At 43.7% G+C, this 110,761-nt stretch overlaps 1 protein-coding gene across 2 annotated transcripts; it reads left to right on the top strand.

Annotated features, from left to right (window-relative positions):
• The first annotated feature begins 46,483 nt into the window (after positions 1-46,483).
• Positions 46,484-108,638, top strand: Rtkn2 (rhotekin 2). 2 transcript variants are annotated; one of them, XM_021635247.2, is made up of 12 exons: positions 46,484-46,710; positions 52,211-52,407; positions 61,168-61,226; positions 65,553-65,606; positions 67,126-67,243; positions 69,430-69,630; positions 82,614-82,708; positions 88,231-88,337; positions 89,243-89,374; positions 98,306-98,468; positions 102,342-102,449; positions 103,734-108,638. In XM_021635247.2, exons 1-12 carry the CDS (start codon positions 46,672-46,674, stop codon positions 104,264-104,266), a joined length of 1,806 nt encoding a protein of 601 aa, XP_021490922.1. In that variant the 5' UTR covers positions 46,484-46,671; the 3' UTR covers positions 104,267-108,638. The 2 variants fall into 2 exon arrangements, with proteins under 2 accessions (XP_021490922.1, XP_060225400.1); XM_060369417.1 differs by lacking the exon at positions 52,211-52,407 and having other exon boundaries at positions 103,734-108,635.
• Positions 108,639-110,761: the final 2,123 nt, after the last annotated feature.

Below are 110,761 nucleotides of genomic sequence, written 5' to 3'. Positions count from 1 at the left end.
CATGCTGCTCCTAGCCTTGGCCCAAGGAGCTTCCTTTTATAGTGGGAGGGGGTTAATCCAGAGATCGTGATCTTCAAAGTTCTGAGAATAAGTGACTCCTAAATGCTCAGCCCTCGATGGACCATCTCTGTCACCCCATCCAGGAATCCAGAAACATCACAGAAGGAGAGATGGAGAGACAACAAGAGCCAGATGATGGGAAGGGATGCTATAAAAAGCAGTCTTTTGAATATGAATGCATTCAGAAAACAAACAAACAAACAAACAAAAAACATAAAAGCTGGGATGAAACAAGTTGGGAAGAAGGGATCACAAAGACGAAAATCAGTCAACAGAGGAGAATCTGGGGTGACTGACCATTGTAACAGTGTATCATAAGCATGCAAAAAAATTAAACTAAAAGTATTGAAATCTTAAAAAATTTTAACTTTCCAGGAATTAAAACTGTGTGATCAGTGCCAGGCATACTGATAGACACCTTTAATCGCAGCACTTGGGAGGTAAAGGCAGGCAGACCTCTGAGTTTGGAGCCGGCCTGTCTACACAGTGAGTGCCAGGCCAACCAAGGCTACATAGTAAGACCCTGTCTAAAACAAACAAGCAAAAAATTTGCATCTGTTACTGCCAACATTGCAATGAAGCGATTCTTTTTGTAGAATTAAGCAAATATAAATTTTACTTTGATATTACAAACTGTGTGGTTTAAAATATAACTTTCAGGAGTGGGGTTGTACTTCAGTGGTAGAGTGCCTAGTATGTATGAGGACCTAGTTAGGGCAGAAATCCCCAGTATGGGCAGAAAAATAAGCGAATAAAACATAATTTTCTGTTTGTTTCTGGATGACATGGAAAAATACAAATTAAGGGCTGGAGAGAGGGTTTCCTAGTTAGTCTCAACAGTTAACTTGTCATGGCTGGAGTCCTCTGAGGGAAAGTCAGTTGAGTGACTGTCCAGATGAGATTGGCCTGTTGGCCTGTGAGCAGGATTGATGGCCTAGCCCACGTGATGCCATTCCTGGGCGGGTGGTGCTGCGCTGTATAAGAAAGCTAACTGAACATGAACCAGAGACCAGAGTCTGAGTCAGTAAGAAGTGACCTGCATGGTTCCTGCCTTCAGATTCCTGCTTGAGTTCCTGTCCTGGCTTCCTTTGATGATAGATAATAACCTCTAAGACATGGTAACACTTTCTCCTCCAAGTTCCTTTTCATTCAAATGCTTTATCCCAGCAACAGAAAGGAAACTAGAACAGATGTCTCAGAGATTATAAGCATGTGCTATTCTTGTAAAGCATTAAGGTTCAGTTCTCAGCAGCCAAGTGGCTGCTCAACTTCCTCTAACTCCAGCTCCATGGAATCCGATGCCCTCTTCTGAAATCTATGGCCACCTGCACTCATGTGCACATACCCACACACAGACAAACACATATGCACCTAATATTTTTAATAATGAAAATACATATTTAAAAAGAATTACCTTGCATTCAGTCACATTGTAGATTCAATTATTATCTCAAATAGTTTGTAGATTATTTTGTATTTTCTTACCATAATGATGGTGTCTATGAACAATGGCAACATGATTTCTTCCTTCCGGATGCAATATCCTTCAAAAATATATTGTGATGGCTAGCAGTTCTTGTCAAATGTTGAATGTATGTGTGATAGCCAGTATCCATGTCGAATCCGGCCCATGTAGAAAGATTTGCAAGATTCCACAATAGGATGTGATGTGCCACAGGCTTTTTGCAATGTTCACTGTTTTTAAATGTTGGGAAATGGGATTGTAGCTCAGTTGGCAAAGTGTTTGTCTAGCATGCACACATCCTTGGGTTCCATCCTAGCTCCAGCTGAACTGAGTGTGGTGACACATGCCTGTAATCCCAGCACAGAGATGTAGCAGTAGCAGGATCAGAAGTTCAAGGTCATCCTCAGCTACACAGCCAGTTTGGGCCAGCCTGAGATACATAAGAGAAAAATAACAGTTGAAGTTTTTGTTTTGTTTTGCTTTGCTTTGCTTTGTTTTGCTTTGCTTTGCTTTGCTTTGCTTTGCTTTGCTTTGCTTTGCTTTGCTTTGCTTTGCTTTGCTTTGCTTTGCTTTGCTTTTCAAGACAGGGTTCTCTGTGTAGCCCTCACTGTCCTGGACTTGATTTGTAAACCAGACTGGCCTTACACAGATCCACCCGCCTCTGCCTCCTGAACGTTGGGAATACAGGCTATAGACGTCTGTCTATAATGCTATCTTTTATTCCCAGTTTGCCAAGTACTAAGGAAAAAAGGAGTACAGAGAAGGACAAATTTTGTTTTTCTGCCTACACAGATTTTCATACACACCCTGTCTCTCTGTCATGGTAGTAGGGTTGTGATAGTTTTTAAATGTTAACTCAATCCAGCATTCCTAGAATGGCCTCAGCTTATCTAGCACAAGATTCACTGGTCTACTATGTCATTAAATATTTTTATGCCTATGTTTATGAGAGATTATATACAACTTTCTTTTTATTAAAGTTGCATTTGTCTCATAAAAGCTATAGAAGAAAAACAATTTTCTCTGTGTTTTTTCTAAAAAAGATCTTGTGTAAGTCTTGAACTACTTCTTATTGTTTTTTTAACGGGATTTACCAGTAATCCCATGTGATCCTAGACAATTCTTCAGAGATTTCCAGGTAACAGGCAAGTACTTTTTATACATTCAGAAGTATTTTCTTTCTAGTCTCATGGTTTGTTAGCTTGCATTTTTCTACGGATTTTTCCACTTCACCCCAACAGACAAATTAATTCACACAAATGCTCATGTCTTCTTATCATTATTAGGTTTCTTGGGTTTTTTTTTTTCTTAATTGTTGTTTCTCTGCATGTGTGCACACATGTGCATGCACACGAGTGTGTGGGAGCTCACACATGTGTGTACATGTGTGTGTGTGTGTGTGTGTGTATGATATATGTGGGAATGCACATCACAGCAATGAAATAGTAACTACTACACTGAGGATTCGGGGACAAATTAGTGGGGAAACTGAAAAGAGAAGCTTTTGGTGAAAGTGAGTCCCATTTGAGATCGTTAACGGAACCTGGGGGGTGGCTGCTGATGACATAGAGTAAAAAATAAAGTAAAATAAAATAAAATAAAGGGAGAGGTGGGAAGCTTAACATATTGTTGCCTGGGAGCACGGGAAGTGTAAAACACATCTAAGCCAGGGAGTTAAATGTGTTCCCTGGCTTCTACTTGCTGCTCATGGTGAAGCAAACAAGCACACAGAGAAGCCACAAGAACTGAAAATACTTCATATCCAGTATGTGCTAGCTCCGAAATCAAAAGCAGTGCCTAGTCCAAGACTTTACAGATGGCAAACAATGTTGAGGTTAAGAAATAACTCTCGGGCATCTATCAATCTAGGGCACTCATGAAAAACACGGCCGAAAGATGAAGCAGATGGTAGGACTGTGAATCTCTTTGTGAAGCATTTAGGAAAATCTAAAGCGATGCCCCAGGGGGATCGTTTGGTGAAGGAAAAAGTTTTGGAAGACTATGAAAGCTCTACCTCAGCAGCCTCAGAAGGAGCCTGTGGTTGAGAAGCTCTTCCAAAGACGACGCTGATGAGTACAGCTTTCATCCATGAACTCCAGCGAGACTCAGACAAAACTTTTACACTAACTGAGCTTGTACATGGGCAGAAAGGGATCACAACAGCAGCAGCAACAACAACAAAATGACAAGAAGTCTTTGAATTCAGCGAGTGATCCAAGACAGCATGGAATGAAGGATCCAGAGAATGGACCCAAGATGGAAGACCCGTAGTACAGCAAAGAGAATGGGACAAGAAATCCAGAGAATGGTTCAAGATGCCACAGAACCTTAAATATATGTAGACTGGACCAAAAATGGTGTGGCACCAAGAGTTCAGGGAGTGGATCAAAGCCATGGAGAATCGTTTGCAGGGAGTAACAGAACTGAGTCTTCAGAATTGATCTAGCAATATCCCCACCAGCCTATGATTTCTGCCTTGGTCTCATCTTCCTCTTTTCCATGGGGAGGACTTACAACAGTTACACTGTACCTGCCTTGCTACTGCAGGTTGGTTGTTCAGGGGGTTCAAAACTACCCCCATGGTCCCCCAGGTAGTCTGATCAAGAGAAACAGCTCTCAAAAGCTGCATGAGAGGAATCATAACTTCACATCCGTGAACCCCACCCACTCATGTCCCCTATGATGTTTAAACAGTCTGGAACTGGCTGGGTTTAAAATGAAATGTTCAATTACAGAAGTATTGTAGTATTACACAACGTCTCCTTAGTCATAGAGGACAATGAGCAGGCTGCTATTCTGGACATGACAAAAATGTGAGAAATCACTCGTCTTAGGGAGTCCATTACCGTTATAAAACACCACAGCCAAAAACAATGTGGGGAGAAAAAGAGTTAATACGATAAAATGGCATAACCAAGGCAACTTATGGAAGAAAGAGTTTAGTGTAGTTTATGGCTCCAGGAGGAGAGTCCACAATGGCAGAGGAGCCAGGGCAGCCGACAGCTGGAGCAACAAACAGAAAGATCACAGTTTCAACCACAGGGAGGAAGCAGTGAGAACAAATTGAAAGGAGAGCAAGGTTATAAACTCTCAAAGCACCCCTCCCCCCAGTGATATGTTTCTTCCTTCAAGGCCATAGCTCTTAAAGGTTACATAACCTTCCCTAAACACCAAGTGAGGACCAAGTGTTCAAATGCCTGAGCCTATTGGGGACATTTTTATTCAAACCACCATTAAAAAAAAGAAAAGACATCCAGAGGAATACCCCATGGTATTCAGCATTCATGGAAAACTTAGTAGCTATAATAAGAAGGATGAGAAAAATGTGGTAATCAAGAGAAACAGCAGAAATAGATATAGAATTACAAAAGATAGTGGGATTGGCAGTTTAAAGACTTCAAAGCCTTAAAACTAAATGCTCAAGGTCTTAGTGCAATTATAATGAAAATACAGAAGTTATAAAATAAAGCAAATATAACTCTTATGCCTGGAATGAAATACAGACTCGCTGGATAAAGTTATTCTAACAATTAGACTCTATGATACAAAGATGTCAGTGAGCGGAAAGACCTAGTGACATAAAATATACAGACATAAATCAGGAGCAAGAATTAAGCAAGAATGAACTCTCAGTGACCTCAAAGCCCTGTGATATAGATAGCACCAGTCATTATGTTGCTAGAGAGAGGAAACAAAGCAAGAAGAAATATGAAGTAATGATTAAAATTTTCAAATTTGGCAAAACCTATAAACACACCTATCTAGGTCACTTCTAGAGTGAACTCTGAGCCAGATCAAGTAAAGACAAACCCATGTAAGAGAGACAGGGCCCTGTACCATGAATGAATATTATTTCGCAGCCAAATTCACCCTTCAGCGTCTGCTCATGAGGCTTGAAGGAACTCCTTGTTAGCATTTTCCCTATGCAATAAAAACAGTACGAAGCTTTATCAGGAGGGGTGCTGGAGGAAAATTGCAGAAGAAAGAGGTGGCTTGTCGTCTGGGTCCAGGGTGTCTGCTATTTTGTTTCTTTGGGTTGCAGTAGCATGGTAAAAAAAAAAAAAAAAAATCTGTCTTTATTGTGTGTCTTCCCCCCAACCCCGTCAACCACCCTCCCCCCCTTCTCTGTTTGAAATTAGTCACTGTTTCTCGATGCTCTGAAAATGCTCTTCGTCTTTTGACGGATCGGGTATGGAACCTTTAAATGTATTCTGCTTCGGATTTGTTGAGCATCACACTTGTTGCTTAACATTTTCCATCAACTTTGAGACTTTTTTTTTTGCCTCTTATTTTCTTGACAGGTTTTTTTCCACCACACCTCACTCCTGTGAATCCCATTGTGTGTACTTGATGCTGACTCATGAGTTTTTGAGACTATTCACTTTCCTCTATTATTTTTTATCTTCGGGTCTGCCCAAACAGATGGATGTTATTGGTTTCACAGCTCGCCAATTCTTTCTTTTATTAAGATTAATTTAATTTTTAATTGTGTGTGTGTGTTGGGTACATGTTTACATGTGTGTGGGTGCCCACAGAGGCCAGAAGATGACATGAGATTCTCTGGAGCTGGCGTTATAGATGGTTATGGTTCACCCTATTTAGATGCTAAGAACTGAACTTGGGGGTCCTGAGCCATTTCTCCAGCCCCTAATTAATGCCTTACAAACTGCTATGATTACAGTGTATTTGCTCTTCGCTCTGCTGTACATCAAAAACATTGTCTTGACAAAATATGGCTTGTGAAACATTCTTTTTTTGAAAAACTAATTTATTTTCTTTACATCCTGATCACAGTCTCCCCTCCCTTCCCTCCTCCCAGTCCTCTCTCACGGTCCCACCCCCACCCCCAAGCTCCTGTCCTCCTCCTCTCCTCAGAAAAGGCTCAGAAAAAGGGAGACATCAAACCCCACCAGAGCTTCAAGTTGCATTGGACGAGCATCATTTCCCAGCTTGGGAATTCTTAACTAGTTTTCCCCCCCTACCGTTCTCAACATGGAAGTTATGCTATTGGTTCTTCTGTTTCCCAGCATCTTTGACCATATCAAATGCCATCTGTTTGCCCTACACAATTGTTACCCAGAACAAGGGCTGCATTTTCAAAGTCTCCTCATCTGGATGTGGATTTTTGGTTCCCATATGAATGTCAGTGGAACCTATATGGACAACTTCCTGGTTTTCTCTATCTGAAGGGAAGGGGTCTGCTCTCTCCTCCCTCCCTGTCATCTCACCGGTCAGAATACACATGCAGACGTGAACTGTCCTCAACCAGGTGCCGCCAGGACGGAAACAGGTAACTGTTTCAGAGAGGAGGAAGACAGGCTGATAAACCAAAATGGGAACTGCTACATTTAAATAGAGGTTGGCACGTTAGAAGCCTTTACCTACTGTTTTTGAAACTTGTTGCTATGGGAACAGAATCAAAACTGTTGGCTTACACGTTGTCTGTCTCTTCTTTCAGACGGCTGTGGCAGAAGTTAGCCCTTGCAGGTGAGATCTCGGGGCTCCCTATGAGCTCTCCCGGGGTTACCAGAACAAATTGCCACAGAGTGGGTGACCAAAGTCACAGAAATGGACGTTTTATTCTTACAATACCGGAAGTCTAGGAGTTTGGAGCTAAGGTTTCCTCAGGGCTCCAGGGTTTCCTATACCTTCTTTTGGCTTCCATAGAGAGCCACACACATGTACACACACACACATTTACATACTCGCAAGTACACACACATGTACACACACATATACATACGTGTACACACGCACCTTGAAAACACCTTTCTTTGCAGAGGAAGGCAAAGGTTCATGCTCATTGACTTGTCAAGATGAAAGGACTCCAGAGCACTGTTCTTCACAGTCGTGCTGTGGAACGCTAGTTGCTATCACAGTGCCAGTCAACCGCCATTTGTTTCTTGTTTGTCCTCCTCCTTCAGAAATGCTAATCAGTATGCAAATTATCCCTTCCTGGTGAATAAGCGCCTCACAGAGCTTATTCCCGCACTTCCTGGGTGTTGGAGACCCAGTTTATCCGTGGAGGAGATTGGACACAGAGGAAATGACTAACACAGTTAAGCTTGATAACGTGAGCAAGGCAGGCAAAAAGCCTTGCCCTCCATTTCAGCATTTCTCAACCTGTGGGTCGTGACCCCTGAGTGTTAGACAACCTTTCCACAGGGTCGCCTATCAGATATTTACCTTACACTTCATCAGGATAGCAAAACTACAGTTCTGAAGTGACAACAAAAACAATTTTGCGGTTGGCGGTCAGCACGATATGAGGAACTGTATTAAAGGACCATAGCACTGGGAAGGTTGAGAAGCACGGCTCTATTTGAAAAACAAGCTCAGACATTAAGTAATTCGTTTTTAGTAGTTTTGTTACAGTAATTAATTTATTTTGCATACATATGGGTGTGGGCGCACACGCCAGGCATGCGTGTGGAGGTTTGAAAGACAGCTCAACTCGATGGAATTGGTTCTCTTTTTTGTTTGTTTTGTTTGTTTGTTTGCTTGTTTTCCAGACAGGGTCTCTGTGTAGCTCTGGCTGTCCTGGAACTCACTCTGAAGACCAAGCTGGCCTCTAACCCAGAGATCCTTCTGCCTCTGCCTCTGGAGTGCTAGGATTAAAAGAATAAGCCACCACTGCTTGCCCAATCCATGTAGGCCCCAGGAATTGACTCTATGCTATTACCCAGTGAGCCATCCCGTTGACCTGATTGTCTCACTTTCTATTTATATACTTCTCCTTTCTTTCCTGTTTATTCGAGTTGATGGTTTTTTACAAGATCTGTCTTAAGACAACAAAATACATACAAAAATCATCATGAGAAGGGAATTCAGTATAAATGGGGTGGGAATGGGAGACCTCTAGACCAACAGAAAAGTGTCTCTCTCTTTTTTCTTTTTTTTTTTTTTTTCTTTTTTCACTGCTAGGTATTAAAATTGAGGATCTCACCTATGCCAGGCAAGTACTCTCTCCTGGAGCTACAACCCCCAACTGCATATCTAAACTCTGGTCCTGAGTGAAGGCTCAATAGTGAGGACTGATAGATCCTTGATTCTAGGCTGGAATCTTGGACTAAATGAAAACAGAGGAGAAAAGAAAGCAAGCAAGCTCAGCACCAGCAGCCAATCACTCCCTGTGTTCCAACTGCGCATGCTTAGCAACCTGCCACAGTGTCCTGCTGCCGTGACTTCCGTCCAATCCATGATAGGCTGCATCCCCTAGGAGCCAAAGTTAAGTCCTTCCCTCCAGAAGTTCCTGTTGTCAGGAATCGTGAGAGAGCAATGAGAAAAAGTAACTAATACAAATAGCAAACAAACAAACAAACAAACAGCAAACAAAACAAGGAACAAAACCTCCTCTCTCTGCCCTTTCCTCCAAGTCTACAAGTGAACATGAGCTCAAACCTGTTACAACAGAAACTCCAAGGAGCTAGAATTTGGGTAGTATTTGAAATTCAACCAGAGCTGGTAGGCATGCACACTTTGTTCCCCAAACACTTTTTATAATATGGAAATGATTTGTCCATGGGATTTTTTTTTTAACCCCTTAGACCAGTTTTAAAAAACTGCTGAATAAGCCGGGCACAGGCGGCACACGCTTGTGATCCCAGCACTGAGGAGGCAGAGGCAGAAGCATCTTTCTGAGTTCCAGGACAGCTTGGTCTACAAAGTGAGTCCAGGACAGCCAAAGCTACCCAGAGAAACCCCGTCTCGAAAAAACAAACAAACAAATAAATAAATAAACAAGCAAATAAAATTTAAAAAAACAGCTGAATAATTTTTAGTAAACTACGGTAAATATCACAGTAAAGTATCAACCACTTAACCATATATTACATGATAGCTTTCCCAAATCAATTCCATTTCCTTAATTACAAAATTAATCACTTGATATTATTAAGCAAATATGAGGGAGGATTAAAATGATGATGTTCATTTCCTTATACATTAATTTAAAAATATTTATTGAAAACAGTGTAATACTGTTCTTGGGGAAATGCAAGATTGCAGCTGAGAGCTGATTCAATTATGTGGTGGTACAGAGGCAGCAAACTTTTCAAATGCTTTCTTTGTCTTTGTTGTTGTTGTTGTTGTTGCTTTGAGCCTAGCCTTTAACAGCTGAGCCATTTCTCCAGCCCTCAAACACTTAAAAAAAAATCATTACTGTCCCCTGAAGTCAATATTGATGTTTTTGTGAACAAAGCAATCATGTTCTACTCAACCTGGCGATGAGTCATGATTTTTCCAACGTTCCAAGGATAAAGGACTCTTTCAAGTACTCTTTTACTAGAGAGAATTCTTGCTTTCTTAGGAGAAAGGCATTCTGTTCTGTTTCACTGTCTAATTTAACACCACTGAAAAATGGAATTGTTTATTATTTCCACTGCCCAGGAAGCCTCAAAGGATTACCTTTAGAATCCATGTTGCCTGGGTCAGCAAATTGAGGTAAACCAACTAATCATCCAACCACTTGAAGAGCTGGTTACCATGTGAGATGGTGTTTCTTCCTAACTTCCTGTTCACAGAATCTTATTGTGCATAGCAGTCTCCAAAGATTTCCTCCCACGCCCTCTCCTGGTGGATGCCGGACTAACTGGGAGGTGGAAGAGAGCAGAGATTTTGTAAGAGTAGATTCCCCGGGTGGGCAGTCCAGAGCGATTTCAGCAGGGGAGGAAGTAGAAAGTCGATGTGAAGCTAAAGCTGCTGAAAGGGTCCAGAGATTCAAAGGGCGGTGCCACCATTGAGTGGGGCCCTCCCCCTCACCACACACAGGTGGGACCCGAAGACCCGCTGAGGAGGTGGTTGCCATTTCAGTTCTTGGAGGACCGTTAAGAAAGACCCGTGTTTGAACATGGCGTTGTTCACAAAGTTTTCTGTGAGGCCTGTGAAAGGGAGGTCTCTGACACCTCAGACAAGTGAAGGGGGCAGTGGAGGAGGGAGAGACTGACCTCCCTCCAGGACACTGCTCTTTTCTGTCTGTGTGTTGAGGTCCTTCTGTTTTGTTTGCAAATAGATTCCTACTGCTCAAGGATGTCAACTCAGTCATCTGAAAGTGGGACCATAATGGAGCCTATGTCCATGTTTGAGATGCTTATCACAGAACCTTAGGAACCAGACCTCAGTTCTATTAGAGAGATGGAAAAACACTTAGGAGATGAGTGTTTATTCTTCTTTCAGTGGAGAGGTATTTGTTCTCCAGTCATGGATTTTTCAGATGTTTCATGAACTCTAAAGACAAACTGAGCTCAACTACCTGCACCCCAGAGATACCTTGGGACAGATAAGAATCTTTGCTCTCATGTGTCCTACTGGTGCTGAGCTTGTTACCGCTTAACCCAACAGGGCATGGCAGAAGGGACGCCACCTGACATCCCAGACCTGGCCACTGACGGTCACACATCCTCCTCCTTGCTTCCTGGACCATTTCCTTCTTGGAGCCTTGACCTACCATGTGAGACCCTGAGTTTGAGATCCTTTGAGTTTGTTTTGCTGTAAAGACCTGGGAAGGCTTTGGTATTACCAGTCACTGAAGAGGCAAGGCTCTCAGTCAGCCATCCCAGCCAAGGGCACAGATACGTGACTGAAGCTGACCTCAGTCTTCATGACTAGCTCATGTCCAGCTAAATACCAATGAGCAAACAGAGAAAAAGAAAATAAAGCCGGAGAAACCTTGCTGAATTGTTAACCCTCATGCTCAGGAGGGACTGTTACAAACAGCCCGTTAGATAGCCATTCTTCCACACAGTGTTAGGAGGCAAGAGAATTGTAGCAGACAGAAAGGAGACTGAAGCAAAAGTCCCAACCGTTTGTTCTTTTTGCCATAACATCTTTTCCTTTTGGTTGTGGAAATTTCAAACTAGGGTCTGGAAAGAAAGGAAGGAAGGGAGGGAGGGAGGAAGGAAGGAAGGAAGGAAAAGAGAAAGAGTCTCAGGCTAGAGCTATAGATCAGCAGGGAAAGGCATTTACCACAGAACAGCATGACCTGAGTTCAGGCTCTCTGATTTCGAGGCCAGGCCAGCCAGAGATACAGAGTAAGGCCCTGCCACAACCAGAGAAAAAGAAAGTAGCATAGGAGAGCAGCCCATCAACATGACCGAGTCACCCCCTCCTCATTAGACAGCAGGGTCATGCACAAAAGTTGCCAAGACACGTTTAACGAAGGGTGTTGGCCTCTGTTTTTTTCTTCAGAGCACCAGCAACATTCCAAAGTGCCATACTTTCCAGGTACCACATTTGATGCCCCGATCGAATATAACATTCCATTGGGAGATCAAACTAGACCCAAGTGGGACTGAGAAATAAGTTCCAAACAGAAATGGGCTGTCTGAGGAGATCCACGAAGGCAAGAAATGACAACCAAAGCACCTGAATTCAGCCACCAAAATCCAGTCCTCCAGGCACCTAGCTGCAGAGCCTGCAAAGTCAAATGGCTGCTGATCAACAGCTGGCATAGTGGAATGTTCATCCTCAAAGGTGCAAAGGGGATATTTTAAACTTTCTATTTTCACGTTCACTTAAATAGACAAGGGGCCTGCCTGCCTGCTTCCAGTTTCGAGAATCCAAGCTGTAAGAACAATCTTTTCAACTCATTCTTTTCTTTTAAATGGCTCCAATTTTGGCAAATTCATCTGCAATTCATCCACAAACGTTACAGTTTATGGCTCCTCATTTAAGCTAAAAATGGGGTTTTTCTTCATTCAGTGGCAAAAGCTCATTTCTCTGGCATTGTTAGCATGAAATGATGTCCTATAGCAAACTGAAATTCTCATGAGGATTCATCTTTATTTTATATGAGTGATTACTTTTCACATCTAGCAAATGTAAACAAAAATATCTCATACAAGCATCTACTGATGAGTTTAATCATGGTGGCTCCAGCGGCACAGGCAGTGGTATCACCATGCTTGTTCTTATGGTCTACATAATAGAAATAAATTATGGTGAATATTGGATTGGGCTTCTGTTCTGCACTGGAAAAACTGTAACAAAAATAAAGCCTTTATAATCAGTTTTCTTTGTGAGTGTTTTATTTCTGTTTTTTTTTTTTTTTTTTCCCTATAGGGCCTCCTTTGAAAGGTTAGTATGTGGCTCATGAAATGGCCCAGCCAATAAAGACATCTGCTGCCAAACTTTATGACCTGGATTTAATCATCACTGGGACTCAAAACGTAGAAGATATGACCTCTGTATATGCACTGTGGCACACACACACACACACACACACACGTGCTTGCATGCACCCACAGTTTTTTAAAATTAATATGTAACTTAACATACACTTACTTATCTTGTCAAAAGAAAGATGACATTTTTTGTGACTCTGGTTAGAAGTGTTATGTCTGTGTGTGTGTTATAAATGTCACTTTTATTTCCTCAGATGAAGGGATGAAATGAAAGTCATATTATATATGGAATTCAGAGCGTAGGCTGAGCCCAGAGAGCATCCTTCTCTGTTCTAACTATCCCTAGGCCTTAGGCCTGGAAATGTCTAGCCTCCATACAATCAAATCTTCCAAGATGACTTATTCAATTGGCTTCTTCCAAGCTGATTGAGTTGCTCTGCCTGGCCTCATACTAACTGGCAATATGTTCTCCTCTTCTGGCTCCTTCTCATTCTCTGGCTCGTTCTGTTTTCACCTGTGGCTAGCTTGTTCTTTCTGCAACCTGCCTCTGTAAAACTGTCCCTGTAAAACTGCCAGACACAGAGCCCACACCCTTCCCCCTCTCCCACTCCTCCTCTCTGCTCTTCAGGAGCCTCCCCATCCCCTGTGCTGTTCTCTTGTGAGTTGGGCATGTCCTATCTCTGATTCATTCAGTCAAATCTTTCTCTGATTTGTCACTTTGTCTTCCCCTCAATTAGACATCACTTTCAAACAGGACTGCTTTCTTCTACAAACTAACCTTACTTTCATTGTTAGGGATTAAAAGTGTGTACTAAGGCTGCATCTGAATTCCAGGGCTTGTTTGAATTCCAGCTGCCTCATAAAGACCTACAAGGTCTTCGGATGAGATCTCTTGCCAGAGCAGCCATGTTGCTGGATTAAAATTCCTCTATAGTACAGGTACGTGTGTGTGTGTGTGTGTATGTGTGTGTGTGTGTGTGTGTGTGTGTGTCTATGCACTAGTTTTGTGAATATAGGTGTGGAGGCCAGAGGTCTCTCACTGAGCGTGGAGCTCCCAATCTTGGTTGTCTGGCGGGACAGAAAGCTCCTGCAGCTCCGAGATTCCGAGAGCACCTCCCACCTCATCCACCCCCTCCCACTTTTATGTAGATGCTGGGGGTCAAAACTGAGGACCTCGTGTTGTATACAGCAAGCACCTTGTCCACAGAGTCATCTTCCCAGCCTGCGCTACATTAAAACAGTATTCCTACAATCTCCCACACCCAGCCCAAGGACAGCGGGTGTCCATTGTGGTAACAGGGATAGAAGGCTGGTGATCCAGTATGCTTTGTTTTGATTTTCTGATGGGGAAGGTCAGCTAGAAACTGAAGCTGAGGACATTTGTCAGTTTCACAGTCACAGTATTGTGGGGGAAACTGGGCTCAACTCTGAGCCCTCCTTCCTCTCCTTTTTTTTGCTTATTGTTATGCTGGCAGAATAAATGGGTACTGTAAGGGTGCCAGCTCCATTAGTTCATTCATTCATTAATTCATTCCCTCACACTTACTTTATATCACAATAGTTATCATAGCTGGTAAGTTCATACCTTGCTTATTTGTCCTTTGTCTCTCCAACCGACTGCAAGGCCACAGAACAGGGGGCAGATCAGCTGACTACCATTGGGTCCCACTGAGAACTCATCCCAGCATCTCCCACAAAGTGGAAATTCAATGCATATTTGTTGAGAATGGTAAACACTGCAGAAATTCTTTCCTATTCTTAAGCTCCAGTTGTATCAAGAAGCCTGTTTACTTCTGGAGGGAGAGGCACTGGGCAAATGGCACAGCCACTGCTGAAGCCAGGGACATAGGATCATCTCTCAAGACCTGACCCCTCCTCAGGACCATGCAGCTGACATTTATCCTCAAATATTAGCTGTTTGTCTCATTCAGAAGCTGCTCCCAATAGAATCTGACATATCCCGCAGTTGACTTTCTACAGAGTAAAAATAACGTTTAGAACCCTTTGTTTGCTAGATGCTTTGTTGGTTTTAAACATATTTTAATCCTTTTGTGGGGTGAGGGTATGTTGGGAGTTCTCACTATGTAGCCCTGGCTGGCCTGGAACTTGCTCTATAAACCAGGCTGGTCTAAATTCACAGAGATCTGCCGCCTCTGCCTCCCAACTGCTGGAATTAAAGTCCTTACCATGCCCAATCCACATATTTTTTTTTATATTATAAAACCTCTCTCTCTTCCTCTCTCCACATCTCCCTCTCTTTCTCCCTCTTTCCCTCATGTGTGTATGTTGTGTATCTGTGTGTATGTGTGTGTATGCATGCATGGGTGTGAATGTGTATGTGACTGCGTGCATGTGCTCTCAAACACTTTAAGAGCAGATTATTTTTAAGTGTTGCTTTCAGAATTAAGTTCAGAGCATGAGCACATAATCTTAGCAGTTCACAAACATCACCTCCACAATTTTCTCTATTTCTTGAGTAACAGAACTCCAGTTCCTCTCAGAAACAAAAGGAAAACTTGTAGTGTTTTAAGATTAAAAAAAAAAACCCTCTGGATTATTACTCAACCTTTATTAGGTTCTTTCCATCTCTTTAAAATCAGTGCTCTGAGAATTTCTTACAGTGTAAGATCTTATTCACTTCCCTCTCCCAGATCTACTCCCTCTCCCCACCCACCCAAGTCCGTGTCCCCATTAAAACACAAAACCAAAAAGACAAAACAACTCACCACATCTAGTCTGTGCTGCCCATATCCTGTTGAAGGTGTGGCCTTCTGCTGGGACATGGTCAACCTGAACATGACTTCTGCCTCTCCCAGCAGCTCTCAATTGCCAAACAAAACAACACAAACAAACTTCAAAACCAAACCAAACCTCTCGTGCCCATCTTCCCTCTGCAGGGTGCAATTTTGTCTTCGCTGCACATGTCCAGGTCTTGTGCATGTTGCCGGAGTAGCTGTGAGTTCACAAGGCGACTGCTCTGTTGGATTCTGGAAGGTGACTACACTAGCCATTATATACTGATGCACCATTGGTCTAGCAACTCAGTTTCCTTGCAGTCATCTGACACATCTGGCTCTTACAATCTTTTGCCTCCTTTTTTCTCAACAATCCCTGAGTCTTGGGAGAAAGGGAGTAACCAACGGCTTTCTGATTAGATTGAAGGCCGTAAGGTGAAATCCATTACTGGGACCAAGTGCCTGTGGCAAGACAGGCTACAGGCCCTAGGGGAGAAGCTGGGATTCCTCCCCTGTTAAATGGACACCGTATTAAAGCAACCTCTAACGACTTACTGGTACGCCATAGACTAAGGCACTTCTCAGAATATAGCGACCGACACAGAGACCGAGGTGTCGAGGATAAAAGATTACATATTTCTAAATGGTACATCAACACCAACACCACCCCCTTTAAATCTCCTGCACAAAGCATTCTACAAAACATCTACCAGAAAGAAAAATCATTTAATGCACTGGAAAGAACAGTGAAAGTGTTTGAGGAACTGACCTCAAACTGGGATTGTTGCTTTTGTTCTCTAGGGAAAGAGAATTTCTCTGTCCATGTTCCTGGTGAAAAATCAAGATGAAGAATTTTATTTCTGTAGATCTCAGAGATACCACAGAAATAAAGTCAGATGATACAGTACTTGCTGTCAGAGTATTTAACATCTGGTGAATACATTTTCAAAAGTAGCATTTGAGCCATCGGGTCTTAGGGCTCACGTAGAGTTCACGCTGGTGTGAGTTAAGGGAAGAACATCCCATTAGACCAGCGGTCTTCAACCTTCCTATGCTGCAACCCTTTAGTACAGTTCCTCATGTGCTGGCTCCCACCCACAAAATTGTTTTCGTTGCTACCTTATCATTTTAATTTTGCTACTGTTACAAATCGTAATGTAAATATTTCACATACACAATACCTGACATGTGCCCCTATGAAAGGGTAATTTGACCCCAAAGTGGTCACTCCCCACAGATTGAGAACCTCTGCCTTACACTGTGTGCAACCTGCCAATTCCAAAGCACTTCTCCCTATAATTTCTAGCAATGAATCTATTCTAACCATTTTTTTTTTAACGAAGGAAAGGCTTAGCATTAATGTTTATACTCGTAAACATAGGCTGCTCTCACCCTTGGTCAGAGAAGCTGCCTTTGCAGTGGGCAGCAGTTAGGGCAGAGACTCAGAACCAGTCAAAGCGCTGAGAATAAGTGGCTGTGATTCCTCAGCCTTCAAATAAAGCTCCCGCCAGCCCCCACCAAGCCTCAGGAAATAAAAGGGAAGAGGAAGCACAAAGAACGGAAGAGCCAGCGGATGGGAAGGAGTGTTGCAACACGCTTTCTGTCAATGTGGACACGATATGGCTATTGTACTCATGAGCTTGTCACAGCAGCTGTGGCTACTTGCTTAAGAACAGCATAAGATCGAGTAAGTCAAGATCCCAGCATAGACAGGGATGGGGAGGAGGAGCTTACAAAGCCCCGCCCTTAACTGAGGAACTATTGGCAGTTGTTCAGCTGATAGCTGCTGAATGGAGGAAACTTGGGTTCTGTGGTGGTTGTGGCCACCGGGAAGTTTTCCATGCTTCGGCGGATGGCTCCACACGCATGCGCACGTGAGTAGCACTAACTGGACGTAGTAGGTTACTTTGAAAAAGGAAAGAAGAGAGGAGGAGGAGGACATAAAGTTTTGAGAACGGCACGTTGAAGGGGAGATCTGGTCAGAGTTGGAGGGGAGAAGCAGAGAGTGGATATGATCAACTCTCGTTGTATGCATGTATTAAAGTCTAAACAAATACAATTTTGAAAATAGTTTAGATGAGGAAGAAGGACCAAAATGTGCAGTAAAACCTTTAAGAAGTATAATATGATAAGTTATCACCTAAACCAAGATATTTTTTCAAGGGAGAATAAAGACACACTCAGTAATTATTCAGGGGCAGCAAGTATAAGCCAAGACTGTCTCAAATAAACCTTGGCATAACAGCCAAGCCTGAAATGTTCCCTAAATTCAGGTAGGGTACATCAAGACTTTTCCCACTGTTAAAAATGGCCTTGCGCTTTGGAATGTCAAACTAGACAGATGCTCCATACATGTTCTTTAAAGAGGACTCGTGTGCCTATGCAAGAGACTGAACCCAGAGTCTTGCAAAGGCTCAGCAGTGAGTCTGCAACTGAGCCACATCCCCAACCATTTAAAATTCAGTCTTTGATAAAGCATTTTTTAATCCCAAAAAATTACTAATATCGAACCGTTGGGAGTATGGTTGATTGAAAAAACATACACATAGCATATACAAAGTTCTGAGTTCAATCTCCAGCACTGCTCTCCCCAAATCAAATTTTTATAAAGCTAAACAGACTCATTTTAAAGATTTGTACCTTGTATTCTGAGACTGTCTTTCTCATTCTCTTTTCTACCCACCATTCTATAGCATGTGCTCTCTGATGTTAAAACCTCCTTTCCCGGAGGCAAGTTCATTAAGACATGGAATGCCTAAGTGGAGGTGAAATAACAGGGTGCTTTAAGGGGAAGTGAAGCGTTTCATTCTGCAGGAAGCTCCTAAAGTTTAGAAAGTAAATAACACAAAACATCATCAGGAAGTCCCTGAAACTAAGGAGAGTCACTAGGCCTCCCTCCCCACCCCCAGTCCATACAATACGTAAAAACTGCTTAGAGATTCTCTCACACAAGCCAAACTGCCATACTTCCCACTATGTTGATAATGGACTAAACCTCTGTAACTATAAGCCTGACCCAATTGAATTATTTCCTTTATAAGAGTTGCCATGGTCATGGTGTCTCCTCACAGTAATATAACCCTAACTAACGCAGTCTCCCTAAAGTTTTGAATATGTTTACGCAGAGTAGTTTCTGAAAGCTTTGCTGAGAGCAGCCCTTGGAGATTTTTCTCTCATATGTAACACTTGATCAAGCTTTTCCTGTAGGATTTAATGGCCATCTTTCCTCCATTGCTTTTCCATGCCATTTTCTACACAAGCTCAGTCTCTGTGCATACGCAGACCTATGCCCGTGCTTTGGTCTGTTTCAGCAATCTCATTTGTACAGTTCTTATGACAAAATCATATCATTTCAGAATCACAGGCTTACTGTAGTATGTCTTGATAAGAGGAGAGGAAGTCAGGATACATATAATCTCTGCAGTGCCAGTGCTTGCTCATACTGTCCCTCTGTGGGAACATCCTTGGGCCAGCATCAAAGTGACCCTCTTGCTAGAGCCTTTTCCTTTTGGACAAAGTCGTCCTAAATGGAAGCACATAGCACGCAGCCTTTGGGAATGCGTTTCTTTCACTTGGCACCATGCCTCTGATATTCATCCAAGTGGTTGTGTGAATCAGACCATTTGCTCCTTTTATTATGAGCACGACACTCTTTCGGATGGTGATACTCCATTTACATGCTCACCATTTGGGTTATTTCCAGAGGGTTTTGTTTGTTTGGTGTTGTCGTTTTTTGCTATTACAGAGAATAGCTATGAACATATCTTCTCCATTTTTATTTGAATGCATGGGCCAGATAGTAAGTAAATAAACACTTACTTACTAAACAGCTTGGAAGGATTCTGGTACAGTTCTGCAGAGATGTTGTGCTATGCTGTTGACCACGTTGAATTTCATCAGCAAAGTTGGTTGGGGGCTGGGAGAGTAGAGACAACGTACTTGATTTTGGTCTGTTGAGCCTAATAATTTTGAAGTGCTATCTCGTGGTAGCTGGGTTAGCATTTCCATGGACCAATGATGGTGAAGCACGAGCATGTTTTCGAAAGTGTGTTCTCTTTGGTGAAGTGAACATTCAAGTCTTTTGCCTACTTTTTAGTTGGGGGACTTATTGTCGTATTGTTGAGAATTAAAAAATGTAGTGTGTGTGTGCATGTGTGTGTGCATTCGTCTGCTTGTGTATGTGTGTGCATATGCACACATGCAAGTGTCAGAACAATCAGTTTCCTCTCGTTCTGCCATGTGGGGCTCAGGGTTTGAGCCCTAGGCTGTTAGTTTTGATGATGAGTATCCACCCACTGAGTTATCGCACCAGTCTTTACTGTGGAGTTTTAAAAGTGTTTTCTGTGCATCAAATATGAATATTTTCTAAGACATGTGACTTGAAAATGTGTTGTCTTATTCCATAACTCCTCTTTTCATCTTGTTAAGTATTCTTCATAGAGCAATTTTTAAAAGTCTGATGAAGTATAAATTATGGGGTTTTTCTTTATGGATTAAACCTTTAGTGTGAAGTCTATACATCTTACCCAAACGGAGGTTATTAAAATATTCACCTAATTTTAGCCTAAAGCTTTTATAGTGCTGTTTTTATAGTTCAGAGAAACTTAAGCAATTTACTTTAACTGAACTGTTTTAAGTTAGATATTTCAGAAGCCATTTTTGTCTATATGTTTTCTACTGCTTTCACTGGCCTTGGCTTTGCCCTTGGATGACCTATTGCTTGGGTTGAGAAGGCAATCCTTCTCCACTGAATTTCTCTTGCACCTTTGTCAAAAGTGTAATCAACTTAAATGCTCACAAAAAAGAAACTACTAAACTAATTATGACAGTACTCATACAATTATGATTGGTGCGTGAAGCAGTAAGATGGGGGAGGTGCGGATGGGAGGTGGTAGAAAAGGAAATGTATGTGCAGATTTTCACGCATAAAATATTCATGAAAGAACAAACCGGTGTTTTTCTGGGAAGGGAATGGAATGGGATGAGTATGAAGGATCTTTTAACAGCACAACTTTTGATCCACACCGATGTATTGCCTATTGAGGAGTGTGGATGTGTTTGGCTTTTCTGACAGTTAGTGAAGCTCATTCATGGTGCCTCTCCCTTCAGCATCTTCCTTTCTTGACTCTCAGAGCAGAAAGATCATGGACCACATTCCCAAGACCAGTGGTATATGTTTGTTTGAGTGGCTGCGTTTTTGTTACAAAAATAGGTGGGCAGTTTCCTGGAACTGAAGAGCTACAAGGGGTGACAAGGGTCCCCTGAGAGCCTCAGAGATGGTAACGGTAGTGAGTCATCAGAGTTTGGTGTAATAAATGGTGGCTCCCAAGGGCCTTAACTTCCAAGTACAGTCTAAGGCCATCAATAGCAGATAGCAACACCAAGAGTATGACAATCAAATGAGAGGCTCTGTGGTGTGTGTGTGTGTGTGTGTGTGTGTGTGTACACGTGGGTGCGCGCATGTGTCCATATTACACAGGCACACATGCCCTCTGTGCACATGTATGTCAAACTCACGTGTTGTTCTATAAGAATGGTCCCGATCTCTCACTGGCTCAGAACTCACCAAGTAGACTAGGTTGGCTGTCCAGTGGATCTTAGGGATCCTCCATCTCTCAGCCCCCAGTGTGAGGATTACAAGCGTTTCTGAAGATTGAAGCCAGGGATCCATGCTTGCATGGCAAGCACCTTATCCAGTGAGCCATCACCTCAGTGCAGTGGTCAACCCTTAAGAGAACTCCCTCACGGTTGTAAACCCAGAACAGAGAGAAGGCTGCTTTTGCACAGAGTGGAAAACCAAGGGGTGCTCTCTGTTGCACTGTGCTGTAAGCCGCAGTGTTCCATCCCTTCCTCTTCTGGGTTTCCTGCTGTACTGACAACGCTGCCGAATATCCAGCCAGTTCAATGGCATGAAGAGCAGGCTGCTTGCCAAAATAATGGCTTGGCTTCGTCTACAAAAGGGTTGAAGTTTCCTAATAAAAGGAAACACAACAAACACACTTTAAATAAGCTGTGTGCCCTCTCAGAGTTTTCAACGTCAGATCCCATTATTCTCCAAATGAGTCCCCTGCTTACTCAAATAAATAGAGCGTTCCATTCCTCTCATTGTCCATCACGATAAATCTGTTCAAATTAGTGTGTCACAGCTAATATTTCTGGCATTCGTGTTTCTCATAAGCCCACTGTCAAGTTTTGAAACAAGCAGACCCTTCGTAGAAGACTAAATCTGTACCGTTTCAAATATTTTTTTTTTAAAGCTCATTTTATTTTTCCCCAATCTAATCCCTCAAAGAGTAACTGAAGCATGCTAAACGGCTCTCTACTCAACATAATTTCTTGACTCTAATGAGAACTACATGGCACTAAAAATGCTAAGCCTCCGAACTGAAATCGTCCAGTGTTTGCCCAACAAATATTAACTTTTCTCTCAAGTTCAGCTTTTGAGTTTCGCAGGCACAAGAATTTCCATAGCTGTCAATGATGGCATTTTAAAGTAATAGAAAAAGCGAGACAGGGAGATCAGAATCTTCTTCAAGTCTGTCTACTGCTGTGATAAAACATCATGACCAAGAGCAACTAGGAGGGAAAGGATTATTTCAGCTTACAGTTGATGGTCCACTGTGAGAGAAAGTCAGGGTAGGTACACGGAGGCAGTACATGAAGCAGAACCCACGGAAGAATGCTGCTTACTGCTTGTTCCGCATAGTTCAATCTGCTTTCTCACACAACCGAGGACCACCTTCCCATGACCCACGTGATCTGGGCCCTCCCACACCAATCATTAATTAAGGAAATGACCAACAGACTTACCTGTAGGCCATCCTAGTGGAGGCACTTTCTCGGTTGAGGGTTCTACTTCTTGGATGACCCTATCTTATATCAAGCTGACTACCCAGTGAGCTGACCTTAGCGGAAGATGTTTTCTATGATGAAATCTAAGATGTCATGTACCGGGACTGGGGGGTTGCCTCATGGATTACTACACCTGCCAAGGTGCTGTCTATCAAGTTAGATGTCTTCCAAGTCTATGTAAATGTTAGGACAGTGTTTTTAAATAATGTAAGGTTTGTTTGTTTGTTGGTTTTTAATGGAGAGGTTACTTGACAGAAGCACTTTGATAATATGGCTAAAAAGTTATGATAAAGAATACATCAATATTTATTAAGCAAAAGGCATTCAAAGAAAAAGTGTCGAGTCTTGAATAGGTGTCAAGGATGTTCTGAATGAACCCCTCACCATGGGAATCATCCCAGGAGTAACTTTCTCTGATCATATTTAATCCTCCTTGGTAGCTTCTCTTCCCTCACTTTCTCCCTATACAACTTTACTGTATAGATTTTACACATATGGTATATGGTGGGCACAGTGGGGCTCAGTAAGCCTGGTTCCACTTACAACACCTACCTATAAATATTCTAGCATCTGGGGGTACTGAATGTGGGTGAACCCCAGAAGCCTCATAAGAAGAAAAGAAAGCCAAGATAATTGGAGTTTCCGTTTTAATTATTTCAGTGTTGCCAAACTATATCTCATAGAAGCAAAGCAACCCAGAAATTACTGCTAGTTCAGCTTTAAACTTTAACAACAGGACTTCCTCGGGACTCACTGCCAGGAAAATAGTAGGACATCACCGTAGAGATGGGGTTCCCTTTAGGATGTGCTCCCGACATGACCATTTCCATGACCTGCTCCTCTAAGTGGTTGTGCTCAGGTGGTCTCTTCCAGGAACGAGAAAAACCCGGCCAGCTGTGGCTTAATTACATGATGAACAAAATGAAACATTGGGGTTTTTAGGGCTCTGTCATGTGAATTGGACAGACCTGTGCCGAGAGCTTATAAGGTAGTAATGAGACCCCTGAAAAGAGAGATGGCTCAGTGGTCAGTGCTGCTCTTGTAGGAACCCGAGTTTGCTTCCCAGCACCCACGTGGGGGTAAAGCCTGTAACCCCGATTCCAGAGAATCTTCCACCCTCTTTTGGACTCTGCGGTTGCATACATGTGCAGATATGCATGCACCCACAGACACATCCATAAAAGAAAGAAGAATGTTTACATTCGGACTATGAAAAGAGCTTAGGAACTCACTGGAAGGCCGTCTTTTCCCTACTTCCCAAATCACCTGCCATTTAGAAAACACATGTCTAGCCACTGGTTGAGTTGACACTAGTCTAGAATTAGCCAAGTGCTTCGCGTTCACTTATCCCTCTCATTTTGCCTGTCATGTGCTACCATCACAACTTCCAGTTGTCATCTTTCCTGTTCCTGAAAGGTTTTGTGCCAACTTTCTGTCACTCTAGACTGACTTCAATGGCCCTGTGATGGTAAGTGTTAGCTGTCAATTTGATAGGGAGGTGGAACTCTGGTCATCTTGATACATTATTTGATGTAAGGATCTTAATTGAGGGTAGGACCATTTCCCGGACCTGGAGTCCTGAACTGAATAAAAATAGAGAGAGAGAACTAAGTACTAGGGAAGAGCACATGTCCACTTCTCTGTATCCTGACTGTACATGCAATGTAGTATTGTGGGGTGGGGGTGTCCTTCCTGTGTTTTAACAATAAAGATGCAGAGACATCTGTATAGTGTAAGGCTGTTGGCCTTTTTTCTGGGGCAGTCTCTCAGCTGACCATCTAATTTAACCCGGCTTCACTGCCACGGTGTCCCCACCACATGGCTCTCTCTGCTTTACTTGCCTACCCTTCTCCAGTCTTGCTCCCTCCTCTCTGCCTCTCTCTGCTTCTCTGCCCTAGCTCCAGATCTTTATTCCTCAAATGCCACAATTTTTTTTCTCATAAAAAAAGCTATTAGCATAGTAGGAGATGTAGATTTTGATTTAAAAAAAAAAAAACAAAACTACTTTATGTGGGGTTCGTAAACGTCTCTACCCTCCTTCCAAACCCCCCTGACACTAGGTAGGAGAAAAAGGTTAGTAGGGAATGGGGATGTAGAACTCTTTAGACTTAGTCCTTTGGGTGATTCTACTCTTATATCCTCAGGATCCCAGCAGTCCAGCCAAACAGCAAAAATCAAACAGCAGCAGCAGAAGGAATCAGCAGCAGCCTCCTTGATGTTCTCTAGGAGCGTCTTAAAGTGTCCTCTTTCTCTATCTCCCCCTCCCTTCAACCTTCCTGCGCTCTTCCCCGGGCTCCTAGTTATATCCTCTCAGAGTCTGCACAAGGATGTTTTCCAGCTGGCAAAAGCCACACCTACCCTGCATGAGGCACTTTCCAGCTGTCAAAGATCATGCACACTATCATGAGGTTGTCGTCAGCTGTGGATAAACTCAAAGCATTCCCATACTGGGGATTACAGCAAAAAAACATATTTACATAACATTACTGACTTTTCAAAGAAACCAAAACTTCCACTACAGGGTGAGATTCCACAGCTACTCATTCTGAACCAACCAGCAGCCAGATTGCACTCTGTCATGTTGCCATTTGGTCTGCCTGAAGGTTAAGTGACCTCGCCCATCAGCTTGCCTTTTCTCTTTGGGCTGGTGAGGAAGGGACAGATACTTACATATCCTGCTAGCCTGGCACTGCAGGCACAGTAATTAACAATTGAGAATAGAGGGACACATCTTCATGACCAGTTGGTCAAATATGTCTAGGTTATCCCAACAATGTAGACTCTCTCAAGCTCCTGATGGCTTGACTTTCCCAACTATGATGGACTGTACCTTAAAGTGTGACCTTAAATAAACACTCTTTCCATTAAGTTGTTTTGTCTCTCCATTAAGTACTTTATCACAGTCGTTGGAAACTAAACTACGACTCTCCTCTTCTATCTTTCCTTTGCAAAACCATGATACTTGGTACACTGGACATTTACCCATTTGTCACCATTACCTTCCTTTGTCTCCTTCCTTCATCACTGTTGGGGACAAGCAGAAGAAACTTATTCTAAGTACTACATGGGGAGAAACTAAATTCAAGGTCCCAGTTCCTAGAAGAACTGAGGACTTTCCAATATCTGAACAGCCTCTGTTGTAAGCAAAACAGTTGTTTGAGTCCAGAAATCTCAGGAACAACTTATAAGGAGACAATTGTATGAGTCCAGACATTTCAAGGACAGCTTCTCCACTTTGCTGGCAGAGTCAAAATAAGTTCTTGCTCCAAGGCCCAGGGACCAACCCTCATCTTGATTGATGAAAACTCCTTTGCTCAATCCCTTACGTCAAAATATGGTTGGACAGTGCTTCAGCCCACCCTTCTTCTTCTCGCTTTGTGGCCTCATTCTTTAAATATGCTGTGCAAAGTCCCTTCAGGGTCGCAGTTCAGCTCCCACATCTGTTCTTTGTCCCTGACTGATCAGGAGTGGCTTGATTGCAGTATGTTTTTGTTGTCTGCTTTGACTCGATGTTTGAGTTATGTTGGTTTTAAGTGGACCCCACAACAGTTACACTAGAAGAGACTCGGCAAGCCTTCATTTCTGTGTCCTCGGCACCTACATGATAGAGTGCATTAGGAGCTCAATGACTGATTTCTTTTTAAAAAGTTGGTCAGTATAATTTTATAAAGCTTCTCTACTCCCATCATTCTGCTTTGTCACTACACATCCTATATGTGAGTTATTTCAACACTCATTTGTTTTTATTACTGCGCTGAACATCTGGGTTTCAGTTCCTTATTCTTTTTGTCTGCATAGCAGTTGCCTGCATTTTCCCACTGGCTAACCACCCAACTCTGTGTGCTCTGGGTAAGGCAGACACCATTGTTATCTCTGTCAGTGGTCAGGAAACCTCATCATTATGTGTTGTGCCCCTTTTGCCAGAGTATGCTATCAGGAAAGAGTGTAGAACTAAAGTCAATAGAGGGGTGGACTCTGGGATTCTTTAGTAGGATATTCTCTTTAACCTGAAACTGGAAGAGGATGTTAGTTTGAACCTGCATGGAGCCACTTCCCCTGGAGGCCAATAATGAAGACAACACCAAAAGTGCAAAGAAACATTTGGTAAGTCTCTTAATCTTTGAAGCTAGGCACACCTTTAGTAAGCAATACTGGAGTGTTTTATGACTACAAGTGATAAAACATATCATCAAAAGTGAGTATTGGGGCTAGAGAAACAACTCAATGGCTAAAGCATAAAGTGAAAAGAGCATGGGTATCAGTATGTTGGCCTATAATTCCAACCTTAGAAGACAGAGACAGGGAATCCTTAAAGCAAGCTGGCCAGCAAGACTAGCTATATCAGTGAACTCTAGGTTTGACTGAAAGATTCTGCCTTAAAGAGAATAAAAGACAAAGGAATTAAGAAAGATTCTTGAAGCACACACACTCACTCACATATCACACACACACACACACACACACTGGTGTGTGTGTGTGTGTGTGCAGGCGCGCGCTAGCGCACGAAAACATGCATGCACAAGAAAAAGAAAGGGCATTTCTTTTCCTCATATAGCAAGGAGCAGCCACATATTTTTCTAGCATTTATTTAGAAGAATAAATCTTTTCTTGGCCCACATTTCTTGTGGGCATCATATCCTCATGTAGTTATATCCGAAGTCAGAGAAATGAAACTCGGTCCCCCTGAAGGCCTCTCTCTTTTAGTCAAGTAGTAGAGTCTTTTCAAGGATGTTAAGCTGGTGTCTCTCATGTCTCATCAACTAGCATTGTTTCGTGTGCCTTTACTGTAGCTGCAAGGGAAGCAGGGTAGGGCAGATGTGTCATATTCCCATCTCTACAGTGAAAGCTAAGCTATTCAAGCAAGGGAAAGGGGTTATTAGAAGGAGGAAGACCATTAGCAGGGATCCGATGAGTGAATCAATGGATTCTTATTTAATCATTGTTTCATTTTCTTAGAGTTAAGTTTCTGGACCTTGCCAATCATATGTACTATACCACCTTATTTTTAAATTTATGTTTTTAATCTTAATTTAAAGTACACTTCAAAAGCAATCTCCTACAAATTAGGATACTGTCACCAGGAAATGCATAGTTGCAAAAGTTCATTTTTACAATAAGGGCTGATTTTCTTACATTCATAGAGGCAAGCCACAACATACAAATGTAGATTGAGCGTATTCGTTAATGTATGTAGTGAGAATAATAGAGTTCTTAATTTACAGTCAAAGCTTTGGTGTAATTTCAAAATAAAATCACTTCATGTTTCACAGGTTCTTCACCTTATCCTACTTTGAGTTCAAGAGCAACACACTCTTTCACTCACTACACATTTTCTAAGTGTATGGCATTATATTGCTAACTTTTTCTTTAAAAAAAACAAAACTAAGAGGCTCTGCCCTGCAGACTATCAAAGCAGATGCTGTGACTTTATGGTCAACTGTTGGGCAGAGTGCATGGAATCTTATGTAAGAAGTAGGAAATAGTAGGTTATGGAGAGGACAGGAACCCCACAAGGAGAGCAACAGAACTAGAAGATTTGAACACAGGGGTCTTCCCAGAGACCCATACTCCAACCACATACCAGGCATGGGGATAACCTAGAACCCCTGCGCAGATGTAATCCATGGCAGTTTAGTGTCTAAGTGGGTTACAAAGTAATGGGAAAAGGGACTGCCTCCGACACAATCTGATAGGCCTGCTCTTTGATCACCTCCCCCAGAGGGGACAGCAGTCTCACCAGGTCACAGAAGATGACAATGCAGCCACTCCGGATGTGATCTAATAGACTAAGATCAGATGGAAGGAGAGGAGGACCTCCCCTAACAGTGGACTTGGGGAGAGGGGTGCATGAAAAAGGGGGAGGGAGGGTGGGGTCAGGAGGGGAGGAGGGAGGGGCTTATGGGGGATACAAAGTGAATAAAGTGTAAAAAACAAAGAAAGAAAGAATAAAAACCTCATGATAATAAAAATAAAATTAAGGGCCAGGGAGATGGCTGGCTTAGTGGGTAAAGTGTTCATTGCCAAGCCTGGTGACCTAAATTTGATCCCCAGAGCCAACAAAATACAGAGAGAGGGAGAAAAAGAGAGAGAGAGAGAAAGAAAGAGAGAGAGAGATATTAAACAGACTCCCATGGGTTGTCCTCTGACTTCCATATGCATACCATGGCATGAGCACACACACACACATGCACACACACACACAACACACACTCACACATAAAATAAAAACTCTATGGTTTTACAAAGAAAGCATAGAACTGAAAGCTATTTTCTGAAGACTGGAGTGCTGGGACTTAATCATTCTCTTAAAAACAAAAAACAAAAAACTTGGCTGATCCTAGAAAAAATGTACTTCTTTAGTGTATTTTAAGTGACTAACTTTTAACAACTAGAGCCATTTGTAAATTAGATAACCTTTCCATTTTTTAAAAAAATAATGTTGTTTTATTTTTTTTCGAAAGACAGGACAGATGGCTGCTATTTTCAAACTTAATTATAGCTGCAAATATGAGTGGCACATATTCTGCCTTTCACACTAATTTTCTGGGGAAAAATGCCAATAACTTGATAAGCACTGTATTTTCTTAATTTTCATAATGGTTTATCCAGGGGAAGTTTACTGGGCTGGCTGAACTCATCTGGAGTGTGTAGTATATAAAAGGAGCCTTATAAACCCCAATGCATAGATCCCAATCATAACTTCATCACGAATATCAACTCTTCTGACTATCATTTTAGTGTAGTCAAAGCACAATTTGATGGGGGAACTAAGATGAATGCAAATCCTATTTGCACTTTGGGGTTTTCCTTAGTCATCCACATAGTTTTTCCACCTATGATATATTTCAACTCTTACGCTAAAATATAATTAAAAATTAGTGTCTGAACAGCTGGGTGAGGTGGTGCACAACTGTAATCCCAGCACTCTGAAAGGCAGAGGAAGGCGGATCTCTGTGAGTTCAAGGCCGGCCTAGTCTACAAATTGAGTCCAGGACAGCCAAGGCTACACAGAGAAACCCTGTCTCGAAAAACCAAAAAAAGAAAGTAGAAGCTGAAAAGCTGGCTCAGCCATTAAGAGTACATACTGATGTTGGCATGCAGGCGATTCTGCTGGCCTGCCTTCAGGGACCTAGTAGTTGCTTAAGTCATCACCTGCCATGTGATGTGCTGCCCAATAAAAGGACCGCCTGCCACCCCAGATCTCTGCTCCTATATTCTCTCTCTCTCTTCTCCTTCCTCTCCCTTTCCTTCCCTCCCCCTTCTGTCCTTCTCTGCTCCCACCACCCCTTCCTTCTCTGTACCTGCAAATGCTTGCACATACCTCTCCCTTACAAAAGACACACATACAATTAAAAGCAAAAAGGAAATGTTTTGTAAAATGATTAAAATTGATGTTAGTCAATTAGTACCTAAAAGATGAAGAATAGCAAAATATTTAGACAATCCAAAAAAAAAAAAAAAGAATTGGAAGGAGGGAGTGAACAAGAGCTAAGATTGCTGGACCTCAGATCCACTGACATTTTGGTAAGTAGGATTCCTAGTAAACTGGTTTCATGGCTCTTTGTGAAAGGGGCAAAGGCTGGCACCTTGAATTGGGAATTTTCTTAGGCCTTGTGGAATTTCCTGATTCTGTAAGGCTTAGGGAATTGTCTTGAGCAGTATGCGATGTTCAGTAGCTAAGGTGATCTCCTCTCTAGACCACCAAAAATGACTCTAGACACTGACAAATGTCCCAAGGAACAAAACTTACTCCAACTGAAGACAGCTGCTTGTAATTCAAATATCAGTCTTTAATTCAAATCCAGAGTAAAGATGGTTTGGAGACACAATCATAAAAGTCTAGGATCTGAGCCATTCTACAGATCAAATGACCTGGGTGCTTTCCCCTCCTAGAAAGACATAAGCCCATTGAAATACATGAGCTCTATTTTGACTCTGAGTCAAATGAAATATAAATTGATGTGACATGAGAACTATGAACTCACTCAACAGATACTGATGCTAATAAGGCATTATTAGAGTCATGGGATTGAGGTTACATTCTTTAAAAGACATTTGTCTATGAGAGAGCCCACTGAAGCATTTCAGAAGCAATGAGATGCTGTTTGGACTATAGAGCTAGGGCTGGAGTGGCAGTTACTCAGATAAAAAAGAACACTGGCTATGAGCAGATAGTGTTGAAATATCATGGCAGGTATATGAGAATTCATTATTCTCCTTAGACCGTCATAGTTGTCACAATAACAGATTACAAAATATTAAAGCATGTCTTTCTAACTGTTTTAGGCTCTACTCCTACATTAACAAGCTTAACTTTTTAAGAAAGTGTGATTTAAGTTATTAATTACTAAGTTAATTGTGCAGAGACACCACAATGCATTCATCGTCATCTCAACTGGATGGGTCTATTGATCAACTTATAGCACAACTAGTAAGCCACTGTCCCCCTCTACTGAGGAGAAAGAACAAAAGCTATTCCATCTACTCTGGAGTCTACAAGTATTTCACTTAAATATCACCTTTTAAATATTTTCCAAGTGTTTTTGAAATTGTCATTTAAAAACCTAACTTGGAGCCAGCCATGGTTGCCTACCAATGTACTCTCAGATCTCAGGAGGTAGAGACTAACAGAAGGATTGTAAATTCAAACAAACCAGCCCAGGTTGGAGAACTATCTGCCTATTACCATAGGTTTAGGTTAGCTTAAATGTCCCAAGAATAGGGAGTCAAGTTACCTCTGCAATCACTGTAGGATAAAATAAAATAAAATAAAATAAAATAAAATAAAATAAAATAAAATAAAATAAAGGACATTCTGGTATTGCAAGGTATTTAGTTGGAAAAAAAAGTAGATTCCTTTTCTAATTTGAATAAGTCTGAATTTTGTTAACAAATTCTTTTTTCTTTTTTCTTTTTTTTTCTCTTTCTTTTTCCTGGTTTTCAAAGACAGGGTTTCTCTGTGTAACAGTCCTGGATGTCCTGGGACTAGCTCTGTAGACCAGGCTGGCCTCAAACTCACAGTGATCTGCCTACTTCTGCCTCCCTGAGTGCTAGGATTATAGGCATGAGCCACCACACCTGGCTTTTGTTAACAATTTCTAATGTTTCAGAAATGTGTGTGTTTCAAATATTTCGTGATGGACTTTACAATCATAATATGCAAATATTTGTTATTCATTATTTTATATTGATACTGCAGAGTATCAATGTAAACCCTGTAGCCTGAATGTTGACTGCCACCTGTCCAGCTCATGTCTACTAGTCAGTGTGATGAGTGTATTAAGGTGAAGCCTTTGGGGAAGTGGTTGAGGGATGAGAGATCCACCACCCTCATAGACAGAATGAACATACTTATAAAAAAAATTGTAGTCTAGAAACAGAGAGGAAGCACAGCCCATAAGAAATAGATCCCCAATAAACACCAAATCTTATAACCGACCTTGGACTTCCAGGCCACTAGCTTCAAAAGATAACTTTGCTTTTGAAAGTTTCCTAAATTTCCTAAGATTCTGTTATGGCACACGTAGTGACTAATACTGAAAAATGGTATCAGTTGGGTGCTTCTCTGCAACCTTAAAAAATGTGAAAGCCACTTTGGAATTGGGTAGAGGCAGGGCGAATATGCCCATGTATGTTGGGAAAAGTGTCTGCACATACATGAGTGGACTCTGGTGGCTCAGCAGGAACAGAGAGTTACAGAGACATGCCCCTCTTCTTAGAAATTACCCCAGTGACTGTGTTCAGAATGTGCTGGAAATAGATGATAGATGGCATCCTGGTGAGTTCTCAGAATGAAAGAAAGGCTGTTTGTTACCAAGTGGCAATGACCTTGACTGGATCTGTGTGCTAGCATCCTGGAGAAGCCAGATCTTGCAGATGACAAGACAGACTAACTGACAAAAAGAGATCTGGACCACTCCACCACCACATTCTATTCCATTTGAAAATATGACATGGTCAGCTATAGAATTAGAAATCTGTTTGCAGCTATAGTCAGGATGTTTGAGCTGTAGCCATATGAACTGAGCAAGTTTCCTTCTGTGTCTTTACCTGCTTCGTGTTATGAGGATTACATAAGATAAAACACACAGAGCGCTAAGTGTCACACCTGCAAACAAAAACCCCAAGCCATCGTTAGGTGCATCTTCCATTATCTGCTCTGCAAGTCTCTGTGTCTTCCTTCGTATCATATGGCTATGGAAAAGGTTATTACCTAAGGAAAAAAAAAATTCTTTCCTTCAATTTTTACTTCTGTGCATGTGTGAAGTGAAAATTTCTGGTTTCCTTGAAGACTCAGTTTTGTCATGTGATGTTTATGGTTTGCTGCAAGCTGTGCATGTAATATTTTACTGGAGGTTAGCTGGTGAGAGGGCACATGATGTTTTGCTATGAGCTCTCCTTTGCGAGGGGCATGACTTTGGCCATCTGAAAACATCCATGTGTAGACTCTGAGGAGAGGAGGTATATAGAGGTCCATGTACAGTGACATTGCTTTTTGGATCAACATCATTGCACTGATATTTGTGCTTGACACTTGACTTCGCAGAGAGAGACATTTCAGAGAACTTCTTGGGGCAATTCAACTGAGCCTTGTGGTTTTTGCTGACCTGTCCAATCTTCTGAATCCTGTTGCACCTTGGTGTTGACCTTTGGACTGGACTGCTGATATCATGAAGACTGAGTTTGGTAATCCCCTAAAGACCCATCAAGCTTAATAAGAAGTAGATAAAAGAGGTCTACAGCCCTTATCCCTACTAATCTCCTACCTAAGGTTTGGAAGGGAGGTAAAGATGTTTAAGAACCCTAAATAGAGTAGGTTTGATGAAAAATATAAGCCTACACACATGGGTGTATCTGAGTAAAATAACTGTGTACCACATATGTGTTACATGAAAGCCAGAAGAGGATGTTGGGTCCACAGGAAGTGGAGTTATAAGTGGTTGTGAGCTGCTATGTGGATGCTGGGAACTGAACTTAGATCCTCTGAAAGAGCAGCCAGTGCCCTTAACCATTGAGCAATCTCTTCAGTCACCTCCCCCCCCCCCCCCCACACACACACAAGATTTCAATTCCATTACTTTTGTTCTGTCTTATTTGAGATGAGGTCTCATGAAGTCCAGTCTGGCTTCAGCTAATTACATAGCTAAGGACAGTCTTAATTACTGGACCCCCAGTTTCCACCTCCAGAGGGCTGGGATTACAAACATGCAGTCCCACACCAGCAACTGAATTCCAGTCTTCAGTAGAGATAATACTAAAAGGGTGAAGAAGACACTCAAAGAGATGGCATGCTTCCAGCTTCTTTGTACTATGGCCAGGAGAAATAGTTGAAGAGTGAATTAGTAAGCTACAGAGCTGAAACCTTTGGGAAAAATAGACTTTTCAGCAGCATAAGTGAAAGAAGAATTGATCCCCATTAAATTAAGTGATAATCGGTGCATTAAGGAAGTAACAACAGGTAGAAATTTTCAAAAACGAATTGTGTCTTCAGGATAATGATCTTCTTGGTCTTTGTTCTGCAGTTATTTTTGCTTTTTTTTCTCCTCCATTTTGGCATTCACTTATAACTTAGCAATTGCCAGATGAAGTGGTAAATTATACAAATGCAAAAAAAAAATATCTCTTTCCCTCTTAAAGCAACCACAGGAGACTTAGCCCTTTGTCACAGGCCCAGCATCCCTTCAATACGCTGGAGGCTCAAAGATCTAACTCTTGTCCAAATGCATCCCCTGCTGTCGCCTACTAGATAACAAGAATCTCTGGTAACTCTGATGAAGAACAAAAAATCAAAGAATTAGATTTTTAATCTCCCAGATTTCAGCTGAAGTTAATGAGAGCTTTGTTTTAAATGTTGAGTCAAACATCAACACACACAAAGAAAACAAAACAAACAAACAAACAAACAAAGAAAAACTCCAGGCCAAAATAATTAAGAAATTGAAAATAGTAATGACCTTCATTTTACACTTTTAGTTAAACATTTTGAAAATTAGTTTCCCCTAACCAACAGTGCAATAATGAGGGGGTATTTGTACTATAAATAAAGTCAAATGTGATTAATCTTAGAATAAATCCATTTTAAAAAACATGTTAAAACAATAAAACCACCCCCAGAACTATCGGGTTAGTGTGCAGTAATTAAAGAGAAAATGAGCACGTAAAATCTATGGAGTGAAAACATGATCTATTAACACTCATAAGGATTAACAACTTGCAAGAGAATAACTAATTTCTTTAAAGAGTTTCAGTTTATTAGAAAATGGAAGTGTGAAACAACTTGGATTCATTTCATATTGACCCATTTTAGGAAAAAAAAAAACAAATTGGTTATTAGGAAGTCAAATGAGATCCAGGAGAAATAATCTATCTTAATTGATCATTAATTAATGACTACTGGTTTTTCTTGATATATATTTATAATAAATTATTAACATGGAAATGACTTTAATAATATTGCCAACTATTTGGCACAAGTTATCTTAATGATACATGAAAACCATCTTGTTCCTATTCTGGAATAAATAACTTTATTCTCACAAGCATAAATATCATGACCATAACAACAGATTCAGACATGTTACCTCGTTTTTTAAATAAATTACTCTGGTATCAGACATCGTTCATAGTACAATGCGACCTTTTGATATAAATCTTTTTAGCTTGAAGTCTGTAGTGCAGCCATAAAAAGAAATAGCAGCCCTCAGAATCACTTAGCTCAACATGTAAGATTTCACAAAGTTTATAGGAGAATGAAATTGGGGGTAGGGGTCGAAGGGCTTTTTATTATACTTTACATCTGAAAAATTAAAGACTTGCAATTGAGCAGATGAAAGGCTGTCTAGTTATCCTTCTAACAATGCCCTTTTCTACTCAAATCTCAAGATGAATTCAGCAGTACAGATCCTCACCAGCTTTGAAGAAACAGATGTGACTATTGTTCAAGATCTATCTTAAAAGCGAATGCTCTGCTTGGGTTCCAAAAATTGTTGCCCCTGTCTTGAAGGGAAAAAAAAAAACCATATTGTGCCATTTGCGGAGTGAATCTATTTGTTCTGTGGTGGGTCATGCTGTACCACACCATAGCCACATACAGCACTTCCTGTGACCATCCTGGCCACTGGGCTCCAGCTGGCCAAAGGATGTCGTATAAACTGACAGATAGGGAAGGCAGAAAGATGAGCGATACCTCAGACCACACAGGGATCATCCTTTCTTTCCCCCTCTCTCCTTCTCATTTAACTGCCTGACTTTCAACAACAGCTAGAAAGAAACCACAGTAAGAGCTGTCCATACGTTACCCTTACAGTGAGAGGAGAGCACAAGGCTTTGGTCCTAGCGAGAGACCTGGGGGAAGACCACTGAGCAGTCATTGCCCGGTAGCTGATGCTGTCATGTCAGAACACGTCCTGAATTGTTCTCTTGTGAGATATGGTGACAGCACTTGAAGATGCCATCTTGGCACTTCTAACAGATAACAAAGCTATCGATTCATCGGGCTTGTAAAGATCTTTAGACAAAATCATGTGTCCCGGTAGCAGTCGAAGAGTACTTAGTAACTGTGCTTTGCTTCAACACTTTCAAACGCAAATCAGCTGGATGGTTACCATCTGGAATATTTCAAAATATGTGGAACTACACGTAAGAGGTATACATTAGTGGACAGAGCAATGGTTCTGTAGGTAAAGGTGTCTGTCTCCAAGCCTTAGGATGTATGGTGGATGCCGCGGGATGGAAAGAAAGACCCACGTGTTGTTTTCTGACCTCCACATGCACATTGTGGCCCACACAGGCACACACACACACACACACACACACACACACACACACACACTAAATAAGTGTGAGGGAAAAAAAAAAACAAACCTTGCAAAAATTGCCTTGAACTAAGAATCCTCTTAAACAAAGACCAGCCAAGCTCATGTCAGCAAAGACACTGGACTTCAGGGAAGACATTCTTTTAGCAAGGAAATCTCTTGATCTTTTTCTTATATTGTGTATTCACTATTTGTTTGAGGGTATGGCAACTTTGTAAAAGCATGTTTTGGCTGAGCACTTTCAAATATGAATCAAGGGTATGATTGTCATGGAATTTCCACATTAGAAAGAATCCCTTTAAAGCAGGCTGGGGACGGGGGAATCTCTGCCAATTCCAAAATTCCAGCGAATGGGTCTCCAGTGCTGAGATGTTGTTGGGACATGAAGCAATAAAAGGCAGTATCTGATGACCGTGTTCTCCAGATTGCAGAAACATCCTTTCCAAAGGTTGGAACCACGACCCTACGTGACTGAAAAGCTCGATGTTGACATTAGATGGCTGTTTCACTCTCAGATTATTTATCTCAACTGGAAATTTCCTTTTCATGTGTGTTTTAGAAAGAAATGGTCACCTTTCTGTACGTAACCAGGGGAGAGTTTGAGGAAATGAACCCATCCTGTTTACGGCTGGGGAAACTGGTAGGAAGGAATTAGGAAAGAGAGCAGCCAAATGGCGAGTTTTCATTTAGCATTAAAGCATCACCCGTTAAACAGCTAACTGAGGCATCGCTGCAGAGTGAAGTCTGTTTAGAGCTCAGGCTGTTTAGAACTCGCACAGGGAAAGCTAAACTTTCCCCACTTTCAGCTGTGTGTTGTTCCCCCACTCCCCCGGCCACTCCTCCCCTTCCCATGGTGGATGAGTGAATGGATCCAGATCTCTGGGTACTGAAGTAGCAGGAACCATTTGCAATTCAAAAGAGTGGGATTCCTTTGAGGCAGTGATTTTGAAAGTTGGGCTTTCTCTCCAATTCCATTGACAGTCAGGACAATAGGAATTAGATAGACGTGACTGGCCACTGAGCACATCTGTCACTTTGACCCACTTAGAAAGAGAGATTTGTTTTGGTGGGAGGGACTTTGTAATCTGAAATCTTCTCTTCTTATCTTTCTGTTTAAAACTGTATTAATTATTCTATTACTGTGTTGCTCAATGTATACATTTTACTGCTATCTAAAAAATAAATAAATAAATAAAGCAGAGCTTTTAAATTTTTAAAAATAAATAATAGACTATATTTTGAGAGAAAATTACTTACCAGCTATTTTGAACACAACTGGCCAGTGAAGTTTATATACAGTTCAAAACATAATTTGAATCTTTTAGACTTCCAAATGCAAAACTAGAAGGGACAGAGATGGGTAATACATTCCAGGTGTTTAATGAGAGCTGGTGCTCTGGGTATATAATTCTTCATCATCCATTGTTATCCTTACTGTGGTACCCATCAAAATGGCACTTCCTAGCATTACTGTGGGGCCCCGCCTGACCTGTTAGGACATTCACATCACAGTAACAACGTCACAAGGCCCAGTGTTCCCTCTCACTGACCTTGTCTTTATATTCTCTGTAACCGATGCAGAGCCTGCTAATCAGTCTCCTAGAGTTTTAAAATTTATTTTTATTTCTTTTTTAAATAATTTATTCACTTTATATTCCAATTGTAGCCCCTCCCTTGTCTCTTCCGGGTCCCAACCTCCCTCCCTTCCTCTTCCTCCCTATCTCTCTCCCCTAATCCTCAGAAAGGGAGAGATCTCCTCCCCTACCATCTGACCCCAGCCTATTAAGTCTCATCAGGACTGTGTAGATTCTCTTCCTCTGTGGCCTGGCAAGGATGCCCCACCAGGAGAAAGTGAACAAAGGATGGGCAACAGAGTCCATGTCAGAGACAGCCCCTGCAACCCTTACTAGGGTGACCCACATAATGGCTGAGCTGTCAGAAGGGCTAAGATCAAAAACTCAAGTGATAGTATATGCTGACAAATAAGTGGAGAAAGGGGGAATGCTCCTTTATTGCTGGTGGGAGTTCAAACTTGTACAAACACTTGGGAAATCAATCTGATACTTCCTCATAAAATTGGGAATAGATCTACCTCAAGACACATCTATACCACTCCTGTGCATATAATCAAAAGCCTCTTAAATTCTTATAAAAAGTCATAGCAGGAGCCTGGCGTTGTGACATACACCCTTAATCCCAGCACTCACAGAAGCAGAGGCAGATGGATTGCTGTGAGTTCAAGGCCAGCCTGGTCCAAGACAGCCAAGGTGCCCAAGATAGCCAAGGCTACACAAACAAACCCTGTCTTAAAAAAAAAAAAAAAAAAAAAAGAACAAGGGAAGGAAGGAAGGAAGAAAAGAAAAGAAATCATGGCATGCCTTTATATTTGCCAGAAAATTCCTGGAAAGGCATGATCCAAGACTCTGCCTTGCTCTTTCTAATGGAGTGGTCCAGGGGCCCAGAAAGATACATGGGATCTCAAAAGCAATGTGGTTTTAGAAAAATTGTAGAAATTGTGGTGGGTAAACCAGCTCAGTGTTCACTTTGCTGTCATAAAACATTAAAAGCAAAGTTTTTCAACATTAAAATAAACTCTTGTTTTCTAAAGTCATCTTTGGTTTCATTTTTTACTGGTCAAACTGTTAACTTACAATGGAATTTCAAAAGCTTTGAGGCATCTTTGAGGCTGTTCGGCTGTAAGAGAGGGCAGGTGTGATCATTTGGATGTTTTGGGCGGCAGTAGCTCCACGCCTTGCTGCATTTTCAATCCCTTCATTCCACGGTTATCTCGATTAGCTCGTGAGCTTTTGCAGCTTCCTGAGACTGGTACACCAACTCCACACTGCAAGAGACACTCTAGGCAAGTAGTTGTGCTTAACATCTCTCAAACACCTTCACCTGGACAGGACACCCCCAAACAAGCCTCTCAGTTCTACATTGTAGGTTAATAAACTGGGGTTCAGAGACGTGAAATGGCCCATCAAAGGAATATTACATTGCTGCACTGAAATCCTTCCTCTCCCTTTTGGTACTTCTTAATTGTTAGTTTCGGTTGTTAACTTGACAAGATGTAGCCACGTGGGAAGAGAGTCTGTGGACTGTTTAGATCAGGGTAACCTGTGGGCATGTCTGTGGGGGATTGTCCTGACTGCACCATCGATGTGGGAGGGCTCTGTCTAAAAGTGGCCAGCTCCATTTGGGGTCCTGAATTATTTAAGTACAGAAGAAGAAGCTAAGTAGTAGATACCATCATTCTTTAAAAAAAATTAAAATAACAATTTTATCTCTAGGTTCAATGTTTTGTGTGCTCCTTTCCTTCTAGAATATGTGAGCTACCTCATTTCTCGAAATGTATGTTAATGTAAACTGTTATGCACAGGGTTTTTTTAAGTTGTTCACCCTGATGTATTTCTTTGTAACATATTCGTGTAAATTAAAATCTTATACACTTTCCTGTCTTACTGAATGGATAAGTTCCTTCCCTTCTGATTATTTATGTTTCAACGAGTAAATATTACTTATGCTACAATGCAATAGCGCTCCACTTCTATTCCGCACCTGGGTTTCATTTTTAGAAGCACGAGCATTAAGTTCCTGGTTCATTGCTCATAGCAGCATCAACACCGGTGACCTTAATTGTCCTCTCTGTTCTAGAAGTCTTTTTTATAGCCTGGAGCAATGCAACAAGGTCTTCCTTTTGTTGAATGAAAAAAAAAAAAAAAGTGATTGGGAAAGTCCAAGATTAACTGAAGGCCCAGGAAGCAGAAAGTCACTTTCAGGACAGGGACTATAAACTGAGGAACTTGATTGGGAATCCCTCAGAAGTGCTTGGGTCCTCATATACATCCAGGGAGGGGCGCTGATCTGAGGCAAACTACTGATTCCTCTCACCAATTTGTGGGAGCTCCAGGAAGAGCACCCTGGCCGTAACGTTCCTTCAGAGTGTGTAATGCCCACAGGAGAGGGTGTAAAGGTGGCTTACATTAGCAGTCATAGCTTCAGTATGTCTGAACCTTGCCGCTACTCACGGACAACTCATCCTCTTCTGAACTCCTCTGGACAGCCACCTCCCCAGTCTTCCCAAGCTGTGGTCCACACATCCAGCTGTTCCGCAGCACGCATGACGGCATGGTGCCCAGTCTTTCAAAGTAAAAACAAAGTACTGCAAATAGATTAAATGTCAGATTTTGGTAGCCACAAAACTGCCTCATTATTTTGACAAGTAAACGGTTTTGCAAATTCCATTTGTTAGCGCCAAATCTCACATGGATGTCATGAGGCAGGACAGGAGAGTAGGGAAATTATGGGGATGCAAGAAGAGGGAAGAATGCTCATTCCAGGGTCTGTGAAGCCTCACACCAACAAAGAGGCAAAAATTCTGTACAATCAGCATCTGCCAGGATGGTTGATAATAGAAATGATAGATCGAATATGCAAATAATAGTCCTTTCACATACAGACATTTGATGTTAAAGTAACAATGGTCCAGGCTTAAGGCTTGAATGCGTATGACCTTGGATAGCAATTCATTCCTTTCCCCAAGTGGCCTTTTGATCTCAGACAAAACTCTTAACTTGGCTTACTGTTCTGACATCCTCCCCTCCTGCAACTAAGGTGAGATTTCCACCTTATCAACTGTGACTCTGCCACAGCAGCTCTCAACCTGTGGGTCACAACCCCTTTGGGGGTTGAAGGGTTCTTCACAGGGGTCGCCTAAGACCATTGAAAAGCACAGATACTTACATTATGATTCTGAAGAGTAGCAAAATTATAGTTATGAAGTAGCAACAAAAGTAATTTGTGGTTGGGGGGGTCACCACACCATGAGGAACTGTGTTGAAGAGTCACAGCATCAGGAAGATCGAGAAGCACTGTTCTACCAGGGGTCCCTTGGGAACCATTTGTAATCTCACTTAGGATCGTACCAGTTCCTTAAAAATGTGTGGTTGTGCACACCTTTAATCCCAGCACCCGGGAGGCCAAGGAAGGTGGAGCTCTGTGAGTCTGAGGCCAGCCTGGTCTACAAAGTGAGTCTAGGACCACCAGGGCTACATACAGAGAAACCCAGACTCAAAAAAAAAAACAAAAAACAAACAAAAACAAAAACAAAAACAAAAAACAGGTAAAGCTCTTCCCTTGCAAGTCAGAGGCCTGAATTTGGTCCCTGAAACCTACTTAAACCATCATCTGATTGGAATTAAGGCCCATCCTTGAGATGGAACTCAGGTGGCAGAGAACCTGAGAGTAGAGAGGCCAGGGACCTAGGAGAAAACCAAATACTACTGTTCTTCTATAGGAAGCAGCAATGAAATGACTCATCTATATCCATAGATCAGTGTCTCACTCAGCCTCCTTCAGAGAAGCTCCCTCCTGCAGTAGATGGGAAGAGACACAGAGACCCACAGCTGGCCAGCGTGCAGAGAGTGAGAGAACTTGTAACACTCAGTCCTACAGGGGATGTCTCCATCAAATCCCTCCCCTCAGGGCTCAGGAAACTTTGCAAAAGGAAAAATAAAAAGATTCTAAGAGCTAGAGGGAATAGAGGACACCAGAAAAACAAGGCCCTCCAGACAGAACAGTCTGACACAGGTAGGAACGCAGAGAGTGTCACGTAACCAGCTACCTGAGTTCCTGCCTTCGCTTTCTCAAAACAATGGATTATAACTAGGAAGTAGAAACTGAATAAACTCTTTTCTCCCCAAGGCTGCTTTTTTGTATAAGAGCTCAGGGCGCTGTTTGGGATGGCCCTGGAACCTTTAGGAAGTGCGGACTTAGTGGAGGAATATGTCATTGAGGGATGAGCTTGAGCTTTCACAGTCTCGTCCCACTTCCAGTTCACTCTTTGCTTCCCGTTAGGATAGAGAGCTCACGGTCCTGTCACCTTCTAAAAGCTCCGCCTCTGGACAAGGCGGCTGCGCAGACTCAGCCTTCACAATCTGATCCATTGAGGAACACTTCAGACACACACCATCACAAGCGTTCTCCTCTGTAAACTTTATTCACGTGGGTTTCAACGAACAATACGGCTTCAATTCTCTTGTGACTGAAGCTCAAAAAAAAAAAAAAAAAATCACAGCCAATGTCATCTTCTGAAATTAGCTTCCTTTATTCAGTGAGATACCAACTTACCCAGATAACACACATGGTTATGTAGGTTCCTTTTTAAAGATGTATGCATTCTGGGTAGAGAATGCTATAATTTATTCACACTCCTGAAATGAACACTTGGGTTATTTTGGTATTTTTTTTCTATTACAAGCGCAATGTTGCCAGTGCAGATTTTCAAGGTTTTTTTTTTTTTAAAGGAAAGGATAGATACCTCAGAGTGGAATTTATATATGGACACACATATGCGTGTACGCACATACATTTTTCAACCATATATTTCCACTTTCCTTCCGGAGTGATTGGGCACATTTGTATCTTCTCTGCCAATATTGATTAGATTCCCACCTTACAAACTTTAGCATTACTGGATTAATATTGATCAACTTACAAGCCATAAAATCTCAACCCTCTCATCTTTCACCTGCAATTTATAGACTAATAATAATCCTAACCAATATTTATATTTTATTTACTGTGTGGATTTAATGCCCAGCCCATACAGCTGGGCTGTTTTCCAGATGGATTTTTATGAGCTTATGCATTTTCAGCACTGGGGATCGAACCAATGTCTTGTGTTTGTTTGGTTCTTTGCCAGTGAGCTAATATTCCCAGCCCCTTTCTATTTTTTTCTGACTGGCTTGCTACATGGTCCTGGTGGCCTCAGACTTTTAACCCTTCCTCAGCCTTCACAACAGCTGAGACAACAGGTGTGTACCAGCCTCCCTTCCTGACCCCTACACATACAGATTCTCAGTATTGTCAGTGGTAGGTGATGTATCATGAATATTTCTGACTATATATGTTTCCCCAGTCTGCTCTTAAGAGTTCTCTGGGTCTAAGATAGTTGACTTTAGGAGCAGGTAAGTTCTTCCTTTAGTAGTAATGGCTTCTGTTTGTGGATTGAGAAGGTTTCGGGGCACTTTTTATCTTATCTGTCTCTGTCTCGACTTTAAAAAGACAAGATAGCTATTAGCAGTCTTGTTTTACAGGTAGGAAAATGAGCAGCCTTCCCAGCATTGTAGGGCTAAGTCCTCAGACTCAGCATCCTGTATCCTTTGTAAGATTATATGATGCTTTAGTTGTTTGTAGCTTATGGCTTATTCATTTAAAAAATAATGTCTCTGTTTAGCATTTTTACCTCTCTCTCTCTCTCTCTCTCTCTCTCTCTCTCTCTCCTTATCTCTCTCTCTCCCTTCCCCCTTGTCTCTTCTTTTTTCCTTCCCCCTTTCCCTCTTTCTTCCTCCCTCCTTTCTCCTTTCCTTCCCTTTTATATATAATACAAAATACAATTCCTCTACGGAATTCATTTTAATTTTATTACCTACAAAATGAACAGTTAAGTAAAGAAACCCCTCTAAATTAAACAAAAAAGAATATCTATCTATCTATCTATCTATCTATCTATCTATCTATCTATGTATCTATTCATCCTGTGGGGGATAGAATAGGGTGGGCATTTGTATACAACAACATGTGTGAGGTCAGAGGACAACTAATGGGAGTCAGTTCTGTTTTTCCTACCACATAGGTCTCAGGGATAGGATTCAGGTTGTCAACCTTGGCAGCCAGCTCCTTTACCTGTTAAGTTGTCTATCTCACTGACCTTCCAAGATAATTTTCAAATGGGAAATTTTTTTGAGAATCTTCAATGAAATAAAAATATCAAGAGCTGCCTATTCTGTCATAAACTATGTTTCAAAAAGCCAATGAGTCTGGGCACAGTGTGGCATGTCTTGAATCCCAGCACTCCAGAGGCATATGCAGGGGCATCTCTTGTGAGTTCCAGGCCAGTGAAAGTTAGGAGAATAATATAAGAAAACATACTTTTAACACTTATTGTCTTATTTGGTTACTTTGTTCTATTGCTTTCTATTTAATCATGAATTAATCTCTATTTTTCACATCGATAATATAAATAATGCCCGTATTATAATCAACACTGAAAAGATCCCCTTATTCAGCCTCCAGCTGGAGCAAACCTGAGCAGGTGGGTGGATAGCTCACACATTCTGGAAGAACCTGAGGGGAGTTAAAAGATGACTCAACTTAGCTCTGAAAGAGTCAAAAATAGTACTTCTTATTTTCTTCTAGTTGCTAGAGAAATAAATTCTCAAATGAATACAATTGCTTCTTGTGAGCTCTTTAACCCATCTTACTTTCTTTTTGGCAGTGTCTCTTGGAGTCCTCATCAGCCTCCACTCACTTTGTAGCCACGGATAACCTGGGTCTTTTGATTGTCTTGCCCCTACTTCTGGAGTACTAGGATTACTGGCAATTATCCCACGCTCAGATGATGCCCTGCTGGGGAATGAACTCAGGACCTTGTGCAGGCTAGGCAAGCATCCTGCCAATCAGGGCACATCCTCAGCTACCGCTCTTTAACCTTCTGGTGCTCTGATGGCTGGTTCTATTTTTATACGCATTACAGACATCAAAGAGAACTATGTTTGATGAAACTAGCAGTAACAAGAAAGGACCTGGGGATAAATAAGGAAACAGAAATCCTATTCTGAGGGACTTTAATCACCAGCTAGTCAGTAAGCACTTAAGCACTTCCGGGACACATCCCTTGATGATTAAGAAAGAGACAGGCCGACATTATTTCTTCTCCAAAAGTCTTTAACAGCAACTATCTATAGTGCACAGTTAAGGACTAAACACGGCTTCTCCCAGATTTCTTCCTGGGTTGATTAATTTGCAGTACTCATCCGTCAATATTTCCACATCAGCGTCCATTTTGAGGCTCATCTTTTTGGTTTTCTCCAGGTGCTGTCCTTGGCGCGTATTTTGATCTGAGTCTGAGAGCTGTGTGTGTTGGATGGTTAAACGCTGTGCATCTGAAGATGAGCTCTCTGTGTATTTTTTCTGTGAGTCAGGTATTGTGCCTGGCTCCTGCAGCACAGGTTAGCAGGGGATAATTATGCCACAAAGTAATAGCACAAGCGAGTTGTGCGCTAGGGCAAAGGGCACCTAATGACCATGCATTCAGACCTGTGTTTGGAGGGAACTGGGTGAGGTGGGTGTCGGCATTTTTGAGTTTCACACACTTTACAATCATGGGTCATTACAGGCGCTAGAAGGAAGTCTCTCCTAACTGGGCATCTTATCACCCAGTCCAGAGGCTTTCAACCAGGTAATTACCCGCTTGAGAGAAGAAATATATACATTCACATACACACAGATATACATATTCATACATCTATCTATAGATGTATAGATATATCTCTCTGTCTGTATGTGTGCGTGTGTTCAATGTGGGGGGGGAGGTATGCCCATGTCCTGACACACACGTGGATATGACTTTTGGGAGTGGATTCCCTCCTTCCACCGTATGGATCCTGGGGATTGGAACTCAGGTCAGGAGGTTGGCATTAGCTAGGTACCCTTGCTTGCCGAGTCATCTCCCTGGCCCACTCATTTTGTTTTTAGGAAGCACATCTTCCACTTAGTTGCTGTAAGGAGGAGGTTTGTGAGTAAGATGACCATGTAACTTGAAGTCTACCCTGGGACAAGCGTGAGGAAGGTGGAACACTGGGACAACAGACCCAAGAGAGGATGTCCAAGGTAAATAAATAAGCAGGGTCAGACAGTTGTTAGAGGGAAGAGTGAGGTGAGGCCTTTTGTGAGGTGAGGTAGAATTGCTGACTAGGTAGAGTCTTCCCTCGGGAGGAAAATGTCCTAAGCCCTAGACATTTCCTGTACAAGATAAACCGAGGGATAATTCGAAACACTTTACAAGGGTGTGTACATCCTTTAATTAAAGGTAGTGTTTGAGCTGGATAGCTCAGTGGTAGGCCAGTTGCCTGCCATGCTTGAGGCCTCTAGTCCAACCCTTGAGACCAGGCTTCTGGAGAGCGCTATTTGCTGCCACTTCAGAAGCGAATATACCCAGGGACAGAAGAACTCGCAAAACGTCTGATCAGGTGTCTGTCTTCCAGCCTTTGAAGAGCACGATCTTTGGGTGAAACCATGTTTGAGAGCCAGACAATGGGACCTTCTATCCTTGAGTAGCCTGTGGGGTTCAGCTCAGCGGCTCGGTCCACGGCTAAAGAACGTCAGGCGGGATGCAGGAAGAAGCTTAGCTCTCCAACCTGAGAACACCTAAGGCCCCACCCCGCCCACTGGCTCAAGCCCCGCCCACTAGCAGAGACACCTCCCTTTCCCCCAACTCCCCCGTCTGGCTTCCGTGCAGCCCACCCAGGCGCAGTATCTTAGTTCAGGCCCCGCCCACCAAGGCTCCACCCACCTGCCGGCCCCGCCCACCACACTCCCAGGCCCCGCCCTCCCCCCCGCCCGCGCTTAAGTCCCGTCGTTGCCGAGGGTCGGCTCAGAGCCCTCGGGTCTTCCCGACTGCGCTGGCGGCGGCAGCCGGAGCGCCCCCAGTGCGCGTGCGCGGCGCCGAGGGCTGGGTTCCCCCTGCAGCCCGCACTTGGTACGGCCGGGCAGTTGGTGCGGTCTGCAGCTGCGGCCCCGGGGCGCGCTTTTCAAATCGTCCGCGGCTTGCGACTTGCGCCGGGATGGAGGGGCAGCTGCTGAGGGTCCTCCCCGCGCAGCAGGTGAGCGAGGCAGGGGGCTGGCGAGCTGCAGCCCGGACGGAGACCCGGAGCCGCGCGTGCTCCGTGGTGTTGCACGCCCGTAGGCTGCACCCAGGGAGGAGACCGAAGCCCAGGGCTGGAGGAAGACGCCGACGCCGGGGCTCTTCCCACCTGCGGGTTTTCCCAGGCTTGCAAAGGAGGGGATGCCCCAGGAGCGGGTGCCCGCATACCTGTGCATCTAATGCAGGGCGCTGTTCACAGCGGGGTGTGGGCGAGCATTAAACTGTGGAGGGCAGAGGGGTTACAGAAAGGTGTAAGTTTAAGCATGGATTCTTGCACAAATACTAGGAAAAAGGAGGACGGTGAATCGCGAACAAATCCAGTGTTTGCTTTTCTGGCCATGTAAAACTCTTATGCTTAGTGTGGTTGAGAATATTTCTTGGCAACATCAGTCAAGTGTTAAAAGCATTCCTTCTGTTCACCGTTTTGGCATTTTAATGAAAAGAAAATCCTCGTGTCTTTTTACCTGCATCTTCACTTCCATTTTAATTTTCCCTTTCTTTTGCATTCCTGAGGTATAGTAATTTGAACCATATACAGCTGACACATTTGTGGGTCAAGACGAAGACTGCCGTTTCATAGAATTTCTTTAGTAGATATGGCTTTGTTAGGAAGTCCTCAGTAATTCTCTGAAAAGTTGAGCCTGGCTTCGAGTTATCGAGCAGACCGTACAGATAGCAACATGAGCTGTTTTCTAACAGTCACTGAACTTGCAAATCTTTTGTAGAGCATTTCCTCTTTTTTTATTATGACTTCTGCCTGTCCTGTTTACATTTTGCAAGGATAACCTTGAATCGTGCCTCCACCTTCCTTCTGTGGAGATTATAGGAGTGCCCCACCAAGCCTGACTTAGGTGGAACTGTATGATACTCAAATACCATATATAGCAACTATGTTAGGGCTGGTTTACGTAAATATGGTAAGATACTAAATTTCTAAGCATTATAATATCAGAATAATTAAAATGTAGAATCGGTTTTTGTTTGTGTCTTGAAGATAAACAACAAACTAGTAATAGGTTTCAACTTCACAGGAATATTGAGTGAGTGAGGGGAATTTTGTACTTGGCTAACACTGGGTTGCTTGGTGTGTGTGTGTGTGTGTGTGTGTGTGTGTGTGTGTGTCCCGTGAATGAGATCTGTGATCTGATAGGATGAGACCAGAGGTTTGGTCCTCTGAGCTCTACTGCAACCTGGGAGGTGCCTCCCATTCCTCACACACAGCGTACTGGTTTGGGACTGAGAATCGGGTCAGATCTCACTATGCTGTGCAACTCTGAATAGTCCATGTAGGGTTCTGGGTCCAGGGAACTGAGGCCATAGAATTCAGCTGCAGAACGGCTGAAATGCCTGTCTTAGAAAGGTGTAGGGCTCACTGGCCTCTCTATCTGAGGGAGCATAGGCAGTGGCAGGAGGACAAGTTTGCGAAATGACTGTTTTTATTATATCCCTTTGTCCTACCCCTCCGAGCAGCTAACCATTCTTCCTTGTACAGTTTAAGCTCCTACAGAAAGCACAAGTGGGAATAAAGTTTGAGAAGAAACATTTTTTGTCCTTATAAATTGTGAATTAGATTACTCTCTAGTTTCTCTTCTGTGCACATGTGTGTAGAGTTATGCTTGTCTGTGCACGCACATAAGGAGGGCAGAGGTCAACTTCAGTGTCTTTATTTCTCCATTGTTTTTTTTTTTTTTGAGTCAAGATCTTAGTATGTAGCCCCCAGCTGGACTGGGACTCAGTCTGTAGGGCAGGCTGAACTTGAAGTCACAGAGATATGTCTGCCTCTGCCACACCTGTCCTGACATGAAAGGTGTGCTCCTGGGTGTGTGTGTGAGGGGGAGACCGTATCTCTTTTTGAACCTGGAGCTTTTCCTTTTTGCTAGACTGACTGCCAGAAAGCCTTCGGGATCTGTCTGTCTTTCCTTCCCCATCACTGGGGTTACGCAGGCACACCCTGCTGCCTGACTTTTCTGTGGGTGAACTCAGGTCAGTGAGCACTCTGTCCACTGGGCCATCTCACTCTCTCCCCACTTCTACTTTTATTTATCTTAAAGATTTATTTGTGTGTGTGTTGTGCTCGTGTGTGTGGGGTACCTGGGAGGCCAGGGGAAGGTGTTGGGTCCCCTGGAGCTGCGCGTTGTGGGTTCTGGGAACCGAATGCATCCCCTGAAGAACAGTAAGCCCTGCTGTTGAGCTGTCTCTCCACCCCCTACCCCCCACCCCGTACTTTCAGAGGGTCTGCCTGTTCTGTTTTTAGCTTTGCTCTGTTTCTTCTTAGCTGCTGTTAACTTTAACTACTTCCTGTATCAGGACAGCGACGTGGGTTTGTTTGGCCCGATTATACGCAGGCCCTTATCGGGAGAATGGAACCCTAAAAGTGAGGGAGGCTCTTCTTGGGGACTCTCTGTCCACCACTCCAGCAGGACGCCTGCAGTCATCCTTAACTTTGCCTGGCTGTGCCCTGGGGGGCAGAAACAGGGATGATATCAGTTCTTCAGACCTCGTGGAGGCCGGTCAATGTCACTGCATGAACCGTGGGTGCCCCTGCTTTCGCGATCCCCAATCCCACTGGATGGCCCCAGAGAGCGATTTCTCCTGGGCAGTACCATGCATACCTAAGTGAAGACTGGTCCTTTTGCTCTGTAAACTGTTCCTTGCCTAGGGCTGCCCAGTGTTGTTGGTGAGAGGGTTCCTTCCTTCTCCATGTAGAGTGGGTGTGTGCTAACAAGTTGTGTGGGAAACACAAACTTGCAGCAGTGGTGTTCAAAGATGGTGCATGCGTACACCATTTTTAAATGTCTCAGCTCGGCCATTGTGAAAGTGGCCATAGTCAGTATAAGCCAGCGTGATTCAGTACCATGCTTTTTTATGAGGTCCTGTGACTCGGTACAACAACAAAAACCAGGCACCAACCAGGCCAGAGTTTGCTAACTTCTGCTGCAAAGGATGAAATTCTAGTAACTGGCACGTATCCCTCATTTCTTTTGTGAACATTAACTTAGTTTTAATTAATCAAGCTTTTGTTTGCTTTCCTCTGAAGACCTGAGGGTTCTTGTCTTTGCTATTTCCCAAGCTTCTGTGGCTTCCTGAGTCCTTTTCAACTGGTGATGGGAGGAGGCACTCCTCGCAGACAGGATGGAAGCCCCAAGCCCAGGCGAATGTGTAGCGTGGCTGTGGCCCCCTGCTGGTTCCGTCAGGTTGTTGCAACCTTAGGATCCTGGAATTTCACCGTCCCAGGGGCGCAGTCCGGCTGAGCCCCTGAAACAGGAGCGCAGCGGTTCCCCACAGGTTGAGAACCCCTGCACTGAGGCCCCTAAACGCCTGGCCCTGCCTCCACAGTCCCTGGATGAATGGGCCAGGTACTTTTGTGAGGCCCTTGCCCTGTGGCGCCGCTTATCCTCGGATCCACGCAGCCAGCTTTCAGACCTTCTGTGCCAGTCTGATCAACTGTCTCGTCTCTGCGTTTAAAAGGCAAAGCTGAGTTTTGAGGGGCCAGATGGCACTTATTTATATTTGCGCCGTGGGGTAAAGCGGCTCATCTCAGCTTCAAGTCGCTCCCAGCGTGCTGCGCTAACCAGCCTTCACCGTTCGTTACTGCAGACATGTGGGTCACATAGATGGCTCTTACAGTTAATTGCTGATGACGTGAAAAGGAAAAAAAAAAAAAGACTTTGGGGCCCACGAGTCCTACACGGATGAAACAAGAGTTGGTGGCATACAGCCATGCGCAAAGAAAGAGCGGAAAGGGACGGCGCCCTAGCCGTGTGACGACTCTGTGATGTGATTACAGAAGGTGGTTAGAGGGCTCTGTCCCCTTGCCTGAATAGCTCAGCCGACTAAGCCTGGAGAGTCAAGTCAAACCATCTAGCAGTTTGCTTTGGGGGGGCTAACGGTCAAAGACGGTCAGCTCCCCTAACCGGCTTCTTTTCTTCTTTTTGAAATGACTGCCCACACTTGTATGATTAGATCCTAGTCACATTTTTAAACTGATATTTTGGTACAACCGGAGAGTAATAGTTGTGACTGCTGAGGCCAGGCCAGGCTCCTCACTGAACTTTTAGATACGCGTGGGTTTTGCACTTGTGCATATAGATGGAGGGCCTTTGTGGCTTATCATGCTTACAGTTTCTGGGGATGAAGTGAGGACTGTGCCTGTTGCTGATAGACTTAATGGTACAGACAAGATCTGTGTTTTGAATGAGACCATTGCAGACCAAGAACCAGAACCAAACTACAAAAGAAATTTCTTGGTGAGCTGAGTCCCTGTCGCAGCAGCCAAGGCCTCCGGCGATTCCCAGGCACGGAGCTTCTAGCCTTGGCTCCTGAGTTTCGTCTCTGTTGCTCCCTGAGATGACCAGCCCAGCCTTCTCTGAAGCTGAGCCTTGGTGCCTTTATTCAGCTGTCTGCTCTTTCCGCGTCCCTCAGTCATATGGCAGCCTCCTGTGGCACTCATGATCTGACCCTGCGTGATGAGTAGTGCTTATCCTTGGTGTTGTATGCTTAAAAGACATTTTTATTTATATGTGTGTGGTAGGAGTGGGGAAGAGCGTGAGGGGAGATGTGGAGAGGGTGTTGGTTCCCCTGGGGTTACAGGCAGTTTTGAGCTGCCGGAAGTGTGTGCTGGTCGCTGAACTCCGGTCCATTGTACAAGCAGCAAGCATTCACCTCTGCTGAGCAACCATCTCTCCCTACTTATTGTGTATCTCCAAAGGTTGCCTTAGCACATGTAGCAAATGGCCAACGCATTCTTGCTCTGGAGGTCAAAAGTCAGCACGTCGGCAGTTCCATCTCTATCACCCTCTGTGGGCCCTCGAGAACTTTCTCTCTTGCCTTTCTCAGGTTCTGGGCCGGTTCCCTCCACCTGCTGGGTTCCATCTCTGTCTTCACATGGTCGTCATAGGGCCCTCTCTCTGTGTGCCCTCATGTGACCAGCTGTGTGTGTGTGTGTGTGTGTGTGTGTGTGTCTTTGTCTTCTTATAGGCCCTCTGTGTCTGTATCTATATGCAACCTCTCTGTATGTATGCCTGTGTCTTTACGTGGCCTTGTGTCTTTTCGTGGCCTTATTAAGATTTGAGACCAATTCTCATCCAATGTGATCTGGCTTTAATTAATAACATGTGCAAACTTCTGTATACAAATAAGGGCACACTTTAGAGTTCTAGGCAGACATGAGTTTTGAGAACCCTGCAAAGCTAATGGAGTTTATGGTAGCAACATGTTTTTCTCATCTTTGTTTCTGTTGGTTTTAGCCAGTAATGATGGAAAGAATTCCTAATAATGAAAGAAATTTAAGAATTTTGCAAATGGCTTTCTAAAATAGCTGTCTTTGTTTCATTCTGTGAAGCTCGGCTTCATGCTCAGAATGGCACGAAAACAAATGGTGTCTAGCACATTTCCCATTGCCCGTCTCCAACGGTAGTTCTAGACTATCGCGACCTCTTACAAGCGGCTTTCTATTTTAGGACTGCAGCATCCGGGAGAAAATAGACCTAGAAATCCGAATGCGGGAAGGAATATGGAAGCTGCTCTCCCTGAGTACAAAAAAAGACCAGGTTTTACACGCCGTTAAGAACCTCATGGTGTGCAATGCTCGGATAGAGGCGTACACGGCAGAGCTGCAGAAGCTGGAAAATCAGATTGGGGATCAAACCGGAAGACGGTTAGTGCTGTTAATTTACCTTCACTTTAGTGTACTCCAGTGTCTGAAGAGGAGACAAAATGTAATATAAGTGTAAGTTAAAAAAAAAAAGTGTCAGGTCACCAAACTTTTTAAAGGTTAACATATGTTGGAAGTGCCAGCCGACATTAGAGCTGTGTGGACAGCAGAGCTCAAAATGAACTCATGGAACACTTTTCACTCTAATGTGAAAGTGGGTTAGGAGCAAAGGATGAAAAGTGTGTTAACAAGATAGTCTAGAAGCCAAGAGTGGAGTCCATAGGAAAATGTCTTTGAGCAATTAACTGATGATCCTAGAGAAGGAGGCTCAGTGGCTGCTCTTGTGGAGGACCCAGGTTCAGTTTTTAGCACTCACATGGCTGCTCACAGCCATCAGTAACATATGAGTTCTGAGGACCTTATGCCCTCTTCTGTCTTCCTTTGGGCTCCCAGCATGCATGTGCTGCTTAGAAACAAAAAAAACAAAAAACAAAAAAAAAAAAAAAATTTAATTTCTTATAGATGTGCCAGTTATACTAAGAATAATAGCAGCTTGGATAAACTGAATTGCGCGGCTCACAGATTATAAACATAAATGGAAGGAAACTTACAATAGTCAAGAACGGCCCTTCCTATCGTGAGCAAGTTCCAGAGGAGGGTTTGGTGCCCTCAGAATGTTGGTAACTAGTTCCAGCCAGGGCTTGCTGCTCAGTTTCTGGTCCTGTGGTACCTGTCATTCCATACTGCCCTTGTGAGTAGATGGAGCATTTGTGTGTCCTATTTTATATATCCTATTTCACCGACAATGCCAAGTCTTTCCTGGACCTTGGGTGAACTCAGTTTAGAGGATAGATTTCAGTGCGTCCCTGGTTGTCTGTAGTTCTGGTCCAAGTGAAAGGCCTCTCTATGTACTTTATTGGTCTTTGGGTGGGGCACCGTGCCCCTCCATTAAATTCCTTAAAAGTAAGGTGTAGACATGTCAGAGAAGGTTTCTGTAAGTGTGAAACAGGCATAGGGTTGCAATACAGCAGACATCTCTGTCTATATCTTCGCTCACCGTAGATGCTGGAACCTTCGTGCTTTAGTCCTTAAGTTGTGTTATGTGGGGATGATAAGGTAACATCTCTTTGTAGATTATATGTATAAACCTGATGGAATGCTTTAGCATTCAACATCTCTTCTTTGTATTGCATGCCCCAGCATTACCCATAAAATTATGCCAGGCTCAGCATCCAGGAAGACCTTTGGAGGCTGATGCTCCTAAGCTGGACCACAGGTCAGGAGAGGATGTGCTATGAATCAGGAGCTGTGCCAAAGTTAGATGCCAACAGCACACCACAGAGCAGAATATGTTTGAAGACACAGCTTGTGCATCTAGAAGGTGGTGACGTTTGGGTTATAGGCCTGGCTTCTATGAGGATTCATTTGAAAGGGAGGGATCATTTAAATTTGAGAAGCCTTGGTTTAAGAGGTGAGACTAGGCATTCACTCTTATATCACCATTTCTCTAGTTCTGGGATAGTCTTCTGAGATGCATATTTACCCCTATTTACCACTCCTCAGGCAATTGTGACAAATTGTGAATTTAACATTTTGTTAACTTGTCATCTTAGCTTTTCTGGAGTGATGACTTATAAAGAGATCAAGAAAGCCTAATCCATATTAGATTTATATAGCAAAGGTGGGGCCGGGGAATCTGGGACTCTGCGCTGAAAATATGCACAAGTTTCTGAGTTTTTCTTTTCTCCCCTCACAAATGAAAATCCCTTTTTCTGCGCATATACATATTTATATTTTCATCATTCACATGAAAGCACCGTAGCCCTTTACTGACATTTCTGGGATTCAGATGATTCCTGGCTCTTCCGTGTGATCCATCTGTTTATAGCTTCCTTTTGTATCTGCGGATACAGCCTGATACATTATATTTGGTCAAATATAATGGGAGTTACAGTTCTTGCCTTCTCATAGTTCCGGTTGTGAGCTTAGCTTTTAAGGGCTGAGCCATCTTCTCAGCCCCACTTCTTGCCATGACTTTTATTGGACAGAAGTCATTGCAGGGCTGGTGAGAGTCCTCCCACAGCTTCTCCAGTTCCTTGAAGAAAATGACACAGACCCTGCCATTTGATTAGTCAGGTTCGCCAAGCAGCTGACACTTTTGTGAGCTTACTGAGCACTGGGCTCCGATGTCCCTGTTGGAAGGGCGCCGTGTGACAGTGTGTGATCGCAGGGCCATACAAGAATCTGCAGCAAACGCATTGCCCTTGGAGAACCAGGGGTCTGTTTCTTAGTTTGTTTAGTGCTTGAGGGAGATAAAAATGCTTTAATATATTTACATATATATGTAGGTAGTACATGTATATATTATCATCGGTTAAAATACCATTTCAATGGAAAGGATACCAGCCTTAACTCCTCTAAAATTTTACACTAAAATGTCAGAAATTTTCATAGACTCTAGCTTGGTGGTTCTCAGCCTTCCTAACGCTGTGCTCTTTAATACAGTTCCTCATGTAGCAATGACCCTCCAAACACAAAATTGCTTTCATTGCTACTTCATAGCTGTGATTTTGCCACTGTTATGAATCGTAATGTAAGTGGCATGTATTTCCCGGTGGGCCTGGGGGTTGCGACCCACAGACTGAGAACCAGGTCTCAGGGCAGACCCAGATCAGTGCGCAGTGGTATGGCTGAGGACTGCCTGGTGTGAGCTGGCTCTTGTGGACTGAAGTGAGGAGGAGGAGGAATGAAACTGCTCCCCCAAAACAAACGGCAGGCGCAAGCCAGCGAAGGGCGAGCTAAAGAGGACAGAGAAGAAATGCGCTTGGTTGATGATTTACGAAGGGTTAGTCATTTCCTTCTAAGCAGAAAGAAGCCGTGTTTGGGGGAACAAAATAATGAAGAGGCCACATTTTAAGACAAATGGCTAAGAACAGGGAGACACAGAGACAGCAGTGATCTAGTATGAAATAGCGCTTGTCTTTGTCATCAAAGGACAGGGCCTCAGTGTGTAAACCTGGTTGGCCTAGAACCTACTGTGTAGACCAGGCTGACCATGTACTCACCGCATCTCACCTGCCTCTGCCTCCCTACTGCTGAGATTATACATATGATCCACCATGCATGAAATAACTTTTTTTAAAAGGTTTACTTTATTTTTAATTGTATGCGTATGTGTGTATTTGTTTTTGTGCGTGCGTGCGCATCCGCATCCATGCGTATGGTTGCCCTTGACAACCAGAAAATGGTACCAGATCCCCTAGAGCTGGAACGACAGGTTGTTGTGAGCGCCCCCACGTGGTGGGTGCTGGGATCCAGACTCCAGTCCTCTGTAAGAGTAAGTAAGCACCACTGGAGCAGTCTCCCCAGCGCCCAAAATGACTTGATTAGAGAAAGGAGGAAATGCAAACCAGTGGATGAGTTTCTCACAGCCTTACTCCTGGGTCTTCACTTAAAGTGCTCGGTATCACAAACCACCACCGAGAGCTGGAAGAAACCACCAGGTTATCTCACTTTAGCAAAAGGCTTTTAAAACCAAGGCCGCAGGACACCTGCCCCATTTGTTAACTTCTGTTTACGCGAATTGAAAACAGAAAGTCTCTGCAGTTACAGGTGGTGTCGGAGGGCGGGGGGCATTTGCCCTGTGCCCCTTCTAAGTTAGAGTGAAAATTCAGCTTCACCTTCACAGCAGTCACCTTTCGTGTTCCGAGGCCACCACTGCCTCCTGTTGCCCATAGTGTCTCAGTTTGCCTGCTTCTGCCTTTTAAAAAAAACCTCTTTATCAGGAGCGCTTTCCTAGATAAGCATCAGAGTGTGTTCACCCAGTTGGTTAATCTCTCGGCACCAACGCTCATCCACCGCCTTCTCTCTCAGTGCCTGCCAGCACGCATCGTTCTGCAAACAGGACGTCGCACCTGAGCAGTTTGGCATGTGTCTGTCTTTAAGAACATTATTCTGCACAGTCAAAATACGACTCCGTGTGCAAAATGTTAATAATTTCGTATTTTTCTATATCCACCCTTATCTGATTGCTCACAAATCCCTCATAGTGGTTTTTTTTTATATATATACTAGAATTTGATTAATTTTCATGCAGTGCGTCTGGTTACATCCCTTTGGTTTCTTTTAATTAACCTTTTCTAAAATTCCCATGTCCTTAACGCTTTGAAGAGTCTAGACATTTCAAACCTCTTAAGCGTGTTACCATCTGCACCGGTCCCGCAGTTTTCTTTCGTTGTTCTGGAGCCTTCTCTGTGTTCTCACTGTGGCTGGAAGCTCACTGCAGGGCCTGATGGCCTTGAACCCGTGGCTATGCGCACGCCAAGTAAAGCCCCAGACTTGGTTCCTTCTCTGTTCTTGATTTTGAATCCGTTTTTGCTGTCCAGACTCTCTGGGGTGTGGCCAACCAGGAGCGCTTGGTTGGCCCGCTCAGCCCTTCCCTTACAGAAAACTGACTCTTCCTCCACCAGAAGACAGCTTTTTTGCCAGTGGCTCCTCAGCTCAGGTGGATCTCAGGAACCCCTACCCCTGACGTGCTGGACCCCTGACTGGCTCTCGTGTAGGCATCCACAGCCGCTGTGAGGTCTTGAGTGCAGGGTCCTGTCATGTCCAGCAGGCACTGTTTGGCTCTGGTTCTCCCCGACCTCTGGCCCTTAGCAATCTTTCCTGCCTGCATTCCTGGGCGGCCCCTGCAGGGGTACACAGCACACCCGCTTATTCTCTGCGCTTGGCTTGCGGTGTTCTGCGTCCACAAAAGAAACTTCTCTCGTGAGGTTTGGGAGCTGCCCTGATTTGTGTGTAGAGAGATCTGAATTTGGAGGGCATTTTGATGCCGTGTCCATTAGTAGGGTCACACCTGGGATCCAAGAGCTCCCGACCAGATTGACAGTACAGCATGACTCTCCTCTTGTGCAGCGGGCACTAAATCGAGCAGAAAGTAGTGCCACCGTGGCACCCATGTGCATATTATGTATAGCTATAATAACTAGACATTATTATAGCTCACAGGGTTCCCAGCTGGCTAAGACCAGTGATAAAACCTGTTTCTTCTGTTTTCAGAAAAAAATTTCATTTTAGAAGATGAGCTGTTCATTTTACCTGCTTTGCTTCTGTTGTTGTTGTTTTTCGTTTGCTTGTTTTTTAATTTAAGAACTCTCGCCACTTGCACGGACCTTGGGCCCTATCCGTTGTGATCTCTTAGTACTCAGTCGTTTTCATTCTTCGGATTCTTTCTCTTCTCGCCAGTGGCATCTTGAATCTGCTTTTTTTTTTTAATGTTGATTTACTCCTTCTGGTTCCGTTTCTCCTTCTTTCTTCTCACTATGTATCTGCCTGTGGTTTATTCTTCCAGCCAAAGGTTGGTGTTTTATATTCTTGTAATGACATTTACGTGCCTTGGTCCTCACAGGCCATGACCTGTTTTAGCTACACACGATTCATTCTGGGGTATTGTGTTTGAGTTGTATTATTTTCTCGATTTTGAAGATGTGGCCGCTAAAGTACATTTTCAGCAGATTCTCTGCTTTAGAGTGGCTTGGTATGGACAGGACGGTCTCTTTTTGGAGTTTATCACTCTGTTCATAATAATACAGTAGTGTTTTCCTGTAACCAGGCCCTGGCGGTGTAAGTGGATGTTGCTAGAACGGCTTCTTCGGTTTGTTACTCAATAGTGTTTTGTTTTTAGAGTAGTGAACCATGCCTTTAATAATGATGGTTTGGGGGGCGCTGGTTGGCTGGCTTTCTGGCTCTTGGATATGGTGTCATTTCTTAGGGTCTTAATGTTAACCGCTGTCTTTTTATTTTCAGGCCAAACTTCTCCTCCGCTGCGTGCCACTCTCCTCCACACTATTAACAATAGTTGAACCTCAGTAATTTTCAACCCCCCAGGACCTACTCTTCCAGGCTGGCATAACATTAGCTAGTGGTTACCTAACTCTGTGGGGTGAGGTCTCCAGGAGCTCTTCCGTGTCTTCCACAGATAGTGGTCTTTTTTTTGGCAGCCTCTGTTTTCTTGTTGTACTACAGTAGGTCTTGCTTTTTGTCTCTGGTGGGATGGTAGAGAGAGCCTTAGATGGCGGTTTCACAGGGACTTCCGGTTAGACTCTGCCCACGTTCGCAGCTGTGTCTTCTCCCTAAACCCTGGGCTCATCCCTGCAGCCAAGGAATCCGTGCTCACAACGCAGTGCTCATGTTCGAGTGACATCTTAGAGAACTCCACAGGTTTCAGAATTGTCACTTGGCTCGGCAGTTGCGTGAGGTAACTGGGTATTCCCCTTCCCTTATTATGGATGCTGCCGGGCTAGCAGCAACTCACTAGAGGAAGTTGATGGGTGAAGCCCAAAGCTGGAGTCCAGGTCTGCTGCATGCACCGGCCATTCCAAGGATGTGGATGCATGCTTCCCACCCTTCCCAGCATCGGTCCCAGGCGTCCCTGGTGTCCCCGGCGTCCCCAGCCACGTGAGGCACTGAACTGGGTGAGGCACTCAGCACACAGCCCCCTCCTCTGCCCTCACAGAGCTTCCATCTCAGCACTGTCCTCTGTCAGCCCCCATCCCCCACCCCAGCCAATCCAGCTCTTCTCCTCTCTTCAATGTCTGAAGTGCTTTATTTGGCTTTGTAAAAAAAAATAACGTTAATTAGAGTCATTTATAGGATTGAATTATGTGTGTCATTCAACATAAGTTGTGAGTTTTTAATAGTGCCGAAATAACTTTGCAAGTTGTATGGGCCTGCCAGTCCTCACACTGCAGCCTCCTGCTTTATTGCTTACGTACTATAAGTTAAAAGAAGAAAGAGCCTAGAGAGGAAGTGAAAATTCTGTACTTGTAGTAGTTCTATAAAGAAACATGTATTTAAAGACGTTGCTGAATTCATTTCTTATATTTTAGATGGCTTGGTGTCTATGGAAGGGGTAGGTATCACAGGGTGGATATAATCCAGTATATCATGAAGCTATTATCATCACATATCAGAGCTCTAGGGTGGCTTTAAATTCTATGCTGTGCATTTCTGAGTGTTGCAGTTTTCACTCATTTGCATAAAAGGTGGAGGGTTTTATAATCTCCTTTCAAACTACAGAACACCATTTAGAATCCCCTCATTATTTCATTAGGAAAATGTAAAATATTGTTGCCATTATGCTATTTATTGTTACAATGCGCTGGTTTTGGCAAAGAAGTGCGGTTTAAAATCCCCATATGGAACAATATAAAACAGGCCAATCTGTGTTTACTCAGAGCATTTTCATACAGATTTTTGAGTACCAGAGTGGCACGTTGGCGCCCTCTGTTGCTCATTTTCCGTACCTACAGGCGACGTTTTTGTTAATTTCGGTTATGTATGTCTTTTAGGGGTTGTGAGGAGTTTAGTCAGTGGTAGAGTGACAGGCCCTGGATTTGGTCCTCAGCCCTGGGGGAAAAATTTAGCATCTACATGTCTCACATGATGATGTTATAGACTCAGTTTGTTTGGGTAAGTACGCTCACGGAACTTTGTGATCGCAGCCTTCGGACTTGACATGACCGCTGTGGGTTTTCAAGCAAGTGTGTCTCTAACTTAATAAAAGGGTCCTATCGAACAATTTGATTGTGAATTGGTAAAGTTTCCCGCTTCCTTAACCTGGAATGACAATTTTGAGAGTATTGGAATCGAAAGCAACCCAAGTTCCAGAAGTCTGAGGTTTGATTCTTCCCACCTTTAAAAACAGACTTAATTCTGGAAAATTTTATGTTGAATTGAATTTATATTATAATTTCAGAATATCTTTAGGTAATAACTCTGCAGGACTCTGTTCTTTCTTTATACTGTGTGGACCCTGGAGATCAAACTCAGGCCCCCGGGTTTGATGGCAAGTGCCTTTACCCACTGAGCCATCTGGCCCTCCCTTGCTGTGTTTGTGAGACAAGGTCTCCCTAGGTGGCACAGACTGGCCTTCAGGGTGTGATCTTCTGGCCTGAATGGTTCCTCACTTTGCTCTGAGTGATATGAAATCCTAATTTGGGGACTGGAGTTGTCTTACATCTCAGAATTTCCTTAAAAAATGGTTTTCTGTTTTTTTCTCCCCAAATTCTATCCTCTCATATTCGTGCATAGCATGTTTGTTCTTTGGAAGCTACAAGAAATGAGTTGTTATGTCAAATGCACATACATATAAGGTAGAAGGTGATTTGGGGGAGTATTTTTCAGTGTTAGGGATCGCAGCCCACAGAGTACCTGGGCAGCACCTGACTCTTTCGGGTCAGGGGAGCTGATGAACTTGAAATTCAAGTTTTGAGATTACAGTTCCAGGGGCAATACTATCCTTGGGATTGAATGTAAAAAAGGCCATCCCCAGCCACACCTTTAATCCCAGCACGCAGGGAGGAAGAGGCAGTCGGAGCTTGTGAGTCTGAGACCAGCCTGCTCTACAAAGTGAGTCCAGGACAGCAAAGGCTACACAAAGAAACCCTGCCTCAATAAATAAATAAATAAATAAAGGAAAGAGAGAAAGAAAAAGGACATGTCATCGTACAACCAGTATACATTAGGAGGAATACTGGTTTATGTAAACTCAAAAGAGATTATCTTGCTGTCTCCTTAAAGCTAGCCAGCTCTCCATTAAACATCCTTGGAGCCAAGTACTTCACATCGGTCATTCTCGTTCATAGGTACAACCTTAGTTTTACAGCTCAGCTGCTTGTAAAAGACTTGGGATAAAAAAAAAAAAAAAAAAACCTTCTTATTTACAAAGAGTTTTTATGATGTTGATGTGTTTTCTCTCAATAGTGATGTGAGTTTTGAAAGGAAAGAAGGAAAATCCTGCAAAGGGAAGATCGCCCTGTCAGGTACGCTGCGGACGTGTCGCTCGCTGTGTGTCGCCGAATGTGTCTGTGGGGTGGCTAGCGACTGGCCTTGTGTATTCTGTATTCCCAGTCTGTCCGCTCCCTCGCTCATACCCCCATCAGAATATTTACCCTCGATGTTTTTATCACTGTCTTCTCAGTCGTGGGTCGGGGAAACTGCGTCATTGTGCGGGTTTTCCTTCTGTTGGGCTGGGGGTGTGTGTGTGTGGAAGGCGTGTTAGGTGACCCTCCTGCTCTAAGTGCCTGAGCTGGCCTGCAAACCCACATGCCTTCTCTCCCTTCCTTTTCTGTTTCCAATGATTGTCCAAGCTGCAAGTTCTCGTGGGGGATGGGGGTGGAGGGGGAGGGTGGCCCGTGTTCATCTTGTTTATCACGTTATCCCAGAGCTGCTGTCACTGGGATTGGCCCCTGGTGGTTGCTTGGCCATTATTGGGTAGCCGATTGACCACTTTCAGCCTGTGAGAACCCAAGTGCCCCAGCCCCAGCAAGTTTTCCTTTCTGGCCCAGTTCTTTCCCTGGCCCTATCTCCCATTACACAAGCCTTGCGCTTTAGGCAGATTTTTTTTTTCCTTCCCTTGTCAACACACGCCTTGGTTGAGACACCTAACTGGGTTGTGAAATTGTGGCGTTTTTCTCCGGGATCTGTTTGCTTATCTTTAAACCCTCCCATTATGATGTTTCCTGTCAGCAGAGGGAGGAGGTACCTCGCAGCTAGATGGCGCTCAGGCTGTTGGTCTCAGTTTCTCCAAACTGTCAGCCCCTCGCTCCCCTGCTATCCCCCCCAACCCACAGTGGTGTGGAGATGCCACACAGTTAGGGTGACAGGAATGCTGATGTCTCAGGTCAGCACACCCTGGAAACAGCAGTGTGGCCTGCACTGTTCCCAAGTTATAGCCTAAGTCCGAGCAAGATGGAGCACCTGCAGCTGTGTCACCTGGCCTGCCACTCAAGGGACTGTTCTCTACCATGGTCGCTCACAGACCTGCATCTTATTTAGGACCACACTGGCAAAAATCGAGGAACTGCCCTCATGCCCTCCGCTAAGCAAGAAAGAAGCGCTTCGAAAATTTCGGTGAACCACGTAAAAGCCAGTTGCGTGTTTGTGGTTATCTCATGCCAGCCTCCTCCTGTCGCCTACGGGTCCTCTGCATCGCCTGTGTCCTGGTCATAATCCCCCTTGTGCCTGTGGCCGACATGAGGCCCACTGCTTTGACTGCTGTTTCCTTTTGCTGCCAAACAGGAGACTCTCCTCTGTGTTTAAGTACATTCTAACATGAGCAGATTAAATATTGTCGATCTTAGCCGGGCAGTGGTGGTGCATGCCCTTAATCCCAGCAGGGGTAGGCAGGCTGTAAGTTCCAGGCCAGCATGGTCTGCAGGGTGAGTTCCAGGACAGCCAAAAACAAACGAACTAACTAACTAACTCTATATGTATATATATTAAAATGTACATATGTATGTAATATATATACTAGCTCTTTAGAGGAGATTTTCAGCCATCACTTAAACATTGTCTTCTTTCCTTGCTTCTAATGAGGTACCGCTCTGTAGGCAGATGAGGTAGGTGACCTGATCTGTGACTTCTGCGGCTGACATCATCTGTTGTCGATTTGAGAGTGCTTGTTTTCTGCCACGGCATTTGGGGGGGGGGGGGTCTGAAACAAAAATACTTAAGTTAAAGGGGGCTTTTCATGATCACAGATACTTTCGTACAGGAGCCGAGGTCTTCCCAAAATCTTTTTCGTTTTGTTTTGTTTTGTTTTATTCCTGAGACATTGTCAAATGAAATTAAGATGAACCCCACAAGTTAGGATGCATATATTATCAACATGATTTTGGCGAACTGGACTTTTGCAGCCAAGTGTCATAATGTTTCTAAGACTGCGCTGTAAACAAGACAGACCTGGATTTTGCCTTTCTTGTACCTGCTTCCATTGTCCAGATCTTCATAACTATAAAAATAACGGGTTCACCCCCCAGCCATCCCAAGCCAAATTCAGTGACTAAGCCAAATCAGTTACCCACACAGATCAGCGGTTTCACTTTTCTTTCTTTCTTTCTTTCTTTCTTTCTTTCTTTCTTTCTTTCTTTCTTTCTTTCTTTTTCATTTTCATGTGTATATGCATGCTTGCATGTGTGGGGACTGTGTAAGTGCATGCACATTCTCAGTTATTTTTTCACATTATTAACTTTGAGGTAGGGTCTGTTGGTCAAACCCACAGGTCACTGGTGATGTGTAGTCTCTAGAGCCAGCTTTCTTTGGGGACCCCCCCCCACTTCCGAGGCTGGAGTTACAGTGGCTGCCATAGCCATCCGACATGTAAGTGGATTCTGAGATCCAAACTATGGTTGATCAGCACGTGCTCAGCCACTGAACCATTGCCCCAGTTCCTAGCTTTCCCATTTCCAAAATTAGAGTCTGGGACGTGATACATCAGGCTAGCTATGCCATCTTAGTTTGCCATAAAATATCAACAAAGACATAGAAACAAAAAACAAAGGTGGACTACAGTAAGCTAAAACCCAGCTGGTCGTTTGCCAGAATCTAGGTGTTTCTGTCATTCGAAGCTGGATCCTTTGCTGTCTGAAGAATGTGCGGCCAACGGGGACACGGAGGAGCAATGTTCCTTCTCCCTTTGGTTATGTGGAGCTGAGGTGAGGCCTGGAGAAGGGCAGATTTGACCTCAGGCTGTGGGGAAGCAGCTAAGGAAGCCTGGGTCAGTGTCCTTCAATGAGAGGGAAGAGCTAAAACTTCCATACCCTGCCAGGACAGCTGTGAGTGAGAACCCTCAGCCACTGTGAAGCGAAAGGAAGCAGCCATTATAGTCAAGCAAGAAGTGAGTTTGGACAGGCTATCGGCCAGGTTATAACTGTAAAACAATAGAGACCTTCCTATTAAAATCAAGAACAAAATAACAGTGTCTATTATGTCAACGTAATTTAACACTGGTTTGGAATTGCCGCTAAAATAATGACTGAAAAACAAAGCTATTGAAAATGAATAGGCAGATTGGATACTCTTGAGGCTAATGAATGGCAGATGGATATGACCTAAGGGAAGTCACTGAGATACTTGAATTAAAGCATTCAAGAAAATGTGACTAGATTTAGGATAAATAAATAAAAAGTGGTAGTTTGTCTTAAAAGCAGCAATAACTTGCTAGAGAACATAATGGAAAAATGTAGTTTACCATAAAATAACCACTCCCCTCAAGCATTAAATATGTAAGAATAATCTTAATTAAAATGGAAGGGTAGGAGCTGGAGACGTAGCTCAGTGGGAGGTTTTCCCTGAGCCCGTGGCTTGATCTCCAGCCCTCAAACAAACAAAATGGGCCAAAGTTAGAGTAATTGTTAAAAGTGAATAATATTAGGTGAAGATAAAATACTAAAAAGTTATTAGTTTCCTGTACCAGTGGGTGGGTTCAGCAGATAAAGGCACTTGCCAGCAACCCTGATTCCCTGAATTCAATTCCAGGGACCCACGCAATGGAAGGCGGGAACCAACTTCCACAGGTTGCCTCCGACTACACACACACATTCACAAAGTAAATGTTAAAAAACAAAAAGTTATGAGTCCCTAAGTTAGCTTGGATATTAAAACATTTGAAAGGGAACCTCGGCCAAAATTGTAAAATTCATACAAAGAACCAGTGACAGTCACATGCCCCCCAAAGACAACAATCCTAGCATGGTGTTGGCATTGGGATGGGTAGTTGTTGATAACTGATTCGGTTCCACCCATGAAGTGTTTGGCCCAGGAACAGATACCAGCTCAGAAAGGCACAGCTACTAAGGCAGACATCACAAAGCTGGGTGGGGGTGGGGGCTGAGAAAGGCATAGATAAGGAGCCAAAATAATCATTTAGAAGAAAACATTTTCACTTCAAATACCGCGCCCCTCCCCCCATTTCACATATACTTAGTAACTTCTAAAAATACCACCTATAGATCTGGAGAGATGGCTCAGTGGCTAAGAGTGTGTATTTGCTCTCTGAAAGGACCTGGGTTGGGAGTGGGTAGTCTCTACACGATGGCTCAGCTCCCGCGGATGCAGCGCCCTCTGCTGGCCATCGTGGACATCAGCCGTGCAAGTGGTCTAGAGAGGTCTTGCAGACGAAACACCCAAACACATAAAAATAAATAAAAAATAAATAAAAAAACCTCCAGGCACTAATTAGACAATGTGTTCTGTACATTTCTTCCTGTCTTTGGCGGGCACGATCTGTTATTGAATTCAGGGGTTCACCATCTTGGGTGTAATAAAAATTACCAAAATAATTGTTTTTTTTTTTCCCTTCTTTGTAGATATTCGAATACCACTGATGTGGAAAGACTCCGATCACTTCAGTAATAAAGAATGTATGTATGGCTTTCATTTGTAATTGGAAACGTTTTCTTTACTGCACAGGATGCAAATTTATGATTTTTTAAAAAAATTTTTTTGAGGACAGAATTCTTTGGTTTTGCAGTCGATTGCTGCCATTTGGCAATAAGCACAGTGTTGGTGAACTGTTGTTTTCTGATTTGGCGCCTGCATATCAGTTCCCTGATTCGGATTAAGATACCCGTGCCGAGTACACGCTCCCATCATTGGTGGGACTTTGAGTGATGGGCTCAGTGTGGAGAGATAGGGAGAAAGGTAGAGTGCCCGCTTCCCCCATCCCGTCCTCCCTCCCTACAAAAAGCATGGAGTAAATCGGCAAAGGTGCCATTTTTTTTCTCTCTGACGATCCAGAAGGTCTGTGCTTTACATTGGTAGTTTATTCAAGAGGCTGTAATGAAAGATTTTTAGCTTTATGTTTCTGGGGGGCCTTTTCATTTTGTTTTTGTTTGTTTGTTTGTTTGTTTTTCTTCTTCACCATTTTATTGGCTGCATGCAGTATTCACAAGTCTTTGTACCGCTTGGATTATGGATGGTTAACCTGAAATGTTCCCTAGCTGTGTGAGGCAAAGCCTGGCGCCCTGATATCCCTTTATCTGCCTTGTCCTCTGTGATGGCTTTGTTCTTCATATTCCAAAAGCCGAGTGGTACTGGGCATAATTAGTTTAGGACGAAGAATCTAAATCAGGTTAGTGTTTGTTTTTCAATTAGGACACATAATTCACTTCACCAAGGAATGCATGTGGGAAATGAGTCAATCTTCCTGATTACTGTAGAGGATAAACTTTCCTAAAGAGCTCCGTGATTCTCAAAAATGAGTTAGCCCTTTAATCACTCAGTGTTTTTGAGAACAGCACCAAATTGAGAGGCTTTGCAGCTGTTTCTGTTGTCTATTTCATTCCTGCATTTCGTTTTCCCTTGTCTCGCCATTGCTTTGCCTGCTCTTGGGATGTTGAGGTTTTCAGGTAGTTTATTCCCTTGCTTGTAGTTTGGTGGAAGACATTTGGCCACTGTTGCCGTACCTGCCAGTAAAAATCACTTTTTCTTAAGACATCAAGTGACAAAGGGAATCATTGTGTGAGGCATTAAATTTACTAGTAGGGCGTAGCGTTTGTCAGTGACCAGATCTGACGCTGGTGATATCTTTGGGATGCTGAGGGACCAGTGTTTGTTTGTTTGTTTGTTGTTTGTTTGTTTTTGAGACAGGGTTTCTCAGTGTAGCCTTTGTTGTCCTGGATTCAACGCTGTGGACCAGGCTGGCCTTGAACTCACAGAGTTCCGTCTGTCTCTGCCTCTCTGAGCACAGATTAAAGTTGTGTACCACCACGCCCTGCTCAACGTTTATTTTAATTGCTCCTTGGTCTGCGGTTGGGTTTGAGTTGGGTGAGGGACTGCCACACACAGGAAGCAGTGGCTAGGGGCTGTGGCAGGGCGAGTGTCTCACCCAGGCATGATCTGTTCCGCTTGTGATGGCTGCTACCGCTGTCTCTCCTCTAGGCACACAGCGCTACGCCATCTTTTGTTTATTCAGGATGGGAGCCGAAGTGTTTGATACTGACATGGAGATCGTGGATCAGACAATCACAGATATATGTTTTGAAAATGTCACTATATTGTAAGTAAATTTTACCCTTAAAGAGTGAGATCTGAAATTGTGCCTCTTTTTCTTATCTATAAAGAAGGCCTAATTTACTGTCTTTAAATTCTGATGGCCTACATCCTGGTGGTCCTTGGACGCTTTTCAAAGCATTATCAGCTTTAAAATGTTTAAAAGTTATGCTTTTCTGGATTCAGAATAAAACAGAAGTCTTTAGAGTTAATACTAGCAGCAAAGAGTTGATTCATTGGCTCTGCTAAACTTTTAACAAATATTTACATTTCTATTGTTAAACAAGCTATGAGTATAATAGAATTTTGTTTTGCGTTTGGTGCAATACAGTGAATTCGGGCATAAGCTGATTTTGTTTTTCTTCACAGGAAATTTAATGACAAAAGCAATAAAGTGGTAAAGCAGTTTGCTTCTACGTCATTCTCTAAGTGCTTATTATGGTGACTTTTGGGGTGTTTTTTTCTCTTATGGCAGACTTCCCTTATGTACTAAAAAAAAAAAAAAAAAAATGAAGAGCAGCCCAGCCATCTTAAGGGTTCTTTTATCTCTCTACTCTGTGCAGGGCCCATTTTATTACGGTCCTCACACAGAAAGGCTGACGCAGCTCCTCCGATAGCCGTGGAGATCATTTTTAACCAGCGTGGGCTTTTCCTGGCCTCCCTTTAGAAGGCTCTGTTGGCCTGCCTCCTCTTGGGATCTGTTCCTTGGGAGCTTTTTAAGCTGCCATTTCTATTTTGAGTGGTATTAGCTTCGGAGCCTGCTGTGGTGGGTTCCGTAGCACGCCCTTGGCTATCCAGTGATAGCAAGTATGCAGTGATTCTTGAGATCTCAGAGCCAGTCATGTGACGCTGACCGGCCCTCGGCAGACAGTATTCTGTGGCTTCTGCATTAATGTCCCAGAGTAATCATATAGGACAGAACGATGTGCTACCCCGGCTGTTAGCAGTAACACAGGCCTTTTTACAACTTGTGTTGAAGCCAAAGGAATTCAGCTAGACCCTGCCTTGCCTCAGGGATAGCCCCAAGTTCTTGTAGAATTCGGGCTCAAGTGTATTTCCTTCATTATCTCTCTATCTTTATTTCTATTTTCAGATGTTGCTAATGACTTTTCCCCCCCTGCCAAAATTATCCCACTCACTAATCTGCTCTTTTCTTCACATCACTCTGCTATTGTTTGTTTTTTGCCACAAAGACAAAAGTTAGACAGACCCCCCCCATTCTCTCCCCCTGCAGGAAGAACAATACAAATGACTTAGAAGACAACATATGATTTATTGGTATTTTTTTGTATAAATATTTTAAATTGGCCTAAAAATAGCTGCTGACAAATGTTCTAAATGTTAAAAAAAATGTGCTCTTTGTTATGATGCTTGTTTTTAATAAGTCTTCAATATTTATGAATCTCTGGTTTTCTTCTAAATATTGACATTTGTTACTCATTACCAGGAATACTGTATGTTCAGAAGTTGCCAAGTAAGAAACTATAAAAATATCTGCAAGTTGGTTCTTGGCTTTCTCTAAACTGTAGATTGGCCATTTGAATTGTAAAGCCCCAGGACTGCCTGCCTTCTGTCTTAAGGTCGAATCAGCAGATGGATGTGGTCCTAAGTGTGTTGCTCTAAGTTTTGTTTGGTTTGGGGGATGGGGGTGTTGTTTGTTGGGGTGGTTTTTTTTTGTTTTTTGTTTTTTTTTTTGTTTTTTTGTTTTTTTTGTTTTTTTTCTTTTTTTGAGATACAGTTTATCTGTGTAGCCCTGGCTGTCCTGGAACTAGCTCTGTAGACCAGGCTGGCCTCAAACTCATAGCCATCCATCTGCCCGCCTGCCTCTACCTCCCAAATGCTGGGATTAAAGAGCGACAACACAGTGGGTTTCTATGCCAATGGTAGTTCATTGTACTGAGAAAGAGGGAAGTTGGCCTTCGTGCTCACTAAAGTATAGAGTTTCCGTTTGTCTGTGTATTTTCTTTGTGTGCGTGTTTGGGCCCGAGAGTGAGAGGACACGTGTGAAGGGGAGCCTGTGTGGCAGCCTGTAAAAGTTACAGTGTGATTTTTAGACTGGATACAGGTGAGTCTCCTGGCCCCTTCTGTATGCTTCAATTGTTGAGGATGAATATGGCAAAGGCAGGCAGGGAGCCTTGGTGGTTCTCTTCTCCTGAATGAGGCTCCCAGCATTGCAACTGCTCTTGCCTTTAGCCACGACGCCGGACCAGACTTCCAGATAAAGATAGAAGTGTACAGCTGCAGCGCGGAGGAATCATCCTCGTCCATAACCAACACGCCGAAAAAGCTGGCCAAGAAGCTGAAGACGTCCATCAGTAAAGCCGCAGGAAGGAAAATAAGCTCAGCGCTCCAGGAAGAGAACGGGGAGGCGTGCTTGCTTGCCAGCTCTGTTGCGTAAGCCTTCTGATAGTTTGTGTGTGGTACTTCGGAGCACTGTCTTTGGATGTGTGTTTGCATTTTAAATGGAAACACATCCAGAAACAGAAGGAAAAGTCGGTTGTGTGGTGTCTACCCAGCTCAGATCCATTCCGGAGAGGTGCTTAGCCCCTTCCCTTGAAGGACAGGAGTCAGGTGACCTGCCTCTCAGCTCTTTTGAATTCCACATCTACCAGAAAGATGAAATGTTTTTTCTCAAAAGGGGCCTGTATATGTTCAGTATCTGCTGCTTGGGTTTCTATATGCATGCTGTGTTTTTTTTTTAATGTTTTTATCCCTTTAATAAACAAATACAATATTATTATCACATGTAAAAAAATTTAAAAATAAGACTTTATGTAATAGTCTGTATTCAAATTGTACAGTGCTGGGAAAGTACCTTTGAGGTGTGTCGGTTCAAATCAGGACCAAATGAAGTTGGCAAGGATGTGGTTGAGTGAGTCTTTAGGTTTCTTAGAGCCTGCTACAGTTCCGTCCACTGCTTTTCCTTGGCCTTACTTATTGAGGAAACCAAGTTTTGCAGGGTGCCTGTATTTGTAATCTAGCTGATTGTTATCTCGGTGCTGTTTTTAAACCATTTCCCTGGCTCCTGTATTTCCTGCCACCCTGTAATGGATCTGAGGGACCGGTTGGATTCCGATTCTCCATTGGGGGATCTTTTTAGGTGTATTCTCACTGTGTGCCATTAGGAGGCCCTGGTCCACTTTTGAGTTCAGCTGTTTCCAGCCTGATGTGTTATTATAAAGTTCGCTACCTTTTATCCGGCGCTTTTAGCAGCCACTGCCCATAACTCTTTGTTTCACTGAAGACAATACTTTGATGGCTCCCTAGACTTGCTCTGCATTTCTTTGTAATTCCTTGAGAGTTTGGTACGAGGTGTTTTTATCCCATTCCTCCTCTTTCCCAGCTCCACCCAGGTTCATCCCCCACCTCTTACCTGCTCAACTCGATATCCTTTTTTTTTTCTTACCACCCAAATCCTTCAAGACCTCAAGACCAATTCATGCTGCCCAAGTATTCTTGGATGTGTGAATCGCAGTTGATTTTTCCAGGGAAAAATGAGAATGCTGTCTTTCTTTCTTTACTGGCAGCTAACAGTCGCCAGTAGTTCCACAGATAGTAGTGGGGTTGTGTGTCCAACTTCCCTCAGCATGCTGGGATTTGGTCCGGCTTGGGCTTGCACAGGTCTTGTGCGTGCTGTCGAAACCACTGTGAGACCTGTCTGAGCAGCTGCCGTGCTGTGTCTGAAGGTACAGTTTCCGTGTAGTCATCCTCCGCCTCTGGCTCCTCTACTCTTTTCGCCCTGTCTTCTACAGTGATTCGTGAGCCTTGGGAAGGAGAGGGGCAAGATGGATGTTGGTGCTCTGTATTTCTTGATAGGCCACCACGCTTGCAGAGAAGACAACAGCTTCACAAATTCTCTGGCTCCAAGTGTAAGAAAATCAATGCAGGAGAGAGAGAGAGAGACAAAACGTCTTTTACACTTCACCAAGCTTTAGACCTCTAAACGTGTGGTGATCACCAGCGTAGATGTGAACATTGTGTTATTTGAGCTCTCAAGTCTTTACACGTTTGGGTTTTCTCGTGTTACGGTTCTGATTCTCCCTCCTACATCACGGGATCCCTCAGCGTGACCGGAGCAGCATCCTTTCGCCAAGCTCATCTTTGGAGGCTTCCTTGCTGTGTGTTTCAGTGTGGTGTTCCTTATTCAGTGTTTGTCTCCTCCCCCCCCCCCCCCCCCCCCGCTGAGCCCAGAATCAGCATTTCTGCACAGAGCCCTGACTTTCTCCGTGCACTTCCTTCAGGCATCCTGTGTTTCTCCACAGTTTTATGCCTGTGTTTTATTGGGGAAGTGTTGACTCAACTACCTTACATTACTGGAATTTCTTTGCAAGGCTAATAGAGCTGGCTCTTCGGCCCATCTTGAAAGTTCTATCATTGCAGATGAGAAATATCGTAGGTGTTGATCCTGGACCTCGGTCATCAAGATCTAGTTGAGAACTCTTCCCGTACCAGATATTTGGGTCGCTTTCCACTATGCATTGTTTATGTTTTCGTTTTTGCTTTTCTAAGACAATATTTTTGTACGTAGCCCCGGCTGTCTTAGAACTTTTTAACTTGCTCTGCAGACTAGGCTGGCCTTGAGTTCAGAAACCCTCCTGCCTCTGCCTCCCTGGTGCTGGGTTGTAAAGGTGTGCCTTACCACTGCACAGCCTTTTTTTTGATGATTTCGACTGAGGCTTGAACCCAGAAATGTGCTATATGCCATGACTGACTGCAGTGCCTAGAGGCTAGCACCGTTAAACCTAAGTATTTGCAGTATAGTATTAGGCATAGTTTTGATAGTTCATTCAGGTTTACCAAAATGCCATCTATGAGTCATTAAATTGACTTTATGATCCATGAATAAATGAATCTCGGTCTGTGATGTGAAAACAGTTCTAGAAGATTCTCTCCCACACATGTTAAAACAGGCTGGGGTCCTTTGTTTTTCTTCCTTGCCACAGAAGACCTGTTATTAAATGATTAAGATGCCATGTGACAGACTGATATAAAGGAAGCTTATTGTGGGAAACAGGTGGAAGGGAAGTGAGAGGAGGGGAGCATCCATGAGTGAGTGAATGAGAGAGAGAGAGAGAGAGAGAGAGAGAGAGAGACAGAAAGTGTATAAGAAAAAGAGAGCGCAGGGTGGCGCAGGCAGGTCCTTTTTACTGGCAGCGCACCCCAGGTGGTGGCATGGCAGGTGATGACATGACGTCAGAGGTTGCAAGGCCCCTGAAAGGCAGGCTAGTGGGACCACCTGTACGTTAACAAGACTACCTTAAGTATTTCACACCGGAATCCTGTCGGTGGTTGCTGGAATGGGTTTTGCTCTGACATAAGGTATTGGTATCAGTTACTTTTCTGTTGCTGTCATAACACACGGTGACTGAGGCAGGTTCCACGGAGCCACTGTTTGTGATGGCAGAGCAAAGGCTTGCAGGCAGGATCAGGAAGCTGAGCACTCACTTTTCTTAGTGCAAGCACAAAGCAGACAGAGCGCTGGATGGACCAGTCTTTGAAAGCTCAAGGCCCATCCCCAGGTGACATGACGACACACTTCCTCCAACAGGGCCACACCTCCTAAGCCTCCCCAAACAGCCACCAACCCGGGACAAATCATTCAAAGGCTGGAGACTGTGGGGGCCATCTCATTCATATCACATCGATATTAGAAGCATTTCTTTCTTTCTTTTTCTGGTTCTTCGAGGAAGGGCTTCTCTGTGTAACAGAGCCCTGGCTGTCCTGGACTCGCTTTATAGACCAGGCTGGCCCCGAACTCCTAGAGATCTGCCTGTCTCTGTCTCCTGAGCACCGGGATTAAAGGCATGCGCCACCACATCTGGCCTCAGGATTGTGTACTTCTGCTTTCAGATTGGAATGTGTTTGGTTGGAAGGAGCCTTGGTGGTTATCTGGTACAGTGGCTGCATTTCTCAGGAGCAGCATGGTTTAAGAACCGGCAGGACCCCTAGGTTCACTCCCAGCTGCACGTGCATGCTGCATTTCCCCTGGGCCTTCTCCTCCACTGGAAGGCAGGGTCCCTTGCCTTTTGAGGGCTTCAGACATCCTGGAAGCAAGTGACAACAATGAACAGTTCTGAACACCTGAAAACTTTGTTCTTTGACAGTGAGTACTTAAGTTTTCATTCTTTCCAAGTCAGAGTAAAACACTCTCTACCCTGTCCCACACAAAGAGAATAACAATGATACATTAATATCTAATTCCATAGTATCATCATTATGAAATTCAGTAAGTTAATTTTTGGATTTTGTATACAGTAGGCATTTAATAACTGTACCTCTCTGTTATTATTGCTGTTGTTCTTTTTTTTTTTTTTTCTGAGTTCTTGCTGAAGCACTACAGTTAGACATGCATACAGTTGACATGGGACATACAATGTAGATGTGGTTTCGTGTTCAGGCCCTCCCCTTTGTAATTTCATAGGAGATAATGTAGATGAGGCTAGACCCTTTGTATGGCCCGCATTTCCCTGCAAAGCTGGGTGGTTTTCTTGGGAGCGTCACGCTGTGTGTTACATTATTGCTCAGAGGGACAAGTGTCTTGATTCCTCAGTTCACATTTGGCCTCTGTAATTTGCCCATGAATTCAAATGCTGTTGTTTTTACTGTTTTGTTTTTGTTTGTTTGTTTGATTATTTTATACCTCTAAAGTCTGTCAAAAGACGTGATAATACCGTTGCTTGCATTTTGCCCACTGGTGCTCTGTGAGCCACAGCCTTTTCTTGGCCTCTCAGGTTTGGATGCAGAGGACGCCGGCTCACACACAGCAGGCGTGTCCTCTCAACGTTTGCCCTGGCACCTGGCAGTTGCTGGTGAATAGCATCGGTGTTCAGAGAGCGTCCAAGGATGGACTTTGCTTTTTTACAAAATACAGATCAAGTTCAGTGTCGAGACTTCCACTGCGGGTCTTATTTAGTCTTTAACCAAAATGAGTGCAAAGGAAATAGTATGTAACTAGGAGATGGTATCTGACCAAATATAGCTATTTTTACTTGACAAGAATGCAGTTTTTTCTCTGACTACCATCTAAGTAGTCTTTATTTCTCATACCGCGTGATTCCAGCATCCCTCCCCCTGCCAATATTACAGCAGTCAGCCTACTTGATAGAAAAATGTAGCTGATTAAACTTTGGGGAACTCAGTATTAGGGTTGGCGCAAAGGAATGAGTGTAATGTTTTAGAAACAAAATGTTATCCCAGCTAGAATGCTTTGAAACTGAGGTCATTGTTGGCTTGGAAGATGCCCATGTAATTAGTCATGGGCTAAAAATGAAACGACTTCAGATACCATCATAAAATGGTATTGTTGGCCTTAAAGAAGACACTGAACATTTTTGGTAATTTTTAGAATGTTCCCTGATGTGACTCATTTTCTCTTTTTATCTGTGGAATTTAGGCTTACCAAAATCTCTTTAGCTAGATCTTGCCAGATCTTCTAACAGCTGAATTAACTGTTTTGTGGGGGGTTTTTTTGTTTTGTTTTTTGTTTTTTTTTTTTGTTTGTTTGTTTGTTTTTTTTTGGTGACCAGAACTATGTTCTTCATTGTTCAGACATACTTAAAAAAAAAAAAAATTGTGGAAACTTGTAGTATCCTTTGTGATATTTTTGTTGACTAGAAGACAAACTAAATTAAAATACAAAACAAGCAAGCTGCTGGGGTGAAAAGAGAGAACACAGTTAAGAGAGCCTGTGTTCGTGATTCCAGTTCCAGGGCACCTGACGTCCTCCTCTGGCCTCTGAGGGTGCTGCACAGGCATGCCACACTGGTGTCCACGCAGGCAAAACACGTACTCGGAGAATAAAAAAATGAGTCCGCCAAGAAGCCACAGTGCTACATCTTAAATTAGAATGAAGATATAAAGCAAGGCTCCTGACACAGCTCCAACAGAAGATTTGTGATTTGAAACGGTACTGTTAAAAGGTTTGATAGTGTGAATGCTAAAGTGGCTTCTAAATTTAACTAAGGGATCACACGAGTTCCACATACAACTGGCCTTGCAAAGGACCACGGGGCAGGAAGTCCTGAGGCTCCCGGAGCTTCAGGGGTCGCTAGTCACTCAGGGTGCTTGTGCCTTATAAAATGCAGGTACTATGTTTTTCGTATTTTTTTTTTTTAAGAGCCCCTTAATTTTACGTTGGTTGTTGATGAGATGTAAAGGCAGCTTGACATGGGGGCGGGGAATCTCTCGCCAGCCACTCTCAAGTCAGTTCCATTCTCTGAACTTCACGCTCTTTATCCGCAAAGGTGAGCCAGAAGGATCTGCACTGCTCACGCGGCCCTCAGAGATGTGGCCTCTCAGCGGGTCTGAAAGGAAAGCAAGCGGTCACAGTTCCGTGGTTCTTCTCAAGCAGACACAGTACTGAGATCTCTGCCAGCCACTGACGTGCAGAGGGGGTTTTTGGCTCCTCCACTTAACCACACACCAACCAAGTCATTAGAAAAGCGGCCTGAGTTTAAGGATGAGAACCTAGAAAAGCGAGGGTGTGGTGGCCGTGGGGTCCTGTTTCAGCTGTTCTGGAGGGGATGATGCTATGCTTCTAAGCAGGTACCTTCCTCTCTGTGATGTTTTTACTTGGGCTGCACACCCGGATTTCCTCCAAGGTTACATGGTACCTAACCAGTTATCTCCTTTGGCCATATCATCTGCTTGCCTACTCATTTTTAGAAGGAATAATTAGTACCTTTCTTTTTCATATTGCTACTTTTGGGTGGACCTGGAGGTTAGTGAGCTGTGTATTTATCTTTTAATAGTTGGGGAAGGGGGTTCTTGGGCATGATCACGCTTTAAAGCCTTTGCTGGTTAGTTGTTATTGTCACCTTGACACAAGCTGGAGTCACCTAAGAAGAGTGAACCCCAGCGAGGAAATAGCTTCATCAGATTGGCCTGTAGGCCAGTCTGTGGGGGTATTTTCTTGATTAATGACTAATGTGGGAAGGCCCAGCCCTTTGTGGGTGGTGCCGTTCCCCAGGCAAGTGGTTCCCTGGACAAGTGGGTCCCCGGGTATATAAGAAAGCAGGCTAATCAAGCCATGAGGATTAAGCCAGGAAACAGCCTTCTTCTCAAGCCCCTCCTTCAGTCTCTGCCTCCGGGTTCCTACCTTGACTTCCTTCTAGTTCAGGACTGCCGGTAAGCTATGAGATTAAATAAACCCTTTTTTTTCCAAGTAGCTTTTTGTCGTGATGTTTATCACAGCAACAGAGAAGCAACCTAATACAGAGCCTAAGAAAAACCTTAAAACCTGTAATTCAGTCTTTGCAGTTTTTACCCACTCAGCCTCACGAATAGCAGGCCAGCTCTCCAATGCTCCAAGTGAGGGTCCCCACAGGTTACACCTATGTGTACGAGAGAGCAGTGTTCATGTTAGCTGTGCTGGAGTGACTGATCTGAAGTGAAGGCTCCTCAAGTAGTGTGTGTGGTGGTCAGTAAGGAGAAATTGTGTGTCTTCTACAAATAAAACCCTGGCATGTTTTGCTGTTTGTTTGTATTGTCATTTTCTTTCTCCCTCCCACTGTTGGATCTCTTCCCTCCTGAGGGAAATATAGACAGAGACAGCTTGTCTGCTCCCTCGAGCTTCTCAGATTCTGGCCTTGCCTAGAGCATCAGGGTCCTCCCACCCTCTTCTTCCTTCTGCCCTTTGGTTATCCCCAAGGGCTGGTCGCTGTTGACCACAGGGCGCTGCGGATCATCATAGCAAGGACCTCTCCGCCTCCACCCCCACCCTCACCCCTCTCTTTCCGCCTTCGAGCCCTGCTCCTGCCCTTCCTTGGGTGAACACAAGCCTTGGTAAAGTGCTGTTTTAATCACTTCCTCACCTGTAAACATGAGGGCCGATGAGATGCTGAAGATTAGTCATCGGTCCCCGTCTTGAGACAGATGGCCATGCACCTTGGGAGCTCTTGGTACAACTGGAGTGTTGTACAGTTGTTAGTTTCTGTGGTGTCTCACTTTGCCCTGAAAGGGTTCAGCACTAGGATTATGGCGCAGGCGTTACAGGATAAAGCAGTTTGATGTTGCTTTGTTCCTCACTCCCTGTGAGCTCTCCATTTCTCTCTCGTAGCTGATCCTTTAGACGCTGTTGATATTCTCGACTGTCAGGGAATCCACCAGCCAGCTTTCCTTGCTTCTGTGTGTCTAGGGCCCGTCTGCTAGAGCACTGGATCCCACCCGACTGTCTTCTTCGTGACTCAGGTGGTTCCCTTCCCACTTCCTACTTCCCTGGGTCATCAGCTTTTTGTCTACTCGATCATCTCCTGAATAGATCAGCATGCTGAAGGGCCTCCATGGCACTTGGTCTCAGGAAATAGTTTTCACAGTCCTGTTTCACCTTCTTCTCCTATCATTTTAGCTGACTTTCATCATATCTCCTCTGTTGAAACCCACAGGAAGTCCTGCTGAGACCAGCCAGGCACTATACTGTGGTACACCTGATCTTGGCTCATTAGAGTCCTCTTTCCAGATAAACTGCTCTGTTGACTCCCCATGAGGTTAACCTTTGACTTGTCTTCTCAGGCTCTTGGATTTCTTTCTTGGTTTTTCTTCTGCAGTAGTGACTGCTCCTTGCCTGTCTTCTTTGCTCATTGCTTTTCAACTTAATCCAAAATGTTGTCTTTGATCATTGGCCTTTACTTGGTTTTCCAACTTTCATGAAATTCCATCTCTGTACTGGAAACTCCCAAATTTAGATGTTCAGTGTCTTCTTTTCTGCCTCTAGACCCAAGACCTACCTGATTGCCCAATAATGGACAATTAAATTGAATTGCTCCAAACTCAAGTCCATATGTAATCCCATCCCCGACCCCATTTTGGTTAGTGACTATCTTTTTAGTTGCTTGAGCACGAAGCCTCAATGCTGTCCTCTGGTGTTCTTTCCCAAGCTGCGTTCACACGGAGTCAGCTTCGAGCAGATCCGAGGAATGTCACCTCCTTCCTCAACCCCCTGGCCTGCATCCAGCCTACTTGATGTCTCTGTTTTTACTGTAGTTCCCCCCAAATCTGTCCACATAGCCACAGGGACCACTTCCTTCTGGTAGAACGCAGGCCACAGCAGCTGCCTCTAACCCGAAACCCACCATACTCGCTTCAGATGTCACTCGGAGAGCAATCCTGTCCTTATCCTGCCCACTAGGTATGGCTGTATGTAGCTTCTGCCCCCTGCTGGCCCACTGGACAGCTGCCATCACCATCCTTCTTCCTCACTACAGTCCAGCCACAGCACCACCTGGCTGTCTGAGCCAAGCCTGGCGTGTGCTCCTGTGGCCTTGGTCATCTCCTTTGACTGAGATGCATGTTTTTCTCTGCTCATGGCTTATTGCTTCCATTCAGGTCTCCACACAAACACGACTTGTATGTCAGGGTCTTCCTTTTCCCCTGCCCCTGTGAAACAGCCTCCTTCCACCTTAACCTTCCTTCCTAGCCTCATATACCTAATATAACTGAGTGTTTTGTTTTGCTTTGATTCCATTTTCCTTTCCTTGTAAGAGAGCACTCCTCCACCCTTCTTTTGCTCTCCGTAGCCTCAGCGGCAAACACAGACAATTCTATCTCGCTGTCGGTAATCCTTTTCCAAAAGACAGCACATTCTGTCTTCAGTAGTTGATAGGAAGCCTTTTTCTTTTCCTTTCACAAGGGAAAAATGATATTGCTTTATCAATTTAAAACACTTATAGTTTTCAAAAATGTGGTTCCATAAAACAAATGAGCATCTGGGGAGGGCGCATCATATATTACCTTGTTAGCACGCAGCTGGCATCATATTAACAGGCAGCTTTGGGTGTCATTAGCCTCTCTCCTTAGGATTGTGGTCTTCAGTTACTTTGATTCATTCTCCAGCCTTCTTCAATACTTCCTCAATTTTTCGAGGGGTGGGGCGGGGACTCACGTAGATGTTAGGGGAAAATAAAGGCTAATTATGAACGGCTCCATGGAAATGTGCACCGTGTTTGTCAGTGTTAGCAGAGGGTAGACCACATGGAACAGGCGGGGCTAGCAGAGGGTAGCTCGCACAGAGCATGAGACTAGTGACCTTGTTAGTGGCAATGTGATTCCCGGTGACCATGTGCAAAAGCGAGCTAAGTCTGGAGGCCCAGCAGCTTCCCGAAATGGCTGAAATTGTGCTCATGCCTCCCTGTTGAAAGTGTCGAGTTGAGATCTGGAGATGAAAGTACAATTTTTTTTTTTTTTCTGCGTAAACGTTAACCCAAAGCGCTGTGCACTGGAAGTTATTCTGGCTGGTAAGGATTATACAGTGAAAAACCAAGAGAACAGGCTGGAGCAACAGCTCAGCAGTTCAGAGCACTGGCTGCTCCTCCAGAGGACCTGGCTTCAGTTCCTGGCACCCTTATGGCTTTCTTACAATGAACTATAACTCCAGCTCCAGGGGATCCAGTGCCCTCTTCTGGCCTCCATGCTAACCAAGCACACACACACGGTACACAGACATACATGACTCCTTTTATTTTAGAGGAGGTGGAATGCATCCCTGTATGCTTGATGTGTGTGCGTATTTTTTTTTTTTGGGGGGGGAGCCCATTAAAGAATGCCTGTGTGTGTGCTTGCTCATCATGTACATTTTTATTATAGGGATCTGGTTAAAGATTTAACGGGAGCTAAGTTTATCACCTGACATGGTGAATAACAATTCCTGTCAGAACTGTCTTCTCCCCAAGAGTTGGTCCATATCTGTGTGTGCACACATGTAAACCTTTAACATGCTCCTTGAGATTCTACTATTCGGGAAAAAAGGAAAACTCATAAAATTAATGTTACTGGCACAGAAAATACAATTGTTATTTTGGGGCAGAAATTTTATTTATTTATTTATTTACTTACTTACTTACTTACTTATTTGTTGGCATTAGTTTTTTAAAAACTCTTTTATTTACATCTTCTTTATTTATTTTTTCTCCCTGTTCCACCATAATCCCTTCCAACACCCTAACACCAGGTAGGAGAGTGAAAGGGTTAGTGGGAGAGGAGGCACAGTTCTTTCTTAGCTGCTTCCTGCTGCTTAGGGTGGTCTGGTTCCTAGGAGCCAGTCTAATTCCAGTTTCAGGAGATCTTCAACTTCTTGTTTCACAACAGCAACTAAGGAGCAGCAAGGGGGAAGCAGGAGCAGCTTTGTTCTTTCACTTTTCTACCCTCTCTAGGCTCTAGCATTTATTTTCTCTCCAGATTCCTAAGATTCAAACTATCTGTAGCTGGCAAAGAGTTCCTCTCAGCTGGCATGAGGCAAATAGTCTGTTGCTATGGAACATCTGAATCAGCCCCACATCCCATGCCTGGGACCAAAACAAAAACATGTTCATATCCACAACATACATTTGTTTATTTATTTATTTATACATGCATACATACATTTGTTGATTGTTTATCCTGTTCTGGGCATTGAACTTAGATCCTCATACACACTAGGCAAACAGTTTTACCACTGAGCTAATACAACCCCTGTTCCAAATTCAATTTTTATAACCATTGACTTCCAGGATACAAATTCCATCTCCAGAGCGAGTGCTATGTTAATACAAGCATACAATGGACCATGGTGAGATGTGATGGCAGGCCCTCCCCTCCGGGGATCAGAGTCAAGGAACTGAAACTGTGAAAGAGCCACAAGAGTGGGTTTGGGTGCAGTGTATCTCCTCTTACCATGTGGGGCAACAGTGAGTTAGGCTGTCCACACCGGCTGGAGCCAGTCTTTAGATGTGGGCTGGAACCAGCAGCATGAAGTTCTTCACTCAGCTCTCAGCCTCAGACCATGAGTTCTTAGAATATCGGTGTTGGGTTGGCCTAGTTCCGTAGAGGCCTCACAGAAGCCTGGCAAGGGTTTGGTCAAGGTGGGTCTTCGTCAGATCTTGCCCTGAGAAGTCCGTGTCGCTCTGGGTCTGGCCAGACACCTCCCTTGCCATGACTTCCCCTTCCACTTAGACGTCAGCCCACCCTTCTTCTGCGGTTCGTGAAGCCCCGTGTTGTCCGTCTCTTCATACCCTGTGTGTGCCAGACACAGCTCTGTGTCCATTTCTGTTTTGTAGTTGTTTCTCCAGCTCTCCCTGAACAGGCCACATCGCCTCAGGATTTCTTGAATCGTTTTCTCCGCAGGATCTAGAGGATGTCTGTGTTTGTGTGTGCTCAGCGCGCTTGTCTAAGTCAAAGGTCAGCAGCGAGTGTCTTGCTTGATCACTCTTCGCTTTATTTGGGGGGGCGGCCTGTCACTCAGCCTGGAGTTCGTCCATTTAGTTAGGGGGCCTCTCCAACGACCTCCAGGGATCCACCCATCTCTGGCACCCGGTGCTGAGAGTACAGGTGTGTGCCACGTGACTTTTGCGTGGGTGCTGGGGACCTGGATGTGGGCCCTCATGCTGGCAAGCCAAGTCATCTACCAGCTGGGGTATTCCGCCAGCCCTGAGGTCTCTTTATGACTGCGCAAATGCTACCCCACATCCTCAGAGACGCTTTCTCTAACTTACCTTTGGGCATGGTTCTTCACACCCACTTTGTCTCTTTCATAGACAGGGCTTCATCACCACTAGGAGTTGCCAGTACTTTATATATTTGTGTTGGTGCTCTTTGCTCCTTTTTCCCTCCTGCCTGCGCCAGAATACAACCGTGGGTCCTCTTGACAACCAAAGGCCCATCACCTAGCACAAGGCTTAGCAAACTGTAGGAGAAAATGGAGAGCCTTAAAGCTGCTAAATTGGTTAATAGCTTGTACTGACTATAAATCTGTCATCCATTATTTTTAATATATATGTTCAGTTTGCTGTCCTGGACGGCCACCCCCACCCACCATCACTAGAACTTCCCTAGCCGAAATTCCGCACCCTTTCAGCCCTGACCCCTTTACCCCACTCAGCCCACCTATTGCTCTACTCCCTAAGTGCTGAACTACTGAGGACGAGATTTGTCCTTTTCCAGCAGGAATATTTCATTTAGCATACTGTCCTCAAAAGCCATCCATGTTGGGTATAGAATGTGTCAGAATCCTCCTCCTTTTGAAGGTTAGGTATTTAGTTTGTTTCATTGCTCCCCTTCCCCTGGCAGATGTGTAAGGTTCCAGATCCTCCACACCCCAGCGAACATTCCTCAGGCTCTGTACCCCTACCCCAGATTTGTTTTCACTAGTGGTCATTTTCCCCAGCAGTAGGTATTGGTTGGAGGGTGCCTTTTCATGCTTGACTAACCCTGGAACTGTTCAACACGCTTTGTTGCTGCTTTGGGCCTCCTGTGTGCTTTTGGAGAAATGTCAAGTTTGAGTCACTTGCCCTATTTTTGAAAGATTGGGTTGATGGTTCATTTTATTTTGTTGAACATTTGAATAGTTGACCTCATGGTTACAATAAATACCTAAGGATATCTCAAGATGTCTTCTCTCTCATTCCCAGGGGTGTGAGGTTCCATTTGCTAGCTCACACCACCCTGACCCTGGACAGCGCCGGGGACTGCTTCAAGACCCACAACCTGTCTGTTAACGGAGATGGTGAGTGCTGTTTGCTGTGGATCAGGTCTGCACATGTGGCGATGGTAGCTTCTAATTTTAGCCTGTCCCCCTGGAGGAGATACTGGCTTTGTAAATACACACATGGATCAGTCTGGTTCTTTTCCAGCATGCCTTTCTTCCCCAGAGGAGAAAAAAAAATAAAAGTTGTTTTTTCTTTTTTTTTTTTCTTCCAAATCTGACTTACAGTAGAAAGACCTGATGTATTCCGTGTCCGTATCTGTGACCCAGCGTTGATGGTTCTCCACTCTGCTAGCTGGACAGTCAGATGTGTCTGCTTTTAAAGTCAATGACCCAGGCAGCCACCCCTTCTGTTGATAGCAAGCAGAGGATAGGAAGGAAGTATGGTTCCGTTCATTATCATCCCTCCTCTTCTTAAATAATAATGGTAATTTCTTTCTTTTTCTTTTTCTTTTTTTTTTTTCTTCTGAAAGGAATCTTTGGGAATGTGTCATAGAAGCTTAGATGGCAGGGAAGGTCTGTGAGCACTTGGCCAGCTGTCCCCGGGATGGGGTATCGAAGAACAGCGCTGGCCGAGGAACTCAGCTGGAGGAACTGAGTTTACGTGTCTTCTAGGGGGAAGCATTATGAGCACGTGCGAGCTCATGGCCGCCACTTCATGCTCACTGCTGTGAAGCTCAGAGGCCCCAGTGCTAATGGATGGGTGATTTCATGGTGACTTTTTTTAAGTTATAAGACCATTTACTAAAAGAGGGAAGGTGACAGGCTGTAAAATGGGTAATGTAACCATTTTAAGGAAAGTCTCTGAATACCCATCTTTCCCGATACCACGTCTCCCTGGGACTGTAGGCGTGGGTGTCCCAGCTTCGTGGCATTCGGGTTGCTGCTGGTCTTTTATGTCCTTCCCGGGCGCCCTGGCTTGGACGGTGTGTGGACTGCAGGTGGAGGTATTAAACCTTTAGTGGCGTGCCTCTGCTCCTCCTCCACGAGGTCTGCCGTACTGCCACCCTGCTTGCTTCCAACTAACTGCCAGCTCTCTGCTTTCTCCTGTCTTGAGTCAGTTCCAAAAAGTTTCGTAGGTCCACGCGGGCCCGATCTGAACTTGAACTTTATAAACATGAAATGTCCTGTACCATCTTATGTTATACAGCCCTGCAGCATTATCTGCCCCTGGTCTATTTCTCATCCTCACTTCTTTTCATCTTTGGGGGTTTTGTTTTTGGTTTGGTTTGTTTGGTGTTTTGTTTGGTTGGTTTGGTTTTGGTTTTTCGAGGCAGGGTTTCTCTGTGTGGCCTTGGCTCTCCTGGGCTCACTCTGTAGACCAGGCTGGCCTCGAACCCACAGAGATCTGCCTGCCTCTGTCTCTCCAAGTGCTGAGATTACAGGCAGGCATGCACCACCGTGCCTGGCTTTTCATCTTTGTTTTAGTGCTCAGTCCCAGAACAGGCCCGTCAGCCTTATCCACCAGCACATCAGTTATGTGTTAGAAATAATGATGGGTTTACATAGTCTATGTAACAGGAGGTATGAACAAATCGGGTTTTGCATTCCAATTTTCCTGGTTGTTCTATTTCGCTTGGTGTAATTTGAGTCTTTCTCTTTTGGTGCGTATCATTTTTTAAATTGTATTTTATTTTTACTCTTATGTATACATATGCATATATGTATCTATATGTATGTGTATAGATTTCTTTTTTTCACATCCTAGGCCTGCCTCTTCAAAACAGGGTAATTGCTTTTGTCATTCAAATTTTCCTCTGTTAGTAGAGTTATACAGTATGTTGTAATATCTCAGAAATTACCTTTAAATCATAAATCACCAAAGTAAACAGTAAGAGATGGTTTTCGCTTTTTCCCAGACCATGTAAAAGCTTTAGAACAGTTAGACTCCATTTCCTAATTAGTGAATTCTTACTGTAGAACATAATTCTGTTTGTTTTTAAATTTCAGTGGGTACTTTGAGCTTGGACTGTTGACCTAAACTTACCCCCTTTTCTAAGTGTTCATAAGGACTACTTGGCTTTTAGATCTTGAACTTGGCATTCCTTTCCTTCTTCAAACAATCCTTAGAGTTTCTTTTTGGAAGTTTTTTTGGGGGGTTTCAAGGACTTTTGACTTCACTTTTAAAAGGTATTTTATTGGACGTAGTTGGTACTTTCATTTCCTGTCCATCCTGTCTTTCTGGGTCCCTTGGATAGAAAGGAATGATGAATTGTTTTCACAGATGTGTTGGGCACAAGGATTGAGAGTGGCCTGGAGACGTGGACGGAGTGGACTGTGGCAGAGAGGCTGCTCTGGGGTGTGATCAAAGAGGCAGCTGTCGTGTGCCAGGCTCATGATCGATGCCATACATGTATTATGAATATAGAGACCCTGCCTAAGGCAGGGGGTATTTTAACTGTAGAAATTGTATTTAGGCTTAGTGAGTGTCCCAGAGGCCCTCCTCCTTATGAGAAGCACAGGGAAGGTGTGGCTGTTTTATTCCTCAGTGGTCTGGAGCAGTGAGAAAGCCTAGGAGAGAAGTGACAGGTGATGGCAGAGTAACAAGCGCTCTGTGGACTTAGAGACCCAGCATCCCCTCCTGAGGAGGATGCAGGAAAGAGACTCTACCACACCTGTGCCCTCTCTCAAGAATATGACAGGAACAGAGTCCACATTTAGCATCCCCATTCAGGGATGCGGCAGAAGGGGACTCTGTGTCCAGCATCCCCTTCGGAAGGATGCTGCAGGAGGGACTTCTGAATCCAGCATCCCCCCTCAGCGATGCTGCAGGAAGCAAGAATTTTTTCTTCCTTCCATGAAATCTGAGCTCATTTTATGAGATGCGCATTATTAGATGCGATGTGTTAGGTTCAGATGCATTATTGATTGCACAAACTTTATGGACTTGTCAGAGAATCTAATCATTTATGATTCTGTGTCTTGGGGAAGTTACATTCTAACTTAAAAATAAGCAACTCACAGATATTTACAGCATAAGCCATTCATAAATTTGAGATCGCTACATAAAAGAAATTTATGTGTTGCTCAGACACTTGGCTGTGGAGAGTTTTTATTTTGTTTACTGCTTGTTTTAGAGATGGCGGCTCCCACTTACTGCTGTAAGCGTCTGTACTTTGTGTCTGTACTTTGGAGTCACTGTGTGTTTTGTGTAGGCACGTGTTCCCTACCACGTCACCTTTACTAAGGCCTGAATAAAAACAGTTTGTATTAGTCCCAGAAAGTGTGTTATGTACCAGGCTGATGCATGGGGAAGTTGCCAAGACACCTTGGTTTTACTTTATACTGGTTTATTTAGCTTTATTTAGGCTAGTTTTTCCCCCTTTATTGATAATTAAACCTCAGCTACCGTACATCTTAGTGTACACTCAGTGTCCTGTTTAGTTTCTAAGATCATCTTGACAGACCTAGAAAGAATCTCTTTGAATAATTTCCTCCACCAGATAGGTCTGCGGGCATGTCTATGTAGCATCTTCTTGACTGCCAATTGATACAGGAAGGGCCTGGACCACTCTGGGTGGTTACCATCCCTAGGCAGGTGGGTCTGGGCTGTATAAGGAACCTAGCTGAGCAGAAGCCAGAGCAAGCTGGTAAGCAGCATTCCTTCAGGTTCCTGCCTTGAGCTCCTCCCCTGACTTCCCTCAAGGATGGACTGTTACCTGGAGGTGTGAGCAGAGATGAACCTTTTGTCTCTGAACTGTGTTCATCACAGCAACAGAAAGCAAACTAGAACATGAAGTAACCATATTTACCAAGGCTTTAAGTAAATAATGATCTCAGCCAACAGGTAGCTATCAGGCTGCAATGAACATTGAGAGAAATCTTCTTCACGTGTGAGGTGAGGGCATGTATTGGATATTTGGTCACACTCTGAGGTACCCAGAATACTTTATCCATTACTTTCTTTCTGTTTGTGTGGGAGGAATATATGCCCAGGCCTAGTGCCATACTGCATTGGAGGAATGCTGTCACTGTGGGTTTTTGTTTGTTTGTTTTTTTTGTCAAGATTTCTCCACCACCATGCATGAACATGCACACACACACACACACACACACACACACACACACACACACAGGATACCACGTTGCTCACAGCATGTTTCATAAAACCCAAGAATCTTAACATGCATTAAGTACCATTGAGCCATTTGGCTGCATCACCACCACACTCACCAGCAAGCGAAGCCCCTTCTAATGTGCAGACTCCATGCTTTTTCCATCCAGTGATGTTCTGTCAAAAGGACACATTGCCTCCGCGTCAGTTCCCAAGCCTCCCTCCTGACGCTCACAGACTTGGCATTTTCAAAGAGAGTTGCCGGTAGGATGCCCTCTTTTGGGCTTGCCGGGCGTTGGCTTACAATGTGACTTGACTATGTCTTCATGACCACGCTCTGTGCCAGTTGGGGGGTAAGGTGGTTGCTGCCAAGCTTCTGACAACCAAGGTTGTCCTTTGATTCCGTCCTAATTAATACATACTCTGTGGCTGGAGCGGGCGGCTCTGAGACACGGAAACAGACATCCCTTACTGGCCTCGAAGTCAGAGGAGCGCATGTGCCAGTGGCCTGTTCACTGGTGGCCATGGGGAGCCATTCGAGAGGCCTCGTGTCATTAAGGCCCCTCCCGGAGCACTTGCTTGCCCCCTGGGGTACCAGGATGGAGTCCATCGTGTTATTCCCCCTCCTGCATCCCTGATGGGGAACCTCGGTCTCTGCTCTCACTTAGTGCTCTCAGGGTGCCGAGTCGACCCTTCATGGAGCGTTCTCACTGCTGGGTTGTGACCGCTCTCCCCAGGCCACCATGGTGACTTCGGTCCAGGCGCACGCACCCTTCTCATTCTGCTCTTTCTAGGCTAGACAGCCCTGTCTACGCTTCTGCCACGGTGTGACCACCCCTTGGCCAGCTCTCCCAAGCTCCGAGGCCTTGCGCTGGCAGTCCTCCTCCCCCTCCTCCTCTCCGTCCTCCTGTCCGTCCTCAGGCTGCTTGATGACATCACCCAGTACACACCTCACAGTTTCTTCCCCACCCTCTCACACTAATGGCTCACACTGAAGGCTGCTTCTCATGGCTCACAATTACCTGTTCAGTCAGAGAAAGGAAAGAAGTGGAAAATGTTTAAATGTCCCAATGTGGGTAAAATAATGTTCCATTTAGAAGTTCGCCTTGCTAATTATTATAATGAACATTAGAGCAAGAAGTGAGATTTGCTGACCACAAATCACTTATTAGACGGATTTTTGTTAAACTCTGAACAATAATAATTACTTCTTATAATTATTCCTTGAATAATTACTTCTGAGGTCAAGAGACTGAAGGCCACTGCTCTCCCAGTTGGCCTCACTGGTGGCCTGGGCCCACCCTGACCTCTCCACGTGGTCCTATATCCTCTAGTATCCGTCAGTATTCAGGCAGATGACCCTTTATGTAAAATTAATTTTAAAATGTTACTGAAGAAAGCAAAAAAAAATCATAAAAAGGAAAATTCTGGAACGTGTAGGTAGCAACCATGAGCGTGTGTTTGTAACTAGCCGCTTCTCTTTAAACAGACGAGTGTTCCTTTTGGCTCCCCTTGTATGGCAATGTGTGCTGCCGGCTGGTGGCCCAGCCAGCTTGCATGGCCGAAGATGCGTTTGCAGGATTCCTGACTGAGCAGGTAGGGCACGGGGGACATCTCAGCCGGGGAGCGCCCACTGGCCTCTGAAGGGCACAGCGTTTGCTCTGGCGGCCTTTCTGGAAGTTCTCTGACCGTCACTGGGCGGGAGCGGTGGAAGGTGTGGGATGCGGAGGGTGGCTACGGGAGGAGGACCCGCCTGGGTCCGGGTGACTGTGGGGCTGCCTCTCCAGTCCCCTCCGGTGCCCCATCCCACAGCGTCGTGGCAGCGGTTCTCTCATGGAAACTGACTCTGGCTGCCCAGCACCTCTCACATAAAGGCCCTCCTGGCAGACAACGGTTGGCCCCGTTTGGGCCTCTGGGCTTCCAGAGCTGCCTCTGTGCCACCTACTCCTGATTTATTTATAGCCACGGTTATTTATATTCAGTAAATAATTAATTGTGGGCTCCAGTGAATCAATAGCTTTTTTTTTTTTTTCTAAAAGATTCTATTAGGAGGAAAGAAAATTTGCATTCTTACCAGGTAGTCAACATTTTCTAGGGTTCCGAAAGAAGTGAAGGGAAATTATTTCCAGTGTGGAGAGAGTTATTTTTATAATTTCCCCGAGTCCTTTGATGAATTGCTGTGGAATTCTAAGCACTAGATTTTTAATAGACTAGCTTTCCCAAATCTGTGTTGATTTATGATTTTCTGTGTATAAAATTGTGTGGTAATAATTACCTTCATTTTGCTTAATGCGTCTGAGAATTCCAGGCTTCTTTGCGCTTAGATTTGGGGTACTCAGGCTCACGGTACAGCCGATGAATGGCTAATTCTGTCGCATTTTAAAAGTTCTAAAACCTTGACTGATTATGTAAATGCCGGGCTCGGTTTAGAGTTAAGATGGTAGTGATTTAAATTGATAATTGCTTGACTTTTCTTTTTTTTTTTTTTTATCCCCTTACAGCAAACAGGAAAAGGTCTGGTTGGCTGGAGAAGGCTGTACTGTGCTCTGAGGGGGGGTAAACTCCGCTGTTTTTATGGTCCCGAAGAAATTGAAGCCAAAGTGGAACCGACTCTGGTGGTTCCCATTGACAAGGTGAGTGGCCCCAGCCCTTTGAGGTGCTGTATTCACAAGGGCATTGTGGTTCGTGAAGCTCATGCTCGTGTGTTCTTGACATCCTTGAAGTCATAGGGAAAAGGAGGCAAGGGCTGTGGAGATGGGTTGTTAGCTGAATGTTCTCTTCCTTTGCGTGGTAGAAGTTATTGATGGGAAACGGATTACCATCTATTCCCTAAGAACTCATAATAATTGGGAGAGTGCACTAGCACTCAGGTCTCAAAGCCCAGAGCGTGACCCCACCTTGAGAAGATATTTGTGGGAGCTGGAGACTCGGCTCATTGGTTGAGACAGCTTTCTGTCCTTGCAGAGGACCCGAGTTTGGTTCCCAGCACCCACATCACGCAGTTCACAAACCACCTGTAAGTCCAACTCCAGGGGAATCTGTACCCTCTTCTGGCCTCTGAGGGCACATGCACCCACGTGACATACACATCCCAGAGACAAATGAATAAAAATAAACTTTAAAGAGTCCTTCTAAAAAGCTATTTATGTTTTTCTGTGAACTTAAGGGATAATGTAAACATAAATCATTAGCCCGAGTTATCGAGATACTCTTTCTAGTCAATATTCAAATGAGTTCACAGAAAGACCTTCAAGTTTCTTGTGGGATGAATGGGCAGTTGTCCAAACCTCTGCCAGCCTGGGAAAGCCTGGCCGTGCACATGAAGCCATTTGCTGCCCTTGGACCTTCCCACCGGGGAATCTGCTGAGGGTCTTCACCTGGGCTTCATGCAACAAAGCGGCATTGCAATAATCTAGTTACGTGTTCTTCGCTTACACTTTTGTAGGGAGGTAAGTCAGCGCAGGACAGACTGGGTTTCATGACAGTCTTGACTTCAGCTCCCTAGCCAAATGTAGTGTTGATCAGAACCACCCACCCCTGACCGTGCCCTTCCCTGGACTGTTCTGAATGATGTTTCCAGACCCAAATCCCGATTGGTTTTAGTGTTTTTCCGTGCTTTGCCATGAAGAGGTGTGGCTGGACTTGACATAAAGTCACGTGTGAATTTTACATAATAGTCATATTTCTGAAAACCTGGGAACCATTTTTCCACTGATTTGTGTGGACTTGAATTTAGTTTTCTTATCTTTTCCAGCAATATATATATATATATTTTTTTTTTAATCTATCCCATTTTTAGAAATTGTTGCTTTTTTTTATCCAAAGGAAATTCTGCAGCAAGACTTTTTATCATGTAGTTAAGTCCACTTTATTTAAAGTTTTTATTCGCAAGTTCCTCATAATAAAGTTTTAATTAAAAAAATAAAGTTTAAGGTTCTTCTTTAGAAATATAAATAAATACTGTCTCAATATTAAAGCATGATGAATTTAGCTTGGTTTAAAAATTTGGCTTTATGTAATGTATAATTTTAATAATGAAAATTTCATATGCTTTCTCATTATTTGCTAACTTTATTTGTATTTTATTTTGTTCATGAGGCATTTTTGTCAGCTTCTTAAGACTTTGAAAAACTGAAGTGTACAAAGAGTTGAAATAGAATGCTAACCACCCATACCCTGGGCCAGGCAGAACTCCCGCCCATCTGACCTTTGGGCCTTCTGTTTTCTTTTATGTGCTTTTGCCTTCTTATCTTTTTGTTTTATGAGTCCTTTGGAAATCAGCTGCAAACAACATGTTCCTTCTAACCCCAAGGATACTTTTGTGTTTGACTCTAACATTGTCACGTGCAGGAAGCTTGTTGCTGACACGATATTTCTGCATACAGATTGCTCATGCGTCCCTAACACGTCTAACTTTGATTTATTCATTTCTTTGGCCCGAGACCCCTTAGGAAGGCGAGTCTTTCGCTTCGTTTATTTAATCACGTCTTATTCTGCCTTTGTTTTTCTTTGGTGGCACTGACATGTGTTTTAAGTTCAGGTCATACTGGAGAGGGAGCTGTACGTGACTAATTGGTTCGTTACATTCAGATTAAGTATTTTTGACTAGAGATGGATTATATGTAATTATGTGCCAAAGCTGGTTCGCACTCAATAGCTGGGTGGTAAAATTGGAACCCTGCCAAAATCTCCTTTCATTTTGTACCATAAAAGGTGGCGGCATAAACCAAGATAAAATGTAGTCTAAACAAATGGTAGGTTTTAGATTTTTATTTAGTGTGTGTTTGTGTATGTGTGTGTGTGTGTATGCGTGTGTGTGTATGCATGCACTTGTGAGTATGTGTAGGTACAAGCACAGTGGCTGAAGGCATCAGATCCCTTGGGTGGGGTTCTGGGCATTTTAGGACATCCAGCTATGAAGTGGGGCCGGGCTCTTGTCCTCATGATTGTATGGTAAGCCCTCTCTGGGTGGTGAGCCATCCCCCTGGCCCTGCAAATGACGTTTTTAAACTCACTCGCTTTATGCGAGAAAAGGTACTATCACAGTTAGCTCGCCTTGTCTCAGCTCTGTGGTAGGGCTTCGCTACCCCCCACCCCCCTTGGAAGGTATATTATTTCTGTTTGACATGCAAAGAATTGGACTTAGTCGCCACTGGGCCAAACTTGCCCAACTAGTAAGGAATATTAGGTGACTCACTCTTTTCTGAGAAGGTAGGAAAAGATGACATTTGACCTCTACATGCTTAGAAGCACTACTATTAGCTTTAGGGTGGGAAAGAAGTTTGAGTCTTTGAAACCAGCAGTCCAGCAATTTAAATATTCGACATCAGCCATTTCCTGATGTGTTTTCTGGAGGCACTTTCTTCTGCTGCCTTCTTCTCCCTCTGTGGAACCTTGCCGTTCATCTTGAGACTCCCCACTCATAGTAAGCGTCACTGACCTAGGCATCAGATCTGCCCCACTGTCCCAGGCATCTTGTCACTCCCTAAAACATGATAGTTGTATAGTTGTTTATTTGGTTTTTTTCAGTTCAGGAAGTGACTCAGATGTGCGGCAAAGTTGGAAGAAACCCAGTGCTCAGCCTCCCACCAGCTCCTAGATTGGACAGAACCGTGGCGTCCGCTCTGTCTCTTTGCTGATGTGTTTAAAGGCCAGGCTAACACCCTTCCCTGAGGAAAGTTAGGCAGAAAACATTACTGTCATGCCTGTGTCATCATGCTGCTTGCTTTAACCCCTGAGACACGTGATGACGGTGCGTCCAGCACATTTATATAGCCCAAATAAATCTAACCCATCTTTGAATTTCCCTGGTGTTGCCCACAATGGCCTCTTAGCTTGGGTTTTTAATGCAGGATTGTATCTCAATTAGCTTTCTTTTCCAAGCAAGGCGTGTCACTGCTGGCCTGGGGACTGGCACTGTGGTTTGAATAGACTGTTCTCTCTGTCCCTCTGTCCCATTCTCTCCCATCTGTATAATAAACTCATGCATTTTTGCATGTGTCTAATTACTTGGCTTTGAAGCACATGGTAGATTTCCTTGATTGCATTTTCACGTGATGTTCAAATGGCAGTTTTGTCTAAGGCCGCTGCAGAGGTGACGTGAGCAGCTAAGGTTGGCATCCACTAAGCATGCCCGCTACAGCCCTCCGCTTGGATTGCCGGGCCTTCTCTCTGACTGTAATTCTTGTCCTTCTGCGTGCCGTTTCCTGTAAGGCCACGTCGGTTCATTAATTTTCATAGGGAGCCATCTGTGGAAATAGTCACATTAAGGAAGAAAAGCCTGAAAGCTATTCCCCACCTACTTTCAGTACAAATTTGAAAGGGCGATTTACTTCAAAGCGGTTGCTTCAACTTCAAAAAACAAAACTTCACTCTGAATGATGTTGAGCAAGACGCTCACTGGTGGGTCCCGAGCAGCAGCAACAGCGCCCTGCACACCGTGGAAAGTGCTTTATTAGCCGAAGCTTTATCCCTGCCTGGTGGGGTGGGAAAGCAGCGAGAGTCTTTGAGATCAGCAATCTGTTTTGATTTAAATACTAGACATCAGCCGTTTCAATAATGTATCTGTCCTGAGCCAATCAATAACCCTGCTTGGTGTGATCGGTTTTATTGAATTGCCTTGAAAATGCTTTTAACTGTTGTATTTATCAAGAGCAGTTAGAGAGCCCCGTCACCACAGATCGCACGGCACATTTTCCCATTCACCCTAGTCGTTTTAGTACCCGAACCCTCGTCTGTCCTCCTCATTAAATTTAGCCACGGCCACTGTTGACTTGGTAGCCCTTTCCTTAAGGGGTTTACATCCGACGATATCAGCAAAAATTAAAAGTATCTGTTTCAAACTGATATTAGCCGTGCCTGACGCTTGCCTCAACCAATGACTGTACCTTACACAGTTCAGACATCGCCTCCGGGTCGGGTAGATGAGTGCTTGCTCCGTCACTAGACCTGTGTCAACACTGGTGTTTTAGGGACCACTATTTTCATCCTCAGTCAACCTGGCTTGAGACCTTTTCAAAGACCTCACTTGACTTTATGACATATTGAGAGGAAGGGATGAGGTGTTACCTGTGTGGTGTAACTCGGAGCCAGGAAGAGACTTTTTATAGTGTATTTTATTTTTACATTTTCAAGATAATCAATACAGAAAAGCGTCACCGAGCCCCTCTGAACCATTCTGCCCTCCCGTACAATCCTAAGGACTATTTTTTTCATATCTCCCAGTGTGTGAGAGCAAAATGTATTTTATATGCATGTAGACATATGTAGTTGAGAGGTAATTTTTTTAAAAAGTGCAGGCAGTGCTCCCATCTCCCAGTAGAATGGGTTTTGTAACCGCTTGGGTCCGACTCCAGCAGGAGGAACTTAACTGAGTTGATTGGAGTTTTGAATGGTCTTTGCTGCTAGTTCCCGCCTCGCCTCCTCCACCTCTCCTGACACAGTTTACTTGTTGGAGGAATAGGGTTTTTTTACCCTACAGGGTTTCCCATAACCTGAATTCCTCTGTTTCCATCTCTTGAGTTTTTGGACTTGCGTTTGGGCTTGGTATGCAGTGGGGAGTATGCTTTAAAAAGTGTGTGCTTGTGGACAGAGGTGTAAAACAGGCCCGAGCCTGAGCTCCCGATGACACCCATCTGTGGTGCTGCTTAAGGACGTCTAGTGCCGACTGCCAGCTGCCGGTGTCTTAGCATCCTGTGTTTACTGCTAGGCTGTCTCTAAGGGGAAGCGGCAAGATGTACTGTGTGTGTGTGTGTGTGTGAGAGAGAGAGAGAGAGAGAGTGTGTGTGAGTGTGCGCTACCAAAACAACTAACCTCCTTCAAAAGTGACAGTTGAAGTAGTTCGTAATTGGTATGCATTTAGGATTCAGGGGCCAGTCAGATCTGTGCCCTGTTTGTTTACTTACTTAATCATTGGTTTTATTTTTCAAGACACGGTTTCTCTGTGTAGCCTCTGCAGTCCTAGACTCAGTTTGTTGACCATTCACAGAGACCCAGTGCTCCTGTCTCCCCGAGTGCTGGGATTACAGGCAGGCCCCACCGTGCCCTGCTTCCTCTGTTGTTCTCACCGACGCTTCTGTTGTTAAAGGGACTAGTGAAGGCCTTAAACTGGTGTCTTGACAGGACCCAGCAATCACTGATTTCTGGTGAGACAGACAGTTCAGAAGCATTTTCTCACATCCTCACCCCAGCCCATTCCCCAGGGAATGTGTTTTTTAGGAAAGGTGCTTAGAGACCAGACTTCGGATGCGGAAGTAGGCCCAACTGGTTCTGATCTTCTCGGAAATGAAGAAGGTGAAACATTTTAATTCAAGGTGGTAAGAAGCCAGAAGGAAACTTCTTGCGACTTCAGAGTGTGTCTTTGCTGCAGAGTTGAGCTCTCGTGGCCATTGCACTCTGAGACAGTTTCAGGAACATTCTGATAAACACCGTGAGAGCAAGCCGCCCGTCAGAACCTCACCATAATCCCAGGTCCATCACAAATAGACAGCTGGGTTAAAAGGTTCTACCCTCGTAGAAGGTAGAACCGCGCATACTCAGTGCTCTCAAACCAAACCAGCTTCTTCTGAGGTTGGAAAAAGCAGGAAACTGGGTCCCATCAACTGCTTCTCTCTTGGGTAGATGTGGGACCTGCGCTCCGTACTGGTGATGCCCAAGTTCATCCGTGCCTCTTCCCTGGGCTTGTTCTTTTCTGTGCCACCACTTCTGTGGTGCTAGTTACGAAATAGTACCTGAAATGGGTAATTTCTGGACGGTTTGCTTGTGTGTCCTGCTTCGGAGAGACATCGGGTGTCTGTCCTTGCTGTGAGTTTAGGATCTACATCCTGGAATTCATCCTGCTGTTTTCTCATGACTGCATCTTTGGAGGAGGACAGGGCTGAGCCCGGTTTGATGTCATCAGGGCAACAAGCAGTGTGGGTAGACCTGACCAGCCTCACCTGTGCTAACCACTCTTTCTTTGACATGTAGTCTTTAACAACAAATATTTTTCCGTTAGTTAGATTATGTGGGTGCTAAAATACAATGTAATCTAAACTCTGCATTCCATTTTCACTTGTTAAAAGCAAGCAAACAAAACTCTTTGACATGTCCTAATACTCATGAGGCAGAGGCAGTCAGATCTCTTAGTTTTAGCCAGCCTGATCTACATAGTAAGTTCAGGCTAGCCAGATCTACATAGTGAGATCCTATCTCAAAACAAACAAAAGCCCTCCCTTGGGGTGTTTAAAATCTGTAGCAATGTTTATGGCTACTGTAGTTAATGGAAGGCATAGTATTTATCTGTATATTGTTAACTTATGTTTTCTTAGAACATGAATGGTCTGCTTCATCATTCTCTACTTAGTAGCTTCATTAGAAAAAAATAATTTGTTAAAAGTATAAATACTTAGGTACAAAGAATCCCATTCTCATTATTTAGAAGTTGAATCTGTTTAATCCCATCTACAAGAGTAATCAGGAATTCGTGTTGAAATGAAACTGAGTAAAAGTAGTCAGAGTCTCCGCAACAAGAGTATTTCTTTAGCACCCTCTCTCTCCCACTTGAACTCAACCTTCAGTTAGGATGAGAGCAGTATCCTCAAGATTCTTCTAGAGCTAAGTCACGCTCTGCTACTAATAATAAAACTTGGGTTTTTAAAGGGATTGGTTGGTTGTTGATGTTTTTTTTTGTTTGTTTGTTTGGCTCTTGGTAATTGGTTGGGTAATTGATTGGTTGGTTGGATGATTGATGTTGGTTGGTTGGTTGGTGATTGATTGTTTTTGGCTGATTGGTTGTTGGTTGGTTGATAGATTTGTTGGTGGTGGTTGATTGGTTGGTGGTGGTTGGTTGGTGGTTGACTGGATGGTAGTTGTTTGGTTGGTGGTGGTTGGTTGGTGGTTGACTGGATGGTAGTTGTTTGGTTGGTGGTTAATTGATTGAGGTTGGTTGGTGGTGGTCAGTTGGTTGGGTGGTTAGTGGTTAGCTGAGTAGGCAGTGTTTTAACTTCTTTTTTATGTTGTATAAGTAATTTTTAACCAGATAATTCACAGGGTTCATTACCTACAGATAGGAATGTGCAAAGGCCTTGTCACTGTAAAATCATTGTGTTGACCCCATGTCCCACTGCAACCTAGACACCATCCGCACTCCCTGATTTCCCAGCTACCAGCAGTCGGATGCATCCTGAGGTGGCTTCCGGTCCTTGTGCTTTGTAACATTCTGAAGGTTCAAAGGCACACGGCTGCTTTCTGCAGCAGATGTGTTCCTGTGAGATTCTAGCAGAATGGAGCCCTGTGGAAAAGCATTTATCCCCTGTGTGGTACAGATGGGTGTTCAGGGTTTACCCAGTCCTCGGGGAATACAGTTTTTCTTCCCGCTTCCCTGAAGCTCACATCAGGGTCATTGCAGGTGCGTGTAAGTGTGGGCTGTTATTTCTCCCCGCTCCTAGTCGAGGTCTGCAAGCAGTACATTCTGTACACATTCCCAGGGGCCTTCAGTGCTGTTGGGTGCTGAAGTGAGACAGGCTGGAGTTGAGCTTTGCTCTTAAATATAAACTACAAAGTGGATTTTGAAGAATGAAAATGAAAAAACAATAGCAAGTATCTGTTTCCATATCACGGTCAATAAAATATACCATTAAAATTGACTTTACCCATTTTTACCTTTTAAACATGTTTCTACAATTTTCTAAATTGCCTCTGTGGCTCCCATGGTGTTTCCCCTGGACAGTGCTGCCCTCAGGTGATGGGAAGGGAATCTTTTCGTCCCAGGCCTCATTCCTTCTGTGTTCTTCAGTCTAAACCATATGTCATTGCTGTTATTATTTGCCTGTATGGGACTGAGGGACCGGCCTCCGTCTTCTGGCACCAGGAGGGCACTGTCCTACCTGCTACCACTCAGAAGAGGATTGAGATTTCCAGCAAGAGCAAGAGCAAGAGCATTGCTGTTAGAGTTTGTAGGAATACCTTTATCACTGGGGTGTCTGTAAATCACGTGGGTCTTGAGTTATGAGCATTACAAGTGAATGCCATGTATGAAATGAATGTTAATGAAGAAAACCTGGGTGGGTTTGTTTTTTTTTTTGTTGTTGTTGTTGTTTTGTTTTTTGTAAAAAAAAAAAACTTACATTTTTACTACTTTAACTAACAATACTGCAATATGTATGACTATTAGAATAAAGAAGAAACATACTTGACTGATTCAATTTTATGACTGTTGGGAATATAGTTGATATATAATCCACACTAAAGCCACAATATATTGCACTTGCTTTACAGCAATTTTAAGATGTATATAAATGGGCAGGAAGCCGAGATCTTAATGGAAGCTATGTTCCAAGAACATATCATTCAGAATACATCGTATATGTATATAGTATACCCAAAACTCTTTTTTTTAATAAAACATGTATCTTGAAGACATTCTAGATTTGAGGTTGGATACTGAAAGTTCTTCAAATGACATATTTTAAATTTCAAACCATCAGCCATAAGAATATAGGCGCTTTGCATAAACATGGTAGCGAAGCATTAAAATATTTGATCATTTCGGAGCTATTCTCTTATAAACCACCCCTAATTCTTAGGAAACCAGAATTCAGGCCATGGAAAAGGATTCGAAGAAAATGCACCGTTTCTCTGTCATCAACACAGCAGCTGGGGGAGCTGTGACTCACACCTTTGTGACTGACAGCCCGGGAGACTTTCAAGAGTGGATGGGCGCCTTCCGGCAGCATTTCTCTGATCTTAGTAAGTAGATATTTGTGTTTTCTAACAGTGTATTCGTGTGACTTAGGAGCCTAGACCCGGCAGTCCAAGTATTAGACTAAAGTATTTCTAAGAATTTGTGGCAGGGATTTTTTTTTTTTTTTAATTTCCTGAAAACCATGGCCGTATACCACAAACCTTCTCCAGATAATGATCATCTTGAGACTGGAATGGTCAGAGGAGTCTCATTTTTAGTAACCTGCTAACTGCAGATCTGCTGTGATATCAACATGTGCTTCTTCCAAAACTGTGTTCGCCCCACAAATGTCCTTTTCCATCAGTCCTTTTAATACAGTCCAGGGCTGTGCGTAAAATATGAGAGACTCGGGCTTCATTCTCCAGTCATGAGAACCTGGCTTACAGGTAGATTCTTGGCCTCAGCAATAAACTGAGCGGCCCATGTGATGTTGTTTTTAAAATGGAGCCGTTGGTGACCTCTGCTTCTGACACAGCTAAGCCTCCTGTTAGAGTCAGCCGGCACTTCATGTCTACAGAATGCTACAGATTTCATGCATGCCATAGAATTGTATGCAAGCAATGGGTTGATTTATGGGCCACTGTTAAAAAAAAAAAAAAAAAAGAAACCTGTTGTTATCTGGCAGTTTCCAGGCCTGTTCTGATGCGCACTTCAGAAAGTGTCAGGGTGGAAGGTGGGAAGGAGGCTTGGTGCTCCCCGGCCCTGCTTGCTTCTTGTGACGCCCCCATTGGGTAATTTACTTGACTGTGCTCTCAAGATGAGAAAAGGGAGACACAGAGAGGCCTGTGGTCTGCAACAGTGAAGAGGGGAGTCCTTCAGGGCCTTTTCCTTAAGCACCCTCCTCAGGCCTGTGGGAAGCGCCTCGGTTCTCCTGCAGCTTTGCAGCTGTCCGGAGTTTTTCTTTAGCTTACGTTGCTGCAGTCTGCGTGTGCGTGAGCGACGTCAGTGCCAGCCCGTACTCTGTTGTGTTGTTTCTGTGAGACTGGCTCTCAGCCGTGCCCTGGCTGTCTTCAGACTTGGTGTCCTGGAGCGCTGGTGTGGTAGGCACACAGGAGTGGGGATGGTGATGAACATGTGTAGCAGGGGCTAGCCTTGCACGTGAAATCCTCTTGCCTCTGGGCTGACAGACATGTACTGCTAGGCCCACCCTGTACCCTCCTTTCTTCTGCTGGTTGTAGTTAGGATTTTGACTGCTTTCCTAGACTCTGGGATTTGGAGAGTCTGACTTACAAAAGGGCACTATTTTAAGACACGCTTCTTGGCAGTGTATGCTTTCTGTGGGTATAGTGATGAGGAGAGGCCATTGAAAGTACTAATCCAGAACACTCTCGTCTCGGGGAGAGGGCCCACTTTCTCCAGAACTCCTCATTTCACCTTCATGCCAAACACTTTTTTTTTAAACAAAGTTGTTACATTTTATACTGTGTATGGCTGTGAAGCAATGATGGAAGGGTTTATAATGACCCAAAATACTGAGTTATAAAGTTGTACTCTAGTTTTCTAAATTTTTTTTGTCATTTTTAAAAAAATTAACATTAATCTGTTTGTGCCTCTCTGTGTCTCTGTGTTTCTGTGTGTATGTGTCCATTTGTGTCTGTTTGCGTGTATGTGTGTGTGTGTGTGTGTTACAGGGCGTGTGTGCAGGTTGGAGCACAGCCTGTGGGAGTCAGTTCCCTCCTTCCCCTGTGTGGATTCCTGGGGACTGAGCTCAGACTCAGGGCTAAGCCCTTCTGTCTCTTGAGCCATCTTGCTGACCTCATTATTCTAACTATCTTAGTGACGAGCTTGCCTTCCCCATCTTGCTGGTAGTATGCTGTGTAGAGCAAAGCAGAAGAAGATATCAAGAGTGGAGTAGCATAAGAACAGCTTAATATTTGGGTCAAATTTCAGTGCTTCAGACCAGTTTAAGAATGGAAGAGTGGGAGAGTAAGCTGAGAAGATTCATGAGGAAGCGTTGATGGACCAACGCATGCTTAGCCAGGGCAGCCATGGTATGGAGGTTAGGGGCAAAGGGGAGTGATGATTTAGTCTTTGAGAGCTTTAAAAAGTTGCCTGACCCTTGTTCTATCTAAACCAATATATATCAATATATTTATTTTTTCAAATACATACTTCAATACTGAGTTGCAAGAACAGCCTGGCCTACCAGATCATCGTAATAGGGAACACAGACAGTAAATGGTGTGACGGAGGCCGTGAGAGGGCAGCAGGTACTGACACTCACAAGCCTGTCAACCTGGTTCCATCCTGAGGACCCCTGTGGTGGAAGGAAAGAACCAACTTCTACGTGCTATCACCCGGACCCCTGCAGTAGCGCCACAGCATGCGTGTGATCACACACACACACACCGTATGTGTAATAAGATACCATAGCATTGTGGGAAGCATCTTCAATAAAGAGCCGGTTATGCGAGCACAGTGTATCCTATCTGATATTTACCTCGTGTGAGCAAATAGGCCGTCAGAAATTTCTACACATACAGACTTAGTCACTGTAGAATGCTTCCGCTGCAAAAGCATGTTCCTGACATCAGGAAAGTGTGGACAGTTCAGGGTTACATTCCGGACTTCAGCACAGCTAGCGTTCTGGTTCTAGTGTGGCCGTGAAGCGCTTCATCTTAAGATCCCCGGCGCAGAAACCGTCATTTCACAGCATGGTGCGTCCATGAACGTGGAAGAGAAGTGCTGACCCGTTTAAAATGAGTCATTACTTTTCATTAAATACTGTGTTTCTCCCACCCTACCCCACACAGACACACCACAATAAATAAATAAATAAATAAATATAAGAAAAATTGACTTTTGCATATTTATCTAAAAAAGAGAAGGGGGAGGGGGAAGATGTCAGCTCTAGCTTCTGGATTCAGACCCCAGGGAGGGACCTCTGCAGCTGTGTCCTGGGGGCTTATTTCCTGTTGGTTTGCTGTGTGATAATCAGCATCATAATAAAATACCCTGAAAGGCTTTTGATGTGTCTTAACTAGTTATGGTAATGGATTCAAAATGTAGGCGTTTATCACCACGCGCTGTGACAACAAAATGAATATGTAATTAAGTAAAACACAAAGCGTCTTTAAATTTTTAAGTCATGGAAAACTGCCACGTTGAGCGGATTGAATATACACATTGAGACTATTCAAAAAAGGAAAAGCAGTAAATCAACCTTAGGAGGCATCTGGTGGGTCGCCCCTACCTTTCTGGTGATGTGAGATGCAGGGCAGTGATCCGGTGTGACTTTGGTGATGCCATTGGATGGATGTGTGGTATACAGACATGCAGCTCAGCAAATATCAAGCGATTTTTATCCACAGAAGAGAAACCTACCAACGTTAAGGTTTGAATAGTGAAATAATGAAAGTAAACATTGAGGATGCCCATGCTTTGAAAATTTAACTTAATAGTTGAGCCACTAAAGAATTCTCATTTCCTTAATTAAAAATTTCAAATTCAAGATATATCTGAGGACTTGAGTTCTGTATTTCTTCACCCAACTGGATTTCAGTGGGGTTTTGTCTTTCAAACGTCTTGAATATTGGATTTTTTTTTTTTTAATCTACAGTGTAGAAGAGAAGCTGTGTGAACTTTCACTGTGAATGTGAAGTTTAATTAGGTTGTTGATGATTTTGTGTGGTGGTGTTCTAGAGAGCTCAGTATCTACCCAGAACTCTTTTTTTTTTTTTAATGAATCACTCATGCAGAATCTGCTTTGGAAACTGTGGATTGTACTGGGTTTTCATGCAAGCTTCCTGAAAGTGAGGCTTTACTGATAAACTGTTATTTTCCAACACACACAAAGTGCTGATGGTGGTGGAAAATGGAAATACGTAGTTTTTCACCTCTATATTTCACACTAGCCTGCTTCTCTCTTTCTCGCTTAGGCCAATGGAAGCATTGTTGTGAAGAACTTATGAAAATTGAGATTATGTCACCACGGAAACCACCTTTGTTCCTGGCAAAGGAGGCGACCTCCGTGTACCATGATATGAGTAAGTGGGCTTGCCTCTTCTGAGCAGCAGGGTGACAAAAACAACATTGTCCATGCCCCAGCCCGGCCGCTCATTCTATTGACATTAAAATGCTAAAATTTTCAGGGCACAGTCAAATTGAATTTTTAAAAAAGCACTATGATTATAGACTGAGGAGCTCATGTTTAATAGATGAATTAATACAAAATTAATGAATGCGTATTTTTTCATAGTTTGAATGCTCACGATCAAACAGAAAATTCCAGGCTTAGAAGAATAAAGTACTTGGCTGATGAAATTCAGAAAATATAAATGTGCAGATTCTAAGATGCAATCATGTTCAGTCATTGTTTTGTATATTTTACCCAGTAGGGGTTTTTGTTTGTTTGTTTGTTTGTTTGTTTGTTTGGTATTACTACTAGGGAAGTATTAATGAATGGAGGTATTCAGCTCAGGCTAAAAATAGCTAGTTAGGTCTAGGACTTCAAAAGTTTGTCTTTCTTAAATTTCTGTCTCACTTCCCCACACTTTGAAAGGTGTTTAATCCTGCAGGATGGCCTCCTGGAGGGTATTGTATCCAAGCTCATCTGTACAGTCCTGTCTGTCTATTCCACTGCTAGTATGCTTACAAGGATGTGTGTATATGTATGCATTTACAGGCTTAGACTCCAAGGGATACCTTTAAAATATCAGAGATTCCATCAGTAGACGTCTGTCTCAGGCTTCTGATTTTCCCCAAGGAAAATTTTACCCAGCATCCTTATGACCAAAATAGTGGGAGGACTTCAGACTCCTGCACTGGAGCATTGATTTCAGAGGATTTTGTCTGTCTGTCTGTCTTTCCTCTGACTTTTTATCGTCAGCAGAGACATCAGGGGTCTAAATGAAAAACTGCTAACTCAGTACCTTCATCTCCGTTTACATAGGGCAAGCTTTCTGGTGAGCAAAGTGGTGAGGGTTTAAGTCTACAATATAATAAACATCTAAGCTAAAGAGTTTGAGAAGTACTCGTGTGTCCACCCGCTTTGTGTATATGTGAGTGCTATGTATTTTCCTTGTACTGTGTATGTTGTATATGTGGTGTCTGGGGTATGTCTATAGTATGGTACATGATAGCTTTCTCTGGGAGCCCTCTTTATAGGTTTATTTTTTTACAAATAAATGTTGTTATTACCTATACCACTCCCACATCTTTGATGGTCATCCTAGGTAGCATTGAATTGGAAAATAATAATTTATTTGGATAAAGTACATATGACTGTTGGATTTTTTCCCCCATGAAGTTTCTTTTTAAAATTCTTACAGGTATCGATTCACCTGTGAAACTTGAAAGCTTAACTGATATAATACAAAAAAAAATTGGAGAGACCAACGGACAGTTCCTCATTGGTCAGGATGAAAGAGCCTCACCACCCCCATGGGCCGCAGTTTTTGATGGTAACCATGAAATGGTCATCCAGAAGAAAGTGTTGTCCCCCACAGGCAACCCGGCGCCTGATGGGAAAAGGAAAAAGCGGCGAGCTCCGCTTCCTCCTCCTGGTCAGCCCCCCTTCAGCCTAAGGACACAGAGTGGCACAGACCAGGCCAGGGATGGCGGGGCTCAGGCCAGTGTCCCTGGAGCCTTGCCTTCGGATCCCAGATTGTCACCGCCCACACACCACTTGCAGAAACCAGTGGCAGCCCCTCGCAAACTTCTCCCTGCCAGGAAAAACAGCTCAGCTGATGGAGAACACACAGACACCAAAACCAGTTTAGACACGAAGCCGGTGCCAGCTCCAAGGCAGAAATCCATCAGAGACATGCTGGACCCTCGGTCGTGGCTCCAAGCTCAAGTATAGGAGCTGTGAGGCTTGGGTCAGAGGCATTATATGTGTAATGTTATATAATTGTATAGGTAAAGACCATAGCAATTTCCATAAACCCTTAATAAGCTATTAGGCACAGAAAAGCACCCTTAAATAGAGAATTGGATTTCTCTTTTACTTCTCATTTTCAGAGAAGTGATTTTTTTCCCCACAGAGCAAAAGAGGCAGTTTCTAGACAGTGTCCTAATTGTTGGAAGGGTTAATTTATTCCTTCTTTGGTAGCACGCAGTGAATAAGTAGGCAGAAGAGCGCATTGATGTTTCTTTTGGAGAGAGAGTGTCTAGTAATGTAGAATATGTTAAATACAGGCCATATTCTCATTGTGAGAATTTTAATACTTAATGGAATGTTTCAAAGGTCTTATTCAAACCACAAATTACAGAATCCACCCAAGGAAAAATTTCCCCTTCAGCTTTCTGGAATTCTCATCTAACGGCCTGCCGGCCCCCCTTCTATTGTTTAACCAGAGGGTTTATGGTGTTGACCTTTTAAATTCCTGGGATAAATTTTAGAATATTAAATTCTTTGTCTTTAAAGGGAATTTGTAATCTGCGATTCAAAGTCATTTCCTTGATGAGCCCTGAGATCCTGTTGACTTTGTCATTCCATCAGTGAGGAGCACGCTTATTAGTGAGAGAAATGGATATGAAATGTCCCCCATTGCTCAGCTTGCGGCATGATGTTAATCTCCATTGTGCCCTCTGGAATTCAGGGAGGCAAGAGGCTGATTAATGCCTTAAAATTTATTTAATACTTAGTTTAAAAGCAGATGGCAGACTCAAAAATTATCAGGAAAGTTGACCATAGTAATTTTCAGAATTAATCCTGTTTCAAATTTTTAATTAGATTTCCTTTTGTTAGTAAGGGTTGATGTCTGTTATTGATATTATCCATTAAAAGTCATATTCATTCAGTAATCACACTGGCATCGTTTCCATAGGAGATGATTTCCATAGCAACTAATCATAGTGACCCAAACAGGATTATGCATTGAATGGGGGATAAATAACAAGAGGATGAATATCTTAAATGGACAAAAAGAAAGATCCACTTTCTGTTAATAACCCTTTTTGTAAACAAGAAGAGCGGAATGGTTTTAAAATGCCATCAGAATTTCCAAGTAAAACTTCCCAGAAGGTGTCAACACCAGTCTTCAAAGTCCAGGACTGCCCAAGCCCTAACTGTCACCGTAAAGCATCAGGCTGGAGGCAGTAAAGGACAGAGAGATCAGCTCTCTTGATCCCGATTCGAACTGCATAAAAGGAAATGTAAAATGAATGTCGGACCAACAAAGGCCTTGATGGAACCTTTCATCATTTTTAGGTGGTAGAGGGACATGTTTTGCTCGTCTGCTTTGTCTCGTTTGTGTTGTTCTGTTCTATGCCATACTGTGACTGCCAGGTAATAAAGAGACTGTTGCTGGCCCTGGACTCCCAGTGAGAAGTGGAACCCTGGAGCAGTGACGCACTAAGTCTCCCCCTTCCTCCTCCCCCCTCCCCCGTGACAATGAGGCAGCCAGAGCAGACACAGCCCTCCATGAAGGTGGGGGGCTGTGTAGAGAGAGTCTCCTAAATCCATAGAAACCTGAAGAGCAGGTGGGCATGTTTTTGTTTTTGTTTAACTGAAAAGGTCTCAGAAGTTGTGGTGGTGATTGCCATTTCAGTAAATCAAAGTCTAAGTTTCATTATTGCTTGAAATGCCCGTTTTTAGCCCTCACTGTTATCTTCAACAATCTCTGTGAACTGTTGATGCTTCTGCTTCTTCTTCTATCTCTACTACTTCTGCTGCTGCTGCTGCTGCTGCTTCCTTCTTCCTTCTCCTCCTCTTCAAGTTAGAAGGTGCAACTGGCAAAATTGCTTCTGATCACTAGCACCCAAGTGCACCCACCCCATCCCCCTGTACCCTCCACTTGCTGCATTCCTTTATTACAAGCCATGATTTAAATATACATGTCATCTTCCCATTTCTTGTGCAAGTTGCGGCTGAAACAATCTAGGTTGTGCAGGGGGCAGAGTTTATTCCTGGAGACATTCTAGAGGAATTGTGTTCTCAGCGGGGAGCTTTGAACCCGGTCTGAAGTCAGGCTCCTTCCTAGAGCCCTGTGGTAGGTAGGTGAAGCCCTGCCCAGCTCCCACTGGTCTCTAGAGGTCCAGCTCTGTACTGCAATGCTCATTAAATGTTAATTCACCTCCACTCCATCCCAAAAGAAAGAAAGAAGGAAGAAAAGGACAAAGATGCTCTATTTCTTCCTCCTCTCTCCTAACTCTTCCTACCTTTCTTCTCCCCCTCTTCTCTTTCCTTCACAGCTTAAAAATATCTGAAGATACTGACTTAAAAACCGCCAAGGAATTTTTCAGCAGCATTTTCTCGTTTACTGAACTAGATAGAACAATGATAGAGGGGTGTGCCATGTGACAGGAAAGGTCAACCAGCTTTGTGTGAGCTAGTCCTCATGTGTCCTTCCAATTCATTTCTTTTGTGTCATGTCTGGGTAATATTATAATAGAAGACACTTAATAAAAAATGATATTTTATACTATGGTACTTTTGATGACAGGGAGATAGCATCTTGGGCAATTGCATTTGCGTCTCAGGGTCTACGATACAAATTACAACAGCATCGGTAGCGGTATCATTTTTAATTGCTACAGCAATGGTGGTTTCCTTATTTTGACATCTTTTGAAGAGAAAGAACACTTTCATAATGTAAATACACACTCCTCCAGCTAAAATCTATCAAAACTACCAAGCATGGCAGCACTTGCCGACTCCACAGACTCCTAACGGTTGCCATCCCTCCACGCACCACTCCTTTCAAACCCACGTGGCTGTGTGTGAACAACTCTTCATGGCCCGTATTGATGCCTGCCTCCGCCCTTTAGGAGAAAATGTCTCTCACTCAGTACCACTCATTAAAAATGAACAGGAGCTGTCTTGGCTTAGAGACACCTACCAAGGGAAGTAGGTGATGCTGTCAAGTCTTTCTTTGGGTACCTCAGCCACCTACTGTGAAGTTAATTCATTCAGTCCAAAATAAAGTCGTAGGGGCGGTTGGTGTGGTTTATGTTAAATGCCATTCAAATGCAATCACCTGTGCAACAACACAGCAGAGGCAGACATGTTAGAGATGCAGCGATTCCAGGAGCAAGCGAGGAAGAAGGAAGCATCTGCCAGGAACTGTGGTGCGTATCTTCTGGGCAGAACTTACCAGAACTCATTGGTATGTTCAGGAGTGGATTGGTAGAGAGCTAAGCTGCAATTAATGAGCATTTACATTCCAGCAGTTGTCTTCTCCCTTCTATTATGTTTCAAAAGCATTTCTAGCTGGGGGGGAGGGGGTTGGGGGTGGGTGTAACTCATGCTTTTCATCCCAGTACTTGGAGGCAGAGGCAGGCGGATCTCTGAGTTTGAGGCCAGCTTGGTCTACAGAGTGAGTTCCAGGACAACCAGGGGCTACACTGAGAAGTTTAGTCTTGCAAAGCCAATTGGGAAAAAAAAATACATTTTTTAGTTTTAAATTTTGAGAGAGAAGGAGAGGAAGAGAGAGAAAGAATGCAAACAGAAGCCTGAAGAGGTCGTTGGACCACGTGGAATTGGATCAAAAGTGAGCCACCTAATGCGGGCCAAAGAACCAAACCTGAGTCCTCTTCAGGAGAGGAGCAGCAAGTGCTATTGACCACCGAGCCAGCCAGCCAGCCCGAGATGTGTGTTAACTCCTATATTGCTGATGATAGTTCCATGAGAAGAACTGTTGTCCTAGATTGTGGATTTTCCTAGATAGCCCTGGGAGGGGAAGAATACCACTTTTGAGGCTTTTAAAGGAATTTCGTTTGTTTCCTTTTTAAAATGATATCCACTTGTTTGTTTATAAGGTGCGTGTCCCACAGCCCTCATATGGAGTGAGTTGACAACCGGTGGGAGTCCGTTCCCTCCTTCCACCAAGTGGGTCCTTCAAACTCAACTCGGTCCCTGGAGTTTAGTGGCTGGCGAGCACCTTCATCCACTGAGCTGCCCAGCCAGCCCCACCTCTTGAGTTTTTAAAAGGCTGTTTCATTTGAAAGTGGATTGTATTATTTTCTAACATGTTTATGTAATTAGCAGTATTTAATCATGTGGATCAAATGTCTGGATCCAAGAATATGAGTTGTATCAGGCTTTTTCTTTTAAGATCAAAGGTGCTTAGAGGAAGTCTAAGTCTCATAATTAAAACTGTGTAGTAATTAAAGGACGTGATTCATGAAGCCGTTTTCTAGCATGCTCTCTGAGGTTCTCCCTCTGGGCTGAACTGGACAGTTTCTGAGGGGAAAGCATCCTCCGATACTGGGAAACTCAATGTCCAGGCACCTTGAGGGCCTAAGTGGTTGAGTATTTGCATGGAGTTCTAGGCATAGTCTGCATACTCTATAAAAGGCTCCAAGGCGACCCTGTTTTTAGTTTATCACGGCAGGTTTTCTCCTGTCTGTGAGTCACTAGCCACAGGGAAACACCTTGTGTTAATTTTCCTCCCTCATGCTTAATTTATTCTCTTAAGCATTCCAGTGGCCAGGGAGAGAAGTGGGCAATCCAGCCTGGAGTCTTTTATTTCACGATTTTATTTCTAAGTGTGTTGTAGGATCAGAAGTATGTTTACATTTCTTTCTGAAAGAAAAATTCCATTTCTCTCAGAAGAGAGGATAACCAGTCAGTGGGTGTGAATAAAACAAAAGACCTTAAGGTTGTGCAAATTTTAAAGAGGAGGAGGAAGAGAACAACAACAAAAGAAACGAAATGAAGCGAAACCATTACAGAAATATTTGGAAGCATTTTTTCAGTGTATAGGACAAGGGGCTGGTCCTGCTATGTTTAACAATTAAGCAAGATCATACAAAAAAAGTGTTTTTAATGGGTAGCAGTTTGTTTTGGGGAAACATGTTACTCTTACTGAGACTACTAAAGGAGAGGTCAGTTGAAAAGATGGAGTCTGCCTGGAAAATTATACCATGCCACAGATAGTTCAGGACACCAAAATGAATCCTATTAAAAGGAAGAGTTGTGTCTTATATCAAAATATCTACAGGAGAGAAAACAAATTAGGGTGGGGAGATGGCTTAGTGAGCATGAGGACCCAGCTGTGCATGGCCACCCACATGTGCCTGGAACCCCAACATTTGGGGTCAGACAAGGAGATCCTGAGAGCTCACTGGCCCAAATCATAAGCTTCCTGTTCTGTAGAGATCCTGACTCAAGGCAGAAAGGCTGGCAGCAGTACACGAAGACATTTGAGATCCTGCTCTGACCTTATTATGAGCATACATGGGTTCATGCACACACACACACACACACACACACCCAGAGAGGGAGAGATTCCCTTTGGTGTTTGAAAGGGTACATTTTGTGGAACTTGGTTATCTGAATAAAACACATTTTAACTTAGTTTAGGTAGCCAAGTGTGGTGGTGCATGCCTGTAACCCCAGCGCTTGGAGAAGCAGAAGCAGGCAGATCTCTGTGAGTTCGAGGCCAGCCTGGTCTACAAAGTGAGTCCTGAAACAGGGTATACAGAGAAACCCTGCTTCAAAAAAACCCCAAAAGAAAACAAAACAAAGTTAAAACAACAACAACACCCTTAGCCTAAGAAGTTTACTGTTTTTCACTGAAAGAAGGAAAAGCATTGAAAGCGATCAGTCTAAATTCAAAGATTAAACCCAGTGGATTGCATATGTGGAATATGGACCTGTAGGCTTAGAACCGTAGGACTAGAAAGTATGGCGTCCCCTGGGGATGAAGTTGGTTGAGAACTACTGTGTGGTTGCCAGAAGCCAAACTCACACCCCTTGCAAGAGCAGTACATGTTCTTAGCTTCTCTACTTCAACAATGTATCCTTGCAAAGCAGGAAAAGGCGCTTTATACTTTCAATTGGAGTTGCCTTGTCTGAGCTTACAGAAGGCATTCATTAATTTTCTGGGTGAATCTGATAGGTTCTCAATAAATTAGGCCACTTAGCTTTCCCCTTTGGCTTCTTCAGTTCTACCTGTTGGTTTCAACCTGAAGAAGTGAAGACCAAATCATGCTACAAGGGTCATTTTAAGCACAACTTCTTCGCATCCTTCCTCCCAGAGAAATAACAGATACAGCAGAGCTCCTTCTAGTCATATTGCTGGCAATGCTGTCGGCAGCCTTTCGGCCAGGTCAGCTTTGTCTACCCATCTTTCCCGACCCCCACCCCCGCTCCCTGTGCCCACCAGCATACCGGCTGAGCCATCTCTGTTTCCTTTTAAGATTGTGTTTTTAAGAATCTCTTAGAATTGTTTTAGAACCTTCTAGAAAAGTCAGCCCTGTTTCTGGTAAGTTTCAGGTCTAAGAGGGTTTCTTACCTAGCCAGCGTTCATTTTCTTGAAACCGCTTTCCGCTTTCCACTGACAGCCCTTGTTTCTCTTGGCTGGCTGAATTTCTGGGTTTCTCCTCATCTCTGTGGGGTCTACAGGTGATG

The sequence above is a fragment of the Meriones unguiculatus genome, chromosome 16, assembly GCF_030254825.1.
Source record: "Meriones unguiculatus strain TT.TT164.6M chromosome 16, Bangor_MerUng_6.1, whole genome shotgun sequence".
Classification (NCBI taxonomy): domain Eukaryota; kingdom Metazoa; phylum Chordata; class Mammalia; order Rodentia; family Muridae; genus Meriones; species Meriones unguiculatus.
This window is presented reverse-complemented; position numbering and strand designations above follow the sequence as displayed.

Coding starts and splice junctions, on each gene's coding strand:
- Rtkn2 (XM_021635247.2), top strand. CDS start 46,672: ATGGAGGGGCAGCTGCTGAGGGTCCTCCCCGCGCAGCAG. Junction 67,244..69,429: donor TTTGAAAATGTCACTATATT/GTAAGTAAATTT, acceptor TCTTGCCTTTAG/CCACGACGCCGGACCAGACT. Junction 82,709..88,230: donor CCTGTCTGTTAACGGAGATG/GTGAGTGCTGTT, acceptor CTCTTTAAACAG/ACGAGTGTTCCTTTTGGCTC.